The 144,179-nt window shown below is 45.2% G+C and overlaps 1 protein-coding gene across 1 annotated transcript; it reads right to left on the minus strand.

The window, feature by feature from the left end:
- Positions 1 to 1,408: 1,408 nt before the first annotated feature.
- CLDN18 (claudin 18) lies at positions 1,409 to 83,925 on the minus strand. The gene is given in 6 exon segments (XM_078665846.1): positions 1,409 to 3,001; positions 3,004 to 3,137; positions 47,692 to 47,802; positions 54,545 to 54,683; positions 66,473 to 66,637; positions 83,616 to 83,925. Coding segments are annotated over 6 exon segments (804 nt in total). The 5' UTR covers positions 83,836 to 83,925; the 3' UTR covers positions 1,409 to 2,966.
- Between the last annotated feature and the right edge of the window lie 60,254 nt (positions 83,926 to 144,179).

The following is a 144,179-nucleotide window of genomic DNA, read 5'->3' on the forward strand; positions in this document are numbered from 1 at the left end:
AGATTTAAAAAAAGCGTAAATTCTACCAACGAAGCCTAAAACAAGCCTAGTCCCAAATACTACGAGCATAGTTGAAACAAGAAGCGCCCACCATTAATCAATAAGGGCATCCTCCCGGGAAAATTGTGCATGAGACACGCCCGCCATTAATTATTAAGGGTAGCATCCTGAGTGGGGGTGTGTGGGCCGACCTGAGAATGCTGAAAAGTGAGACAAGGCACAAGAGCACAGAAACCTAGAGTAAAATCCCACTGCGGTGATGAAATTGCAACAAGGCTCTAAAAACCTATCGAAATTAGAAACATTCCAGTTCTGTGCTGCACCCTCTCGTCCAATCAGAGACACGGATGGAGTGCCTGCGTTCGCTGTACCTAGAAGTTCTAGAGTTTCGTTTCGGCAACTCACTGCAGACAGAAATCCAAAATACCTTCACATACTTAGAAATACACTGATTGTTCGGAGCAAAACGTGAACCTTCACATCTGGTTTTCGTTTTGGCTTGATAAAATCAACAAAGCTCTATTTCTTAGAAAATGTCTGAAAGCCTCAAGTGCATGTTGGGGGTAGAAACGTTTACACAGCAGTTTCTGAAACAACAAGCCGTGAGCGTGCACTCTCCCGAACTTCGGGTCTTGGGATGTGCACGCTCACGGCAGTCGTGGGCGGGACTTCCGACTTTGCGAGAAGCCCGCGCCCACAGAGTGGATGGCAGCAGAAGTCAGGAGAGGCGGCTGATGGCGGTAAGTGGGGCTTGGCACCTGTGTGTGAGCGTGTGTGTATGCAGTGTGTGTGTGTGTGCGATGGCGGCGGCGGCGGGGGGAGGGGGGTCTTTGTATGTGTGCGTGCGTGCATGAGTGTAGGTGCGTTGGTGTGTGTGTGTGGGGGGTCTCTGTGTGTGCGTGTAGGTGCACTAGTGTGTGTGTAGGTGCGGGGGCGGGGCGGGGGGGGGGTGTGCCTGTGTATGCGTGTGGCTGTGATGTGCGCATGCTGTGAATGTGGTGTGCGCGTGCACGCAGTGTAATCCAGCCGAAGAGAAGCTCGTGGCAGTTTCTTGTCCTTCATTCCCCCGAGTCAGCTAGCTATAAGTCTCCACCTGGACGCATCCTTTGATGCGAATTCCAGGCTCGACCTAAAAAGGGAATGCAAAGATCATCATGCGGGGAGTGAATTTTGACTAGAGAGTACTTCAGAACCTTTAATATCGGAGCTAAGTAGGAATTGTAACGGTTATGGTTCTTCTCCGCTGGGAGGAAGATTTGGAGTGGCTATTTACCTGACCACGGTTGCAGAAGTATAACAAGAATTGAAGCAAAATCTCTCTGTCAGGATATGCAGTCAAAATTGGGCGGTTCCCCTAGCATTAAAAGCATCCTTTGTTCTAAGAAAAACATAAAACAATGATCATAGATTATAAACAATAAGGTATTTATTTTACTCACAAATATTTGAGCCTAGTGTAGCACAAGTTCAAAAGCAAAATACAAAATCTTGTATCTAAATATTAAGGCTATTCAGTTTTTACTTTACGCAAAGAAAACAAAAACCAAAAACAATCAAAAGTCAAATATAGTTTTACGCACCATCACAGTAAAAGAGCAGTAGAATTTGTAACATCGTACCTGTATTTTGCCAACTCCAGTCATTGGCAGAGTTTGCCTGGCTGATGGGTATGGCATGTTGAAGATTATTTGATTATTTTCTGTTACATTCCGGTAAAAACTTTAAAGAAAATATATACAGAATGCTGGTCTGACTTGAAGTAAACATAGCAACCTACAACCATCAATTTTGCTATACGCCAAATTTGCTTAGACTCGTTAAAGCTCTGTTGCAGAGTTTAAATAACACTGTATCCAGCACCACATGCTTGTCTATCAAAATCCTGAACAAGCTGATCTTGTTAAGCCTTTGATTTGTGCAATCAAGTTCTAGCTAATAAAGCCATTGGATTCTTACGAACATGGATATAGATAATGTGTCTTTCAGGTAAAACATTTTGTGTTATCACAGTGAAGTGAGATTTGAAGATGGCCACACAGCTAGACTGTTTGAAGATGGTTTTATTAAAAACTTAGGGGCATATTATCAAGCAGGGTGTTAAAAATTATCGCCGTTTTAGCGGCAGAAAACTGCTCCTAAAGCGGCGATAATGGGCTTGATAATATGGCCTTGTGAATTCCAATAGAAACCCATGTTCTGGTGTAAGCATGGGCTTCTATTGGAATGCTCCAGGGCATGGTATCAAGCCAATTATCACCGCTTTAGCGGCAGTTTTCTGCCGCTAAAACTGCGATAATTTTAACGCCCTGCTTGATAATATGCCCCTTGATCCACATGGCCTGGTCCAATTTTAGGGGCCTTATTTACAGTGTGCCAGATGAGATATTCTGACGAAATGTGACGGATATCCCACCTGCCGTATCACAAGGACCCTAGCTATAATGCTCTTGCAATGCAGCACACAGATGTCTGCCATGTTTGAAAGGGAGTATTCAATGTACCATACTCTAATAAGACCTTTAATTTTTTAGGTCAAATTTCCATTTCTTTTCTTTAACAAGTCTTTATCTGGACTAAACTCATGAAAGCTAAGCATATGGGAGTGTGGGAACAGGCCAAAAGATGTATGCTTTATACCACCACAAAATATCCTGGTTCTCCATTTGTACTAGTGTAGCCCATTTGCAATATGAAGATCATGGGCTGGGAAGAATCTGCATGGATCTTTGATCTCTAGCAGCAGTAGAGAAATACATTTGAATGAAGCCAATCTCTTCCCTCCCACTATATACCTTTTCCTTCCTAACTCACTCAAGCCAAAATTCACTAACCAGGAGAACTGGAACCTGGTACAAAATGAAAATCATGTATAAAATGCATTCTTAGTCCACTTGTCCAATGCTAAAAATACACCAAGGCATCAGGAATATTTTCTTGCTTAGGTGTCTAGATTCCTGGATGCATCATTAGACATAATCATATTTGGAAGGGTAGCTCTTCCATCATCGCTTCGTCTTGATTCATTGTAGATGGACTTTTTACTCTTGTCCTCTGTGGTGTAGGCCGCCGATGACTTGTATCCTGCAGTCTTGTATCCAGAAGTCTTGCCAGATGCGTGGTATGCTACAGATTTGTAGCTGCAAGAATCAAGAAGAAACATGTTCTGTTAGAGGATATCAAGAGGCATTATAATCAAATATTGTGCTTAATGAAGGGAACCTTTCCGGTTGTTGCTTATTACATAAACACACTCTTTATGACTAACTTAAATCAATTGTAGGTCTGGTCTTTGAGACAGCTTTAGCTGATTCACCTTAATAAAAGTTTTAAAAAAAAGAAAAATATTTTTAAATAAAATTGTATTCAATGTATATATATATATCGGATGATTTGTCAATAGTCTTCATCCATTGATATGTCAAATTATAATTTGCTCTTTGTTTCTGTACACCAGGGCATAATGCATGGGGCAAGTGGATCAGTCCTTTCAGCCAAAGCTGCCCTTTTGTGAGAATGGCAGTATTTTGCTAGTGCACATTCTGCACATTTACCATAAATATAGTCCCTGTCAGTACCAGGGTTGGTGGGATTACATGCTGCATTTTGAAAATAATATATTGTTCCTTTTAACATATTTCTTTTACTTTGAAAAGACCGGGAGCTCCCCAAATGCTTCTACCAAGTCCTTGCTAACACTAACAGTGCTCCACATACTGAGTGGGTACTGATAGCAGTAGCCGTAGCCATCTTGGAATGGACTTTACATCCTTTCTTAAACAGAAAATGGAAAGCACCTTACTAAAATGACCATCATTGGTGTGCAAATGTGCGTACATGTGCAGAAGTACTGGTGGCCACCTTTAATTCGTTTATGGTATCCTTTGACATAAATCATTCCAAGATGGCTGTCATGTCTGCAGACTCAGGTTTTGTCATCTTTAATGGGATTTGAATTACTTTGGCAACAGCCTTACCAAAATGGCTATCCATGCATGTGCATGTAAGGGTGGTCCTGTTAGAATTATTTTTATCAAAGTGTATAACACAAATAGAATAGTGATCATCAAATAGTAATAGGCTTAGTGCTATTCTAATTAGATGAAGGAGATCCATCTGTTAGGAGAATCAATCAATCAATCAATCAATCAGAAATTTGTAAAGCGCACTACTCACCCATGAGGGTCTCAAGGCGCTGGGGGGGAGGGATGCTGCTACTGCTCGAATAGCCAGGTCTTGAGTAACCTCCTGAAGGTTAGTAGGTCTTGGGTCTGCTGTAGGAGGATGGGGAGGGTGTTACTGGTATTGGCGGCAAGGATGGAGAAGGATCTGCTGCCAGTGGTCGCTTTTCGGATGCAGGGGATGGTGGCGAGGGTGAGGTCGGCGGTTTGGGGTGTAGAAGGTGAGTCGTCTGTTGAAGTATGCTGGCATTGTGGAGTGCCTTGTGTGCGTGGGTGAGGAGTTTGAAGGTGATCCTCTTGTTGGCGGGAAGCCAGTGCAGGTCTCTCAGGTGGGATGTGATGTGGCCGAGGCGAGGGATGTCGAGGATCAGGCGTGCATAGGCGTTCTGTATGCATTGTAGTCATTTCAGAAGTTTGGCAGAGGCTCCTGCGTAGAGGGCGTTTCCGTAGTCTAGCCTGCTGCTGATGAGGGCCTAGGTGACAGTTCTTCTTGTTTCAGTGGGGATGCACCTGTAGATCTTGAAGCAGGAGGATGAGATGGCATTGACTTGCTTGGCCATGGAGAGTGTTGAGTCGAGGATAAACCCCAGGTTGCATGCGTTGTTGGTGGGTGTTGGTACTGCTCCCAGTGCGGTCGGCCACTAGGAGTCGTCTCAGGCTGAGAGGGTGGGGCCGGGGCTGAGGAACTCCGTTTTGTCCGAGTTCAGCTTCAGGCGGCAGTTCTTCATCCACTCGGTGACGGCTTTCATTCCTTGTGGAGGTTGGTTTTGGCGGTGAGGGGGTCCTTAGTGAGGGAGAGGATCAGCTGGGTGTCGTCAGCATAAGAGATGATGTTGAGGTCGTGCAGTCGGGTGACGTGGGCGAGTGGTGCCATGTAGATGTTGAACAATGTTGGGCTGAGGGATGATCCTTGGGCTATGCCGCAGATGATCTCGGAGGCTTTGGAATGGAAAGGGGGAGCCGGACGATTTGGGTTCTGCCGGAGAGGAAGGAGGTGGTCCATTCCAGAGCCTTGTCTCAGATCCTTGCATTGTGGAGGCGTGTGCGAAGGGTGCGGTGGCAGACAGTGTCGAAGGCGGCTGATAGGTCCAGGAGGATGAGGGCCGTGGTTTCGCCATTGTTCAGCAGGGCCCTGATGTCATCGGTGGCGGCGATGAGGGCAGCTTCGGTACTGTGGTTGCTGCGGAACCCGGACTGGATGTTTTTCTCCTCCAGGTAGCGGGTCAGCTGTCTGTCGACGGTTTCTCGATGACCTTCACCGGGAACGGGAGCAGGGAGATGGGCTGGAATTTCTTGAGGTCCCTCGGATCCGCCTTGGGTTTCATGAGTAAGTTGTTGATCTCGGCGTGCTTCCAGTTCTCCGGGAAGGTTGCGGTCTAGAAGGAGATGTTGATGGCCTTGCGGAGATGGGGTGAATGATGACGCTAGCTTTGTTAAAGATGTGGAGTGGGCATGGGTCTGATGGAGAGCTGGAGTGGATGGTGTTCATGATTTTGATGGTGTTGTCATCATTTATGTTGGTCCAGGTGGGCAGGGGGTTTATGTGGCCGGTGGCTGTCGGGGTGGTCAGGTTATTGAAGCTGTCGTGGATGTCTGCGATCTTGCAATAGAAGAAGGTGGCAAGGGAGTCGTACAGGTCTTGCGATGGTGGGATGTCGTTGGTGTTGGAGCTAGGGTTGGAGAGTTCCTTCACAATGTTGAAGAGCTCTTTGCTGTTGTGTGCATTGTTGTCTAGGCGGTCCTTGAAGGAGGCCATTTTGGCGGATCTGATGAGGTCATGGTGTCTGCGATGGCGTTCTTGTGGGCTGCATAGCAGTCCGGTGTCTGTTCACGGTGCCTTTTCTTCTTTAGTTTTCGGCAGGTTTGCTTGGAGGTCTGGAGGTCCGCGGTGAACCAGCTTGCTTTCTTGTTAGTGCGTGTGTTGGAGGGTTTCTTGATCGGGGCGAGAGCATTGGCACAGTCATCGATACAACGCCTGAGGTTGCGGGTGGCGGTGTCGGTGGGGTCAGCGGGTGGGCTTCAGGTGAGGGTGGGGTTTTGCTGGTTTTCGGTGATTTTGCTCCAGCTGCGGCGGGGGATTTGTTGAGTGCGGTGGTGCATAGTGGGTTTCCGGAAGGTGAAGTGGATGCAGCGATGGTCGGTCCAATGGAGTTCGGTGGTGTGGCTGAAGGTGACGTTGGAGCTTGCAGAGAAGATGGAGTCAAGCGTGTGGCCTGCGCAGTGGGTGGGTTTTGTGATGAGCTATCTGAGACCAAGGTTGGCAAGGTTGTCAGTCAGGGAGGTGGACTTGGTGTTGTTGTTCTCAAGGTGGAAGTTCAGGTGTCCGAGGAGGATGTAGTCTGTGGAGGCAAGGGCGTGCGTGCTGACAAAGTCGGCGATGGAGTCGCTGAACTGAGGCCGGGGGGTCTGTAGACGAGAGTTCCTCTGATGGTGGTGTTGGGATCGGTGTGGATCTGGAAGCGCAGGTGTTCAGCGGTGCTGAGGGTTTGGTCTATGCTGGTCGAGACCCTGAGGGTGTTCTTATGGATGATGGTGATTCCACCTCCTACTCCATTGGTGCGGCCCCTGCGGGTGATCTTGTAGCCGCCCGGGATGGCTATGAGGATGTCAGGTGGCGAGGAGGCATTCATCCAGGTCTCTGTCAGGAAGACGACATCCGGGGAGGATGTGTCGAGCAGGTCCCAGAGTTTGATGGCGTGTTTTCGTGCGGAGCGGGTGTTCAGTAGTATGCATTGGAGGTGGTTGCGTCCTGTGACAGTGGGCGGTTTGGCGGCTCTAAGGCTGGTGAAGCTGCAGCTCCGGAAGGAGAAGGGTCCTTTAGTGTGTTTCAGGGCGGCCAGGAAACAGGTGTGTGGTTGTCCGGTGTTGAGTGCGTGGAGGGTGCTGGCGGTGTAGTGGCAGCGTTCTGTGTGGTGTTAGCGGGGCTCAGGGGGTCTGGTGCTGGGCGCCGTCCAGGCATGGACGGGCTTGCCTTAGGCGTGCCTTTGGCAGGGCTGTGCAACGGCCACCATATAAAGGGAGGTGAGATGGAGGAGCAGCTGGGGGTGGGAGTGGGGCAGCGAATGGGCGAGCAGGGAGGCAGGGACGCAGCAGCTGGAAAAATGAGAGGGTAGAGCGGGCGGAGGATACAGAAGGCAAAAAGGGCACAATAACAGTACAACAATGAAAAAAGGAATACAGGTGAAGTACAACTAATAACAATACGAGAGTAGAAGCACAATCACAGCAGGGCCGACTGGGAAAAAGGGGCAGAGCGAGCACAACAGCTTACAACCTACCACTAGCCACCAGGGATGATGAACTTGTGGCATGGTTCATCATTGCACTTTCCCACAAGCAAGACACATTTTGTGGTTGGGTGGGCCCTACCATGTAGTGGGAGCTCAGCATACTATAACTAGGGATTAGAATTCCTCCAAAGTATTTAGAGTTAAAACCAGTGCTTTAAATGGGCCGGTACTCACCGGTCCTGAGTACCGGCACTTCCGAAATTTCTGTCCCTCAGTACCGGCACTTTTTTTTGGGTCAGGGAGAGTACCGGTACCCTGATTGAGGCTCAGGTTACTTATCTCCTCCTGCTCGGGGCAGATGCCGCTCTGCTTCCGACTGAGCCCTTCAGTGTCCTTTTGCACAATCACTGCTGGCGATTACAGCAGCTCACATTTCAATGGCCCCTGACTGCAGGGGTCTGAGAGGGCTCACCTTGCCTCATGCTGTGATAGCACAATGGCTATTACACTTGAAGTGTTAAGGCGGGTGGGGGGGCGCCCTTCCTTTATCAAGTGTGTGAAATGGGCTGGGGCTTCTAGTCTGTAAACTTGTCACATTTAGGGAAATGCTCTGGCCGTACGAAGGTGATTTCTATCTCAGATATTTTTCTATCTTCTATTTTTCCTTTGCTATGTTACGGTTTTACTCGTGATTTTGCATTACTTTGTAATATAAATTTGCTAATAACTTTATTTTAAAACGTTAGGTTTGTTGCTTGCTTAGTATTTTTGCTGACCGCTGGTCATTTCAAACCGCTTAATGGGGTACAGAATGGGGGCGATGGGCAGGGGCACTGTATGGGAGGGCGACAGTGGGAATACCTCTTTCCGTGTTGGTTGCATATATAGCACAAATGGTTTCCTAGGGTAGCATTAGTGCACTGCAATGGGAAACATTAAATAGGAGCCATAATAGGGGGGGTGTAGGAGAGGATGAAGGGACCATGTCATACTGAATACTTAAATACACCATACGCCACTCAAGACTGCATCTAAACACAATAGGAGAAGGGAGTTGCATCCTGCTGGGGTGTATTTTGAGCGGAGGGGCAGAAAAGTGTTGGATGAAAAGTTGACTTGGTAAATGATTAAGCAGTGGCTAAAGGAAGAGATTTCATTAGAATGACTTGGCCCATCTGCTCAGGAAGGTAAACAACCTTTACAACACAACTTTTACATCGCAGAGCCTTTACAACGCAACCATTACAACGCAAACTATTACAACGCATTGCTCTGGGGGGCGCTCTAGGATAGGAAATAGGTTAATTTACTATCCAATAACCTTCCCTAGTGTCCACGGGGACTGGAGTTGGAATAGTAAATTAAACTATTCACTATCCAGCACCCCAAAGCAATATGCGTTGTAATGGACTGCGTTGTAATACTTGCGTTGTAAAGGCATGCGATGTAAAAGCATGCGTTGTAATGTCATACATCCGCTCAGGAATGCCGGAGTAACAATTACCCTCCACTGTGTCTCTCCTCATCAAAAGCCGTTTGCCAACAATTCTCTATCTTCATCTCTTTTAAAAGTCATAAACTGTTCCTAAGCAGACCACACCCCTCGCATGAGAATTTTTCTGTATCGAGGCACACAGATCAAGCACCCACCTTACCAGTAATATCTGCGGAACAATGGATACTCAATGGCAAATGCTTGATCAGTTTTATATCCTTTCACCACGAAAAAGATGTTTCAGATTAAAGGTACAGCCGTGATTGAAAGTTGCTGCCGGTTTCATTTAGTTTATTTTCGAAATGTGGCTTTCTGATTCATGTTATTCTTGGTCGGACTAATAACCTGGCAAATCTGATTTAGGCAAGTTTATATTAGTTCCTTCCTATAAACTTTAATATAAATCTGTAAAGATAAACTAGCGACCTGCTAGCTGTGGGGTGTATTTGTACCTGTCCCTGGAAGTACACTGCTCAGCGTGTGATAAGTAGAGGTGATCCTTTCCCGACAGATACCAGAAGCTTTAGCACCTTACTCAGGACAGTAAAATATAAACCTGCTGTTTCAGGCAAGCCTTAAGTCTAGCAGGTCACCATGGTATTTCAGTCCGAATTGGCATGTACCTTTTGCACTCCCATGCTTTGGCGAAAGTGTTGAGCAAACTTGCAGTGCTTTCACACATGCTTAATTTGCCTACTTCCGTGTTATAATTTCCAATACATTAAATTACAAAGCAAAAAAACTCACCTTGCCCCCCCCCCCACCAAACATTGTGAATTGGTAATTAGAGAGCTTTGATGCTCCTCATCTTAGAGTTTAGTGTTGGAGTCTGCGGAACAAGTGGAGTTTGCATAAAGCTACGTATCTGTCACCTCCAGTGGGTAGTGGAAGCTGGTGCTGTAGAATACCCTTCTACACTGACATGCTTTCCTGCAGGTTGAATGGCTGGCATATGTTTTTGTCTATCAGCTCTTGTTATGTGATAACCTGTACTATTGCATTTTTGCTGATTAACGTAGAGCAAACATACCTAACATATCCCCCACTAAAATTACTTTCATGTTTCACCATACTAATTCAACACTAATACTTATGGGTTCCAAAGTAGCGTGCTACTTGCGCTACAAAACCCCTTCAGGGGTAGCAAGCACTATATAAATACAAACCTCTTTACCTCTTCTATCCCGCCGCTTACCCTTCTCTACCCAAATAACTGAATAACCTATCCACTACTCAAATTACTTCATATTTTACTATACTAATTTTCAACACTAATCATTTATGGGTTCCGGAGTGGCGTGCTACTCGCCAGAAAAGCGTTTCAACACCAGTGGCGGTTCGTCCATTGGGGGCGTTGGGGCGTTGCCCCACTATCCATGGACGACCGTCACTGCTATCACAACATTTGTCTGACACAGTAAAAAAAGTAACATTTTCTGCGGCAAGCAGCAGTTGAGGCCGGACCGGAGTCACAAATCGTGACGTCATCCAGTGCGATCGCGGAAGGTGTGGGGGGCGGGCCTGCAGCACTGAGTGGCATGTGGCAGGCTGGCAGCATCGTGGCAGGCAGTAGTCATTGTGTGCGCATTTAGGACAAGTCATTTTTATGACTTGCCCACGCATGCGCACACACACAATAGCCCCTTCCCTCCTCCTCCTCCCCTAGCCATGACACAGGCAGAGACCCGGGGGAGCCGGGTCTCATCAAGGGCAGTATTAGCCCTGCTCGTTAGCCAATCCTGGCGCAGTGGCGATGTTATGCCTGCGCCAGGATTGGCTGAGTTCATGTGTACGAGGATGGTGGTGCTGCCGCGCGTGGGTGGGTGGCTGACTGGCTGTGCTCGGGGCTGTATGCCCAATCACATGTGCCCATTTGGATCCATGTACTTGTAATTGGCGCCGCTGTGGGGACGTCACTGCGCCCTGGCGAGGACTGGACAACAGCACCTCCAGTGGTAGTGGTGTCACCAGAGTCACGAGGAGAGTGACTCAGACCTCGTGACTCGTGCCTGTGTGTGCAGTGCAACAGTTATCTTGTCTTCGACTGACGAGTGACGACGTGAGACTGAGAGTCAGTCTGTGACTGTCTGAAACCGGTATGTTAAGTTTTTTCTAATGGCTGGCCTGTCCGACTTACGAATCGATGGAGGGTGCGGGTCACAGTCAGACACTCACTGTCTCACTTAGAAATAAAATGGATACTGACACACACATTCACTCAGTCTCCATTCGCGGACGGACCGGTGTGACTGCGTGTTGTGGGTGGTGGGCCTGGTGGCATCATACCGTGCCCGGCGTGCCTGATTTGAGCAATGCAGGAGTGGCTATATTTATCAGGTCTGAGTTAACAAAACATCAACGAAATACTCAAAGTCTGCTTTTGTAATCTGTTGTTCACGTTATGTTCTCCTCATATTCTGTTCCTATTGTGAAGCGCTCTGACGCCTTCGGGTAAAGTCTGCGCTATATAAAAATGCATAAATAAAATTAAATAATAAATAAAATAAATTCTCGGACGGACCGGTGTGACTGCGTGTTATGTGGGTGGTGGCTGGGCCTGGTGGCATCATACTGGGGTGCCGTGCCTGATTTGACCAATGCAGTAAGTAAGTGGCTATATTTAGCAGGCCTGAGGCTGACTCATTAACATCAACGACATAATGAGTGGGTTTATTGAAATGAGGGCTATAATAAATAACACTGAACAGGTTTGAAATGTGCAAATAAGGTTACCATACCGAGGCGTGCCTATGCAGTCTGTAATTCGGAAGTGCTTAATTTGCTAATTATCGGAGATGAGCAGGGACGCCTGCTGGGGCTAGCGGATGTTTGGATAGCGGCCGACTTCTCATAGTAGCGCTATGATAGCGCTACTATGAGAAGTCGAGTATGAATAACAAATGTCATGAGTACGTTGGGAGGACAGCAGCAGGGTGGAGTATGTACTGAATAGATATACAAACCCGTGTTTTAAGAATGGTTTATAATGCATTCGAATGTTCAGTGGTGAGGGGTTGAACACGTGCAGGTGGGGAGATGATTTTGAGATGTTTGTGGCTCGTGAGGGGTGGGTTAGTGAAGCATGGTTGTGAGATGGAAGATGACGATGTAGAAATTATGTCTTGGGGTGTTTTTAATTTTATGGGCACTGTTCGCACTCTGGGGTGACTCAAAGCAGGGGGAGTTATTAGTTAAGGTATGTTGTTGTAATAGTGAGGCTTGGCTGCCATACTGTATGCTCTTGAACTAAAGCTGCAGATTTGTTGTCCAAATAAATTTGATTTACGCTGTCAGTTTGGGTCTGTGGTTTATGTGCAGTCCCCGCCCACGTGCTCATTTATTTCTGACAGCTTTGCGGCTTCTGCTCTCAAGTAAAATTTTACTTAATTTACATTAATATACCACAGTCAAGAGCCACTCCTCCATGTGCATCCATCGTGCTCTTCTTGCCACGCCCCAGTTTATGGTGTTACTGTGGGCACCGTGCTGCGTGCCCAGAAGCAGATTGTGTGTGAGTCTGTTGAGGGGTCTTCCATTCTGGATCTCTTATTTATTTGGTCTGTATTTTTCTTTTTTATAGAGTTTTATATAGGGTTTCGGAGCGCTTTACATAGCACCAGTTGCATTACATTAGGAACTCCAATCCTCCAGTGTTAGGCCTAGAAGAAACCAGTGCAGCCCTCAAACTCTTGCTTTTACCACTGATGAATGCCACATTTAAGTTGCACAAGCGCTATATAAATGGAATTACAATGCACTTTGCTCTGGGGTGGAAGGCAGAGATCCGCAGAAAAAATGGTTCACCCATAACACTAAATGTTTGTGGGGATGCTCCAGATTTATGGAGCAAGTCATAAACTGCTTGCTCTTCCTGGCAAATATTGAGCAGCCAGGGTAGGTAGCGCTGTAATGGAAGCACTCTTGATAAGCTAATCACACAATTGACTGCACTCACTCTCTGACCTCGTTTTCACCAGCACTTTAATCCAGTGTGAGCTGGGATCAGAGCGGCATGTGAGGAAAGCCAGCCCATCTAATGGGCTCATAGACGGCGTGCACTGACGAGGCATCCCTCTTTATTATGGTTATGGCTTCTAGGCTTTCACACATCAAATGGTGGGGGCATGATTTGTCACACAGCAGCTCTTAATTGATTTAGAATTAGCAGAATGTAACATCAGACTGGTTGGCTGCTCAGTATGTGATGCTCAGTTGGTTTCAATAGCACAGAATAATTGACGGAGTGCACTCCCTTACAGTCGGAGGTTGGGGCCTCTGTGCTGATTGTAGGGCCTGCAGAGAGTAGACCAGAACCCACAGTGTGCCCTCCCATAGCCCTTGACAGGCCTGGCACCAGAGCCTGCACCCATGTAAACTAAAGCGTGCTGTTCAATTCAATCTTTATTTCGACGCTTAAGCATCATAAAAGAAACATAACAATTCATTAACAATACAACTGCTGCACATAATTATTATTATTTTTTTTTAAATCAGAAGGACAAATTTCACAACATATTTCAGGGCTCATTATCTCAAAATTCAAGACTGTTGTTTATGTACACTTTCATGTCAAACAATATTCTAGGAGCGAAGATTATACGCACAAGTTAAAATAATAAATAATACGGATTAAAACAACAGAATTTAAAAATGTAATTAAACAGATAACCGCTAGTACATAATTTAAAAACAAATCAATTTTATGTCAATTGATTTGTTCACATGGATGGGCGAATTAGCGTGCAATATAAATACGTACCCTACAACTTGTTTTAACATGTTACATTTTTGCGTATCCACCTCGTATTCGATATAATAGTTTTTCATTAAAAATGAAGACCCAATTTGATCCTAATAAAGTTAACAGCAAGGAGAAATCTACTAACACCAAAGACTACAACCTGACTCGTGTCAGACTTTAGGATTCTTCCTGCCTCCTTATAGGATCTTGAGCCAATCCTATGACAAAGTGGCAATATCCACTTTCTCCGTGGTGTCGCATAACTAGGGCAAAACAGTAATACATGTAGATCATCTTCCCTCACCTGATTAGTACATACAGTGCAAAGATTGCATCTCGATTTTGACCAGCTCTTTTCGTTCACATTGGTCCTAAGTGTGCCGTATCTAAATTTCATATACAGAGTTTTTGCCAATGGCAGGTTGATCTCATCTAAGAACAATTCAAAAAATGCGGTATCTTTAAACATTATGAAATTTGTTGTTAGAGGGCCGTGGGCTTTTACATACACAGACTCAAAGGTTACAAATGTCCAAAAGGAGAGTTTAACAATTTTCTTTGCGCTAGAGTTCATGGCCACTGGGTCTTTCCAATAATGGGATAAGCCAATCTTGGCCATCCAGGTTCTAATGTGTTTGAGCCAGTAAACTTTGTTGCAAAAATCAAGAGCCATTACTTCTTGCAAGTCTTCCTTGTAGTTAGATAATTCGGGAGTCGTCCACAGTCTAACCCACAACATTAGGGGTCTCAGTATTGCGTAATGATCTATACGCTTCATATTAAGATCCAGAATGAGCGGGGTTAGAGGGGTATTTACAGGTAGTTTTAACAGCCCCCTGAAGAACTTGTTCTCTGCTGTTTCAAATGTACTTCTACATGAGGGACCCCACAATTCTGCCCCATACAATGATGCTGATTGGACCTTATATTTAAAGATCTCTAGGGCTGGGGTTACTGCTTTGCTCAGGCATTTAGCATGTCTTTTAAGGATTGGAAGACAGTTTTGTTTAAAAACTATCTTGCTCTTTTCTAGCTGTGATCTCCATGATAAGGTAGAATCAAGTGATACGCCTAAGTAGGTAAAATTCTGCACGTAATCAAGCTTCTGTTCATTTAATGTTAGATTCTTCCTTAAGTTTTTATGTGGGTTCAGCGCCATGTATTTGTTTTTTTTAACATTAATTTCTAGGCCTTAGGAATTACAGTAGGACTGGAACCTATGCAGCAAGTTACGGAGACCCCGGGGTGTTTGGGAAATAAGAATAGTGTTGTCCGCAAAAAGAAGGGACGAAACCCGTTCACCCCCCCAATCTTGGGGAATCATCGTCACACTCAACCATGTAGGACGGGATGTTGTTTACAAACAAGGAGAATAGAGTCGGGGCCAATACACACCCCTGACGTACTCCCCTCTGTATTGAAATTGGTTTTGTTAGCTCCCCAGTTGGACCCCATCTGACCCTTGCATACGTATCCGTGTGCAATCTTATAACTAATTTCAGTAAGTCTACCTGAAGGCCCTGGCGTTTGAGAGATTCCCACAGAAGTTTACATGGGATTAAATCAAACGCCGCCCGTAGGTCGACAAATGCCACATACAAGTGGCCTTTGCGAAGAGTGACATATTTCCAATACAAACAACAGAACCTTAGTACTTGGTCAATAGTTCCTGTTTTTGTTCTGAACCCAGCTTGATATTTAGTGAGAACTGACTCATCTTCCATCCATGTATTAATACGATTTAGTATATGCCTAGCGAAATTTTTTTGTGTTATGTCGATAAGACTTATAGGGCGATAATTAGCCGGGTTGCTTCTATCACCCTTTTTAAAAATAGTGATAATTTCCGCTCCCTTCCATGTGTCTGGAATTTCCCCCCCAGCCGCGATAACATTGCATAGGTGATTTAGGTACGGTACCCAGACATCCACTTCTTGTTTAAATAAATCACCTGGGATTTTGTCAAGCCCTGGAGCCTTCCCATGTTTAACTAAGTTCATAGCTAGTTCTGTTTCCTGCAGATCAAAGGCTAATTGTATGCCTTCATCATCTGTAGGCGGCAGAGCATGCTCTTCGTGGACAACACCTTCAAGCTCTGGAGCAGCATAAAGTTTTGTGAAGTGGACAATCCAGGTTGCCTCATCTAGAAAAACCTCTTGTGACCCCTTCTCCTTTTTGTTGCCCTTTGCTACTACTTCCCAAAATTCCCTTTGGTCCTTCATTTTAGCCGCCGACAGCATAGATGACCATAATTCATCATCCCAAGATGATTGGGCATTGGCCAACACTTTCTTAAAAGCTTTCCTAGATTCTTTAACTGCCACGGCGTTTTTAGTTTTGACTGTCTCAATCAAGGTAAGTTTTGCTTTGCGACATTTTTTGTTGAACAAGGGTTTGCCTACAGAATGTAGCTTAACAGTTCCTGCACCTTTTTTTAATCTTTTTGTCATGAGTTCTAGTAATTCACTAAAAAGAGTTTGATGCAGTTTAAGAAATAGGCTAGGTTCACTTTGGGAGGGGTTGTATGCTTCAAATATATTTGAGAGGCAGCTATAGATGTTGGCCACAATCTCCTCTTGTTCTAGAATGTAAGCCCATTTAACAGACCGTCTATTATTACTACATACAATGTTGTCTGGGATTGCTTTATGTGTACCATCTTTAATTTCCAACCCCAGTAATAGGGTGCTCGAGAAGCTTGCTTCGAGAGGGCGATGGTCACTATCTGATCTTGTTTTGACCACCATGTCTATGACATATGGCCACAGATCCAAGGAGACAATAATGTAATCAATTTTGCTCTGGCAATTTTGTCTGTAGAAAGTGGGGGCTTTGGGGCTATCAGATGGTAGGCGGCCATTGCACTCCCTCATACCGTGGCTTACCATTACCCTAGTAATTTGGAGAGCTAAAGTTGTACCAGCAACTACCCCACCACTAGATAAGCATGGTACGCCATTTGCATGGTCCTCATCCTCATACAGTTTATTCATCCCTGTAATGGGCTCAAAGTTACAGTTCATATCCCCGCATATGATCTTGCTTGATCCTGGGTCCAGAGCATCTAATATTGATTCTAGTTTATCAATGCAGGGTGACTCCTTGTAAGATGGACAAGGCCTATTGTACACATTAAGTAAGTATATCACCCGTTTGTCGTTGGTAACCATTTTCAATCCAAGTATGTCTAGAGAGTCAATACTTAGTTTGCTAATGGTTATGTTAATGACCACCTTAACCCATATTATCAACCCTCCAGAGGGTCGGCCTCTTACCGATGGAACTGCGTCCAGCTGGAAGGTTTTGTATCCTACCCTGTGGACAGATTTTGTCGCCCATGATTCCTGCAGGGCGCAGATGTCACTGGTATTTATGTAATCATTCCAGTCGGGATCGCTTGTTTTTGAGCCCACTCCTGCCACGTTCCAGGAAACGAGCTTAATCCCAGAGGGACCGGAGATTAGATTGCCTCCAACGGGTGGTGACAGATTGCATATTGTACTATCTACTCCTACATTGTTAGGATTACATACACCATTCCCTGTTAAATTTGGTAGGCCCACTCTTGCCATCAATCCCTTGACATGCCCCGAATCTAAGATAATCAAATTATTATCCCTCTGTAAACGGGGCGATAGCGACCATCCAGCAGGGCTATCGTGGTGATCTTACAGCCTAGGTGAACTACTGTCAAGGGGAGCCAATGGAACAGAAGGGGAGAGTGTGGGTTGGGAAACCTCCTCCGGTACTCTAAGTCAATCGACTGCCTCTAATTCACTGAACCTATTGTAACATAGTATGCAGGGTGGTACAAACTGTGGACCCATCCATCCTCCATAGTGCTGTGAACCACCATCTAGAAATCTCCTGGCCCTGCATTGTATTAGGGTCCAGCCATCATCCCTCTCCTCTCCCCAGTTGTTATAGTTCAAGTCCCTGTACATCTCCCGCCCCCTCCCGCCCCTAACATGATTACCACCCCTGGTCCAGCTCCATCTATTGTCAGGCTTTTCCGCTGGCGTGTAAAAATACGCCAAGGGTCTTGCCACAATCGTAGATCCATCGTTTCTGGAAGTTCCCAAGAGAATGTGGTCCACAGATCTACGATCTTCAAAGGTTATGACCACACAGTCCCCCTGCACTCTTTTTCTGTTGTAGCCTACCCAGGGAGCTCTCTCGACCATTAGAATGTTACCACTTCTTGTTGGTGGTAGAGGGTGATTAGAATTTAACCAGTAAATCACCTTGTTTTTAAGCGCCCCATGTGGTTCAGAAATTGAGGGGTCCAATTCTGGGACCCCCGTCAAAATCACCACATAATCACATGCCTCTGGAGGTAAATTAATATTCCTACGCTTTTCTATCTTATCTGGTTGAGTTTTGTCAGCATTGTGAGTCGGTGTATTAAGGCAGGCTGTTTTTGTTGCAATTCACTCAGTTACCATGGGAGGCTTTGGGCTGGCTTTGCTTGCTTCAAGGCAGATTAGGCTTGGCACAGGGGGTTTGGGTGCTACCTTTTTGCTTTCTGCTTCATTTGTTTTATGTATCTGTAGTGCGGTGTTGGGAGCAGGTGCATGGGTTACCTTTTTAACCTGACTGGTGTAATAGGTTTTTATATCTTTCTGTAGCTTAAGCAGTTTGTTTTCCATCCCTCTTAGCCTTTAATCTAAAGGAAGTCCCTCTTTATTATGGTTATGGCTTCTAGGCTTTCACCCATCAAATGGTGGGGGGCATGATTTGCCACACAGCAGCTCTTAATTGATTTAGAATTTGCAGAATGTAACATCAGACTGGTTGGCTGCTCAGTATGTGATGCTCAGTTGGTTTCAATAGCACAGAATAATTGACGGAGTGCACCCCGGGCTCGAAGCACACACTAAAATCAGATGGACTTGATTCGTGAGATAATGATTAGACTTGGGAGCGTGGTGCACTCCCTTACAGTCGGAAGTTGTGGCCTCTGTGCTGAGTGTAGGGCCTGCAGAGAGTAGACCAGAACCCACAGTGTGCCCTCCCATAGCCCTTTACAGGCCTTGTACCAGAGCCTGCACCCATGTAAACTAAAGCGTGCACTATGCAATCGGGCCCTGCAGCCCCTTGCACTCCACCTGGCAGAGCAGCGGCCTTCAAGTGCAGTGCCAGATTGCTCAGCCATTCAGAGGGATATCAGGTGTTGCTCACACAGTGACATAATTTTGTGGAATGATACACACACACGGCGTGCAAAGAAGTACAGTACACACACACTCATACAACACTCACACAAACACCAAAATAAACACACACAGGCAGACACAGTGGGACCCCAGTGGCACGCTCACAGCCCCATTACAGAAATGGCAGGCCGCCATTAAACATTATACAGCCTTAATGCCGTAAACCTGGCGTTGTGAGATTGAGAACAGATTACTATAGGAATAAGTCCCAATGTCGTGAGTCTTCCTTTTGCACGGGAATGCCACTGTAAACAGAACAAGCATTGGCATAGCCAATAGGTCTCGCCGTTGGGACCTAATAAATGTTTAGCCATGCAACACTTGATGTTGTTGCACCAAGGATATTGTTAATGTTTTTTCCTAGAGAGAAATCAGAGTTTTTTGTCTAATGGAAGTTTTGATTCATGGAAAGGTAGTACAGAAGGTTAATGTGCCTGCTGCAAAGAACATGTACCTGATGCATATCACAAAATACACCTGATGTAAATAGGTCTGTGGTTATACTGAATAACCAGCCACCTATGTTATATAACAGCTCTTTAATAATGTAATACCTGCACTTTCACAATTGCTTTATTAACCTTCCTGCTTTCTCAAAATTGCTTGAAAATGCATCATTTTTCCACTATTTTTTTAAAATTTTCTCGGGGGGAAATCCCCCCGAACCCTCCTTAGGGGGTTCGGGCTCGCTCGCTACGCTCGCTCGCTACGGTGCAGTATGATTATCAGTTTCCGCCTCACCACTTTCAAATGTCACCAGCCGCCACTGTTCAACACCCATCAGGGATAACAAGTGCTATATGAAAGCAAACCTTTCTTCCCCTTTTATCCCCCCGCTATCCTTCTCACTCCAAATAACTGACTAATATCCACCACTGAAATTACTTTCACATTTCACCATATTATTTCACCCCTAATCCTTTATGGGCTTCTGGAGTAGCGTGCTTCAACACCCTATCAGGGGTAAAAAGCGCTATATAAAGAAAAACCTTTTTTCCTCCTCTATCCTTCTGCTATCATTCCAAATCCAAATAACTGACTAACCTATCCACCACTTAAAATGTACTTGGATCTTTCACTATACTAATTCAACACTAATCCTCTATGGGTCCCGGAGTAGAGTGCTACTCGCCAAATAAGCGCTTTGACGCCTCGTCAGGGGTAGTAAGCGCTATATAAATGCAATTACAATACAATTACAATACAATACCTTCGTTAAAGCCGTATTTTTTCATCACTAACTGCTGTCCCCTATAACTGCCAAACTGAAGAAGATCGATACATTTATCAAAATTGCTCCAAACAGTGCCCTAGCAAGGCTTTGATGCCTAAAAATTCAGCAGCCACGTCCCAGGGGCCCATAGCTGATTGGGCATCCTTGCAGGATGGACAGAAGGGGCAGGGAACAGTACCACCAGTAAAAACTTCGGTCGATATTACCATTTGCCAATGAAAATTAATGGTCGGGAGACTAAAGATCTGCCAAGTATGAATCTATTCTCATCACAGAGAATCTCAGCCACCGTAGGAGTCCAAGAAAATGGGGAGGGAGGCACCACAGAAAAGAAACTAAAAACCTTCTGATAATGCATTCACCATCAGCAGCCTGCCCACATGTGGTGATGGCAGGAGTTCCACCATTGAGAGATGGACAGATCGGGTCTCATGGGGATCTGAAGAACGAGTGTCTAAATATGGGTGGGAAAGTTCAGGGGCTATCAAACATCAAAAGCCCTCGACATTCTTCTTACCTGTCGAGTAAGGAGGATTGGTAGGGGAACGAAAGACCACCCAGGTGGCTGTGTAATCAGAATCAGGATACTCTCAGGAGATATTCTAAAGGGAATGGGTGGAATGCTTTTGTGTTCATCTCAGCTTGTTTTGCTCTCAGTGTGTGTGCCTGCTTCAGAATATATAGTATGGTGCCAAACAAAAACAAATAACATATGGCATTAAGAAGCGGCAAATATGACTAAACAAGGAAATGTTAACATATCATCCTGTTTGGCTTTCATTTTGTGTAATGTGTTAACCTGATTGGTTTACATAAACGCATCTCTCAAGCGTTTTATATGTGCTGCAACTGGTACAGAAGTCATTATGTATCATCATATCTTGCCCTTAGCCCCGCCCCTAGCCCCGCCCATTTGACACACCTCTAACTTATTTAAATGAGTACCTGCACTTATTTCTTCCCAGTTAAAGCACTGGTTGAAACTGCCCGGCATCAGACCCCACTGTCAGTTTATTCTAGGCTACCTTGATATGGTTGAAAGATGAAGGGAACAGGTAGGATGCTAGTGGGTAATTAATGCCCCATCATCCTTTATAATTACTAAGTCAACGTGTTTCAACTGGTCACTAATGTCTAGCTGGATCAGCGGGCTTCATCAGTACTTAAAGATCCCCATAAAACGGTCATGTTCCTCAAGTAACTCAGTCATGTGTGTGGGCAGGCATCAAAGCACACACAAACAAACACAAATACTTGATTAATTGTTTGCCACTGGATTTTTCTGTAGACAAAACAAAATTGAAAAACATTGTTATCAACATAGACACATAGTAGTTAGCTTAGGAAACTCATGTCATGCATTATTAAGTGACGCACAGCACAGAGTAAGATTGCACAAAAAAGTGACAAGATTGTGGAGGAAGAAACAAGTTGCACCTTCCTGCTAGCTTACCCTGCACAATTGGGGTACTTTCGTAATCCGGAGATAGAAAGAAGGTCATCTCCCTGTAGTCACTCACTATGGGATTAAAGAACTAGCTACATTCAGTAGAAGACCATAAAGGTTACGATTTAGCTGTGAAACCTTCCTGAAAGATATGGCAGCACCAGGCCCCAATACATGGTTTTTGTATGTATCGTTAGGACAGTGTGGGAATGCTCAGTGTAAACCAATTGTTTTAGTAAACGTAGGTGTACAGATAACTAGTCCCAAACAAATTTAATTGTATATGTCATGAGAACGGGCTGAAAATTGTCTATGTTATTCTATTACTACAGTAATGGTAATATTCGAAATATCCATTCGTTCAAATCCAGTTGTTGACCATAGCCATGTTCCCTGTTTTCTTTATTTGGTTGTGTAGCTTAGTAATTTTGTCTGTGGTCAGAACTTTGTAATTCCTAGTGTTGCCAAGTAGGCATGAACATTCCTCTTAGCAGATTTTCTTCGTTTGGAGAAGGATGACTCCATCCTTATTGGTTGCTTTCAGTTGTATGATAGAGGCACGCAAGGCTAAATCCCGCTTGCCTCTATCATGCAGCCCGGCCCACATATGTGTCTTTACCATGCATTCCTTTACCACACATGCCTTTACCATGCAATTTTGTGGTAAAGGCATGAATGGTAAAGGGGTATGCATGGCTACGGTTGTCACAACTCCGTACCCTCTGCCCCACCCTAAGTCCTAAATTACAATCCCCACTACCAACCCCTCTTCGCCCTGAGACCCAAAACCCTACCTGAAAACAACCGAGTTCCCTCCCCCTGAGGCCTAAAACCCCAACCCCTTAACATGCACAACCCCCATTCTCTAACCCGCGCTGTTCCTAAAACTACCCAAACCCATTCCACTGCCCTGACTCTTTTATCCCTACCCCTAATTTTAAAAACAACCTCTGACCCCAACCCTAAAAACTACCTCGCCCATCCCTAAAACTACCCCGAATACCCATTTCCTCCCTCTGCCCTGAGGCCTAAAAACCAGCCCCTTAACTTACAATATCCTGACCCCTGCACCCTCCTCGCTATCCCTAAAACTACCCCAACCCCTTTCACTGCCCTGAGGCCTTAAACCCTAACCCCTGATTTAAAAATATGACCCGACCCCTTCGAGCCCTAAAAACTACCCTGCCCTCCCCTAAGTCCTAAAAACGACCCCAAATATCCAGTACTAACAACTACCCCAACTCCCCAACCCTGAAAACTACCCCCAACCATGACAAGCTACCCCAATCCTTAAAAACTACCCCCCAAATCCCAACCCCAGCCCTAGCCCCACCTACATCAACGTGTCCTTTCCTGATCCTTCCTGCTTCGGCCCATCAGCAGCTAGACCGCCACTGCCATAACCACGCATATATGTGGTTAAGTGAAGCATGGTAGTGATTGCGTTGTCAGAACATGCGTGGCTCAGGCCCACATTGTTCTGACTGTTTCCAGCTGCTTTCAGTACCATAGTAGGACTCAACTTCATTTTGTCTACAGCTGTTTTCTGTTCTCTGTTCAGATTATGAAAGAAAGATATCAGATACATCCAGTGATTCTATGCCATGTATTACTGTCTGTTCAAAGGCAAGTTCCTCCTTGGTTAAGCTAGTGCCTGGATGGAGGGGAAACGTTTTTTTCTGGAGTCCTGTACTCCCTTTGTCATATGTATCTCTTTCAGAACTAGAAAACAATACCTTCATTCTAATTCATTTTTTCTGAAAAACTCAGCCAGTTTGCTACTCAGTTGAAATTTGTCATCTGAGTCGGGTGAAGGTAGTATTTAAGAGATTAACCACTAGGTTTTTGATGTGCTATTCCCCTGTGGAGTCGCCTTCGACAAACCCCAGGTGATTCCCTGATTTCCGTCTTCCCATTTGACCCTTTGTTCTTTTTGCTTTCCTCTTCCCCATGATGTGCCTAAACAAAGGCTTCTAATTGTATTGAGAAGGGAAATTCTGTGTGGGCCCAAACATATCAGGTCAGCAAAACATTGGGCTGATTTGGGTTTGTGAAAAGAACAAAGGAGGGTTTGGCGACTGAAAATGCCATCTCCCCTAATTTAATTTCCTGAATTTAACGCTGGGAAATCACTTGAAAGTAGCTCAAAGCAGCACATTGCGCTGCTTTGCATTACTTAGCGCCAAAGGGGCGTACTGCATGGGCGTTCCCATGCAACCACCCAAGGTTTCTAAGGCTAAGCCCTATTTACTTAAAAAAGTAGACAGGGTTTAGCGTCAGAGAATAGCTCCCCCTTCAACCCGGCACTATTACGGAAAAATGCTTTCAATTCTCCTTTCTTTTCGGACTTTTCGTGTGTGTGTAATGTTGTACACAGTCTAGTAGTTGGGATGGGAGGAGTTTCGGGGTTGGGGGAAGAGGCGGAGCGAGAACAGGAAAGGGGCAGATAGTGTAGGGACAGGAACGTGAAAGGATGCAAAGAATAAAGCTCCTATAAACAGATTTATTTTGTATGTCGTTATTGAAGCCAAGACATGACAACTGGCGACGAGGGTGGGATGGGACGTTAATCATCCCCAGAACCCAAGAAGAAGCGTCCTGTCCCTGGGCACCCCAAAGAAAGGAAAGTTCCTCTGCAGGACACGTGTGCCCCGAGGAAGCCGCCGCCCACAGCCTTAGGCCAGCGGTAAATGAGCTGCTCCACGATTTGGTGATCGTGTAGAGCCCCCAAGGGAACAGCGCTAGTGCAGCGCTGCCTTGCTGGCACCCGACGCGATATTGCGCGCAAAAAAGAATGTTGCAAGTGCGCCCTGCAGATTGTGCACCAGAGAAGGTACTGAGAGCCCACCTCAGTCCTCCCTAAGTGTCCTGAAGGAGCGGGGAGCGTCCAACGAAGCCAGTGACCCCGTGGAGGCGCCGGAAGAAAGTGCCGACATCGGGTCTCACCCCCGATGCGTGAGGAACGGCACGCGGCAGGCGAAAGAAATTGGAGCTCGCTCCTGGCCTACCTGGATGGTGAAAGTGGCCTGGAAGTAGAAGCTGAGCTGCAAATCCCTGCTGTTTGAACGAGAGACCCTCGGTGAGTGTCCAATGAGACCGAGTGAGCTGCAGAATGAATAAAGAGTCAAGCCTCGTGGGTGATATGCGGCGGCCATCTTAGAGTCAGGCAGCTGTGCAGGACATCCCCTGTGAAGTACATGAGCGGCCATTTTGAAGTCAGGCATCCCAAGTTTGAGGCTAGGACAAGCATTTAAACAGCCAAACAAGCCTTGATGAATATAAAAAAAGCACTGGTAGGTGCAAGGACAAATAATAATAATCACCAGACAAGCACTGGCGAGTGCAAGTGAAAAAAAAAAAAAAGGATTTGGAAGACACAAGCAGTGAGCAGTGCAAAAGCGAGCACCATTCGGAACACGAGTGTGTTGTTAACACGTCAGTCCAGCCATGTCAACGTCACCCACTCGAAACGGAGGTGGTGCAACAGCGGCCGTGGCTGCCCCTGTCACGCTGTGGAAAAGTACATTTTGCCATGTTATATGTGCCTACGTGTTCCCCATATTTTGCTATATGTGCATGATCGATATGCATGTATTCCCCTCTGATCGATTAAAGACGCAATTACAGTTGTGTCCATCTCTAGTATGCCAGTTTCCAGTCTTCGTGAAAGCAACGAATATTAGGCCTATGTAAACCTACGTTGCCACATTTTACAGTGTGCACGATTAATTCATTGAATTGTCCCCGTTTCTAGGCCTCAAAAGGGCCCGGACTCAGATTCAGCTCCTGTCTCCTGAACCCTCTCCGAGGAGCGATACAGCCCCCACCTGCATCCCTGACCCTTAGCTTACTTCTTGCCATGCAGTGCCCGGCCCGGCCTGGCTCTGCCTCTCAGTCTGCCAAGAATATGTTATGTTTCTAGTTATCAGTTCAGCCCTTCCTTCTCTGCATTCCTAAGCTACTGAATTGCATCAATAGTTTCCGTCATGGTCTAGCCTCTATGTCTCCATGTAAGAGAAATACTGTATTAATATTCATAGAATATTCCTCGCACACGCACCACATATAGAATTATGCATGCACCAGTCTTAGAGTCTATTAGCCTTTGCCCTGATAACTTTTGGATTCTATCAACATGTACTCTAAACACCAGATACTAGATATGCCTGGGTACATGTCGCTCTGACACTCCAGACTTTAGTCTCCTCTTCTAGCGCAGAAGTCATAGCCCCCAGTTCTCCCTGGTAACACGTCATTGCCCGTTTGCGCGCACCACTAGGTTAGAGGTCCCAGCTGCTCAGGTAGCCCCCTCCATGTTTCCGCCCCGTTTATGACATATTCTGTTACGTTTGCATCACATGTCTATGTATACGCCCTGTACATGCCTTCTTGTTACATCATTTTGCCCTTATATTTCACGACTGTTACGAACCACGCCTACTGCTACGCCTACTGTATTGAATGTAATGCAATTGTTTTGATATATATACTGTGAACTGTTACTAAAAGTGGTCCAAGCCTAGCGCATTATTCCCAGGTCCTGCCCCCGGCAGCTGCCATCCTATTCCCGTACAGGCTGTCCTGTTCCTGTCCTTTATGCCTGATTAAAAGCCTGTAAACTCCAGCTACCTCGAATCTTGACTCTTATTTATTGAGCTATCTGTTTATATGAGTATCCTGAAAAATAGAACCGGTAATTAATTATTTATTTACCACATAATGGCGCCCGAATAGGGACTTGCCCTTTCCCCACGCGCCGGAGAAGCCACGCAGGCCCCCTGATCCTCTGCAGCCGTGACGGAACCATACCGTGCACGTGCAGATATTTCTGCTTCAAGTATCCCTCAGGCCCACGGAGGAGACGGAGGTTGCGGTCCAGCGTCCAGACGAGGCGGTGAGGAACGCGGCGAGTCCCGACCAGAGCCCAAGCCGAGAGTCCAAGGTCCGAGGTATCCGGAGGCCCACCTGTAACTGAAGTCCGAAGTTCGTCAGTCCGTCGTCGTAGCAGTCCAGTCCAGTCCGAGGCCTTCCGTTCTTGCTGCCCGGTGAGTACCGTTGCTGGGGTAGTATCTAGACAGGGTCAAGTAATTTGTCTCTGGTCCGTGGGTTTGGGTACACAGATCCAACACGAAGTGTCCACCTAGGTGGATGCGGGTCCTGACGTGTCTCTTTATGGGACCGGTAAGTTTCGTACTGTTTTAGCAGTGCATCTAGTCATTCTAGTAAGTTCTGTTCTCGAGAAATTCATGTGGTTCTGTTCTCAGTATTCCAGGTAATATTCTGTTCGAACTGTTATTCTAAATGTTATTCCATGTGTTTTCAATGTCGTGGTATGAGTGATTCGTTTTTCAGTTATTATTGTGTTTATCGTGTATTGTATTGTGTCCAGACTAAATTATGCCTTTGTTCTCGAAATTACGTCAGTTAAGAACCAGAAAAGGTCTGCTAGAAGAAGCAGTTCCTGTCCCGCCTAGGGACAGTCCAGGTCATTTTATGTATCATAAGCATGGCATAAGTGCCATATTATATCTAGACTTATGGGTGGAGTACACCAAGGAATTAGAAGAGAAATATAGATGGCCCGTATCAGGTACGTGGGATGCCGAGTGTATCATGCGAGTAGAAGAAGCATTATGGAAAAAGAAATCCAGACAGTCCCAGAAAGATGCCATCGAGCTATGGCGCAAAGAATCTCATAGAAGAACAGAAAAAGAAATCAGAAAATCCGAATTAAGTAGGGAATCCTCAGAAAGAGCCCAGGAAAGGGAATTAATCGAAGTAGGTGAACGAATTAAAGCCGAACAGTCAGACAGACAGAGAAATGCTCTTATTAAGGGTATGTATCCTCTTCTTGCCGAGGGCTTGCCGAAAGCAACCCCGGAAGCACCATGTAATTTTCGGCCGCCATTAGTTCCGATTAAGCTACGTCATAAACCGACCGCAGCTGATATTTTTCTCTCGTCCTATTTGGACGACACAGTCCCAGAATATGCAAATACTGTTCCGCCAGCCCCTGTAAATAATGTAATTCCAGTTCCTCCAGCCACCGGGGCACCCGTTGCAGCACCTGTTACGGCACCCCCGGTCCAGCCCACAGTCCAAGTACCCGCTACATCAGTCACTCTGCCAGCCCGTACGGTACCAGTCGACGATTCTAGTTTAGGAGCCGCGGGTGGGGGAAGTCCTCCTTGTACCCCGCCGCAACACAGACGTGTGGCATTACTCGAGCTACATGCCCGAGCGTTACAGCGGTCGCCCAAAAATCAGTCAGTTGCCGATATCAAGCGAGCTCTCACTGAATGCCGTTATGACCCAGTCCCAGGCTTGATGATATGGTCATATATTCATTGCGTGTAAGACGGGTAACAGAGTATTTGGACACCCTACCGAATATGAAAGAATATCTAGACAGAATATATCGTTTCATCCGTACAGGAGTAGATCCAGAAAGTATTGGCGAAGCCATGTCTCAAAGAAAAGTCGAGATCCAGCTCATGCTATTAAAGTTTCTAATTAATTGTTTAATAAGGGAACAAGATTATCCAACTAAAGATTCGACCGAAATGAAAGTCCTGACAAGGTGGAGTGATCATATAGCCGAGGGAAGACACAAGACACTAGGTAGTATAGAGAGTATGTACAAGAATATTCGTAAGGAAATAATAAGGTTACACGAGAAACGCAAAGCAGCACAAGTAAGCGAGAAAGAAGACGACTCTCCTACCGAAGAGGTAGACGACGAGAATCCCACCAGAATAGCGTATGTAGGTAGAACTAGACTTCCCGACCGACATTCACGCCTAGAACACAAGAAAGTTTTTCCTTCTCCAGCACCAGAACAAGGTTCTCTTGAGCAAGTATTTCAAGCCACCGATCACATTCTGAAATCACGAATCGGTTATAGTGAACTTAGTACCATGCATGAACAAGAATTAGCCCGATCAGCAGTCCGATGGACTACTGATTCTACCACTTTTCCAGACGAAATAGTGGCACAAATGTTTCTGAAATTGCCCCCAGCCGAGCAGCGACTGGTGGGTATGTATATGATTCAGCACCTCATTACACTGTATGAGGGTCAGCATTCTGATCCAGGTCCGTTACATGATGTTCTGAACGAGTTACTCCAGTATAGATGGAGAGGTCTAGGTACCGATTTAATTAGTATCATTCTAGAACAGCGCCACAAATATCGAACGTTTCTGAATCCGCATTTTGTTCATGTCTCACCTCCAGAAGGTAAATCATTTTACATAGATAGACAGCATCCATTACGAGAAGTACATCCAGTTAGGACAGCGGGTGGTGAGCTAGAACGAGTATTTGTTTACACCCCTATCACCAAGATGGAACTCTTAGAGATGAAGAAGTTAATTCCCTGTCACGACAAAGATCCAGCAGGGTTCCATCGAGAATTAAAAGACATGCTCCGTATGGGAGAATACACGTATCCTGACATCATTAAAATGTTAAAGGTTCTGTTGCCCGCAGGGGTATATGAGAAACTCAAGGAAAAGGAATGGGAGGTGGGAGAGAAAAAGATAGATTGGACAGCTCTAGAAGCTGAAGATACTTCACGAGTACCAGGTACCGGTCTTGGGGCTAAGGTTAAAGAATTGCCCGAGTTATTGATTCAGGTTTTGCCAAGGTTACTAGCCACGAAAAAGGAAGATTGGGATGCAATCTCAGCATGTAAACAGAAACAGGATGAAGACACTAGTGATTTTTATTCTAGATTTGAAAAATGTTTTATTATTAACAGTGGTCTGAAGACGAGTAGCGAGTCGTACCCTCATCTTTTTGTTACCAAATTAGTCGAGAATTCAAGTCCACAAGTTAAAAATCGAGTATTGAAAGTCGAAAGTAGTTGGCAAGCTAATACTCCGTCACAAATGCTCCAGATGCTCCAGTATCACCAGAATAGAATCAGGGAAGAGCAAGAACACGAAAGGAGACGTATGAAAGACACGAAAATGAAAGTATTAGTTGCACAATCTGTTCCACAAGACAGTCAGAAGAGGGGTCCGAATCAAGCCAGTCATCCTGCAGCTCCCGTTAAAGGGACTTGCAATTATTGTAAACAGCCAGGTCATTTTATAAACTAGTGTGCAGTTCTGAAACACAACATAGCTACTGGTAAGACTAAAGAAAGACCACGTCCGCCTAGACAAGAACAAGTTTTACAGACTTCTCAGTCACCACAGAATGCACAACAGACAGTTCCAGCACCGCAGCCTATCGCTGCAACACAGCATGTTACACAGCAAATGTACCAGTATGCTCAGTCAGAGTATCCAGAGTATCAACAGTATTCATGAAACAGCCTAGAGAGGGAGGTAGGCTTGCCTCTCATCGAGATACCTGTAGATCAAGAGGGTCCCTATGTACACAGTCAAGTATTGGGGAAAGACAGAAAGTTTCTGATTGATACAGGGGCAAGTAGGACTACTATCAGTCATGACGAGGTTCCAGGGGCTCCGCTCTCAGGCTCTAAAAATGTTTCCCTTGGATTTTCAGGAAAGCCTATTGTTAATGAAATTTCGAAGCCAGTTTCCCTAGAAGTTGGTCCATTGTCCCGAACTACCGATTTGTTACTTACGAAGTCATGTCCAGAAAATGTGTTAGGCATTAAAACACTGAAAGAATTAGGTGCAGTAATTTGCTGCTCCCCAGAAGGAGTCCGATTGTTTTTGAGAGACTTTAAAGGTCACTATGTATTACGTGATTTTGATCCAAGATTACTGAATGTTCCACAGCATTTATGGGCGCAAGGTCCAACTGATGTAGGATGTATGCACATCACACCCCATCGTGTGACTCTCAAACAAGGTATAGTTTTGCCACGAATCAGACAGTACAGATTGCCACCTGAGGCTGTAGCAGCCTTATCCAGAATTATTGACGAGCTTATTGTTCAAGGAGTGGTTGTAGAAACTGACTCCAATGTATGTAATTCTCCTATCATTCCGGTCCTGAAACGTACTGATCCAAATGCACCTCCAGTATATCGATTAGTGATTGACCTTCGAGAGCTTAATAAATGTATCATACCCCAGTATCCAGTAGTCCCAGATATTTCTTCCCTATTAACAGCCATTGATTCTGAAGCTACATTTTTCACTGTTATCGACCTCAAGAATGCCTTTTTCAGTGTCCCCATTCATCCAGACAGCCAGTACCTTTTTGGTTTTTGTTTAAATGGAAGGAGCTATAAATTTACACGAGCTCCTCAAGGTTTCACAGAAAGTCCTAGTATTTACAGTCAAGCACTTAAGAGACAACTAGACAATGTTCACATGCCAACTGACACTGCCCTGCTCCAGTATGTCGATGATCTACTGATCACAGCCCGTTCTGAACGTGACTGCGAGCGTGCGTCACTTACGGTTCTGTATTTCCTGGCCGAGCAGGGGCACAAGGTGTCCCCTTCCAAATTACAATTCTGTGTCCAGCAAGTGATCTACTTAGGCCACATACTGTCCAAGTGGGGTAGGCAGTTGACACCAGACCGTATCCAGTTAATAGCGAGTCTTCCACAGCCCAAGACACAGAAGGAGGTACGAGCTTTTATTGGCCTTACTTCTTATTGCCGACAATGGATTCCTCAGTATGCATTTCTAGCCAAGCCACTGATACAGTTAACGACACAGGAGGCAGCCGTATCGACTGTCCTCCCTTGGACCCAGGAACATACACTTGTTTTTAATGAATTAAAGAAAGCCTTATGCCAAGCACCTGTTCTATCTACACCGAACTACAGTAAGCCTTTTACACTTTTTGTCACAGAACGTAATGGTACTGCATTATCTGTTCTCACACAAGATCAAGCAGGACAGTACAAGCCCTGTGCTTATTTTTCAAGCACATTAGATCCAGTAGCCCAGGCGTTGCCTGCGTGCCTCAAGTCAGTTGCAGCCACAGCTCTAGCAATCAGACAAAGTGATTCCATAGTGTTAGGACATTCCCTGACAGTACAAGTTCCACATTCCGTGGAAGTTCTTTTAAACCGAACACAGACTCAGCACTTGACAATTGCACGTTTAACAGGTTATGAACTGACACTGTTCCAGCCACACATAGAAATCAGACGCTGCAACATTCTAAATCCTGCTACACTGTTACCGTCCGTTACTTCAAATCCTGCCACACATGACTGTGTGGAAGTTGTTAACACTATGACAAAGCCAAGACAAGACCTGACAGATATTGCATTACCTAATCCCGACCTGACACTTTATGTGGATGGTTCATGTATGAGAACAAGTACAGGAGAACTAGTAGCCGCGTATGCAGTGACTACTGAAACTGAAGTTATAGAAACACACCGTATTGACACCCTGTCTGCTCAAGCAGCAGAGCTAGTTGCTCTGACCCAAGCCTGCATATGTGCCAAGAACCTGAAAGTAAACATATATACAGATTCACGTTATGCATTCGGAGTCGTACATGACTTTGGAGTGCTCTGGCAGGAGAGAGGTTTCATGACTTCTCATGGAACCAAGATTCAGCATGGTCTCCTCATTCAAGCTCTGTTAGATGCAATACATTTACCGACAGCTATCGCTATCATGAAGTGCAAAGCACATACGAAAGTTACTGACATCATTTCCCAAGGTAACGATCTAGCAGATCGAACAGCCAAGCTTACAGCTCAGACTCCAGACATTCCAGTTAACACGATACTGACCCTCACTCCAGATCAGACTACTTGTATGACAGTCAAGGACCCTACACAAGATGTCATAGACATACAGCTACATGCTACTCCCGAAGAAATCAAGAAATGGTCCGAACAAGGAGGGGTCTAGACAGATCAAGGATGGTTGACGAAGGGAAAAGCCACATGGTTTCTCCCCGACTCTATGGTTCAAGTCATTATCAATACCGCACATAGTCCAGCACATCTAGGAGAGAAAGCTATGTTAGACAGTATTCAGAACCTTTGGTTCAACAAACATTTACGAGCTGCAGCCAAGCAGAAAGTCCGTACCTGTATGATATGTTGTCAGTTCAATCCAGGTAAAAGTGTCCCGGTGGAACAAGGTGGATTCCAACCCCCTGACCACCCTTTTGAAGTCCTCCAGATGGATTATATTCAGATGGAGCGATGTCGAGGTTTCAAGTATGTCCTCGTAGTTGTATGCGCTTTGTCCAGGTGGACAGAAGCATATCCAGTCCCAGATTACACAGCCGCGACCACTGCCAGGCAGTTGGTTCGTGAATTCTTTCCCCGCTATGGACTCCCTAGGGTCGTGTATTCTGATAACGGCCAGCCATTCTCATCTGAGCTTATGAAACATGTTTCCCTTCTGTTAGGGTACCAATGGAAGTTCCATTGTGTGCGCCATCCTGAAGCAGCCGGTCTCGTAGAGAGACATAATCAGACCCTGAAAATTCGCATTGCCAAAATATGTAAAGAGAAAGGTGTAGACTGGCTAGTTGCCCTGCCAGTTGCTCTATTTTATATGCGGATGGTTGCACATTCCAGATCAGGTCTGTCCCCGTATGAGGTCGTATTCGGCCGCCCCCCAAACATGTGGGGTACACCTAGACCCCGCAGTATTACAGATGTTTCCAGTAATATGCTGACAGATTACCTAGCTTCCTTGATGTCTGCCCTACACTCTTGTCGTTCACAGGTTGCCGCCGCATTTCCAGACAACACCGAGGTGAAACCGCATGAAGTCATTCCAGGAAGCCTCGTGTTGGTGCGGAATTTTGATCGTTCAAGTCCACTGGAACCCCGTTGGAAGGAGCCTCGCCTAGTTTTATTGACTACAAGGACCGCCGTGAAGTTGGAGGGCAGGAAGGGATGGGTTCACCTGTCCCACGTCAAAAAATTCCATGGACTTCGTGAAAAATCTTTTGCAAAGGACTGTTCCATTACTAAAGACTGCCTAAAAACAGACTCTGAACTTGATTCTGAACTAAAGCCTCCCCTGTTAGAGAAAACTCCGCAACAGGAGTATAAAAAGAAATTAAGGTCTAGTAAAATAAGTCAGCCAGTTTAATTGTCTAAGTCCCTCTCGGGTGAAACGGTTAGACAGGTCCCTGACATGTATGAGATAGACCCCCATAGTGAGAGAGTTAGTCAAAACTCTATACGATGTATCGTTTTTCTAAGTTTCTTATTGTTTCTAAGTCTTATGGTTACCTGCACAAGTTATGCTTTACATTTATGTTTTCCAATTTCACATATAAATAAGTTTTCTAATGCTACAGTAGAGCACACATTTAGTGATCTGCCTCCTCACGAGCTATCCTATCGTCTTGCTATGAGAAATAATACATTCATTAGAATGTTACACTATTCACACCAGACCAGCAATGCCACTAATTGTTGGGTGTGTGGTCGACTCCCCCCTTTCCAGACACCGAAGGGAGTTCTGCCACTCTTTCCTTATCCGTTTTCACATAATGGTTCGTGTGGAGCATGGTCCACGTTAACGTCATCCTCCAATGATATGTCCCTTCTGAATAGAACATGTTTTCCACACAAGCAAGGTCTCTCCCATAGAACAGGGTTAGATCTAGAAAATGAAGTATATGATTTAGGTAATTATTCTTCGAATTTTATGGTCCTGAATGTTCAGTCCGATACTACTCCAGATTTACCTGCTATTTCAGTACTACCAGTCAAAGGCGAATTATGTGTCAGAAAGAATGGTTCCGCACATGTAGGACATAGTGATTGTACTACTATTGTCGAGTATAGTGACAGTGGGAAATCTATTTTCAAAGCCTCACGTCATTCTTATTTTGTTTGTGGTCAGACCGCATATGTTCGTCTGCCCCTCGATTGGGATGGAACATGTTACATTGCCTTCCTACTGCCACCAGTTTTTCTAGCCCCATCTGATTATCACAGAAACACACATCTAGTACACGTCAGACATAGAAGGGAGATCGAGTCCCCAATTGTCGATCAAACTGAAACTACTCTAGAACAGTATCAAGACTTCAATAAAGGTTTCTTCTTCTTCATAGGACCTATCCAGAATAGTAAGTTAATGCGTAGGTTAACCAGAACCCTTGAAGCAGTAGTGAATGAGACTACTTCCGCTCTAGGTAACCTAACCGAAGAGCAATCTGCTATGAGATTTGTCGTGCTCCAAAATCGTCTCGTTCTTGACGTCATACTGGCCGATAGAGGAGGAGCATGTAGAGTCATCGGATCTAGTTGCTGCATTTTCATTCCTAATAACGCGCCGTCTGTTTATTCAGCTATAACCAGACTTCATAAAATTGCCCATCAGTTACACCAGAATCCAGGCACCTGGACATGGTCCGGTTGGCTCTGGAGTATTATATCTGCCTGGGGATGGAAAGTATTGTCATTCCTAGGTATTGCAGTAATGATAATATCTAGTTGCTGCCTCTGTATACAATGTGGCCCTGCGATTTGCGGCCTGTGCGCTACCTCTTGTATTCCTAGTCCTAAGTCCCGTTCCAAGACAATACGAGACGAGCAAATGATGCTATATGAAATGATAGATGGTATCATGAATATTGATGTTTCCTGATGGAAACGTAGGGCACAAGGAGGGAATGTGGAAAAGTAAATTTTGCCATGTTATATGTGCCTACGTGTTCCCCATATTTTGCTATATGTGCATGATCGATATGCATGTATTCCCCTCTGATCGATTAAAGACGCAATTACAGTTGTGTCCATCTCTAGTATGCCAGTTTCCAGTCTTCGTGAAAGCAACGAATATTAGGCCTATGTAAACCTACGTTGCCACATTTTACAGTGTGCACGATTAATTCATTGAATTGTCCCCGTTTCTAGGCCTCAAAAGGGCCCGGACTCAGATTCAGCTCCTGTCTCCTGAACCCTCTCCGAGGAGCGATACAGCCCCCACCTGCATCCCTGACCCTTAGCTTACTTCTTGCCATGCAGTGCCCGGCCCGGCCTGGCTCTGCCTCTCAGTCTGCCAAGAATATGTTATGTTTCTAGTTATCAGTTCAGCCCTTCCTTCTCTGCATTCCTAAGCTACTGAATCGCATCAATAGTTTCCGTCATGGTCTAGCCTCTATGTCTCCATGTAAGAGAAATACTGTATTAATATTCATAGAATATTCCTCGCACACGCACTACATATAGAATTATGCATGCACCAGTCTTAGAGTCTATTAGCCTTTGCCCTGATAACTTTTGGATTCTATCAACATGTACTCTAAACACCAGATACTAGATATGCCTGGGTACATGTCGCTCTGACACTCCAGACTTTAGTCTCCTCTTCTAGCGCAGAAGTCATAGCCCCCAGTTCTCCCTGGTAACACGTCATTGCCCGTTTGCGCGCACCACTAGGTTAGAGGTCCCAGCTGCTCAGGTAGCCCCCTCCATGTTTCCGCCCCGTTTATGACATATTCTGTTACGTTTGCATCACATGTCTATGTATACACCCTGTACATGCCTTCTTGTTACATCATTTTGCCCTTATCTTTCGCGACTGTTACGAACCACGCCTACTGCTACGCCTACTGTATTGAATGTAATGCAATTGTTTTGATATATATACTGTGAACTGTTACTAAAAGTGGTCCAAGCCTAGCGCATTATTCCCAGGTCCTGCCCCCGGCAGCTGCCATCCTATTCCCGTACAGGCTGTCCTGTTCCTGTCCTTTATGCCTGATTAAAAGCCTGTAAACTCCAGCTACCTCGAATCTTGACTCTTATTTATTGAGCTATCTGTTTATATGAGTATCCTGAAAAATAGAACCGGTAATTAATTATTTATTTACCACAACGCCCATCATCTCACATCTACGCCCCCCGGAACCATTGACCCTGGTGGCGGGCGGAAGCATGGGTCCTCGGTGGCAGGAGTGGCTGGAAGACTTTGAAGATTACTTAGAAGGGTCGAAAGTCACAGAAGCCAGAGACAAACTAATTGCACTCCGCAATCTTGTAGGCAAAGAGATTGGGAAAGTGATCAAAGAATTACCGACAGATGATAAAGGGACCTATGATAAACTACGGGATGCACTCAACAGAAAGTTTGTACACAAAAGAAATGTGGACTACGAGAGGTACGTGTTTCATCAGGCACCTCAAGACAAAAAGGAAATGATGAGCACTTTCATATCACGACTGCGGCGACTATCGCAGTATTGCAATTTTGACTCCTTTTCAACTGAAGATGCCATCCGATTGAGAGTCATCGATGGCTGTCATTTAGAGACCCTTCACAGGCGACTGCTGAGAAAGAGTCATGACCTCGACGAGATTGAGGAGATGACGAGAGTATACGACGAGGCAGAAGAGCACGCAAAAACCATGGAGACAGGGCGAGGCGAGAAAAAGGAGCAAGCGTAATGGACTCAAAGCTCTGGTCATCAGAGAAGATCCAGCGACCATCAGAGAAGGTCTCGTCCAGCCTCTAGACACACCCATCGGAGTTATCGAAGCCACAAATCAAGAGGGAGAGAAAAGAGATCGAGCTACACCAAGAAGCCAGAACTTCCAAGGAAATGTTATCGATGTGGGTACGATTTCCCGCATACAGACACTTGTCCAGCAATGGGACAACAGTGCCGGAAATGTGGGCGCATGAACCATTTCGAAGCCATGTGTGGAGTGTACAGCATGGAGAGAAAGAGTGAGAAAAACAGACCTCTAACGGATGAAAGGCGACACCATGCAAAGGCTGTGCAGGACAGGGCGGTGTCGTCTTCTGGCTCGTCACATTCCAGCAGAGAGTCTCACAGATCCCATCGGACCAGAAGGTCATTGTCAAGGGAATCGAGGTCAAGTTCTCGAGAGATGACATACATGGACGAATACGTTTGCATGGTGGCTGACCCGGATCAACTAAAAAAGTATCCTCCGCTGGATATTGAAGTGGGGACTCATGCCACCAAATTTGTACTTGACAGTGGGGCATCATTAAACTACATCCCCATGACTGAATACAACAAGATGAGACCGCAGCCCGCGTTGAGCCCTGCACATGTCAGAGTGTTCACCTGGATGGCGAAAAAAACACTTCCCTGTCTGGGCAAGTTCGCAACGACGCTCAAACATGAATCCACAGCAGTACAAGCATATATTCATGTCATTCAGGGACCGGAGGCTGATTGTCTCCTCAGTTTGCCCACAGCGGAGAGACTCAGACTGGTTGAAATACTGTACCGAGTACATGACAATCCAGACATTGTCCGGAAGTTTCCCAAGCTCTTCAATGGACTTGGCAAGATGAACAAGTGCCTGATTCGCCTACACATAAACGACCGAGTGCGACCTATTGCTCAACACCCACGGCGAGTACCTTTCCACCTTCAGCAGGCAGTGGAGGACGAGATTCAAGAACTGCTTCAAGCGGACATTATCGAGAAAACGGATGGTCCCACACCATGGGTGTCCCCAGTTGTGATCGTCCCCAAAAAGGGTACCCCTGAGAAAGTGAGATTATGTGTGGACATGAGGCTTCCCAACACAGCAATAGAACGGGAACGACATCCAGGGCCTCACCTGAGCGACATGATAGCGGCATTAAATGGAGCCAGGGTGTGCTCAAAGTTAGATCTCAACAAGGGATATCATCAGTTGGAGTTACATGAAAAATCAAGATACATTACAACATTTGCAACTCATCTGGGCTTATTCCGCTACAAAAGACTGAGCTTCGGAATCTCTTCCGCAGCAGAAATTTTTCAAGAGGTGATACGCCAAACCATCAGGCATATCCCGAACTCCCTGAACTACAGTGACGATATACTGGTGTATGGATCAAATACCCAAGAGCATGATCAAGCCCTGGATCGAGTGTGTCATGCTCTCCTGGAAGCGAATCTAACGTTGAACAAAGACAAGTGTGAGTTCCACCAGTCAATGCTCAAGTTCTTTGGTCACTTATTTTCAGGGGCTGGAATGAAGCCTGACCCCGTGAAAGTGACTGCGCTCAACACCACCAAGAGCCCTCAAGATGTCAGCGATGTCAGATCATTCCTGGGCATGGCCAGTTACTGCTCCAGATACATCAAGGACTATGCAACGATCAGTCACCCCCTTCGTGCCCTCACGAAACAAGGACAACCGTTTGTGTGGAGCCCCCGTGCGAGCGGGCTTTCCAAGAAATCAAGCAAGCGGTGGAATCAGCGGACAATCTGGCCTATTTCAACACCAAAAGGAAGACGGAGATAACGGTGGATGCCAGTCCAGTAGGTCTGGGCGCCATTTTAGCTCAATATGACAACGACACTGAGCGACGCCACATCGTGGCATACGCCAGCCGCAGCCTCTCCGATACTGAGAAGGCCTATTCTCAGCCTGAGAAGGAGAGCCTAGCGGTTGTGTGGGCATGTGAACATTTCCATGTGTTCATCTTTGGCAAACATTTCACCATGATCACGGATCACCAGGCCCTTGTCACCATTTTTGGCAACCCCAAGGCCAAGATGCCGCCCCGCATTGAAAGATGGGGTCTGAGATTGCAGGAGTACACATTCACCATCATTCACAAACCCGGGAAGGGTGAGAATCCGGCGGACTACATGTCCAGACACCCACAGACATCCCATGAATCACGCTCATCGATGGCTGAAGAGTACATACACTTTGTGGTAGGTGTAGCCCGACCACCGGCAGTTGCCCTAGAAGCAATCAAGGATGCTACGGCCCAAGACAACATTCTCCAGAAAGTAATGTGCCGACTGCGCACACATCGATGGAGACATGAGAGCGAGGACGAAATGAAAGACTCACAACCACGTCAGGAAATGCAAGCCTCCCGACATGTCAGGGACGAGCTGTCAACCACCTCAGAGGGGCTCCTGCTGAGGGACCATCGGATTGTCATCCCGAGGCAGCTACGTCAAGGAGTGGTTAACCTGGCACATGAAGGTCATAGAGGAGTGGTTGCCACCAAGAGAACATTAAGGGAGAGAGTCTGGTTCCCGCAACTAGATCAAATAGTTGAGTCCACCTTGAAAGACTGTCCACCGGGTCAACTGGTAAAGTCAGGAGAGCCTCCAGCTCCTCTTCAAATGACCCCATTGCTGGAAGGGGTATGGCAGGAACTCGCCATGGACTTCTATGGTCCCCTCCAATCTGGCCGGTATGTGGTGGCTATCATGGATGAATATTCACGATTCCCAATAGCTCAATTTGTATCGTCCACCAATGCTTCCAGCACAATTGCTGTATTGGATGAAGTGTTTGCTGCATGGGGCGTTCCCAAGGAACTCAAAACAGACAATGGCCCTCCTTTCAATAGCCATGAATTCAGTGAATTTGCAAAGCATCTAAACTTTCGACATAGAAAGGTTACACCGTTGTGGCCCCAAGCCAATGGCACCATTGAGAGATTCATGGCCACCCTAAAGAAGACCTTTCAACAGGCCACGCTAGAAAAGAAAGACTTACAGGTGGCTCTGAACGAAGTATTAAGGGCGTATCGAACCACTCCACGCGCCACCACTGGAAAATGCCCTGCTACACTATGAAATTTTATCCTAAGCTGTCCCTAATTTGTCCTTTTTGCCCACAGAATACCCACCCACAGCCTTGCTGCTACTAGGACCGCTTTCTCAGGACCGTGTCACAGACATTTTTCATTTTGTCTGTCTGTGCATTATCTCAAGTGCGCCCTGATGAAGGAAGCCTCTATTGGCACTTGTCCGAAACGCGCGTCGGCGCTTTTCTTGTCCTTGTGTGTAGTGATATGGATGTGAATGTCTGTGTATGAATTTAACTGTATAAAAGGGATGTTTGGATGTATGAGTGGATCTATTTGGTTAAATACAAATAATAGTGGTGGGTCGAGAGGAGTGGAGGGAATTTCTATGTGCTGGGTCTCAGGGAGCTCCCCATACAGCCAGAGGGACGCTGGAAGTACCGACGGACAGAGCGGTGCTTCAATTACCTGCGCTGTGAGCCAGGTGAGGTGAGGCGGTACTCTCCTGCATTAAATGCTGGGAGAATGATTCTTCAATAGAACCCAGGTGAAAAATTTCCTTTTTTATTCTCACGCATCACAAGCAGTAGCGACACAGGTCCTGAGGAATGCAGCGGATACCCTTGTGATCCCTAAATCTGCTGAAACATGTCGACCGAAACCTGTTGGTAGCTATTAGTTAAAACTACCAATTTCGCAATACTCTTTTAATCCTTAGAAACATTGAGGTCTGTAATAAATAATTTTTCCTCATGCTTATCTAATTTTATACTCACATTAATCACATCCTGCACTGTTCGCACTTAACCACATCCCCACGCACTGCTTAACAGTAGCTCCCTGAGACCCAGCTAGACTATCATTGGGCCTTGTCCAGTAAAAATTAATCACACTGGAGTAAAACAACCATCCTTCATGGTTTGAAGGAACCCACATGATGAAAAGGGCGCCCAGGAACAGCTACTGATGAGTATTTTCATCAATCATGAATGAGGTATCCTGGCTAGTGGACTACTGCCACTAAATATTCTTTTCTACACATAGCCGAGTACATAGAAATTCCCTCTACTCCTCTCGACCCACCACTATTATTTGTATTTAGCTTGGTTACCCCCGGGGAGTATAGTGGTGAGCGGTCGTTAAATAAATTCCCTGAGACCCAAATAACCCCCCTGCTTTCATTAATGGATCTATTTGGTACCTTGTCTGAAGTGTCTCTGCTTGTCCTAGGTTTTAGATTGTTTTTGCATGTTTTTGATTATGTATATTCTTCCTAAATGCTTTGTATTGCTCAAATGGAATTACTCTATTTTTTATAAAAAATGTTGATATCTATATATATATATATAAAAATTAAAAACTTTTTTGAATAAATTTATTCTTGTTGTGATGTGTGGGTATACTGTTGATGTTAGTTAAACTTTGATCCTTGTCATTTAAGGGAACTCCCCCTTTTTCATGTTTTTCCTCTTGTTCTCGCCCTGGCGGGTTGTTCCCCAATTCTAGTTTTTTCTTAGATTCAGGGTCCCTCCTCTGTTTTACAATTGATACCCAGCATAAAGGCACCATGATTACTGCTGAGTCTGAGCAGAGAAGGATTACCCGAAACGTGTCCCATTTTCAGAAATGCACACCAGGTATGAAAGAAACACTTGAGAGAGACACAGCGCAACAAGATGTTGGCGAATCAAGTCAACCAAGCCCAACCTTGAGATTTGACCGGTCACAGGAAAATGCACTGACAGACACCGGAACACGTCTCAGGCCACGAAGAGACATGATCAAGCCAAAGAGACTGATTGAGGAAATGGACTAGAAGCTGTTCAAGTTCTTTTGTTAACAAAGGGGGAGATGTAATGTTGTACACAGTCTTGTAGTTGGGATGGGAGGAGTTTCGGGGTTGGGGGAAGAGGCGGAGCGAGAACAGGAAAGGGGCAGATAGTGTAGGGACAGGAACGTGAAAGGATGCAAAGAATAAAGCTCCTATAAACAGATTTATTTTGTATGTCGTTATTGAAGCCACGACATGACAGTGTGCTGCACTGTACAGCACACATGCAAGGTGGGAAAAGTTTTAAGGTTAGTCTAAGCATAGTATTTAGTACTGGAAGGTTATCCTTCCAGTACAACACCTATGCTAGTCTCACGCAGACACCCTTGCACTATGGTGCAAAGGTGTGTATGTGGCACACAGCGGCACATTTCTGTGCCGGAGCTAGGTAAAGAGGAGAAGAGTGACTTATTTCTGTAAATATGGCGCTGTCCTGTGCTATCCTCATGTAGCGCGACGCATCCTTTGCGGCTGCTGCACTGCACTGCATGATTATCTACTAAATCACGGCCTCAGTCTCTTCAGTCTGTAAAAGCTATGAACTACTCCTGTTCTTTTTTTGCAGTACACAAGGTGTCATACGATTGTTTGAAATGTCTTGCATATAATCGTAAGCAAATGCATATCTTAAGCAAGTTTGCTTAAGTTACACTATCCTAAACTCACACAACACAACAAATTCATTAAAAGTTCCCAGAACAAAGCAATACAAATATTAATACGACACATGGCATGTGAGTTGTGCTTCAGAAAAGTTGTAGTCAGGGTCACCATCTGAGACCACCCTCAAGCCCAATAAACATGTTACATCAACTTTCCAAACATGACTGTTAATCAGATCCAAAGATACATGTGCACCAACACTCACATTAGCAGTCATGCATGAACAATGGACATGCCAAGGAAACATAAAAAGGTATTCCATTCCAGGCTATAAGAATGCATATGTCACACCTTGAATCATCTGACACTGACATCAAAAACAACAGTGTTCATATCCTACTTATGCATAGGTAGAATACACATGCCATGTGGAGTGGTGTGGCTCACTGGTTAGAGGCGGCAGACCCGGAAGCAGAGAACGGCCCGGGACCAGGGTTCAATTCCTGACACGGCAGGGTCGTGGACCAGGGTCAGCTGACTCGAAAATTCTCGCCTCGGTGCCTTCTCTAACCAGGGATCACACTCGGCAACTCTGGGCATTAGCTTGCCTCATCTCTACAACAGCCCCCCACATTCGCTGGGTATGCCTGGTTTCACCTTGGAGATACCCAGTAGGGACCATCTCACAGGGATAGCCAGGACGGGTTCTCCAGCAGTCTACAGCGCCACGATGCCTCAGGGCAGCAGTGCGCTTTACAAGACACATACATTTACATTTACATTTTACATGAGAGGACAGGATAGACATTCGAAATATGTATATTCAATTCATGATTGTGTAATATAGACAGCAAACTTTTATTGAAACTGCTTGGCCAGGCGGAAATGAGCAATAACAATGGGAGCGGTCTGTCAAGTTGAAACTTTTCAGGAGAGCTTCTGGATGGGTTTATGGCTATGTGATGAGAGGGGAGGAATGGTGTTGTATGAATTCGGGGACAAACCAATAAGTTCTTAACTTTAAAGTAATTCACAAACGCTTTGAAACATGTATCTGGTCACTTTAGCAGTACTAAGTTAAAAGTGCAAATTTCTGGAGAAAGTGTGGGTGCACATGTATGAAGGAATTGCAACAAATCCCTTTCCACTGGATAGGTGGGGAGAGATGGTGGGTTGGTGAAAAATATTTTAGAGTGCGAGAAAAATGTTCACTTATGTTTATCCTTTGCGATTTTATGATTGCCATCTGTCCCTCTCCCATATTTTAAACACTGAGCAATTTACACAACTTTTCATCCCGTTGTCTTAAGCACCTGTTTTTAGGAATAACCATCTACCTAATTTCAATCTTAAGGCATTCTAAAGTTATGTATTATGCCTGGCCTGGTTTCGTGAAATCAGGATGTTGCAAATTGTAAAAATGTACTTAAAAGTAATTCTCAAATATCAAAAACAAACTCACTTTTGTAAATGAGCCATTTATGTTTATGTCTGTTATTAAATCTTGTATTCAGCCACATAGTTTATAATATTCAACAGTGGATTCTGATGGTTACGAGTCATTCAAACTTGAAGTCCTTGAAGTCCTGACCTCTTATAGGTGCTCACCTTGAAACGAATGTATGACATAATATCGACCACAAAAATATCGAGGTACAAAAATATCGCAACAAAAATATCGAGGAAAATAATATCGGGCTCCTATCTCTAAAAAGGTAAGTACAAAAATATCGAAAATAATATATTGATGTCAAAAATATCGTTTTTTAGAAAATATCGTTTTTTTTAAATGTAAATAAAATGTAAAATTAACAAAATAATACTTATAAATATAATAAACATAGTTAAAAATATATTATAATATTTAAAACTAATAAATGATGTAATAAAAACTAATAATAATAAAAATATAATACATAGTATATACTTAATTAATTTTAACTCTAAAATATTTTTTTAAATAACATAAATAAATTAAAATATAATAAATTACAAATAAATTTATATACATAAATTAATAATATAAATAACAATTATTAATAATGTAAAACTAATTAAAAAAATTAAGTAAATTTTGGATAGCGTAGGGGTAAAAATTACTAATCCAACTCCAGAGAACGCAACAGTAGGGAAAGTGTTGGATAGCGTAGAGGTAAAAATTACTATTCCCACTCCAGAGAGTGCAACTGTAGGGAAAGCGTTGGATAGCGTAGTTGTAAAAATTACTATTCCCACTCCAGAGAGTGCAACAGTAGGGAAAAAGTTGGAAAGCGTAGGGGTCAAAATTACTATTCCCACTCCAGAGAGTGCAACAGTAGGGAAAGAGTTGGATAGCGTAGGGGTAACAATTACTATTCCCACTCCAGAGAACGCAACAGTAGGGAAAGAGTTGGATAGCGTGGAGATAAAAATTACTATTCCCACTCCAGAGAGCGCAACATTAGGGAAAGTGTTGGATAGAGTAGGGGTAAAAATTACTATTCCCACTCCAGATAGTGCAACAGTAGGGAAAGTGTTGGATAGCGTAGGGGTGAAAATTACTATTCCAACTCCAGAGAATGCAACAGTAGGGAAAGTGTTGGATAGCGTAGAGGTAAAAATGACTATTCCCACTCCAGAGAGTGCCACAGTAGGGAAAGCGTTGGATAGCGTAGTTGTAAAAATTACTATTACCACTCCAGAGAGTGCAACAGTAGGGAAAAAGGTGGATAGCGTAGGGGTAAAAATTACTATTCCCACTCCAGAGAGTGCAACAGTAGGGAAAGAGTTGGATAGCCTAGGGGTAACAATTACTATTCCCGCTCCAGAGAGTGCAACAGTAGGGAAAGAGTTGGATAGCGTAGGGGTAAAAATTACTATTCCAACTCCAGAGAACGCAACAGTAGGGAAAGTGTTGGATAGCGTAGAGGTAAAAATTACTATTCCCACTCCAGAGAGTGCAACAGTAGGGAAAAAGTTGGATAGCGTAGGGGTAAAAATTACTATTCCCAATCCAGAGAGTGCAACAGTAGGGAAAGAGTTGGATAGCGTAGGGGTAACAATTACTATTCCCACTCCAGAGAGTGCAACAGTAGGGAAAGAGTTGGATAGCGTAGGGGTAACAATTACTATTCCAACTCCAGAGAGCGCAACAGTAGGGAAAGTGTTGGATAGCGTAGGGGTAAAAATTACTATTCCCACTCCAGAGAGTGCAACATTAGGGAAAATGTTGGATAGCGTAGGGGTAAAAATAACATACTTATAAATAAATGTTTTATTTTTAATAATAAAAATATTAACTATTAAAAAAATATAAACCATTTACAAATACCAATACATAATTATTAAAAACATGTGAACAAAATATATGTAATTTAAAAAATTATTAAAAATACCATTTCATAATATTTCATTAACAATTAATAATTAATTAACAATTAGATAATTAACCAAACTATTAATTAAAGAACATTATTACTTAATTACATTTAAATTACTTCCCACCCTATTCCCCTATAAACCCACAACCCACTACAAAACATATTTATCAATTAATCAATTAATTAAATATATTTAGCAATTATTTAAAAATAATTACCAATTAATAAATATTAATTTATAATTCCTAATAATTAATAATTAATGTAACATAATTAAATTACTTCCCACCCTATTCCCCTATAAACCCACAACCCACTACAGAACATATTTATCAATTAATCAATTAATTAAAATTAATTACCAATTAATTAAAAATAATTACCAATTAATAAATATTAATTTATAATTCCTACTAATTAATAATTAAAATAACATAATTAAATTACTTTCCACCCTATTCCCCTATAAACCCACAACCCGCTACAGAACATATTTTTCAATTAATCAATTAATTAAAATTAATTACCAATTAATTGAAAATAATTACCAATTAATAAATATTAATTTATAATTCCTAATAATTAATAATTAATGTAACATAATTAAATTACTTCCCACCCTATTCCCCTATAAACCCACAACCCGCTACAGAACATATTTATCAATTAATCAATTAATTACAATTAATTACCAATTAATTAAAAATAAGTGCCAATTAATAAATATTAATTTATAATTCCTACTAATTAATAAATTATTTAACATAATTAAATTACTTCCCACCCTATTCCCCTATAAACCCACAACCCGCTACAGTACTAAAATACAAAATATAATTAAATTACATAAAAATAAATTAAATACATAATAAATACATATTAATATACACAAAAATAATTTAAAAATCGATATTAGTAACATCGAAATTAGTAACATCGATATTACTGACATCGATATTTAATACTTCGATATTACTAATATCGATATTTAATTTATCGATATTACTTACCTTCTATATTTTGTCCCATCGATATTTAAACTTTGATATAATTGTATATCGATATTTAAATATCGATATTTTGTCTGCATACCCCTTGAAACATCACTTCCAAATAGTTGGTGACAAGCCATCAAGTTATCTCATTTATTTTGTTTGTAATCTACACACTTTTCTAAGATGTAAACTTTAAGGCTTTTTCATTCTCTCGTATTTAATACCAAAGTCACCCTTCAATAGCTGTTCCTCTTTCTTCTATCTATATAATAAATCTATGCTCAATTATTTAGTATAGAAGCATAGCCACAATACCCCATGTGACCTAGGAGAATCATCATTAGACATGCATTCATCACTGAAGCCAAAGTACCCTCATAGATTCCATCTTCAGATATCCTTTACCACACTACACTTCTCTCATGCCTTACCCTCATTCCTTAAAAATGTATAAACCACACACAAAAATGAAGTTCCCTTAAACTCTTTACAGTGAATGCTGCTAATTAATGTTGAACTAACCTCAGATTTTTCCCATATACACTCCTCCAAAAGATAGATTTTCCGCCCCATCAGGAAACGCGCTATAAATTAGGGTATGTTATTTTTTTTAAATAAGAAACACAAATTTCCCTATGGCAACTCTCTCAACTTGCAAAAATCTAATATTAGCTGATAACATTTAAATGCCAGTAGTATCCAACCTGGAGGACCACTTCTGTTTTGTTTTTACATCTATATTCCCATTGCCTAACTTACTTTTGAGACTTCTGACCTCATCGCTTCCTGCAAACCTCCAATAAGTCAATCCTCACCTTGATAAAATGAGTACATTTAAGTTTGACATATAAGACAGCTGTAGTATAAATGAACAGCTTTGACACATTTCATGTAAAAGACAAGCTGCAATCTTATACCCCCAGTACTATGAAGGTGTTCATTCTAAACTGCTACTCACTGTGTGTCCTCAGGCGTGAGTCCTCTGCAGGCGAGACACATCATCACACCGCCAATCATGGTAAGACCACCTGCTACCCAGCCCACAAAGAGGGCCGAGCCAAACGTGTACCTAGGAGTAAATACGATATAAATAGTTTAATATTCATATATCTATAGATATTTCTGTATAATTGCATATGCAATATGTGTTTGGGTATTTTGTTGCACAAAATGTGAGGTATAAAACCCACATTTCCCATGGATCCTTGAAATATGGGAAATATTTCATGGATCCAAGTATATATTTGAGATCTTTCAATGGTCCCTGTAAAATAAGAGTTTCACCTTCAGAGCAGCCACAAACCACTCGGTACATTGTTTCATTTGCCCATTGTTTAATTAACTTTTTGTCTATTAAAGTTAAACAAAACCTGAACATTCTAATTTGAATCAGTGCCATTTATCAGATGCGCCTTACAGAGAACAGCTTCAGCAATCTGCCTCTTGTACAGGCAGAATGAGTTTTTAACAAAGCCAAGGGTATTCTTTTCTAAAACCCACGTTAATATCTGAATAATAAAGTACTTTTTTAATATTTTTGCTGCAGACCATCGACAAGTTTAGTTCAGTATTACACTTACTCCATTCAGTAAACAATTCTTTGTTTGAAAAAACAGTTGGACACTTATCAAGCGAAGTATCCCTAAATACACATGTAACATTCAACATGCTTAACAAGTGACATGTAATACAGGGCCACAGTGCCACTTTGGTGTTCGGGCTTCCACGTGTAGGCAGGACCCCTCAATAGCATTATGAGATCACATGACACAATTTCCATCATGTATGCTTTGTCTGTAAATATTGATGCTTATATTCTTGTACTGAACAGACAGGCCGTTGTCGAGACCTTGAACTGCAGCATAACATGCATCACATCTTGATAAATATATCGTTATTATTTTGCAGAAGTGGGCCATTGTTGTGCTCTGGATTAACACACATGTCCAGATGGCGAGACAACAGAGTAGCTGGAGAACAGACTAATGAGGGCAGCCCTGATGCAAGGATGCTTACAGTATCGTCTTGTGCTGATTGGGCTCACCATGGCCCCTGGTACCAAGGCCATTTTTCAATCCATTTGGTGCAGTCTGGCACCTTCTTGTTGCCATTTGTTCAGAAGCCTTACAGAAGCTGCCTACGGTGGCCTAAATGTATCATGTGCCCTATGTGAGGAGACTGGGAGAGACGGTCAATAAAAAACCTGGAACATAAACTTTCAGGAAGTCTTATCCAAGACTCATTTCGACCATATTTACTAGGGACTTTAGGTGGCTTTGCGTGGTTTAGTAAATACAAAGTAGCGCAAGGCAGCGCATAGGACTGTCTTGTGTTACTTTGTGTCAGGGAGGTGTTCCTTGTGTGGAGCATGGGTCTTCCCATTCAACCACCCATGGATTTGAAGTAATTCCAGATTTACTAGGGTCAGTAAACCTGGATTTGCGGCAAAATGGTGCTCACCCAGGCGTAAGGAGGAGAAATATCTTTATTTCCCATTGTTACTTCCTTTTTCTATGAGGTGCATTCCGCATCACACATAAAAAAAGGAAAACACTGTTAAGAATTATTTTTGTGCAGGAAGGTACCCTTTCCTGTACAAAAACAATCATGCTGGTAATGCAGGTACCCTTGAAGCCAGTCGCAAGGGTGCCTGCATTGGCGCTGGACAGCCTCATGTGCACCAGCACAGGAAGAAAGCTGAAGTACGTCAACTCTTAGTAGATATGGTGCATTTCTCCTATCTTCATTTCATGCTAACCAGAGCAGCAACGTGGCTTAATGCCCTGCATGACATGCTAGCAACCATGTCCCTGATGTCCAGTTTCCACCCAAAAAGGCAGCAGTTGCTACTGCCACTGTCCAGGGTAGATTGCAGGGCCTCCATTAGTTGCAGTGATCACCTTGAATAGGTCAAGGGCCTTCTAGCAGAGCACCCATTACTTTCTTGTTTTGAATAAAAGGGATTATGGTGCTTCTGCATTTATCAACTTGGAATCTGTAAGACTTGACACACAGACCAGGCGCTATGTTTGCAGTGGTAGTTCGGGTTTAATCAGGACTAACCAAGCTACCCTGCACTCTTCTCCCTTTCAAAGGACTAGACCAAAGGAGTAAAGCAAGCTAGGGTTCACTGGCATAATAATACTCGAGGCCCCCCCCCCCTGCAAGATAAGTGGAGGGGACCCCTCCAGAATCGATTAGGAGCTCTCCGGCCAGAGTACTGTGCTGAGGGGCTCCCTAGAGCTTGCGCCCTCCCCCCCCGCACTGTGGGGGCTGCCGGGGCCTGTGTTACACCACTGCTCTTGTTCCCCACAACCAGGCCCATGATAATGACTTCTGGTGATGGGGTGCACCCTACGACTGGTCCCCTAACTTATCCAACAGTCCCCAGTTGTTGATTATATTGAATTAACTCAGGGCTTTAAATGGATAAAAAAAAATTGGCAGTCTCTCAAAGGGGCATGGTCAATGTAATTTATGGCGTGACTTAAAAACATGTAAGCTAAAAATCTGTGCTTAGCATAGTGTGCTGCCCCACTAGTATTTTTCTGCTTCTGTCATTGCATCCAGATATTTAATACAGCAAGTAACAATACACGTACAACAAGCCAGGGCTGTTGGCTTTGTCAATGATTGTTAGTTGCATATAAAAAATAAGCAACAACTATGGCTTTGTTGTATATAATATTGAAAATGCTTCAGTTCTGAAATGATGAGACTGTGAAAGAGCTACAACGAGTTTCTTTGAAGTTACATCAAAGTCTTTCAGCAGTGGTACTGCTGCAGAGTTAAGATTTTCTTATCCAACTTGAGGGTGAGGGCAGACATGGAAAGCCCGATAGGGACCTGTCTTGGCACCTGTTTTTAAGAACTGCCTGGTGCTCAGCACCGGCATGACCTTGCCCACTTTTAAAGCCCTGAATCCACTTACCTAGGTGTTCTCATCTTTTCTAAGAGGAACTGTTGTATGTGTTTGGTCAAACAGTTTAGCAACAAGCAACCTCATTCAAAGTTCTCGGTATTGGAATGAACATGTGGAAACAAGTGCATTTACTCTTTCACATGTTTATCTCATGTCATAATCATGTCCTCGACTGATGAAAATGATGGTGACATCTGGGGTGAAAATTCGGCCAATGAGTGGAAAGAATGAGGAAAACGTGTGAAGAAATTATGGCTGTTTAAGCCTCACTTTCGAACTTTACAGCTCCATCCCAGGTTGCAAAACATGTCTGTGGTGGGGTGAAGGCTACCAATGTTTTCTTTTTAATGCATTTGTTTGGAAAGTCTGAATTCGATGCTATCTGGAAGTATGACTGTAGGAATGTAGGATCTGCTTGTTATGGTTACCCTCACTTTTTGCTTGATGTAATACTGTTTTTGACTAGTATGACTGGGATCCTGCTACTCAGGATCCCAGTCTATATGTTTTCTCCCTAAACTGTTGTGTTCAGTACATAGGTACATTCCAGATTGGATACTGAGGTACCCTTGTCAGTCCCTAGTATATGGTACCAATTACCCAGGGCATAGGTACCCCACAGGTCTCCCATGGGTTGCAGCATGCATTATCCCACCCATGAGAGACCATTCGAAATGGAACTACAAGCCTGGCATTGCAGCCTGTGTAAGTTGGTGCATGCACCACTTACAAAAGATATAGGTTTACTATATCTCAGGGTCACTGAACTTAAAACCTATAAGTCACTCCCATAGCAGGCCGTTACAATCCTGAGGGCAGGGTGCTGGGATCTAAGTGAGAGGGTGCCCCTGCATGAGCAGTACACCCTTCCAGCCTACTGAGTCCATTCTCCTGTGTTGCCAGTGACATTGCCATATACTAATATAATGGGGCATTACGCGACCACGCAACGACCATCTCGAAATCGGCTGCAACAAACCTTTTCATGTTTAGTGTCAAACATGTTGGAATCATACCCCCACACCAATACCAGTGTGGGAGGTATGATTCCACCCACGGGAGAGCCCTTCGTTAGGCTCTCATTGTTCCCGGCACCAGCCTTCTAGTCCCAGACAGCACAAAATGATTGCTGCTGACCAGAGAGACACATGTCTTCCTGCCTGCTGCTGAGGCAAGCCCAAGCAAGGGAAGGCGGAACAATAGGAATCCTGTTACAGGGAGGTGCGACCACCTTCCAGACAAGATTTAGTACCCTTTCCTTAGGGTACTTGAGGGCTTACCTGGGTGCAGGTCCCTAGATTCGTCATGTCATGGACAAGATTCAGAACTGAAACCACTGCACTTCTACTGTCTGGGCACTCTGGACTTTGCTGCACTTTGTTTGGGCCGGATTTTGTCTCTCTTTCAGTCTGCTGCCTCGTCTGTGCCTGTGCACCATACAGGATCTGTGCAGGACCTGTAGAGTATCCAAGACACTTGAAGATAATCTCCCTTGGACTGAAAGTATCACTCCCCTGCATTCGCAGGCATGGCAACACTGCTGACTGGTCTGCTGATCCCAAGCTCCTACGGACTCTGAAGGGTCCAACAACACAGGAGGTGGGTTTCTACGTCCCACGACTCCAGAGCTGCCCTCTCACCCAGTTTGAGGCCAAAATCTCTCACGGGGCTGCAATAATTGAACTCCTGTGCACTGCATACATTTGCAAGTGCAAATGCTTGTTGGCAATTCTGCAGCAAGTGCATTGGGCTCCAAGTAGCCCGAATCTTTGGCAAATTCTCCTGCAAAGATCTTCAACCACATCGCACTGTGTGCTCCGTGGCCTGTTGTTTTGTAAAGCTGCATGAGGTTCTCTTGCGACTCCAGTGTCTTTTATCTTTGGGTCCTGTGGAGGGTCAACTACATCTTCTTTGGGCTCCCCTGATTGCTCCAGGCTTGCCCTGACTTCCCTGCTTGTGGTGATTCTGCTGGACCTTGCTGGTCCTCTTCCTGCAACTTCTTGACTTGCTGCATGTGTTGCTTTTGCGGCTTGTGGGTGCTCCCGCCGAACAGCAACCCCTCAGCACTCAACATCCTTCGTGAGACAGCTCATATCCAGCTCCTGGTCATCCTGGTCCCCAGACCTGCAGATTCAAGGTCATCGACATCTATCCTGAAGCAACCGACATCGGTGGGCATTCGTCTACTGAGCCCCTGCTCACTCTCAAGTGACCCAGACACTGTCCTTTCTGCTTTCAGGTCCTCTTCATCAAGAATCCATATTTGGATTTCCATGGACACTTTCTCCTCTTCCATCAGTGGCACTTTCCTGAAGTCCTCCATTGGGTGTGATGGCGGTTTCCGACGCCAATTCATACCTATGCACCCGGCTCCCCTGAGATAGGTAACTTGGGTACCATGGTATCTAAGGCTGGGGTGGCTCTCCAACCTTCTGTCTTCCATGGGGTTTACTCAGGATCCACTGGGAAGGGTCCCTAATCTTTAAAAATTCAACCGCAACTTACACGTAGATTTGTACGGAGACCGCTGTTGTGTTCTCACTGCACACGACTCTCTGTGGGGTCCCTGTCTACTTACCTTGGTGGTTCCTTGCGTCACCAGTGATTCTACAATCTCTCTACATTGTCCTGACTCAAGTCATAGTTCTTATCCAACTTTCTTAGTATATGGTTTTGTCCCTCCCTGGGACGCACTGTGTATTAGTGCTATTGACTGATTTATTTGCTATAGTGTTGTGTGCTTTGTGTATATCTCCATGTGGGAGATATTGGAATGTGCTAGAGAGTATTATATAATAAACACATATTTGTATAAATACTTTTTGTTGTTCTTTTTCATTTAACCTATACTATAAGATTGTATTCTGGTAAAACAAGTAGCTTTACACTCAGCTGCAGTCTGTGCAGGTAACAGGGGTGGTGTGGTGGGGCCGGGTGGGGGGAATTTCTAGGGATGATGCAGAGGGAAAATTAAATAAATAATCAATATTCCCTCGTCATCGTCCGTCAGAATCTCCCCACCCAGCCCCACCGCACCTCTGCTGTTACCTGCACGGACCGCGGCTGTTTACACTCCTTCAAGACTAAGCCTGAAGGCTGCTCTCCACAGCTACCACTTGGATAGCTTTCTCAGGTTGTCGTGACCTCTTAAATCACCATAAGGGTTGTATGGACTGGTGCAAGGTGCCCACTTACATTAGTGGGCATCATATACCAGGCCAGCTTCTCACAACGACCCTTCCACCCAGATAAACTAAAAACCCGGCAGCGCTGCACCGCATGAAAATACATCACACAACGCTAATTGGGCAGGAGAAAATTGCACAGTGCTGCATTTATTAAGCAGCGTGTGCCAATTATGTAATCAGCAGTGTTCACGCCCACATGCCAAAGTCCAAAGGCGAGCAATTGCCATCCTGCACGAGAGTTGTCCTTGGGGAACACCCTCAGGTGCATTTTCTGTGTGCTGACAACCACCCAATATGAAGCGGATAAGTGGTATACATTTAAAAAAAAAATAAGTTATGCATGGAAATATTATGAGAAATTTGGCTTGACCCTTATTTGCACCTTGTTTCCTTGGGCACAAGAATTTCACACACAGCCAGTTCATGGTACTTTAGTTGATCTGACTTTATTTGAATGTAAAGTTTGTCCAGCCCATTATGCCCACTTTGCCTATATTAGAAGAGGTTTCACGCTATGCTGTTTTGGTGCTGCGCTGGTCTCAACTTCCGGCACAAAAAATATTTTGCACAAAGAAGTTGATTGATGCTGCCATTTGTGCCACTTTGCATCAGATAGCACACATTTGCGCTGTGCATGCACTTGTGCTAAAGCTTTATAGGTTTAAGACATTGTATATTTTCATGTAGTTGCGTGAGGTTACCTTGTCTGAAGAGTTTGCATTCCACCCATGCCGCCCATGCCACTGATCGCTCCACCGCTGTACATGTTTGCTGTGGACATCCAGAAGTTAGTGACCAGCATATTCGCGAAGATAGAAATGCCGATAATAGCACACAGCCCTGTTGGAAAAGACATTTATCATGAAACTTGAATAACTAATATACTTCCAGACCATAAACAATGTGGACAAGTCACAAAGACGTATGCGAATTATCAAATCTACATCCGTGCATGGTTGTAATGTTCACATGGGTGATTCACAGACATTTCTAACCCATGTGAACATAAGTTTGTTCCTGCACTTTAACACATTCTTTTTATCTATGCCTCACCAAAGAAATTTCCATTTCTGTGGACCTGGCTAAAAAACTTAAGATACCACCCCAACCCTGAAGAGCATGGCCCCAGGTAAATCTGATAGAGAATATCACCATGGCTAGGCGAGTGGGCTGGGTGGGTCGCACAACAAAATCAGCTAAGGACAATTGTGTGCTTTTTAATTTTAGGGACCCTGGGGATGTGCATTTCCTTTTGAAGCGCCTTTATGACCCAGCAGGGGAGAATTACCCCATAAGGGTCCACCCATTAAGCTTTGTCTACCCACCTAACAGGGGCAATATCCAGAGCCAAAGGCCCCCTACCCTAGGCATAAGAACTTACGATTGTCCACAGCAATTGTTGTTCACCCATCACAATCACTTTGAAACCTTATCAGGCCTTGCTGATTGACTGCCAGCTTTTTCTTAAGAGGTAGCCGAGGAGGGGGGCGTGGCACAGGCAGGTAACAATCTAGGCAGTAATACTGATTTGGTGGAAACTGTAGACACAGGGCTTGTGTCTTTAGTATGTCCCATACCCTACCCCCCCTAATAGAGTTAGGGTTCAGAAAACCAGGGGAAATCTACCCCTGCTTTAAAATCATCTCATGGAATATTGCAGGATTCCATTCTAAGATAGGGAATGAGGAGTGGTTAGGGTATATCAGAGGCTTGGACCTCATTTGCCTCCAGAAAACCTGGTTGAGAGATGATATATCCTTGGATGGCTATCGCTCCTTCTGCGTTCCTGCATTACATTCTGCCGCAGGAAGGGCTAATGGTTGTATTGTGTTTTTTAGATCAGTAAAATATGGATCGCTAAAAGTCATTAGTATAAGCTCATCACCCGGGCAACAACTAATTATGATCCATAATTTAAGTAAGACCAAAATACTCCTGGTGAATTGGTATCACAATATCTTTGATCCAAATAATTGTAATGCCATCGAGACCCTACATTATGAGATCACACAAATCTCTGGGAAGTTGCAGCAGCTATGCATCATGAAGGTATGGGGTTTTCACTGTACAATTTGTAAACACAGTCTCAACATGTGTATGGGCTGGAAGACACGGAGGGACAGCCCTAGCCCCACTGCAGTGTCCCACTTATGTTGGCTGTGGCAGGGCTAGTTACATCGATTTTATGCTAATACCTAGAAATTTCTTTAAGCTGTTCATGACTTTGTGGTGGAACCGCACTGTCTGAGTGATCATAACCCCCCCTTATTTTCTCCCTCAATTTAAAGACCCAGGTGGGGGAGGGCGATGATCGCCCGATCTATTACCACCAGAACAGGGGAGTCAGGCTGAATTGGGGTAAGATCAGTCCCCTCAAATTTGAGGGAGATATTATCAAAGGCAACTCCCACTTAATTATGGGGTGTTTGGAGTCTGACTCTCCTCCAGAGGATGCTGTTCGGAATGTTTGGGTCACTATGCGCTTATGTAGCCATGAGGCTGACAAGGAGTCCTAAGCATGGGGAACCCCAGGAGGCCTGGTGGTTTAATTCTGAAAGTTCTAGGGTCCATAAAGATTAAAAAAGGGTGCTTTATGTTATTCCCCATTACAGAGATCTAGTTAAAGCATCAAGGCGCAAATATAAAACAATAATTGAGGGTAGAAAAGCAGAACTGAAAAGTCTAGAATGGGAAGATGTCGAGAGAGCAGGAGCCCTAAGAGACACAAATACATTTTGGAAAATTATTTAAATCGCCCATTATTTACTGAAGAAGCTAGGCAGATGGATTCACTGATCCTGGGAGACGCTTGGGTAGCCCTCTTCACTGGCATCTTTAACCCCCCCCAAACAAAAGGGCAGAGGAATACATAATGGATTTAGATGCAGCTACCTAACTCAGTCTATCTATCACAGTAACTGAGGTTGAGGAGGGGCTAGCCCAGGGGTCCCGTCTGAAAGCACCAGCTCCTGATGGGGTCCCCCTTGACCTTTTTACAAATAATCCAAACCTGTGGGCACCCCTGTTGACAAATGTATTTAAGGCTGTAATTATTGTTCCAATGCCGGCATCCTGGAAGGAGGCAGCAGTAGTCCCCGTTTTTAAAAAGCGTAATGGAAATGACTCAGCTTGTTACAGGCCAATTTTGCCTTTTGATGCCACAGCTAAGGTATTAGGTAGAGTTCTCCTCTCCTGTTTGGAGACCTGGGCAACCACCACAGGAGTGATATCCAATACGCAATATGTTTTCAGGAGGGGGCTAGGCACGAGAGAGCAATGGCTTAATCTGTCCTTAATGATCAACAAATTTGTGAAGTCCAGGAAGGGCTCGATAAACTGGCCTTCATGGATTTGTCTAGTGCCTTTGGCACTGTTAACCGGGAGAAACTATGGGATATGCTAGAAAGTTTGGATGTGTAACAAGCACTGGTGTCGCTCATCCGTAGGCTACATTTTAATAGTTCAGTCTCCATAAGAAATGGCACTCAAGGCTGCATCCTAGCCCCTTTTCTGTGTTTAATATATACAAACGGTCTGGAGACTTCCCTATTAAGTAGGAAACTTGAGATCCCCAAAATTGGCAGCAAATCTGTCCCCTTGCTATCTTATGCTGACGAAAAGGTGCTAATGGCCATGACAGCGAATGGCCTTCAGAACTCTCTTGATACTTTTATTGATTTTATGTCATCACTTGATCTTAACCCCTTCGCATTGGGGGTAGTTCCCCCGCTGTGCTGGGGGGCAGGGGGGCGCGCACAGCGCCCCCGTGCTCATGACGAGCTCAGCTCATCATGAGGCACAGTGCTCGTGTGCTTATGACGAGCTGAGCTCGGCACAGCCACACCCGTTTGTGTGGAAAGCTCAGCACAGCAGGCAAATTATCCCCGCGTGTAAGCATTCCACGGCTCATGACGAGCTCAGCTCGTCATGAGCACACGAGCAGCGTGCCTCATGACGAGCTCAGCTCGGCCCAAAGAGTACAAAAACTAAGATTTTCGTAGTACAGAATAAGAGAATAGAAAAGGTTGAGAATTGTATGTACCTGCAGAACATATTTAACAATAAGCTATGTTGGGACCCCCTTGTGACAGCAAGAGCCCACTATACAACTAGGGCTGTGGATGGGCTATTTCGGTTTGCATGCAAATTTGGTCATAAGCCTGTCAGGGAAATAATCACCCATTACAAAGCCAAATGCCTTTCGATTACAATATATGGCGCAGTGGTGTGGGGGCATCACAATATCCCCCAGCTACAAATAGTGGAAAATAAATTCACTAAAAGGCTTATGATGATGCCTAATAGTGCCCCTAACCGCCTCTGTCATCACAAACTGGGTTTAGAGTACATAGAAAATTGCATATCTTGTGCCCCTCTACTGCTATGGGCGAAAATGTGGCTATCTGAAGAACTAACTTTCTCACAAGAAATAATAAAAGATTGTCAAAACTTGGCCAATGCCCTAAAAATACCATGACTTATTTTCGTGAAAAATAAATATTATAAAATAGGATTGGGGCATTTCTATGATAGTCCTGAAAGCATCCCACTGAAAGCCAAGGTCAATATCAAAGAGGCATTACATTCAAGGGGAAACATGCATTATCCTCACCAAAATGAGATCGGTCCTATGCACTTGTACCCTGCCCCATTGCAATATTATTCAACATTCACCACTAGTCTGCAGATTAGATTTTATTTAACTAGATTTGGTTTAGGTTCTGTGCATTTTTTGCTGGCGTTTCCTCGCCAGAGTGGTTGGTCGAATGATCTCTCGCCTTGTCCATGAGATAATATTAAAAGCCAAAGGAAGAAGTTGTAAAAACTTTCTTGCCTGTATCTGGGAACCCTTTTGCCTCTAGGACCACGACGCTGCTTGCCAGTCCTGCACTGTGAGCGCATGCTGCCTTTGGTTGCTGTTCCCCCCCGCCGCCGCTAACAGTCCATCAAGCGGCTGCCGAGCGGGGGGACTACAACCCCCAGAATCCTTGGCGGGATTCACCGCCCACCCACGCCCACTTCCGCGCCCGGAGGCGCTAAAAACACCGCGGCTCCCTCGGTGGAGCGGGAGACGTTGTAAAAACATTCTTGCCTGTATCTGGGAACCCTTTTGCCTCCAGGGCCACGACGCTGCTTGCCAGTCCCGCGCTGTGAGCGCATGCTGCCTTTGGTTGCTGTTCCCCCCCGCCGCCGCTAACAGTCCATCAAGCGGCTGCCGAGCGGGGGGACTACAACCCCCAGAATCCTTGGCGGGATTCACCGCCCACCCACGCCCACTTCCGCGCCCGGAGGCGCTAAAAACACCGCGGCTCCCTCCGCGTCGTGGGACGCCGGGCTAAGCCCGGGACAAGGCCGGGGCCGTCCTAGGCCGTCACAGGCCGGAGAAGGCTGGGCTGGGCCACCCCCTTAACGTGCCAGGCAAGACTTGTATTAAGGAACTGGGACTTATTTCATTTTATGTAGGTTTTACATCTAGGTGGAGCACACGTATTGGGGAGACACAACCAGCTAAAAATAAAAAAGGGCTAAATTAAGATATAAACATCAAACATGGCCTTGTCGTGTGGTAATGGGAGAAAAGCCTCACGAATCCAAATAGGCGATAGTGTAACAGGTACGCTTGACAACTTTATTACTCGAGCAACAGTGGTACTGTAGCGAGAGATTGTGCTCGCTGAAAAACGACTATCGCTGGATCTCTTATGTTCCAAACGGTCATCGTTGGGCAAAATCCAAAATGCCATCACACCAGAAAAATCCACCATGATAAGAACTAGTGGGACTAGCTCGAGAAGTCCAAGCTTAGGTCAGGGAGGTTACAATACTGATTCTTCCTCGCTCATCACCTTAGATAGTACAGTATCAACCGATGTAACCCTTCCAATTGTTATAACCCCAAAAAGGGGGGCTGTGCTGGCAAATGCAAAAGTATTAGAGAAATCCAAGAAGCAAGTAGGAAAAAGGAAGAGGGTTGGGGACAGACAAAGAGGTAGCAAGCCAAAAATTGCAAAAAATTTTAACAAGCCGGTAAAAACAGTCCCTAGAAATGATAAACCATCTGACAATATACCTTCGGTTCAACCAACTGACCAACCCAAAAATATTTTGAGCGGTGCCCCAAAAGGCTCCTTATGTTCCATGCAATATTCTAGTGATCCATCAGGTCTCATAGCTCAAGTGGAACAATTGTTAAAATCGCTTGTGCTCCCACTGATAGAAAGAATGAAGGTCATAAACCAGAACCTGGATAAAATCCAACGGGAAACCACAGAGAACCCACTCCTACTGAAAAGTCTCTATGCTAGCCTCCAGAAGGGGGAGATTATGAACCAGCAGAGCAAATCGAATACAGTCTTATTGTCACCCCCATGTCTGGCACCAACTGTTGGAAAAGCAGGAAACTCCACTGGTATACAGGGTTCTAAAGAAGGGAGTTTCATTAAACAGAGGTCCGTCAGCAAACCAAACATCATAGAGGATAATAATACGACTGTAAGATCTGCCACCCCCCTGTTAACAAAAGCAGAGGGCAAGGGCAAGGATATCACAATTGTAATTGACCTACCGCCAGAGGCAACGCATCTGGTGATAGTTCTTGGCAACGTACCACCTTTAGCTGAAGGGTATAAAGAGGACTATAGACAGCAAAAAAATAAGGTGACCCACTGGTTACATAAGGACACCAGGGAAGGAAAAGGAGTTGGTCACAATGTTATTATGGTCCGTCGAGTCTCATGGGTGGGAAAGTCTTTGAAAACAAAAAATGGCGACTGCATTGTGATTAATTTCAATTGCCGGTTTGTAGCAGAGAGGATCCTTAGGGATGCAGAATATCTGGGGGGACCCATCGGCCTAGGTATAGAGATGTTGCCCCTGGGTTTTTTCTATAGGTCACATATAAAAAATCATCATAACAGCTGGAAAAGGGGGCTAAATGACAGGCCACTCACTCCTAGGGGACACCAGGGATGGAGCACTCCATTGATGAGCCTGCCGTCGGTACCAACATGGGGCGGGCAGGGGGACTATTTTCCTTTAGAGGCAACTAATCGATACGCAGCCCTCTCTGGCCTAAATGATTGTGACTGACTGGTTGAGGATGGCACTCTCGATGTCCATCCCGATAGCTCAGTTGGAGCCAATACCCCTAACTTGGTAGCAGTGGGTAGCCCTGGGGGTAAGCCTCTAGGTAAGGTGAGGATTACTGATAAAGATCCACTTTTGGTGGATAAAGAGACTAGTAACGAGGGCTATATAGGGGAACAGACGGTAAATGGTGAGGTGTTTTGCACCACTACAGAAGTGTTTTTTCCCCCCCAAATACAGTTTCAAAAGTAGGAAAGGCACCTTCAAGAATGGATGGATTAAAATCAAAAAAATCATTTAACTTAGATACCAAAGGGATAGTGCAAGAACATAGTGGGGAGGGAGGGAAGATAATATCCTGGAATATTGCGGGGCTATGTTCTAGACTACAATCGCCTGAATGGCTTACTTTTGTAAATGGTTTTGACGTTTGTCTCTTTCAAGAGACCTGGGCATGTGATCCCCAGTTTCTCCAGGGTTTCTTGAATTTTTCTGTAAGGGTCCCAAGGGTCGGCCGAAAGGGGGGTTAACGGTATGGGTACGTCAAGAGCTCTTTGATAGCGTCATAGAGCTACCCACTAAGAACAGGGATATTCAGCTGATTAGGCTATCATTGGGCCCCTTGGGCGTCTTGGACATCTACAATCTATATGCTAGAGGGTTAGGGGTAACTAAATCCCAGGTTTTGGCGGCTCTGGATTTCCTGATTGGGTTACAGCCAAGCGAGAACAACATAATCATTGCCGGTGATTTAAACATGACTTATGAGCCACTTACAATTGGTGACTGGCGCGCAGGAGATGAAGAAGATTCGCAGTGGGGGATTCCCAAATTAGAGTTAAAACGGATTGATAGATGGACAGATAACATAATCCAAATGAATGGGATATGCTGTGAGAGAGGGCTCAGAGCATTGAATGGCAGAACCCCGAGTGACGGACAAGGTGAAAACACCTTTGACAATGGTCGCTCAAGAAGTAGGATTGCTTATGTTATCTGTAACCTGTCAATCTGGCACCTTATGAACGACATGAAGGTGGTAGCAAGGCAAGAGAGTGACCATAACCCCCTATGCACTACCCATAGTTTGTGGGGGAGAGAGGAAGGGGAGCTGAATAGGGTTGAACAGGCTTTATTTGAGATTGTCCCGACAAATGATATGAGGCGGGTAAGGTGGGGACTATTTATGATGCCAGAAAGGGTTTTGGAAAATATTAATGAGGAATTGGACAAAACCATCACTGCCATGGCTAGCATCCAGGGGGTAGAGGACGATCTGGGGCAAATTACCAACCTCCACGATAGATTCTTTGAAACAATAAGGGGTCGCTTCATTAAGGAAGTACCAAAGTCAGCGGGCAAAAAACACACCCAATAAGAGTGGGGTGGTATAATAACGCCTGTAGAGCGGCAAGATCATCCCTAGGTGTAGCCCTACAAAGAAGAGATCCTAACGCTGTAAGACTAGCTAGACATAATTATAAGAAAACTGTCTATTTGGCAAAGAAACTATGGGATGAACACCATTGGCAGGCTCTCAAATCAGCCAGTACCTCAAAGGACTCTAAACTCTTCTGGAATATTGTTAAGTGGGGGAAAGGAGGTCGTCTCGAACTGCCCGTTAACTATGTAACACAGAAAAGCTGGGTAGATCACTTTGGCCCACAATATGCATGTAGTCAAGAAGACAGGCCTAGGGAACGCATAAATAATGTCTTCTGTTTAGAACCACCCTTTACTAATAGTGATGTAAAAGTGGCATTGAAAGCTGTCTCAAGGGGAAAAGCACGGGACCAGATGGGGTCCCAGCGGATCTCTTCCTCCACGATAAAATGCACTGGGACCGGTATATCATGAGGCTGGCTAATGCTGTGGCTCTGGGAGCCCCAGTACCAAGGTCATGGCAAGGGGCCGTAATAATTCCTATATACAAGAAAGGGGATAAAACGCAGGCTGGGAATTATAGGCCTATCAGCCTGATTGATACAGTACAAAAGGTGATCGGGAAAATGATTTTAGATAAAATCTTAGACTGGGTAGAAGAAGAAAATATCCTGTCCCCTTTTCAGGCCGGCTTCCGCAAATTAACGAGTACCACTGATCAGATTTTCCGTTTTACTTTATTGCATTGGAAGACTGTATTACTAGGGAAAGGTAGCATCTATGCCGCTTTTATTGATTTGCGAGCAGCTTTTGATTTGGTGCCACGAGCAAAGTTGTGGAATGTGTTGAATAAGTTAGGTATGCCATCAGATATCCTTACGCTAGTAATGAGGCTACACGAGTCGATTCACGCAAACATTCAATGGGGGGGGGACATGGGCAAGTTACTCCTGAATTCCCTGTAGAGCGTGGGGTCTGCCAGGGCTGTGCCATGGCCCCCACGCTCTTCTCATTATATATTAACGGGGCAGTTGGACGTATGTTGTCAGAATCAGTAGATGCCCCCACTCTGGCTGGAATGAAAACCCCGATTTTATTATTTGCGGACGACACTCTTATCATATCAAAAACTCCTAGCGGCCTCCAGCGAGCGCTGAAGATTTTTGAGGATTTCTGTACTGATCATGGGCTGGAAATAAATGTGGCAAAAACTAAACTTATGGCGTTCAACCCACATAGTAGTTTCAAAGGGAATTTCTTTATGAATGGGCTAAAAGTGGAAATGGTGTCGGATTTTGTCTATTTGGGCATCCATGTAGCCAAGGGCATTAAGTGGGGGAAACATGTTGAAATGGCGGCCTTGAAACTCCGTCAAAATGCGGGAGCAGTACTCGTAGAGCATAAGAAATCTCTGACCAAGCCAATACAGCCAGCTCTCCAAGTGTATGAGGCAAAAGCCCTAAGCTCAGCACTTTATGGTGCTGAGATATGGGGATATGATAATCTGACACCATTAACACTTGCTGAGAATAAATTTTTGCGTAACCTTGTTAATCTACCCAAGAGCTCACCAATGAAACCACTGCGATATGATCTAGGCAGGAAAGCCTTGGTAGATATGGCTAGATTGCACCCAATATTATACTGGCGACGGAATTGGGTAACCCCTGAACTTGCCCACTATGCCCAGGGTTTTACGGATGTAATTAAAAATGATCATTTTCACAAGATAACCTGGTTAAAGGATCTTTCTAAAAATCTAGCGGAAATGAGTATGAAGGGGTTGTGGGAGAACCCCGAGGTAATCCCATTCCCATCGAAGGTTACACTAAAAGAAAAATATTGGGAAATGATTGCGTATCGAAATTGGAATACTGCTGATCCCTCTACCATGGAGGGTCGTTTCCTGGAGTGTAAAGCTGTCCCCAATTTAGAGCCATATTGGGATGGTATTACAAAACCGGGAGATAGAAAGCTCTATTTACAACTTAGAGCGGGTCCCTTCGGATAAGATCATTAACAGGAAGGTGGTCTTCAGGTAGTTCCAACATATGCCCAGTTTGTAAGATTGACAAAGAGACCACTGCCCATCTTCTTTTTGTATGTATAGCTTATAGCACCCCGAGACGAGTCTGGTTAAAAGCTGTTTGCAGGCTCCTAGGCACAAGGGACAGTGCTGTGGCACTAAGACTAATTTGCACTAGCACTTTACCTGTTATTTCATATGCAGTTCCAAAATATCTCGGATGGGTTTGGGCCATTAGGAAACTTTTTTTGTCATGATCGATTCGATCCTTTTTAATACGTATATGATTCTAGAAATTTTAAAATGTATTGAATTCATGTGTAATGTAAACGAAAGAGCCTACATGATTTTCATAAATACATGATTTCTGAGATTGTTTTAAAAGTGTAATATTATTAAACTGCTTTTATCTGTATTATATATATATATGTGTTAGCTAGTCATTGTTAATTGAAATGAATTTGTATCAGCAAATGGTGGTTTTAATAATCATGCTTTTATGAGTTTTTTATCTCGAATAAAGCAAACTTGATGATTGATGATGATGAAAAGCCAAAGCACTTTGCACTTTATCTTATCCTGCACTTTATATAAAACGGCAAGGAGTACATTTTTAATCATACTGTTAAAAAAAATGTGCCCATGTACTTACGTTGATGGTTTTAAATTCTTGCACTTACTGGCTACCGAGATATTTGTATTGCAGTAGCCAATTATATAAAAGTATCTTTGATCAGTAGGAAACGTTATGAGTAAGAATTCCCTAAGTTGTCTCTCCATAACTATCGTATTCAGAAAGTCGCATGTCCCTGGTATTTTATGAATTATTTTTAACAGTTTGTCCAGAACTGTTTATACGCTGTGAAAATGTTTTTGTAAATCCTAATGGGGTTACGAATTGATACTAGGTTGTTTTTATAGAATTTTAAGTAATATGCATTTTTTAAGGTTATGGATTTTAATCAACTTGGACATTTTTGAGGTTTGTTCAGCTGCCACAAAGGCCACTAGAAAGCACCTTAACTTTGGAATTGACATGGCTCATAGTTTCCCTTTGTGATGCTTTTAAGGCTCTGTTTAATTATTGTAGGTTCGCATTTGAAGTCATCACGTTTGACCCAGTGAATGAATTTCAATGTACGGCCATTTGCTCTAGGTTGGAAATCAATGCTGCTGTTGTTGATGCAATGAATGCCCTTTTTTGTACATTTGTATGGCTGGTTAAGCCGAATAAAGATTTATTGATGATGATGATAACCAGCATGTTCGCGTAGATAGAAATGTCGATAATAGCATAGCACACAGCCCAGTTGGGAAAGACATTTATCATGAAACTTAAATAACGAATATACTTCCAGACCATAAACAATGTGGACAAGTCACAAAGACGTGTGCAAATTATCAAATCTGCGTCCGTGCATGGTTGTAATGTTCACCTCGGTGATTCACAGTCGTTTCTAACCTATGTGTACATAAGTTTGTTTCTGCCCTTCAATTTTCTTTTTATCTATGTCTCACCAAATAACTGTTCATTTCAGTGGACCTGGTTAGAAAACTCAAGACACCACCCCAACCCTGAAGAGCATGGCAATAAGTACACCAGCCAGCTGCGACGAGAACTACTGATATATTGAAGAAGAACCCCTCCCATTGGATAACAATGTTAGTATGTAGCAGGTATCAAATTCGAATTTTCCATCTGCCAATCACTTCAAGTCCTTATTCCTCCTCTCATCGATTCGATTGCACATCACCTCTCTGACGTTTTTGGTCTTCTCAATTCTCTGAGCTATCATTTCATCTGACCCATCTTCTGTTGCCTTTCCTTCTTTTCTTATATCTTTACTTGTTTTGAATTTTCTTTCTCTAATACTTAGTCACATACTTAGGAAGAAAAACTTGCTGAGATTGTATTATATATATTTAATCCAGGACTGGTGCTGTGATGTTAGCAACCCTAGGCTAAATGAAGATTCACAGATCCTAATAGATGCGTAACCATTACACTATTTGGGACACACTGAGACCTCTGACGTTGATGTAGAAGTCTGTCACCAAGTTAAGCCACACGCTGTAATGTCACTGAAATACATGAACACCTAATAAAAAAGACACACCAGAGACAGGTACTCACCAGCCAAAATGAACATGATCCCTGACGTCAGGGTGATCTTGGCTTTGGCAGAGTCCTCCATGCTGCCAATGCGGATGCATTTCAAGGAGAAGATAGCGATGAGGAGGCCAATGGCAGCCAGGACAATGCCCACAATCATGAGGGCTCTGCAAGCCTGGAACATGGCTAAAGAGAGGGAGGAAGAACACAGTCAGGGGGGTTTTTACTGCTTAGAACATTGTCTTCAAGGAGGCAGATACAAAAAAAAGACAGAATCGTGGGATGAGCAAATTTTGTCTGGTGCTTTTCTAAGCATAGCAAGAGGATGGGTTTGGTGGTGCGGTGGACTAATGCATCCACTCCAGAGACTTGTGTTTGACCTCAAGGTCACAGGTCCAAATCCCAAAGTGTCCACTTAGCTTTTTTGCCCTCTGACACCACTACCGTTGATTTGTGTAACAATAATCGTTATTCAGCACCGGGTATCCTCAAGGTGTGAACATACCCTTTACAAATAGACGTGTTATGTTAGAGAGAAACACCCCCAGTCAGCGGGTGGATTCACAATTTGGTACATGATGACGTATAACAGACATTGAGATAATTCAGAAATATATCTGCATTTTTCTGTACTTTGAAGCGACTTTAGGTAAATATTAGCAAGGTATATAAATACACATTGTTACATACAGAGTTATCATTTAAATTTTGTAGTGATAGATACCACTGGCGGAGGACTGTCTTCAATTCAAGAACTTACTGAGCTCATGGTGCTGATTGTTTAACAGAATTCATTGGTAACCATGGGGTGTTTGGAAAATATCACAAAGTTAAATGATAAGCTGATCTGGAATGTGGAGATTAGCTAAGGCAGGAGTGGTGACGCCTTGGACTTTGAAGGGTGGTATTGTTATTTTGGGCGTGGCCAGGTAGTTTGTACTTTATGATGGAAATTCCTGATGGTTATTGTTGATCTGAAGCTTTGACTGCCTGCTAAAAAAAATGTGTATTTTGGTAACTTGTTGAAGGCACATAGGTGAATAGCCTGTTTGGGTATGATACCTTTGTTAGTTGCTTATAACACATACTGTCAATGATCAGCCTCAGCAGCACAGGAACCAGTGTATAGTGTTAGCATGAAGACGGTTGTGTTGTTCTCGCTGGGATTATGACTAAGGTAGTTAGAGTTACGATGTAAGCAAGTATTTCTGTATATAAGATATTGAGTGTGTGTTTTCTTAAAGGTATTTGAACTGGTTCACTGATAGAATATCGATGTAACAAACATCAATGTTCTGAATATTGGAGAAAAAAAATATCGACTTCAAAAATATTGACTCCCATACCTTAACAGGTAAGTACAATAATATCGAGGTAAAAAATATGGATGTAAAAAAATTGATTTAAAAATATATATAAAATAAAATAATATATATTAAATGTATTAAATATTCATCTTATTCTTAACAAAACGCCCTCTACGCAGGAGCCTCGGCCACACTCCTGAAATGGCTTAAATGCATCCAGAACACCTCTGCACGCCTAATCCTCGACATGCCCCGCCGCAGCCACATCACCCCCCACCTGAGAGACATGCACGGGCTCCCCGTCAACAAGAGGATAACCTTCAAGCTCCTCACCCACGCACACAAGGCACTCCACAACACCGGACCAGCATACCTCAACAGACGACTCAGCTTCTACACCCCCACAGGCCAGCTCCGCTCCACTGACCTCGTCCTCGCCACATTCCTCTGCATCCGAAGAGCGACCTCCGGCGTCAGATCATTCTCCCACCTCAGCGTCAAGACCTGGAACACCCTCCCCATCCACCTGCGGCAGACCTGCTGACCTGCTGACCTTCAGAAGACTCCTCAAGACCTGGCTGTTTGAGCAGTAGCGGAATTCCCCACCCCCCAGTGCCTTGAGACCCTCATGGGTAAGTAGTGCACTTTACAAATCATTGATTGATTGATTGACTTTGATATATATTTTAACTAAATGTAACAAATAAATGTAATTAAAAACTTTAACAAAACAAACAGTAGGGAAAATGTTGGATAGCGGAAGGATAAAAATTACAATCAATTATTAATTTATCAATTAAACATAATTTAGTTTCCACCCTTCCCTCCCTTTACACCTATAAAAAAAATACCACACACAAATATAATTAATTACACAATTACCAACATTAATTACTTATTAATTAATTAAAATTAATTAACAACCAATGATTAATTCATAAATTAAAAACTAATTTATTCCCATCATTTACACCTATAAACACCACAACACACACCTAAAATTAACTACACAATTACCATAATTATTCATCAATTAAAATTAATTATAAGCCGATTATTAATGAATGAATAATAAATTACTTTACACATTTAACACTATAACATATCAATTAAACAAATATTAATAAATACAAATTAATCAATACATTAAACATAATTAAATTACTTCCCACCCTATTCCCCTATAAACCTATAACCCTCTACAGAAATGAAAAGGCAACATTCAAATAATAAAAATATGTATAAATTGAATATGATTAAATTACTTCCCACCGTATTCCCCTATAAACCCACAACCCGCTATGAAAATAAAAATGAAAAATTTAAATACATTTTTTATAAATTTAACATGTAATTAAATGACTTCCCACCCTATTTCCCTATAAACCCACAACAAAAAAACATATCACATACATATAAAAAATATAATATATACTAAAATAACAATAATAAAAAACTATCTTTTTAACAACTATATTTTTGCAAACGATATTAAACACTTTGATATTTTTAAAATCGATATTACTTACCTTAAGTCGATATTCTTGACCACGATATTCGTGCTGTCGATATTACTGATCCACGATATTAATGACTTGATATTTGTGTAAGTCAATATTTTGTACTAGATATTCTGTCTCTGCACCATTTGAACTGGATCCGTAAAATGGTTTGTGAAATGTGGTTGGGACACATTCACAAGCCGTGAGATCGACAACCACCTTGTCTTGTTTTGATTTACTGCTAAGATGTTACTACTGCCTGCACCAGAGCCCAGCACATAAATAACACCATCACCATGAGGACTGTCATTACATTGACCTGCATGGCACTGTGGAGACTCTAAGGGCCTCATTCATGAGGTTTTGGCGCAGGGCAGCACCGTAAGGAATCTTGCTGCGCTGCCCTACGTCAAAAGAAAAGGGCAGGAATGTGCCGTATCAATAAGATACGGTGCATTCCTGCCCTTTTCCCCTGCACTGGTGCACAATGGGTTGCCGTGCGCCAATGCAGACACCCTTGCACCATGGTGCAAGGGTGCCTGCGTCACCGGGCTGATTGACTGATTGATTGATTTTGGAACACCTTCCTGCACAAAATTACTTAGTTCAGGCGATTTCCTCTTTCTAAGTGTGCTTCAGAATACAGACATAGAAAAGGAAAAAATGAGGAGAAATGAAAACATTTCTCCTCTTTGAGCCTCCCTAACGCCACACCTGGGGGTCAGGGCCGGACTGGGAACCGAAACCGGCCCTGGCAAAGTGCTCGGCCGGCCCCGCTCCCCCCAGGGGGGTTGGGGGGGGTGCGACCGCGCTCTTTGCTAGGGCCGGTTTTCTGCCGATTTTGTTCCAGTGCCGTTTTTGCAGCTATGCTGCAAAAAACGACCCTGTAACAAAACCGGCCCCCTGGGGCCCAAAACCGGCCCCCACCCTCGCGGCCGACCGGGGGATTGCCCGGTGCCTGCAACGGCCAGTCCGGGCCTGCCTGGGGTGATGTTAGATTCTGACGCATTTCCAGGTTTGCAATTTCTCGTAAATCTGGGAATGCTTCAGATTCCACTGGTGTTGTGTTGGAACACCCACAGCAACACCCATGGAGGCCCTAAGAGTGGTAAACATACCCCAGCCTAGAGATGGATAGGAACTAAATATCAGGAGGAGGATTTAACACTGTGCACTGCTAATTGCAAATATATAACCTTGTATTTAAAGACTGTCTCATCTTCTACTTGTCAGATGAGAGGAAGAAGAACCTCTGGCAGGTTTTCACAAGCTGAAATTAGTCAGTAAAATGTCATTATGAAGGATCCGATGGACTTAACCAATGTTACATGCAGAGATATTTGATTATGGTAGATCTTGATACATCCTACAGACTGAAGCATGACCGATCAAGGCCAGAAGATCAGCTGAGGACTTGATCAGCCTGGTACTTTACCTCTCGGACAGAGCTTTGTCGTAGGTGCTCCAAGGACTGAACATGGAAAACAATAGGCATGCTCTAATAGAGTACGCAACATAGCGCTATAATACAGTTATATCCATTGACAAAAATATTGCATCCCCTACATCAACCTAGCTACTACATTACAAGGTAAGTCTAGGTAAATATATGTGGTGGTAAGAATAAACATGATATACCTACTTTGGCAATGTAATGGATGCACTATTATTGTAAGTCAATATTATCGCCCTCAATATAGTGTCATACAATGTTTAGAATCGGTGTGAATCTACAGCAGAAGTCTCAAACTATTTAGTCAAATCGTTTGTGACCAAAATTCACAAGGCTCTTCTCTGAGGACATCAGAAGTGAATCTTTTCCTGGTTCTCTTATTCTCTCTTTCTGCCTATCTTCATCCTCCAATCCTCCTCACTCTTTTTTCTCAATTAGTCTCCTTAGATTCACGTTTCACTATGTTGCTGGTGCACCCCTTTTATTATTTATTTACCCCTGACTTGTATTCATGGTCCGTTCGTTCTTCCATCCATCCATCCATCCATCTATCCATCTGTCCATCCATTCATCCATTCATCCATCTGTCCGTCCACTCATCCATCCATCATCCATCCATCCAGCCATTCATCCACCCATCCATACATCGTTCTCCCTCTCCCCGTTCTTCATTTTCATTCACACTGCCCCTTCCATTATTTTGCAATGATGAATTGTGTTTATATCGTTTCTGCAGTTTCAAAGCTCTTTAAATGACAGGTGTCATTATCCTCCAGTGTAATTTTGCTTATTTTAACAGCCCTGGAAATCTGATTATTCATCCGTTTATAATATTCAGAAACGTATTTACTCCATTGAAAAATGAACTGACTACCATTTACAAACGTGCACAAAAACTTTATAAATACTTTTATTTACTAATCCTCGAATGGTCATTCTTTACCGAAGACAACGATGACGGACTAGCACACACACGATGGGAATACTATTGTTGTTTTTGTGGCTATCCATGTAGATTTTCTTTACTTACATACACCTGACATTGTCACCGACTAAACCCCGCCCCTACAGTTCCGGAAGTAACACAGAACTTCCCAAGGTCACCTTGCTGCCATTCGCCTTCATGAATCACCACTGACCGGCTTCTCCTGGAGATTGCTTCTAGCTTTAGATGATGTATGGCACAGAGCACGGGCCTGTGATTTATGTGGTAAGCCTGGCACCTCGTTGTTCCGTCCAGTCCTAACCGGGCTCTGAAAATGGCTGAAGCCTCCCCCTCTGTTCTTGAACAGCGCCGAGAGAGGTTGCATTAAGTCTAGGCTTTTGCACTCACTTCACTGCATAAAGGTACAGCAGTATAGTACACTTTCTTATACACAGATTAGAAGACAAAACTGACAAAAAAGTGAAATGTCACTGGTGCTCTTGTAAAGCGTTCCAATGAACTTTACCCAGTTTACGCTATATAAAACTTTCAAAAAAAAGTTCTAACACTTTATCACAAACTATACTTTTCCTGATACATATATCAGGCGTCAAAATTGACAACTGTTAAGCAGCCACAGTACTGCTGCTGGACACTAATGCCAGTCTACGGAGCTCAAGGCCATATTATCAGGAAAGGCAATACATTATCGCCGCTTTTATCGGCAGGAAACTGCCGCTAAAGCGACGATAATGGCCTTGATAATACGCCCTTGTGAATTCCCATGGAAGCCCAGGTTAACACCAGAACCTGGGCTTCTATGGGAATTCACAAGGGCGTATTATCAAGCCCATTATCGCCGCTTTAGCAGCAGTTTCCTGCCGATAAAAGCGGCGATATTGTATCGCCCTTTCTTGATAATATGGCCCTCAGTGTCTTGATGATGGCACTGCAGTGTCCCTGTACGAAAAACAGCGCCTTTAACCAATCTGCTTTGAATAGCCCATAGTAATGCAAGGCAGCGCAGATCGCTGCCTTGCGTTACTCTGCATTGTGAAGGAGTTCCATGGATGGAGTGTGGGTGTTCCCATGGATTTTAGCGCATTCTCAGATTTACTAAGGGTAGTAAACCATGGAATGCGTAAAAATGCTACGCTATCCCTACAGAGATGCAACGAGGAGACATAAGTTTATTTATCCTCGTTATTTCCTCCATCTACGTGTGCTGCATTTTGGAGCACACATCGAAAGAGTAAAATGACTCTGAGGATTGTTTTTGTGAAGGAAAGTGTCCCTTCCTGTACAAAATCAATTTTGCCTGTAAAGCATGCACCCCTGCACCATAGTGCAAGGGTGACAGCATTGGCGCTAGACTGCACACAGTGCCCCAGCACAGAGAGAGCTAGAGAGAGAGAGAGCTAGAGAGAGAGAACAGGAATGTGCCATATCTTAGTGAATATGGCCCATTCCTGCTCTCTACAATTGACATAGTGCAGCAAGTTGTCTTGCTGAGCTGCGTCAAATGTTAGTAAACCTGCCCTCAGATATCCAGGCCACATTTTCCCAATCATGGAGTGTCTTTCACTGCATGTTTTAACACCAGGCTGTAGATTAGTTCACTGAAAGCATTATAATGAACAGACCTGCCATTAATCCCACAGCATATTCCGCCACACTGCGATACAAACAATATTCAACACTACTGGCGCAGTATAAGTGAGAGCTTGTTAGGTTCTTTTAACCCCTTGGTGGCGCTGGGGGTAGGGAGCCGCGCGGCGCCGCCATGCTCGTGACGGAACCACTCTGTCACGAGCCACGGGCGCGCTGTGCTTGTGACGGAGTGGTTCCGTCACGGCGCCGTGACGGAACCACTCCTTCACCAGCACAGCGCATCCGTGGCTCGTGATGGAGTGGTTCTGTCATGGGCACGCAAGGGGTTAAGAAAAGTCAATCCTCATTGTTCAAAAATGAGCAAGAGGCAAGAACTGAGATTGCACAGTCATAATGGAGCTTCTAGCTGGTTGCCATCCATTGCTTTTCTTATGACAACTTCACCAGATGACTACTCTTACTGCAGCAGATGCGCAGTCCACTGTTAACGAAGGCCACTGCAATTCGGAGAATTGAGACTCATCCTAGCAAAGGAGAAGACTCCTCACCATACCCGGAGAGCTTTCTTGCTTGCAAATTCACCCAGTGGGCATCTTTTTCATGAAGTGACCGCTGTTTCTATTTCTAGGTCTAAACTCTCTTTCTGGAGCAAGGTCTATAACGTCATAGACACAGTCACAGGAAGTAAGACACAAAGAGGACTAGCGGGGATAGCCACTGCCTTCCTATCAACAGAACTTCAGTCCAAAGAAGTACGAGACCTGGTCGATGTACTTCTGACGGCTGCGGTGAAAACGATCCTGGGTAACTGGAAGGACACTAGCAAAGCCACCTTCAAACGCTGGTTCAACTGGGTAACCTTCCTCCGGGGGGCTGACAACATCACTGCCAAGCACAAGACGGCGAATCATACCGCTAAAGATAACATGTGGGAAGCTCTCGACGCATATCTGGAACAGTGACCCCCCCCTCCTTTTTTCTCTCTCTCTTCCTTTCTTTCTCTCACGTGGCCCCACCAGGCCGCAACTTTGCAAGAACTGTACAAGTATTACGAATGTTTTGCTTTCGCTTTGTATATGGAATTATTTTTTTTTTTACTTTCAATAAAGAATATTTTGAAATAAAAAAAAAAAAAAAAAAAAAAAAAAAAAAAAAAAGGTAAACTCTCTTGCAAAGAAGGCACCACCAGATGTGGGAGGACAGCCCTCTCGGACCCACACTAACTAGAGTTAAAATCCCTCTTCTTGTAAAAACACCTTTGAGTAAAAAAAAGAATGGAGGGTCCCCTGAATTTCAACGAGTGTTACTGGAGGTGACGCTTTAAGGAGGTCTGAATTTTGATTGGCACTGCTAACTCTATAGCGTAATTTCTTTAATGGTTTCAGTCCAACGTCCAATTTTCATAATGTCTTGCAGCAGAACTCCCAATTCTGTGGCCTTCTGTATAGCGCTAATGATGAAGTAATATGTGCTGTGCTGTGTGATCTGTGATCCAACCCACATGTCTCCAGGGTCCTCTTCATGACCATGCTAAGCTGGTACATAATTTTGCCACAACCATTAGTGTGCAGTAAAATGGCCCCATACTCCTGCTGTCTAACCTGAAGTCAAGATCTGAAACATTTTCTAGTTGGCTGTTTTGGCTTTGATATGATGATCCTAGCATTTTCTAGTTGGGTTTTAGCGTTACTTAAATCTTTTGCCTGACTTGATCGGTCTTTGACATGGGATCCGAAACCCCATCATCCAGTCATCTAATCTGAAAGAGTCTGGCTGGAGTACTCAACTGCTGTATTTGTTTATCCTAGCACATGTCAAGTCAGAAACATACATGGCACCAAAATACATGTGGATACACATGCTTGTGAAGGGTGTTCATTTGTGCCACCTGAAAGTATTTCACTCAGCCAGCAATGGAAGTGAGTGGGACCAACCTGGATCCGTCAGCTTTAATTGAGCAAGCTTTTTGCCAGCTTCAGTGAAATGTTCTGACTTTATCCTAGTGAAATTTGATTGTAACTCCAAACTTGGAATGAGTTTTGTTATGTTTAATTTATTTTTGTAATAATTTGTATGTACTTTTAAGTGGACCTCATATGAGTTCCAAATCTTAATCAATATTTGAATAAAATAATTTGCAGACACCAGAAGACATTTCATCAGTCCCTGCACATTTCCTGCTTTGCCTTGAGAGTAACAACATGCAGAGTATGAGAGAGGTCTCTTATTTTCAGTTCAAGCTGGACTCAACACATATGTATTACCGAAGGGGCCATCAGAACTACTTTCGTTTGAGTGATGCTCAGTCTGGTGTCTAGCTGGAGACTAACACCTTGGTGCCAATGCCATTGAGGAAACAAAGATTCTCAACTTTTTACTTCAGAAGTGCTTAAGAGGAGCATCAGGAAGAAGGTCAGATGTACCTCTCTATAGAAGTAATAACACTGATAACAATTTATATAGAACCTATGAGCCTCTATGAATGGCCAAATGAACCCTTTCAGCAACATTAGAAATAACTAAAGATTGAAAAAAGACAGTAAGGTTGTACACACATGCCTTGCAATGTGCATGCAATATCTCTAAGCCGCTCACAACTCAATAAACAATATTACAGGGAACATCACTTTTGACTTGCGGCTTACACAAGGATCTGTGCAGAAGAAGTACTGCTCTACTGAGTTCTCTGCGTAAAATACTCACATTTGTGACCTGCATGTTACACATTGCGCTTTGTGTCAGGCACTTTATACCTCTATGATAGTTTATGATGAGTCAACCCTGAGACTAGACTGCAAGTAGATTTTTGCAGCAAGTGCATTAACTAAAGAGCTATCCTGCTGCTGTTATAACCTGAAAGTTGCTGGGTACAAATTGATCTCTGCAGCAATTGCCTTAAGCCATAATATATTTTAGAACATTGGAATGTTGGGAGCTCCATTGCAGACAATGGAGTGCTCCCTGCTTCTACGGGCCGGTAAAGGCCCGCAGAGCAACATTCCAATGTTCTTCAAAGGCTTCTCGAAGCTCGAGGGGATTTATATCCCCTCGAGCTTCGAGAACCCTTTGTTTAATTTGTTAGAACATTCTGCCCTCTAGTGGCAGAATGTTCTAATAGCCTTATAGCCCTTCGTAGCAGGGCTATACCGGCTATTAAAGTCCCGCTGTCTCGTTAAAGTCACTCGCCTTCGGCTCGGGTCTTTAACGATTTAGCGGACCTTTAATTGCCGGTATAGCCCGCTACGGCGGGCTATAAGGCTGTATTAAAATACTGTTGGTGTATGACCAATTAACTAAGCTAGAATAGATCTATTGTTGCATTGTCCTTGTTATCAGTTTGTTAGGCCAAAGTTTAAAAATAAATAAAATTATAAAATGACTGATAGATGTGCTCCTTATGACACCTCCCCTCATACCCACTCCCCCTTTATTCTGCCACACCTTAGAACCCAGTTCATGGGTTCTAGCGTAATTTTTTGCATTTTCAGCATTGTCCTCAGCTTCCCTCTCATTACTTCCAAGTCTGGCTTAATCATGTGTTCTCTCGAATCAGGCATGGTTTTAGCTCTCCTGTCCTACTAATATTTCACCTTGTGAATTTCTCTCAAGCCCTTCAAACAAGCATTTCTGCAAAATTGTAAAAGTCTAACCTTGCGCCTGCCACCTGAATGAAGTCCCTTTGGAAGTCTCTTGAACTGAATAATTAGAGTACTGTGAATAAATCCAACCAACCCTCCATGCTGGATATTGTTGCTATTCTTCTGTGAGTTCAGCCATTTTGTAACCATACGTAACTTCTGAGGCTCTTATGAGGTTACTTGACCTTGTTAAATCTAGTACATTTATAGCAAAGCCTCCTCCCCTACTGAGTCCTTGAGGTTGCCCATTCCTAATATTTAACCTTCCCCACCTTCTCTCTCATAACATTGTGCTTCCAAACTCCAACAAGAGATAGGATGCATGTAGTGATGGGAAGATTAGAAAATGGCAGATGAGCGGGACAATGTTCTGGGCATGCTTTGAAAAGCAGAATGTTTGTTTCCTGGCTGGTGGTGTTACATTGTCAAGATTGAACTACCTTTCCCCTTTTTGGAACACTCTGGCCCTCATTATAACTCAGTCACAAATTTGGAGCAGCAAATGCACACCTGCAAATAGCAATACTGCCTTAAGTGATACCTAGGGATGCCCTTTTGCAGCATCATTCTGAGTTTCAGGCCTTGGATTGATGTATAACATGCTAATTATGTGTGTTTACCCACCTCCGAGGGGTGGACACATGAAGGGGAATGGTCACAAAGAAATGGCGCAGCGCGGCGCTGCAGGCAATTTAGCAGCGCCTCGCTGCGTTATTTCAAGTAAACAGGGCTGCCTCATATTCACAAGAATATGTGCACTCCTGTGTTTACCCTTTGCATCAGCGCTAAAAAAAGCTGCTTAGTGCCAACACAGATACCCTTGCATCATGGTGCAAGGGTGTCTGTGTTGCAGGATTGACTGTTTATGTGCAGGAAGGGACACCTTCCTGCACATAAACAATCATTAAAGGCGATTGGCTACTTCTATGTGTGCTGCGCCACACATAGAAAGACGAAACCTAGGAGAAATAAAGGTATTTCTCCTCATTTCGTCACTTTAACATCTGCTTTTCAGTGGAGTTAGTTTTTGGTGATGCTTTAGATTTACAGATCCTTCTAAATCTGGGGCAGCATCAAAAAGCAACACCCATTGCATGCCCCTTTCAGGGTACAGTATTTACAAAGCAGCATTAAGCCATGCAAAGTGGCTAAAGTTGCTCTGTAAATATGATGCAAGGCGGTGTGCCACCGGAGCGTCGTGTTGTACAACCTCCTTGTAATATGCCTCAAAATTTGCTTCATTTACCTGGTGAAAATCATGCAGCGAACTCCTGCAATTGAGGGCGCAAATAACGTCATACTTGAAATTCCAATTCGGCCTCCAACAGGAGTTTGTACCCAAATCAGGATTGGCCATCAACTTAGAATGAGTCTTTGAATGTGAGCTACTTCTCACATCTTTGATGTGTTTCGATGTGTTCTCAATGGGGCACAAGCAGCAAAGTACAATAAAAACAAAAACTGAATGCAAGCATGAAGCTGTGGGACTGAACTACAAAAGCTTTAAAAACACGTTTGCAGCGTCTGTAATTGAGGATGAAGCACATGATATTTCTAATAATTTATTTTATTTTCAAGGTTTTATATAGCGCGAACAAGAGCCTTACAGATATCAGAGCGCTTTACATAGATATGAGAAGACAAAAACAATGTAATACAGGGGAAAGAGAAACAGTTAAATACTATTTCCAAAGTTTTATGTTCAAGTGAATTTAGCCAGGAGGATCGATTTGACTTCCTTTTTGAAGGATGCAGTGGATGAGATAAGTCTTATTTCTGGAGGGAGGGCACTCCAAATCCTGGGAGACATCCCTGAGAAGGAGCGTTTGTATGTTTTTGTCTTGTGGAATGCAAAACATGGCAAAAATAGTATGTGCTTTCAAAATGTGTTTATAATAAGAAGTGCAGGTAATGCATTTCGTTACTTTTAAAATATAAAACAAGACTTTGTTGAGACAAAACTAGTTTGTTCCATTTTCATTACATAAAGAAACAAAAGCAACCCAAGATCAGTTCGCTCTCAATTTTTAGGTTTGGTGTTAGCCAAGGCTTTTTGATTTTTCTTAAATGATATGTATATTACACTTACTATAAGGAACTTTCACTCAGCCCTCTTCATTCAATGGTCTCCTATTATATTATTCGCATCCCCCCAAAGTAATGCATAAAGTATTGGCAATGGATCAACCCACTATAGTCATTGGCTAATCTCACTGTGAGTTGCAATATTCTGCTTTTTTTACAAGGAGCCCATTCACACACAAAGTAGTTCCCTTCAGTGCCAGAGACTTCCTTTAGTGCCAGACACTTCTATGGCAAAGTATGCTTTTTGATACCCCAAAAGTATTTTTGCTTTTAGTCAATAGTTTTTCTTTTAGATTGGCGAGGGTCCAGAAAATTCTTCAACAATAAAGTTTTGCAAAAATGAAGACAAAAAAACCTACAAGTGTTGACAAAGCCAATGGTCTGGCGACCAACGTCAGACCTATTGATTTTGCCACTTCTCGTACTGAAAAGATGTGTTTGCGCACTTAAATGTAACAAAAATCTCAATCATTTGCAAAATTATTAATCAATCAAAAAGTGTGCTGCAAAAGCTTTGTGATGGTTTCCACTCCAGTTTCTCATTTTTGTGCTGGTGCACACATTTTTCTGTGACTTGGATTGGGGCAAGGGTGACAATGGTGCAAATAATTGGTGACATCGGACTTGTGACATTGAATATGGGAGTGTTCGTAAGACTCCTCTGTGAGGAACTAAAATGTGCCAAAAGACACCACAGAGTTTGTTCAATCGAATACTCTAGATAAAGAGGTTGTTGAAATTTAAATAACTTGACAAAAACGAATTTCAGTGTAGTATTCCAGTGACAGGGACAGGCGAAAGGTTATGCTAGATACTAGTAAATATTTCCCAAGAGTGTCAGATGACCATCTTTGGAAGATGCAGCAGCCATTTTGAAAAATGTCATAACATGCCTGCATATAATTAAATAGAATAGCCTAAACGGAGGTGAGGATTATCTGTTGATGGGATTCAGATTTAAAACTTTGTTCTGAACTGTAAAGTGTCCTCCACACAACTCTTATCTGGACCCAGGCAAAATGTCTGCTACTCTAGCATAATTACATGTAATTTTGCTAATTTATCATTATGATTGTTACGAGAAATGCACAAAATTATGCTATCATGCCATGTAAGGCGGAGTAGTGCGTACAACCAGAAAGCGATTGTCTGTTGTCTGCTGGTACCTGGAGTTTTGGCACTTTTTTAGCACAAAATGCGCCCCCCCTTGTTCAAAATGAACACAATGATGCATTATGCACTAAATTGTAGCGGTAAATGGGCGTTTTGCATTTCAGACAATTTCACATCATTTCTCGTCATTTTTGCAGAACTTCACACAATTGTGCCGGAGCAAATACACAAATAAAGCGCGCCCCTCTGCCGTATCTTGGTAGGAAATGGGCACCACAGTGCCTTTGCACACATGAAAAATATCAAACCATTTATAAGAAAGAACACAACTGGCAAGAACTGGGTGTTTGAATGCAAGAATGCAAAAGGCAGTGAGTCAAGCTGGAGAAGTCCACAAACGCTTATCAGTTAGCAGCAACCAACTTCTTGGGTCTGAAAGAGGCCAATCCCACCTTATCTCTTTCAGCTCAGGCTACCATTTATTCTCTTAATCATGGCCAGGTGGGGCCCTTTGACTATTCATCGGGAAATAATGCAGAGGTGATAAGGCTTATCTGAGTTGAACCCAGCCCATTCAGTGTTGTCCCCACCAGTTTAGGAAAGCAAACAGCAGTTCCTGGACCCGCCTGCCCACTATCTGCTCTTAGCAAAGGTGGACGGCTCAGGTGAAGGGTTGTGTTCAAAAGTGCTGGAGAAACTGATACAAGCGTTTCAGCAACTGTATGTGGGGTACCAGCTAATTTTCATCGTTTGGATGCCAGTGAGGGATCCTTTGGAGGAAGAACGCTCTATGTATGTGGGCTGTGGTTTCCATACCGGGGTCTTACCACCAAGAGGGGTTCGGGATCTTGGCATCTTGGGGTCCTCAAGAGTGCACCTCAAATGCGTCTCAGAGAAAATATTAGACTCTCAAAGGTTTAGCACTGAAGTCAATAAGAAAAGAGACCTAATCATCGCAGCATGTCCTTAAAGTAAGGAATTTACCCCTAACATAATTTCACATGAAATGGAAGGTAAGGCCTCCAATACTTGGCCACAAGCCAATCTCTTGGTAAAATGTAGTCTCTGGAAAAAGGGTGGTAAATGGGTCAATTTGTAAATGCAGATGTGGACTCAGGGGTACTTAATCTATGGGTTTTGGTATTAAATAGGTCTAACAAAGCCACTCTTTAAGATTGTTTGCCTAAAGAGGATCAGTGGCGACTCCTCATACTTCGAAATTCCAATTAAAACTATCAAATGAAAGTAATGGTTGAAACAAAGAAATTGCTTTAATTGATCACAGATATATCTGGCCCTAAACCTCGCCCTATTTCTCACGTTGTTGGGTTGGTTACTGATCCATAGAATAACCTGCTTCAAGTTTACACTTAAGCTAAAAGAGGAAAAAACAACTAATAAGAAAAAAAAATGTGTTTTGTATAGTGCTTAGTCTTGCAGTTTTGCCAGTGTGTAGTGCCAAACAGGATAAGTTGTTGACAGGCAAACCACTATGGCTTTCTGTCTACAAGTAAATTTCAGCTCCTTGGGTAAAGAGGAATAGCATAAGGTCAGGCTCCTAGAAGCTGTCATATCCTCAAGGAAATGATTTTAGATAAGTGGTTTAATCACTCGTGCTATTGAGCCTGGGCTATGCAAGCTCTAAACTCATGGGGATCACTGAACTACCTCTATCTGCACACACAGCAGCCTCACATGAGTAGAAAAGTATCCACGAGAGAGCCTACATTACCCATAAGGCAATCCCAAAACCATCCAGCCCAGAAGCTGGGCATCACTGGAGGCCAGCGCCATCTTGGAAACAGACACATCTGTCTTCTTGCAAGCCAGCAATCTTTCTCTGGGATTACACCCACGGCCATGAAATCCACCCCACTTCCTATCAGGAGGACCACTTCTTACGCTATCTTAAAAACATGAATTAAATCGTCTGTTCCAATGCCATTGGCAATCCTTAAGTAATCACTAACGTGTCAAGTTCAGTCCGCTCTGGAAAGTCTGAAATCCTGTATATTAAGGGTGATGTGCTCATGTTTATACACATTTTTGATCATTCTGATCTCATGCTTCCCTTTTATGCTTTAAGTCCATATTATATGCCGTGTTCAACTTTATGTCTGCATAACATGCAATACCCAAGCTGACAACCTTGATTGTATTTTGTAACGTTCTCATTATTATATTTGTCCTTATTTGTTTATATATCGATCTCTCTCACAGTCTGCAATTTGTTTACCATTATGTTTGCTCTGTGCTATATAAAATGAATAAACACTAACGTCTTTTGAAATGCCTTAGTAATCTTACAAATAAAAACTTCAAAAAGATAAACAACATTTTTGATACAGCTAAAATATTTTACAATAAACAGGTAACTCTTGAGAGCGAAAGAGAGAGGGGCAGAGACAGAGAGACAGAGAAAGGGAGAGAGAGAAAGATCTATAGTGGACAGGTTTCAGTGAAGAGGAGGAAGGGAGAGGAAACAAGATGGCGGAAAGTGAGGTAGAAATGATTAGGCGGCACTAGTAAAGAAAAACATCAAATATAGTTTGTTAATAAATATAAAGCAGACAGCTACATGGATATCTGAAAACAATGTGTTGAAAGGGGAGTGACGAAGAGGAAGATAAAAGAAGTGGAGAAGAAAGACGAATGAAAAAAAGGATAAAGTGGTGCGAGGGTTGACGACGAGAGGAAGTTACAAGTGAGTGACAGAATAGGAAAACGGATGCTTGCTTGTGAGAATGTAGAGGTGAGTGAAGGAATTTAAAGAATAGTAAAAAGATGGAATACGAGCATAAGTCATAAAAGAGAAAATGGATACGAGGGGGATAAAAAAAGCAGAGAGGGACATTCGATTAGAGGGATTGGGAAGTTGAGGTTTAAGGGCACATGAAAAGAAGGGAGACGATTATGTATTTACAGAGAGAGAAAACATGGGGGGGCGAGCGGGGGGAGAGCAAGCCAAGTCCATTGTGCCCCTTTGGATGCATTGAGAAATTGCTAATGCTGTTAGGCTCGTTGAAGGTGAAATTGTGACTTTACTGTAGTCACCATGAACAATATAATCAGTAATCCTGCCATAACGGCTGACTCCCAGAACAGACTTCACGGTTAAAATGATATGCCAAAATATCACAGAGCACCATATGCATAGACGGCAGTCAGAATCTCCCATTCCTGTTCCCCAAGACTACAACGTGAACTTAACCACTGGAGGTATACAGTGTTTTTTACAACTTTGCAATTGCAATGAACTCATTTACAAAAATATAAAGCCTACTATTTTTACCACCCTTAATTTTCTCTTCCAAAAAATATGTGTCCTTTGTTAACAGCAGCTTGCTTCCAAAATCAAATACTCCATTTGTAAAAAAAAAAAAAATCCCCATACTAAGCTTTTTAAATCATATTTATTTTCATTTATCGGTGGTCAATGTCCACGTCACCTTAGGTCCTCATAAACCTAATTTATCTTGCATGCTGCTGACTCCTTACAACACTGCATTTTATTGATGCCAAGCTCCTACCTGGAAGCCCCAGGATGGTGAAGTATGGCCGGCACTCGGTGAATCCCGAACTCTGCCTCACGCAGCTCCTCCACAGCCCCTGGTACTGGAAGGTGGCTGTCACTGGATTATCATAGAGGTCTTGGGTGCTCCACATGTCGATTCCTGTGGCGGCGATAATACCAGCAAACCCAATGGAGGACACCACGAAGCCCAGGGTCTGGCACATGGTCACTGACATGTCTGTCCTTCACGAGCAGCAAGCACAAGTCAGAAACTATGGGTCTGGAGAATGCAAATGGCCACCTTGGCTTTGCCTCAGGAAGGGCAACTGTGCTTATCACCAGTTCTCCTTTCCATGGCTCTGTTTATTCACTCTGTTTTCATAAGATAATACAGTTTCGGCCTCAGCTGGGATTTTTTTTCTGGTTGCTTAGTTTCGCCAGATCCCTTTTGTCCCCTACTAGCCTATCACAAGCCTGCATTTCCGCTCAGTCTCATGATGGTGTATTACTATGTCATCAACCGAGAGCTGCTGCTGACATGAGTGGATTTTTCGGTTTCGCTCTTGGTTTGCCCACCTCTTTACTCGCTAACCTTAGATAACGCTTAAGGCAACAGGAAACAAGGAGCATGGCATAAACAAGGGCATCTAATGGGAGCGGCCATCATAATATGACCAATACAAGGATTACGGCACCAGAGAAGAAAAGCAAAGTCCAATAGTAATGGTGGGTGGCCATATTTCAGGAGTGGTCTTCTAACGTTTTTCTATTGCTATGATCCAACTTATGTCTAAAAGCAGTTTGTGCTCCTAAGGGTTACAACATCACAGAGACTAACTTTGAATCAGTGATACCAAAATTGTCTTCCACAACTGCTCACTCGTTTGTTTGAGTCCTAGATGATTCTTATTTCTCTTTCTAGACCGATGGAGATTTATATTGTTAAACCTTTTGCTTTGCATCCTAAAAATTTCACCCTGAAACTACAGCTAATGCGAAAGCCAATAACTAAATTACAGAACAATCTCAGAGGTTCAGAGTCTACTACATCCACTGTGGACGAGATGGAACATCATGGTGATATTTAACATGGCTGCAATAATAAATACAATCTCTGTGTATCACACAACTTGTCACGTTGTATATCATTATCACCTACAATATAATGGGGAACAGGCATTTGTTCCCAGCCTAAGCTGACTACAGAAGTCTTAGTCAATGATACATTCTTAATCATGGAGCCTCAAGAAGTTAATTTCTCCTCCCCTATCTTAATGCCCCAGCTACATGACTCATGTTGATAAAAAAAGTACTTTATACATCTTAAAATTAGAGTCATTCATTTTGTGTGCTAAAGCGGATATGACTCAGGAAACCACACTTCTCTTGAAACCAAAGCAAGGGAAAATTCTGTATTATTGTGTGTCCAACACTAAATACGTGTATAGTACAATCTGGTTTGGCAACATGAGCAAGATAGGTGAAACCAAGCAATTCACATTTTGTTATGTTTCTTGTGGGCATTTTAGCGGCATGCAAAAAGGCACAAGGGACTGTATGAAGTTCTATAAATCTCCATCTGTATGGAGATATGTAAATATTTGCCTCTGGCTGATTGATATTCTGTTGAGTATTTTGGGACAATCGGATGTTTTTGAGTGTATGTAATTGTCAGTTGCCGGAAATTCTGGGGTTTCATATCAGTATGTCTAATTGGTTTATGTTGAGGCTCTCAGAATGAGGTACACAGGTTGATGGGTGTGCAGATACCCAGCTTAGATTAGATTAGAAACTTTATTCAGTTTGGACTCTGTACTCTTTATCAAGCTCACATTTGCTTCTGCTTGTTTCATTGAAAAGGTCTGATTTGTTTCTAGTAACTTTGAGTTGGTGCCTCCAGGCTCTGCCCTATTTTCTGCTTTGGAGTTACAGAATGCATGGGCCGAATACTACATCAGGCTAACTCTATCTGTTATATCCAGTCCATCCATGGGACTTAATGGTCTCTAAAGGGTTTCGGAGAGATGTGTTGAGCCTTCAAACTATCACCCACAACACTACTCTCGCTCATTGAGTGGAGATTAACCAGAAGTGGCCTCTTATGACATGGCTTGCTGGCGCTGGACTCTACCTACGATCAGGCAGAGATACCTTGGCATAGAACATGGCAAGCATGTTAAGTGGACACGCAAGAGTAGATCCACCACTGCCTGTCACAATCAGTATGTGAAATAGCATAGTAGCCAAAAGCATCATCAGAACTGAAAATATGTGCTCAATTGTCTCATCAGCCACCCAAACACCCTAGACTATCCCACACATAAAGCCTTAAGCAATAAAGCGATCCCGGTGCCATGCCACATTCCTAAATGGCTTTGGGAGGGTGAGGTTCCAGTGTCTATCAACCAGCTACAATAGAGCGGACAAATTGTTTGAGGTCCTTGTCCATTCAGCCAAAACCCTCTGTCCTCCACATGATGATAAAAACCCCTGAGATGAGGCTGGTAAAGGAACACCACACCCCCCTAGCCACGCCATTACTGAAGCCAAGTTCTACCCCTCCCTCCAGATGTTGATCAGCACTGCACCATTTACACGTGCCAGAAAGATGCCTCACATCATCTTCTTGTATGCTTCCTTGCTTGATGTGTCACATTCAGAAGCAGCAGAAGGAGATTGGAGGATGGGGGCGCAGTCAGGCCAAACATTGAAGGAACCGAGATGCATCGGGTATTCAGTGGACGCTGTCAGACGAGCATCCGCCTCATAATCATGATCAATCACAATCTCTTTAAAAGAAAGTTTTTTAATCCAAATAAACATATGGTAGTGAGGTGAGAATTACACTGGGGCAAAATGACCTACTGAAGACCCCTGAACAATTCAGAGCTCCATAGAGTAGATCACAAGAAGAGGTTACCCATTTATAAAAGAAGGGCGCCACAGGCAGGGGCTATCTAATGTGGCTAGACTTGCTGGTGGATAGTCACCAGGAGACACTAAGGGGATGAAAATACATGAGAAGTAGAGGGAAGGTCACTGGTTGACAATTCCACAGTCCGATCAGTCTTCCAGGTGTCATAGTTATATTATTGTGACCAATGGGTCCTAACAGATTCACAGTGTGAGATCATTAGACTAACAGTGGGCCTCAAGGCTCCAAAAGACTTTATTAAATACAGGGCAGACACACCTCTGCAGATCACCAAATGGTGATTAGGGGTTCACAGTCGATTGGGCCCTTTAAACCAGTCTTAAAATCAGTGGCTGTGCAGACAAGGCTTACTCAATCACATTTGAGAGAGATACATGTCACACCTAGACCATTAGTTCTGGACCAACAGAAAAGCTTAAACTAGCCTTGTAGCTGACTGGTATGGACGCCATTTAGGGGTCTCCAGAGGTCACAGCTGTGACCCCTTGCTTCCTGTTTATGAACCCTGGCACTATCCTTCCGACCCCTGGCTCTGATCCCATCAGGAACACAGATTAAAAAAAATACTGTAAACGAGGATTGTCTTACTTCTATTCTCCCAACCCTTGCCTCTCTTTTTCACTTTCTTTTAGCAGGTGCGTTCCATTTTTAATTTTGTCACGTGTGGGATACTTTCAAAATAAAAAAAGAAACATTTCTGCAAAATAAATGTGAGAACTGACAAAGGTAAGGGGGTCTTCAGCAGTTCCATTAGATGCTGTAATACATCATTTTAACTACTAATTTTTCAGAGGTCTAGGTGAAAGCTGACAGCGCAGCCAATACTGCGTATTGCCATTTACAGTAAAGGAGAATACAGTGGAAAGAAAAATCGCCTCTTTCTTACCCAGCCCTACATCACTAACATTAATCAACTACAGGCTTTTTATAATATTATTTTGTTTGATGACATCTATGGGGATTTTTAAATCTGTTGTGCGTTACCATTCACTGGGATTTCCCTTTCATGTTTATAATTGTCAGCATGCTGCTCTTTGCACAATGAAAAGTGCACTGCAGACCTAAGAACATGCGATGTAATTTTCCGTAATGTCACCAAGGTGAAAGCTTGGATGATGTCACTTCCTGTGATGGAGGTTGGGATCTTAGGTGATGCAAGTTCACTTCCTGTTTATGTAATTGTGTGTCATGTGACCTGTGATGTCACTTCTGCCACGCCTTGCATTTTGGTGAATTGACGTGCATGCTGACTGAGCTCTCTGTTGCTCCCTCGCCTTCTGTTATGTTATGTGTTATGATTTTATTTATATAGCGCACGGCTACTCAACAAGAGTGTCCCGGCGCTTTCAGAGGGCGGCTCAGCAGTTAAAAAAACATAACAGAGAACAGACAAAAAAAACAAAAAGTGAGGTGAAAAGAAAAATAGCCTAAAGATTAAAAAGCCAGGTCTTCAGGTTTTTCCTGAACAGGAGCAGGCTCGGAATGCTGCGTAAAGCAAGGGGCAAAGAGTTCCACAACTGGGGGGCCTTAAAGCTGAAAGAACGACCCCCGATGCGAGCCTTCCTCACACGGGGCACCACGGCAAGGAACAAAGATTCCGACCGCAAGGAGCGGGCCGGACGGTAGAAGGCCAGTCTGCGCTGCAGATACTTAGCACCGGAGCCAGAAAGTGCCTTATGCACCAACGTCAGCGTTTTGAACATTATCCGCTTTCGCATAGGGAGCCAGTGAAGTGACTGTAGCACCCCCGATGTTCTTGCCCGCCTAGGAAGGCCGTAGATGGCGCGAGCCGCAGAGTTCTGCGCCACCTGCAGCCTTTGGATCAGATACTCCGGAAGCCCTAAATAGAGAGCATTAGCGTAGTCCAGTCTAGATCCTATAAGAGCTTGGACAATGATCTTCCTATGCTCCTCTGTGAGCAGGGGTAGGAACTTCCGGAGCATCTTAAGGATGCCAAAGCAGGTGCCCGTCAGACCAAGAATGTGCGATCTGAACGTGAGGTCATTATCGACCTTGACACCAAGATTTTTGGCAGCCACAGACGGCTGGGCGGGGGGGCACATGTCAGCCGGCCACCAGTCACGCCATTCCGGTTCCGACGCGCACCCAAAAAGCAGAACCTCTGATTTACTAGAGTTGGCCTTAAGACCATTCTGCTGAAACCAGCCAAAGACCCTCTTCAGACAACCCTGAATGCTCTCCCCGTCGAATGATTGATCTTTCCTGCAGGTGAAGAGAAGCTGCGTGTCGTCCGCATAGGACACGATCTGGGCCCCCGAGGCCTCCACGAGTTCCGCCAGAGGGGTCATAAAGATGTTAAAAAGGGTCGGGCTCAACACAGAGCCCTGTGGGACCCCGACTCCCAGTGGCGGCATCTCAGCGGAGCTCGAAGTAGCCCAGACCGTTTGTCGACGGTCCTCCAAAAATGAAGTGAACTATTGGAACACCGTCCCCCTCAGACCGATGTCATAGAGTCTGGAGAGTAAAGCCTCGTGGGGGACGGTGTCGAAGGCCGCCGACAAGTCCAACATGACAAGCACAGCCTTCCCCCCTGCATCCAGAGTCTCGCGGATGACCTCTGACACCTGGAGGAGTGCCGTCTCTGTACTCAGATTAGGCCGAAAGCCGGATTGCGAGGGATGCAGGAGATCATTGGACTCGAGGAAAGTCGAGAGCACGCCATGCACGTGCTTCTCTGTGAGCTTCGCAAGAGCCGGCAGAAGAGAGATTGGCCGATAATTGGCCAGAACCCCGGGATCCAATCCCGGCTTTTTGAGGAGGGGGATCACCATCGCCCTTTTCCAGGACAGAGGGAGCCGCCCCTCTCTCAAAGATGAATTCAGGAGAGGATTCACCAGGGGGTTGAACAGCGGCGCCATCCTGGCCAAAAATTTGGCCGGGCAGGGATCGAGTGGCGACCCAGACTTGAGCGTGGCCAACAGTGCAAGGAAAGCATCTGGGGAGACCGACGGAAACTCCGCCACAAAAACATCTGGCGTAGCCGATGGAATACGTCCCCCCCCCGATGCCGCCAGCCCCATCCGTAGACTCCACAGAAAAGGAGGCCTGGATCATTCTGATTTTATCAGTGAAAAACCTAGCCAGGTCACTGACCCAGGTCTCAGATGGAACAGCTTGCTGAAGATTCGACCTGGGGGCTGTGAACTCCCTAACCACGGTAAAAATCTCCTTGCAGGAGTTGGCGGCCGCCTCGATCCTCCTGGCGAAATACTCTTTTTTTGCGCACAGAATGTTATGATGGTACGCTTTAACCGCCAACCGATAAGTGCGTCTGGCCTCCGCGTCGTACTGAGAGCGCCACGCCCTCTCCGCAACCTTGCACAAGCTGCGTTCAGTACGCAGCGCCCCGGTATACCACGGCGCAGACTGTCGCTCACCCCCTGATCGAAGAGCTCTTACAGGGGCCAGGTCATCCAACCTCTCTAGCAGCCATGCTTGCAGAGTCTCCGTGTCCCGGTCCAAGTCACCCCGATAGGACAGGGATGGTCAGCAAATACCTGCTCAAGCAGATCCGGCGTGACTCTATGTAACCCCCTCGAAGCGGGTCCAGAATGGATCGGCGCGCTGCCAGATGGCAGATCACTCCCTTGAATGGAAAATCCGGCCAGTCTATGATCTGACCAAAGTACAGGGAGGAGTTCTATATTCACCAGGGGAACAGAGGAGAAAACCTGATCTAATGTATGCCCTTGCTCATGAGTCGAGCCCGACAACGAAGGAGCGAGACCCAAAGGAGTGGTAATGTCAAACAATTTATTTGAATTCGCGTCTCCCACAGTGTCCAGATGAAAATTAAAATCACCCGCCAGCAGGCAATGCTGAGCAGACAAGGCCAGTCTGGGTAGAATCTCCTGGAGGTCCTCAAAGAAAGAGCCCGCCGACCCAGGAGGCCTATAAACCAGCAGGCCCTTCAAGGCTTGGTGAGGGGACAGCCTGATGGCAAAGGCAAGGGACTCAGAGCCTGCTATCGTCTCCGTAGGGAGGATAGAACACGGGGCGCTTTTCTTGACCACCACCGCCACTCCTCCACCTCTTCCCTTGGCTCTATCCTGACGGAAGATGTTGTAATCCGGAGGGATAGCCGCCAAGATGTCCGGGTTGGACGACTCCCCCAACCAGGTTTCGGTCAGAAGAAGGCATAAAGGTTTCTCCCTGACCAAAAGGTCGTAAATGTAGAGGGCATGTCTACCTAATGAACGAGTGTTCAGCAAAAGGCACAGATGGTTCACCTGCCCCTCGGCAGACCGCTGGACGGGGGAGGGTCCAAGGGTAGGGGACCAGCCGCAGGCAGGGCAGCGATGCTTACCCCTATGTCGGCCAGGAAACACCGATCGGCACGCGCAAGAATAGGATTGCAGGGAGCGTAGAATCATTGACGAGTTGTGGAAAAGTAAATTTTGCCATGTTCTGTGTCCCTACGTGTCATCCATCATATGTTATGTGTGCATGATTAAATATGCATATGTACTCCCCATGTTCGATTAATGACGCAATTACAGTTGTGTCCACCTCTAGTATGCCAGTTTCCAGTCCTCGTGAATAATACGAATATCAGGCCTATGTAAAGCTACGTTGCCACGTTTCTCAGTGTGCACGTTATTCTATTATAAAGTCCCCGTTTCTAGGCCTCAAAAGGGCCTGGACACTAGATTCAGCTCCTGTCTCCTGAAGCCTCGCTGAGGAGCGATACAGCCCCCACCTGTATCCTCGACCCTTCACTTACTTCCTGCCTCGCAGTGCCCGGTGCAGCCTGGCTCTGCCTCTGAGTCTGCCAAGACTATGTTATGATTCCAGTTATCAGTTCAGCCCTCCTTCCCTGCATTCCTAAACTACTGAATCGCATCAATAGTTTCCGTCATTGTCTAGCCTTCAGGGCTCCATGTTAGAGAATACTGTATTTAATGGTCATTTAATATTCTTCATCACGCACTACATGTAGAATAATGCATGCTCCAGTCTTAGAGTCTGTTAGCCTTTCCCCTCTTGACTTCTAGTTTATATTAACATGTTCCCTAAACATCAGATACTAGATAGGGTTTAGGTACATGTCGCTCCGACCCTCCAGACTTCAGTCTCTGCTCCTAGCACAGAGTTCATAGCCCCCAGCTTCTCCTAGTGATACGTCATTGCCAGTTTGCGCGCACCACTAGGTTAGAGGTCCCGGCTCCTCAGGTAGCCCCCTCCATGGTTTCCGCCCCATTCATGACATATTCTGTTACGTTTGCATCACATGTCTATGTATACGCCCTGTTACACCTTCTTTTCCCCCTTATCTTTCGCGACTGCTACGCGTCACACCTACTGCTCCACCCACTGTTACGCCTATTGCAATGTAATGCTATGTGTTTGCGTTATGTATATATGCTCATGTTTTGTTATTAAAAGTTATTCCTTCCTTCCCTTGTCCAGATCCTGCCCCCGGCAGCGCTGCCATCCTATTCCTGTGCAGGTTGTCCTGATCCTGTCCTTATGCTGTAATAAACCTGCAAAACTCCCACTACCTCGAATCTTGACTCTTATTTTATTGAGCTATCTGTTATTCATTCATGCACTCAAAAATAGGGTATTATTTATTTATTTACCACATAATGGCGCCCGAATAGGGACTTGCCCTTTCCCCACGCGTCGGTGAAGCCACGCCGACCCCCTGACCCTCTGCAGTCGTGACGGAACTCTTCTGCGCAGTGGCAGATATTTCTGCTCAAGTATCCCTCAGGCCCACGGAGGAGACGGAGGAGGCGGTCCAGCATCCAGACGAGACGGTGGAGGAACGCGGCGAGTCCCGACCAGAGCCCAAGCCAAGAGTCCAAGGTCCGAGGTATCCGGAGGTCCACCCGTAACTGAAGTCCGAAGTCCGAAGTTCGTCGTCCGTCGTCGTAGCAGTCCAGTCCAGTCTGAGGCCTTCCGTTCTTGCTGCCCGGTGAGTACCGTTACTGGGGTGGTATCTAGACAGGGTCAATTTAATTGACTCTGGTCTGTGGGTTGGTGGTACACAGTCCCACAAACGAAGTGTCCACTTCGGTGGATGCGGGTCCTGACGTGTCTCTTTACGAGACCGGTAAGTTTCGTACTGTTTCAGCAGTGCATCTAGTTTCTGTTCTAGTCAGTTTCTGTTCTCGAGAAAATTTATGTGTTCTGTTCTCAGTATTTCCAGGTAGTATTCTGTTCGAACTGTTATTTTAAATGTTTTTCATGTATTTTAATGTCGTGGTATGAATGGGGAATAAGTATCGTGTTCATTGTGTATTGTATTGTGTCTAGATTACAGTTCAGTCATGCCCATATTTTCCAAGTTACGTCAGTTAAAAACTAGAAAGGGTCTGCTGGAAGCAGCAGTTCCCGTCCCGCCCAGGGACAGTCCAGGTCACTTTATGTATCAGAAACATGGCATAAGTGCCATATTGTATCTAGATTTATGGGTAGAGTATACCAAACAGTTAGAAGAAAAGTATAGATGGCCCGTATCGGGTACATGGGATGCTGAGTGCATCATGAGAGTAGAAGAGGCATTATGGAAAAAGAAAGCCAGACAGTCACAGAAAGATGCCATCGAGTTATGGCGCAAAGAAGCTCATAAAAGAACCGAAAAAGAAATCAGAAAGTCAGAATTAAGTAGAGAATCCTTAGAGCGAGCCCAAGAAAAAGAATTAATCGAGATAGGTGAACAAGTCAAAACTGAACAGAGAGACAGACAGAGGCATGCCCTTATTAAGGGTATGTACCCTCTTCTTGCCGAGGGCTTGCTGAAAGCGACCCCGGAGGCATCCAGTAATTTCCCGCCACCATTAGTTCCGACCAAGCTACGTCACAAACAGACCGCAGCTGATATTTTCATTTCGTCCTATCTGGACGACACAGTCCCTGAATATGCAAATCCTGTTCGCGCTCCGCCAGTCCCAGTAAATCAGGCACATCCTGCTTCTCCAGACACCGGGGCACCCCATGCAGTACCTGCTACGGTACCCCCGGTCCAGCCAGCATTTCAATTTCCCGCTCCGCCACGAAGAATATCAGTCGACGATTCTGGTCTAGGGGCCGCAGGAGGAGGTCCTCCTCAAACCCCGCCGCCACGCAAGCGTTTATCAGCACTCGAATTACATGCTCAAGCATCACAGCGTACTCCCAAGAGTAATAAGTCTGTCGCAGAAATCAGGCAAGCCCTTGGCGAATGTGCCTATGACCCAGTCCCAGGCGAGAATAATATGGTTTTATATTCAGTACGCGTAAGGAGGGTGACCGAGTATCTAGTCACCCTACCCAATATGAAAGAAGATCTAGACAGAATATATCGTTTCATCCGTACAGGGGATGATCCAGAAAGTATTAGTGATGCCATGTCTCAAAGGAAAGCTGAGATCCAGCGTATGATATTAAAGTTTTTAATTAACTGTCTAATAAGAGAACAAGATTACCCGTCTAAAGATCAGGCCGAAATGAAAATCCTGACAAAGTGGAGTGATAATATAGCCGAGGGTAAGCACAATACCATTAGTGCCATGGAGAGTATGTACAAGAAAATCCGTAGAGAAATAATAAAGATACACGAACAACGTAAAGCAGCACAAGTAAGCGAGAAAGAAAGTAACTCTGATACTGAAGAGGTAGAGGACGAGAATCCCGCCAGAATAGCGTATGTAGGAAAATCTAGATTTCCAGATCGCCATTTACGCCTAGAACACAAGTCAATTTTCCATCATTCAGCACCAGAACAAGGTTCCCTAGAACAAGTGTTCCAAGCTACCGATCACATTCTGAAATCACGAATCGGTTACAGTGAGTTAAGTACCATGCATGAACAGGAACTAGCCCGATCAGCAGTCCGATGGATTACTGATTCTACCACTTTTCCAGACGAAATAGTGGCACAAATGTTTCTGAAATTGCCCCCAGCCGAGCAGCGACTGGTGGGTATGTATATGATCCAGTACCTCATTACTCTGTATGAGGGTCAGCACTCTGATCCAGGCCCGTTACATGATGTCCTGAACGAGTTACTCCAGTATAGATGGAAAGGTTTAGGTACCGATTTAATTAGTGTCATTCTAGAACAGCGCCACAAATATAGAACGTTTCTGAACCCGCATTTTGTTCATGTCTCACCCCCAGAAAGTAAACCATTTTACATAGAAAGACAGAACCCGTTACGAGAAGTGCATCCAGTTAAGACAGAGGACGGTGAAATGCAACGAGTGTTTGTTTACACCCCGATTACAAAGATGGAACTCCTCGAAATGAAGAAATTAATTCCCTGTCATGACAAAGATCCAGCAGGGTTCCATAGAGAATTAAAAGACATGCTCCGTATGGGAGAATACACTTACCCAGATATCATTAAAATGTTAAAGGTCCTGTTGCCCGCAGGGGTGTATGAAAAGCTAAAGGAAAAAGAATGGGAGGTGGGAGAGAAAAAGATAGATTGGACAGTTCTAGAAGCAGAAGATAAGTCACGTGTACCAGGTACCGGTCTAGGAGAGAAATGTAAAGAATTACCAGAATTATTGATTCAAGTTTTACCCAGATTATTAACAACGAAAAAGGAAGACTGGGATGCAATCTCAGCCTGTAAACAGAAGCAAGATGAGGATATTAGTGATTTTTATTCTAGGTTTGAAAAATGCTTTGGCATCAATAGTGGCCTCAAGACAAGTAGTGAGTCATACCCTCACCTTTTTGTTACTAAATTAGTCGAGAATTCAAGTCCACAAGTTAAAAATCGAGTTTTGAAAGTCGAAAGTACCTGGCAAGCTAATACCCCGTCTCAAATGTTGCAAATGCTCCAGTACCACCAGAATAGAATCAGGGAAGAGCAAGAACACGAGAGAAAACGTATGAAAGACACGAAAATGAAAGTACTAGTTGCACAATCTGTTCCTCAAGACAGTCAGAAGAGGGGTCCGAATCAAGCCAGTCATCCTGCAGCTCCCGTTAAAGGGAACTGCAATTATTGTAAACAGCCAGGTCATTTTATAAATGAGTGTGCAGTTCTGAAACACAACATAGCTACCGGTAAGACTAAGGAAAGACCACGTCCGCCGAGACAAGAGCAAGTTTCACAGACTCCTCAGCCACAGAATGCACAACAGACAGTTACAGTACCGCAGCCTATTGCTGCAACCCAGCATGTCACACAGCAGATGTACCAGTATGCACAGTCTGAGTATCCAGAGTACCAGCAGTATTCATGAAACAGCCTAGAGAGGGAGGTAGGCTTGCCTCTCATCGAGATACCTGTAGATCAAGAAGGTCCCTATGTTCACAGTCAAGTATTAGGGAAAGACAGAAAGTTTTTGATTGATACAGGGGCAAGTAGGACCACAATTAGTCATGCCGAAGTTCCAGGGGCTCCGCTCTCAGGCTCAAGAAATGTTTCCCTTGGATTTTCAGGAAAACCTATCGTAAATGAGATTTCAAAGCCAGTTACTCTAGAAGTAGGTCCATTGTCCCGCACTACTGACCTGTTACTTACTAAGTCATGTCCAGAAAACCTATTAGGCATTAAAACACTGAAAGAGTTAGGTGCAGTTATATGTTGTTCCCCAGAGGGAATACGTCTGTTCCTACGTGACTTTAAGGGTCACTATGTTTTACGTGATTTTGATCCCAGATTGTCTAATGTTCCGCAGCATTTATGGGCGCAAGGTCCAACTGATGTAGGGTACATGCAAATCACACCCCATCGTGTGACCCTGAAACCAGGTGTAGTGTTACCACGAATCAGACAGTACAGATTGCCACCTGAGGCTGTAGCAGCCTTATCCAAAATTATAGACGAGCTCATCGCTCAAGGAGTAGTTGTAGAAACTGACTCCAATGTATGTAATTCTCCGATCATTCCAGTCATGAAACGTACTGATCCAAATGCACCCCCAGTATATCGATTAGTGATTGACCTACGAGAACTTAATACATGTATTATTCCTCAGTACCCAGTTGTTCCAGACATCTCTTCCCTATTAACGGCCATTGATTCCGAAGCCACGTTCTTCACTGTCATAGACCTCAAGAACGCATTTTTTAGTGTTCCAATTCATCCAGACAGCCAGTTTCTTTTCGGATTCTGTTTAAATGGAAGGAGCTATATGTTCACACGCGCTCCTCAAGGTTTCACAGAAAGTCCTAGTATTTACAGTCAAGCACTTAAGAGACAACTTGATAATGTTCACATGCCAACTGACACTGCCCTGCTCCAGTATGTCGATGATCTACTGATCACAGCCCGTTCTGAACGTGCTTGCGAGCGAGCATCCCTTACAGTCTTGTATTTCCTAGCCGAGATGGGGCACAAGGTGTCCCCTTCTAAGCTTCAATTCTGTGTCCAGCAAGTGGTATACTTAGGACACTTACTGTCCAAGAGGGGTAGGCAGTTGACACCAGACCGTATCCAGTTAATAGCGAGTCTTCCTCAGCCCAAGACCCAGAAGGAGGTACGTGCTTTTATCGGCCTTACTTCTTATTGTAGACAATGGATTCCTCAGTATGCATTTCTAGCCAAACCACTGATACAGTTAACGACACAGGAGGCAGCCGCATCGACTGTTCTCCCTTGGACATCTGAACATACACTGAGTTTCAACGAGTTAAAGAAAGCTTTATGCCAAGCTCCAGTTCTAGCGACACCGAACTACAGTAAGCCTTTTACACTTTTCGTTACTGAACGTGAAGGTACAGCATTATCTGTTCTCACACAAGATCAAGCAGGACAAAACAAGCCCTGTGCTTATTTTTCGAGCACATTAGATCCAGTCGCCCAGGCTCTGCCTGCGTGCCTCAAGTCAGTTGCAGCCACAGCACTAGCTATCAGACAAAGTGATTCCATAGTCTTAGGACATACCTTGACAGTACAAGTTCCACACTCTGTGGAAGTTCTTCTGAACCGAACACAGACTCAGCACTTGACAATTGCACGTTTAACAGGTTATGAATTGACACTGTTCCAGCCACACATAGAAATCAGACGCTGCAACATCCTGAATCCTGCTACATTGTTACCATCAGTTACTTCGAATCCTGACCCACATGACTGTGTGGAAGTAGTTAACATTACGACAAAGCCAAGACAAGATCTGACAGATACTCCGTTACCAGATCCCGATCTGACACTTTATGTGGACGGTTCATGTATGAGAACTAGTACAGGAGAACTAGTAGCCGCGTATGCAGTAACTACTGACACTGACGTTATTAAAACACACCGTATTGACACTCTGTCTGCTCAAGCAGCAGAGCTAGTTGCTCTGACACAAGCCTGCATACACGCCAAGAACCTGAAAGTTAATGTTTACACAGATTCACGCTACGCATTTGGAGTTGTACACGACTTCGGAGTGCTCTGGCAGGAGAGAGGTTTCATGACTTCTCATGGAACCAAGATTCAGCATGGTCTCCTTATTCAAGCTCTGTTAGATGCCATACACTTACCGACATCTATCGCTATCATGAAGTGCAAAGCACATACGAAAGTTACTGACATTATTTCCCAGGGTAACGATCTAGCAGATCGCACAGCCAAGCTTACAGCACAGACTCCAGACATTCCAGTTAACATGACACATACTCCAGATCCGATTACATGTATGACAGTTAAGGACCCTACTCAAGATGTTATAGATATCCAGTTACATGCTACTCCCGATGAAATCAAGAAATGGTCCGAACAAGGAGGGGTCCAGACAGACCAAGGATGGTTAACGAAGGGTAGAACCACATGGTTTCTCCCCGACTCTATGGTTCAAGTCATTATCAATACCGCACATAGTCCAGCACATTTAGGAGAAAAAGCTATGTTAGATAGTATCCAGAACATTTGGTTCAACAAGCATTTACGAGCTGCAGCTAAGCAGAAAGTCCGTACCTGTATGATATGTTGTCAGTTCAATCCAGGTAAAAGTGTCCCGGTGGAACAAGGTGGTTTCCAGCCCCCTGACCACCCTTTTGAAGTCCTCCAGATGGATTACATTCAGATGGAGCGATGTCGAGGTTTCAAGTATGTCCTTGTAGTTGTATGCGCTTTGTCCAGGTGGACAGAAGCATATCCAGTCCCAGATTACACAGCCGCGACCACTGCCAAGCAGTTGGTTCGTGAATTCTTCCCTCGTTATGGACTCCCTAGAGTCGTATATTCTGATAACGGCCAGCCATTCTCCTCAGAGTTAATGAAACACGTTTCCCTTCTGTTAGGGTACCAGTGGAAGTTCCATTGTGTACGCCATCCTGAAGCAGCCGGTCTCGTTGAGAGACATAACCAGACTCTGAAAATCCGTATTGCAAAAGTGTGTAAAGAGAAGGGTGTGGACTGGCTAGTAGCTCTGCCAGTCGCTTTATTTTATATGCGCATGGTCGCACATTCCAGATCAGGTCTGTCCCCGTATGAGGTCATTTTCGGCCGCCCCCCTAACATGTGGGGTACTCCTAGACCCCGAAGTATTACCGATGTTTCAAGTAATATGCTGACAGATTACCTAGCTTCCTTGATGTCTGCCCTCAACTCATGTCGTTCACAGGTTGCCGCCGCATTTCCAGACAATACCGAGGTGGCACCGCATGAAATCGTTCCAGGATCCATGGTGATGGTCCGCAACTTTGACAGATCAAGTCCGCTGGAGCCTCGTTGGAAAGAGCCCCGACAGGTCCTCCTCACCACCCGTACAGCCGTGAAGTTGGAAGGACGCAAGGGCTGGGTGCACCTTTCTCATGTTAAACTTTTTAATGGACTGAAACCCGTCTTAAAGAACATTTCCCAGGATTCAAAGGATTGCCAGAATATTGTTCTCAAGGACTGTCCCGCAAAAGACATTGCTACAACCCCTCCCCTGTTAGAGAAAACTCCGCAGCAGGAGTATAAACAGAAACTACGGTCTAGTAAATTAAGTCAGCCAGTTTGATTGTCTAAGTCCTCCCCTAGGTGAAACGGTTAGACTGTTTCTGACATGTATAAAATAGACCCCCATAGTGAGAGAGTTAGTCAAAACTCAATCCGATGTATAGTTTTTCTATGTTTCATATTGTTTTCCAGCCTTATGATTTCCTGCACCAGTTATGCATTTTACCTATGTTTCCCAGTTCTTCATGTAAATAAGTCTGCTAATGTTACAGCAGAGCACACGTTTAGTGATCTGCCCCCTCATGAACTCTCTTACCGCCTCGCTATGCGTAATAACTCCTTTATCCGCATGTTACATTACTCACACCAGACCAGCAATGCCACTAATTGTTGGGTGTGTGGTCGACTCCCCCCTTTCCAGACACCGAAGGGAGTTCTGCCACTTTTTCCTTATCCATTTTCACATAATGGTTCGTGTGGGGCATGGTCCACGTTAACGTCATCCTCAACAGATATGTCTTTTCTTAACAGTACATGTTTCCCAGACAAGCAAGGTCTCCCTCACCGAACAGGTTTAGATCTAGAAAATGAAGTGTATAATTTAGGTAATTATTCTTCGAATTTTATGGTCCTGAATGTTCAGTCTGATACTACTCCAGACTTACCTGCTATTTCAGTACTACCAGTCAAAGGCGAATTATGTGTCCGAAATAATGGTTCCGTACATGTAGGACATAGTGATTGTACTACTATTGTCAAGTATAGTGACAGTGGGAAATCTATTTTCAAAGCTTCACGTCATTCATATTTTATTTGTGGTCAAACCGCATATATTCGTCTGCCCCTCGATTGGGAGGGAACCTGTTACATTGCCTTCCTACTGCCACCAGTTTTTCTAGCCCCATCTGATTATCATAGAAATACACATCTAGTACACATTAGACATAGAAGGGAGTCCCCAATTGTCGATTATACTGAAACTGCTCTAGAACAGTATACAGATTTCAATAGAGGTTTCTTCTTCTTTATAGGACCTATCCAGAATAGTAAGTTAATCCGTAGACTAACCAGAACCCTTGAAGCTGTAGTAAATGAGACTGCCTCTGCTCTAGGTAACCTAACCGAAGAGCAATCTGCTATGAGATTTGTAGTTTTGCAAAATCGTCTCGTCCTTGACGTCATACTGGCCGATAGGGGCGGGGCCTGTAGAGTCATCGGATCTAGTTGCTGCATTTTCATTCCAAATAACGCGCCGTCTGTTTATTCAGCTATAACCAGACTCCATAAAATTGCCCATCTGTTACACCAAGATCCAGGCACCTGGACATGGTCCGGTTGGTTCTGGAATATAATTTCCGCATGGGGATGGAAAGTATTGTCCTTTCTAGGTATTGCAGTAGCGATCATATTCAGCTGCTGCCTCTGTATACAATGTGGCCCTGCGATTTGCGGCATTTGTGCTACATCCTGTATTCCTAGTATAACTCCTAGTCCCAAGCCCCGTTCTAAATCCCGTTCCAGGATAATTCGAGACGAGCAAATGATACTGTATGAAATGATAGATGGTATCATGAATATTGATGTTTCCTGATGGAAACGTAGTGACAAGGAGGGAATGTGGAAAAGTAAATTTTGCCATGTTCTGTGTCCCTACGTGTCATCCATCATATGTTATGTGTGCATGATTAAATATGCATATGTACTCCCCATGTTCGATTAATGACGCAATTACAGTTGTGTCCACCTCTAGTATGCCAGTTTCCAGTCCTCGTGAATAATACGAATATCAGGCCTATGTAAAGCTACGTTGCCACGTTTCTCAGTGTGCACGTTATTCTATTATAAAGTCCCCGTTTCTAGGCCTCAAAAGGGCCTGGACACTAGATTCAGCTCCTGTCTCCTGAAGCCTCGCTGAGGAGCGATACAGCCCCCACCTGTATCCTCGACCCTTCACTTACTTCCTGCCTCGCAGTGCCCGGTGCAGCCTGGCTCTGCCTCTGAGTCTGCCAAGACTATGTTATGATTCCAGTTATCAGTTCAGCCCTCCTTCCCTGCATTCCTAAACTACTGAATCGCATCAATAGTTTCCGTCATTGTCTAGCCTTCAGGGCTCCATGTTAGAGAATACTGTATTTAATGGTCATTTAATATTCTTCATCACGCACTACATGTAGAATAATGCATGCTCCAGTCTTAGAGTCTGTTAGCCTTTCCCCTCTTGACTTCTAGTTTATATTAACATGTTCCCTAAACATCAGATACTAGATAGGGTTTAGGTACATGTCGCTCCGACCCTCCAGACTTCAGTCTCTGCTCCTAGCACAGAGTTCATAGCCCCCAGCTTCTCCTAGTGATACGTCATTGCCAGTTTGCGCGCACCACTAGGTTAGAGGTCCCGGCTCCTCAGGTAGCCCCCTCCATGGTTTCCGCCCCATTCATGACATATTCTGTTACGTTTGCATCACATGTCTATGTATACGCCCTGTTACACCTTCTTTTCCCCCTTATCTTTCGCGACTGCTACGCGTCACACCTACTGCTCCACCCACTGTTACGCCTATTGCAATGTAATGCTATGTGTTTGCGTTATGTATATATGCTCATGTTTTGTTATTAAAAGTTATTCCTTCCTTCCCTTGTCCAGATCCTGCCCCCGGCAGCGCTGCCATCCTATTCCTGTGCAGGTTGTCCTGATCCTGTCCTTATGCTGTAATAAACCTGCAAAACTCCCACTACCTCGAATCTTGACTCTTATTTTATTGAGCTATCTGTTATTCATTCATGCACTCAAAAATAGGGTATTATTTATTTATTTACCACAGAGTAGCGAATCATACTGCTCGCCAAGCCAGAGTTCCGCGCAGCTCCGCCGCCTCCGGAACCCTGACGGGCGCAAACGGGCTGACTCAGGCGAGACTCCGGCGCTAGAGACGGCGCTCCCGCAAACGCGACCGCTACCGCGGTAGAGCGTCCCTTTCCTTTTATGTGGTCCACTAGAGCGCTCTCACCGCTCTGGGCCACACTCAAGATGGCCGCCGTGTAAAGATTTCCCAATCCCTGAATGAAGCCCCAAAAGCCCGAAAACGGCCGCTAGAGACGTGAAAAGATGGCGAAAATGCGTGCAGGAGTGCTAGGGGTGTGCTGTCTGCATTACAGGATGGAAAAAACAATTTTTTTAAAAAGACGATTTTTGCTTAAAAAAGCTTCAAACAGCTCACAAGAACAGCAATTTAAGATAGCCCTAGGCAGGTAGCGCTTCCAGGTCGTATTTGCCACAGAATCTCGCGAGCGCTGACACAGGGCTCCTTTTATGGTGTCCACTAGAGCGCTCTCACCGCTCTGGGCCACACTCAAGATGGCCGCCGTGTAAAGATTTCCCAATCCCCGAATGAAGCCCAAAAAGCCCGAAAACGGCCGCTAGAGCCGTGAAAAGATGGCGAAAATGCGTGCAGGAGTGCTAGGGGTGTGCTGTCTGCATTACAGGATGGAAAAAACAATTTTTTTAAAAAGACGATTTTTGCTTAAAGAAGCTTCAAACAGCTCACAAGAACAGCACTTTAAGATAGCCCTAGGCAGGTAGCGCTTCCAGGTCGTATTTGCCACAGAATGCTGACTGAGCTCTCTGTTGCTCCCTCGCCTTCTGTTGCTCTGAGTCTATTCCCTCCTAGTGATGGGCCACACAAACAAACCAATACCATCCAAAACTCAATCCTCGTGCCAAGGGCTACCCCGCAATCAAAGAGCCACATGAGGACACCAGTTATAGAAGATAAAAGCATCATTGGAAATGGCAACTGTTGCAACCCGCAAAAGGCCTATAGTGAAACTTAAAATATCCACATCTCCTGAAAAAGGGAATTCCACTTCCAAATGACACTAATCATTTGTTAATCACTAATGTGCTCAAATTAGTAAAAAATGCGTCACCAGGGAGCTTCTGGTGAAATGCTATGCATGACTAAAAGAAAGGTTTGACGCATCTTCATGTGGTCCTATGACTTGAAATGTATGTATAAACTATGCATAGCCAACCCTGTAACAAAAGGCATCATTACCTTCCAATTGTCTTGAGAAGAAGGCAGATATTTGAACCACCCAATCAAAAATAAATATACTCTTGTGATATCCTGGGATGATTAACGACCTGAAGCAGGACCAATCCATTCCAGAGACTAAAACTGTGGGCTTGATCAGCATTAATGTTTGATTTTTCGTTTCTTCAGTGATAGTAAACGATGAATGTTTTCCTTTTCTCATGACCTTCTCTTTTCGTTTTTATTTATATTTTATTTTTTGTTTCTTCTCACACTGAAAATGAATGGTTATATTGTTTTTCAACTCATATACTATCACGTTGTCCTTTCATACCAACTTCTCGTTTACACATAGAAGCATTAACTTAATGCAAAATAAACTCAAAATTTGAGTTTTCAGTGGGATTAAAACTGGCAGGATTGGTATCCTTCTGGGGATACACCGTAAATGCTTTACATATGGACCACGTGGTGAGGCTTTTAAAATCAAGCTCTCAGACCATTTCATAGTGTAATTCGTAGACCGGTATGGGGAAAAAATGGTGAAACTGCAACAAGCCATGAAATGATACACATTCCTCTGCAAATATGCCAATGTCCCTGCCCGAATCTGTGATATGAAGCTATTGAATCACATTTCATATCCTATTCAATCTCAAATTGGAAAAAGATGTGTCCTTGTTGTGCATGTTGAGTAGAATGAATGGATAATTACTTATCTAGGACAAATCAGAGGCATGACTTACCGACACCGAATTCTTTGGACAAAGCAGCAACTAAACGACAGCAACAAACCATGGCATAACAGCTTTGCATGCAATAGTCAGCAGGTTCGGCTACTTGTGATTTTTCATGGACCGGTCAATTCAGAATGTTGGTTGTTAATATTCTGTTTCATTTGTATGGAGGGAGCCGAGAGTTGAATGGGGGGAGGGGGGTGTCATTCAGACCTAGTAAAAGTGGTGACAATGGGTAACCAGTAGCGAGAAGGACAAGAACGTTGGCGAGCAATAAGAAAACGGGAACAGAGTACAATCCGACACAATGAAGAATACAATGAAGAAGTAATCCTGAGCGGCGGGACAGAATGGCAGCGAGGAGCAGGGGTGGGGCTCAGCAAGGAAAATAAAATGAAGGTCACGTGTGAAGCGGCCTCATCAACTGCAGAAAGAAAAGGCCAAGGGTCAATTTTACACCAACGAGAGGACCAAGGGTGGGGGGAGGGGCAGCAGTGTTTTACTGGAGTGAGGAGGGGCATATAGGAGAGGGGGCTGAAGGTGGGCAAGCAGGGTTTTCAAGCCCCCAGCTAAAGTATATATGTGCCGGAGAGTGGAGATAGGTTCGGGGCCAGCGTGAAGAGGAGGGGTCACTCGGCGGGATCCTGGAGTCAGGGGGAGCTCTATACACATAGCAGGCCAACGGGTATATGAGTGTGAAGGGAGGGAATCAGTGGGAGAGGAGCAGGGCAGTGGATGCTGCTGACAATGGATAGCAGCAGACGGGAGGGGACAGATAGATAGGGATATTAACCCCGGCTTGCTGGACCTTACTTTTGTATTTCAGGAGCATCAGGTACTCGGGCAGACAGATTCAGGAGAGTCACATGCGGCTCCCAAACGCTGAGGGGAAGTGATGGCAAGGTCTAGGACGGCCAGCCGGATGCCGGCATGGGATGGTTACAACGCTGCCACACGAACATTTGGGGTGGCCTCAGCAGTACACCAACCTGAATGCCTCTATGTGGCCACTGGGTCAACAGGAACGACGATAGGGCAGTAGGAGAGAAGGACTGGTCCAGAAGGGCATACTGTGGCCCACTGGTATCAGGCTGGAGGTAACAAGAGGGTAATTCAGAGAGCCCAGGAAAGTTCAGAGGCACTGGAAGAGGTGCATACAGGGTCATGGGAAGTGGGAGATGACATGATGCTGGACTATGATGAAAAAAGCCTGGAAGACGGCAAAATAGAAGAAGGGGATGGGTGGGGACAAAATAGTGGTGTCCCCGTAAGAGGCTTGTGCCTAGTTTGTTGCAGGCGGGGCAGAAAATAGAAGGATACCTTGCACAAACTGACATCATGCGAGCCCCTCATGACTACTTAGCAGGCTGCATCCAGTGTGGAGGCCGACCTTGATGGCAGGTAAGGGCAGTGGGGAGTGCGGGTTTCAGGGTCATGTAAAGGAAAGAGTGTCAGTAGGGGTGACAATGGGAGGCGATGAGGATAATGGAAAGATATGCCTCAGGAAAGGTTTGTATGTGAAGGATGATATGGTGGGTACAGAGATACAGGTGGCTGGACAGAAGAAAGGGTAAGGGACTGCACAAGAAGTAGAGGGAGAGACACTGCAGGTACGGACGGCAGATAAAGGGGCTGAGTGAGAAAAGATGCAACCAAACAAGAAAGATAAACAAGCGGAAGAGCAGGACAAAACAGGGGTGCAAGGAGAAGGGGCAAAATAAAGTAAAGAATTGAAACTCAAGAAATGAATTTATATGGGATTCACAAAGCCACTGGGACTTTACCTCATTTTAGCCACTAAAGAGAAAATATGAAAAGGGGAGTAAGCAGAGTTGTTAAAATGGCCCCACAGAAATATACAGGCAAAAGAAGGAAGAAGTTCAATTGTCTAAACAGTCTAGGGTGCAGACAACAATAGAAAATTGGACTGCAGCTTTCCTGATTTTCGCGAGTGTATGTTGCAAAAAATACCCATAGAGGTGCGTGTCATTGTTCAAATACATGGATGTGATCAGGTTAGCACAGATCACATACAGGGTTACGCCTGGTCACATTATGATAAGGAATTCAGAGCACGGTTAGCTTGGGGCCCACTGGCAATATGGGGGAGATCATTACAGATCTAGATCAGCAGACTATGGGTTCAGTTAAGTTTGGGAAAACCATCTTTATGGGAAGCGGTCTCCCATTAGTATTTATTTATTTAAGAGTTATATAGCGTTGGCCGAAGGTATCGGAGCGCTTTACATCATGATCACTCGTAAGATACATAGACTTACTGGTATGTACAAATACTCCAGACGTTTCAAATTAATATTTTCTAGATTGCACAATGACACTCGCAGGGTAAGTTATCACAATAGTATGTACACGGCCTTGATGTCAGAGAGAGCACAGCGACTCGTGACAGGATTGGCCAGGAGGTGGGTATGGGGGATAGTGAGGTAGAGTTCCTAATGTCAAAGTGTCTTGTGAGCTGTTGTGGGCCTGCTTCAATGGTTAGGTCGTAGCTATCCATATGAAAGAGATCGATTGAGGAAGAGTTCTTTGAGCTGCCTTTTGAATTGTAGGTAGGAGGGGTTGGTCCTGATGTGGACTGGTATAGAGTTCCATATTTTGGGAGCATTCCTGCGAAGGATCAGGATGCAGTATTTTGTTTGCGAGTTCTTGGAAGGATAAGGAGTAGGGTGTTAGTACTCCTTAGGTTTCTTGTCTGACCGGTCTTCTGGGGTTTGGTGGCCAGGTAGGTGGGTTTGCCTGTGTGTAGCGCTTTGTGCTTTAGGCAGGCAGTTCTGAAGTTGGCCCGCATTTCAATTGGGAGCCATTTGAGCTCTCTGAGTGCAGGGGAGATGTGTTCATATTTCTTTACTCTGGTGACCATTCTGGGTGCTGCATTCAGAGTTGATCTGAGTGGAGCTAGGCGAGATTTAGCTGATCCTGTAAGGGTTACAATCCTGTAGTCCAGTCTGGACAGCACCAGGGATTGAGTACCTTGTTTGAAGTTGTTCAGAGAGATGAAGGTTTTTATTTTGTTGAGTAGTTTCAGGTTGAGTAAGGTGTTCTTTGCTGTGTTCTTGATGTGGTTGTTCATGTCTAATTTGGGGTCCAGGGTGATTCCTAGTGATTTTGCAGAGCCAGCTAAAGTAAGGTTCTAGTTGAGCACATCAATCGCTTTTAGCCATTCTGAGATTTGTTTTTTTTCTCATCATTGGAGATTAGGAGGATTCCTGTCTTGCCTTGTTTGAGTTTTAGATGCATTAGATTGCATGATAGCCAGGACTTCTCTTAGAGTGCCTTTCAGTCTCTGAATGTCTTCAATAGAGGAGGTTTCCAGGTAGATCTGGGTATTGTCTGCATAGAGGTGGAAGGGAATGTTGGATTTTTTTAGTATGGTGGTGAGGGGTTGCATGTATATGTTAAAAAGTTGCGGGAGAGTATAGATCCTTATGGAGACGCCCCTCCTAACGCAGAGTGGGTCCGATGAGACGTTTTAGATTTTTATACTTTGGGTGCGGTTCTGTGGAAAAGAAGTGAACCATTGTAGTACCATCTGTTCAGCTCCAGCCCTTTCTTGAAGTGCCTTGAAGAGCAGTTTATGGTCAACCGTATAAAAGGCTGCCGAGAGGTCCAGGAGTATGAGTAGGCAACATTGGCCAGTATCAAGAGATTTGTGCATATCATCTAGTATGTTTAGGATCGCTGTCTCTGTACTTCATCCTTTTCTGAAGCCTGATTGGCGAGGCTCTAGGAAGTTGGTGTTGTCTAGGTGTTGGGTGAGTTGGAGGAGAACACATATTTCCAGGATTTTTGCTAGGAGAGGGAGGTTGGAGACGGGTCTAAAGTTGATTAGATCGTTTGAATCCGCACCCGTTTTTTTCAGTAGAGGTGTGACTTGACCTCTTTTGAGACAGTTTGGTATGACTCCAGTACTCAAGGAGCTGTTTATGATCTTATTCCAGTACGGGGCTAGTGAGAGTTTGAGTTTTTTGGCCAGTTGGACTGGTATAGGATCCAGGACGTGTGCTGAGGGTTTGGAGGTGGAAATCATTTTGATGACCTCTGCTTCAGAGATGGGGTGGAAAGAGTTCCATAGGTTAGCGGGGTGCTTGAGTGAGGGATCCTCTTTTGTCTCTGTGGGCAAAATGCTGTTAGGGGGACTGCTTTGTATGTCCAAGGAGAGTTCTATCTTGGTGATTTTGTTATTGAAAAAATTTGCAAAGTTGTCACACAGGTCTTTGGCGGCCACAACTTGAGTCGAAGGAGGCTTGGAGGTTTGTTATCTGATAAGATTGAAAAGTTCTCTCGGTCTATTTTTTGCGTTGCCAAGGGATTGCGAAAGAAGAACACTTTTTCATTCATTATGTGTTGTTTGTATTTCCTTCGCACTGATTTGAGTCTCGCTTGTAAGATGGAGGACGTTTTTTTTGCTAGAGTCTTTCTGTCGTTCATAGTTCTCTTCTTTGGGAGCTAATGTCTGTGTTGAGCCATACTCTGGATGGTGTGTTTCTGACTCTTTTTAGTTTCAGGGGTGCTACTTCATCCATAATGGAAGAAATAGTAGAGTTGTAGTGGGAGGTGAGTTCTGTTGTTGAGAGGTAGTATACCAGCCCTTTCAAACCCGCCCCACCTGCGGGTGGTGGGGAATACCAGGGAGGAGTGCAGGGATCCTATTGGAATTCTAACAAAGGTCTCTTCATGAGGAAATATTGTAGATTCCGACAGGAATGTTCTAAGTGGGCAGGATGACGTACAATGCTTCAGGGTGGGTAATAGCGGGCAAGGACAGCAGGCAGGGCAATTGAACCAGCACAACAGCATGAACAACAGACAGCTGGGGAATCAGGCATCATGGTGCTGGGGAGGGCCTGGAGCATAGGGGAACATGGGCAAAGGCTCATACTCCAAATTAAAATGCAATGGCTAGATGAATGGTTAGCGTACTACATCTGCAGTGACAATGAAATGTCTTAAGCCAGGGCTTTTGGTATGGTTTCAGATTAGGGTACAAGGGACCGAGGTTCAGCAGCTAGGCAGAGAACTTAAGGTCAGCGCATTCACATAAGCCGGTGGTGAGGGAAAAACTGCTAAAAGAAATATGGGAGGAAATAATGGAGGGGCCATTCACTACATGCCCGATGACAAATTTGATCATTTCAACTATTGGGGTGGTACCAAAGAAGGAAACAAGTCAGTTTTAATTGATACAACACTTGTCTTGGCCCAAAGGAGCTTCCATCCACAATTTTACATCAGAGGAATTAACATCAATGTCATATGCATCTGTGGATGTAGCCAGGGACCTGATTGAAAGAGTGGAACAGGGGGCACAGCTGGCAAAGTGTGACATAAAATCGGCCTTTCGGCTGTTGCTGGTGCATCCAGATGATTTTCAGCTATTGAGAATTCATTTTGAATGATACATTTTTGTTGCCAAAGCATTATGTATAGGGTGTTCCATATCTTGTGCCCTGTTTGAACTTTTTAGCTCATTTTTGCAGTGGGTGTTTACATGGCTAACAGACATGGATAAGGTGACACACTACCTTGACGACTTCTTCCTGGTGGGCGAACCCGGTTCAACAGACTGTTAACAGCAGTTCACAAGGTTTCAAGAGCTCAGGTGTGTATTAGGAGTGCCTAGCACCAGAGAAGACACAAGGTCCACACACGATCTTTTCGTTTCTGGGGATCGAATTGGATTCAGCGACAATGGAGGCGTGCCTTTTGGATTATACTAGCAAGGTAGGTGGTGTGCAGAAAAGTGGCCAGGTCACTGGAAACATTTGGACAGGAGCATTGACTTGCTCTAATTGTTTCTTCTAGTTGTTGCTGTCACACTTTGGGGACAGGAAATGGCACTTAGGAAGGTCACTTTCAGGATAGATAACATAGCAGTGGTATACTTGATCAAAAAACAGCAGCCAGGGATGAGCAGGTACTTAAGCTGCTGCGGGTTTTCATAATGGATTGTATGACACATGATAATGTAATGCGCTACAGGATAGACACGTGGCAGGGGTGGACAATGACATCGCTGATTCTTTGTCACATTCATAGTGGGAGAGGTTCCATGGGCTGGTCACAGAGGCAGACAAGGTAAAGACAAGGGTGCCGGTGGGGATGTGGCCCATAGGTGAAAAAGGATGCTGCGGTTGGTGGTAGGGTCCCTAGTGGTATCCACTAGGGATTCATACAGTCAGGCTTGGCAGGAGTTTCTAGATGGGGGAGCTCAGAAGAGGTCAGAATTTTGGGCCAGGGGAGAAGATGTAGTTCAATTTATCTTGAGGTTGATTGAGAAAAGGTTATTCAGGACTACGATTCCAGGAAAACTGGCAGGGAATGCCTTCAAGGGCAAGCTGTTTTGGGGTTATACTCCATCTGTGGGTGAGCTGGGCAGACCATGCTAGTAGGATGGGCAAGGGAAGCAGGTAACAGGTTACCGGTCAGGAAGGCAGTGTCAAGGGAACTTTTAAGTAGCATATTAGAAGTATTACCAGAGATATGCAGAGGGAGTGGGGGAACAGTATTTTTTTCCAGGCTGATTTGGGTGTGCTTTGGAGTATTTAGGATGTCAGAGCTCTTGGGCAGAAAATGTGTTTCAGGGTTGGATTGGTATGAAGTTGGGGGTAGTAGAAGGGAGTTAAATAGTTTGGAGTTGAAACTAAGGCAATCTAAAACAGATCAAAGATGTATGGGAAAAACACTGTTGCTAAAGTCTTGTTCTGAGGCAGGCCTGTGCCTAGTTCAGTGGAGTCTTAAATGTGGAAAATCAGGGGTTCCAGTTTTGGGGCGTTAATTCTCAAGATAATGGGAAGCTGGTGATTCCCAGTCAGTTGCTTTGGGTTATACGGAAGGCATTGGAAAATCTGGGGGAAGCCCCTGGTAAATTTGGAACTCACTCGTTCAGGATCGGGGTGGCCACGCAACAGATGCAGTGCAACAGTGATGGGGAAGGGATATGATAATGCAGTTGGGGCAGTGGATGTCGGACTGCTTTCGCTGGTATGTTGTACCAAAGGAGATGATGGACGGAGTGCTTGAGCAAATCAAACACTCACCCCCAGTCAACTGATCTGGGTTTAATCCATCATCATTCTTTAGCTCACTCCACCACCCCAGTTCAGACATGGCCATATGCAAATCAGTCTGACCCTGTGCCTCATGGGAACAGTCCAGCCCGAACTGTCAAGCCATGTCTTTCCTGGACCAGAAACAAGCATCCTGGGACCAGTTTTGGATTCATAATCGTCATCAGTCAGGCTATCTTGAATCCAGTGGTAGAATGAGCAAGGGACCCACGTCTGTGCATACCCTGCCAACTCAGGGCGAACAAAGCAATACCAAAGGGGATGATGGACTGAGTGATTGAGAAAATCAAACACTCACCCCAATCAACTGATCTGGGTTTAATCCATCATCATTCTTTAGCTCACTCCACCACCCCAGTTCAGACATGGCCATATGCATATCATTCTGACCCTGTGCCTCATGGGAACAGTCCAGCCAGAACTGCCAAGCCATGTTTTCCCTGGACTGGAAACAAGCATCCTGGGACCGGTTTTGGATTCATAATCCTCATCAGCCAGGCTATCTGGAATCCAGTGGTAGAGTGAGCAAGGGACCCACGTCTGGGCCTACCCTGCCAACTCAGGGCGAACAAAGCGATACCAAAGGGGATGATGGACGGAGTGCTTGAGCAAATCAAACACTCACCCCCAGTCGACTGATCTGGGTTTAATCCATCATCATTCTTTAGCTCACTCCACCACCCCAGTTCAGACATGGCCATATGTAAATCAGTCTGACCCTGTGCCTTATGGGTATGTTAGGCTGTGAACTCAAGGGTAGTGATGAAATGTAACTTTGCTTGGTCCTCACATATGTATCTTTTTAAGTGCAGTGGTAGGGCCAGAAGAGGCAGAATTGTCCATCTGGGTACTAGGACACTTGCTTGTGAAATGGGCCAAAAGGCAAGAATTGCAGAAGGGGAAAGGTCTAAATCTTGGGCTTGATGACTCTTTCTTTAAGGTCTCTTGGCACGGAAAAGTTGTGATGCGTTGGCAAAAATTGATGGCCTGTTTGAACAATTTGCTGAAGCATCCGACTTGTTCAGATGTGTTAATATTAAATTTAGAGGAAAACGATTTGGTTGCATGTAAAGGTATAGCATTGCTGAAGCCAATGAAGAGGGACTTAATAGAAATCAGACAGCAGTGGTCTGGATGTTTCGTCATGTGGACGGAATTTATTCCAGGGAAGCATTGGACGGGGCAAACAGGCCCTCCGCCATGGAAAAAGCGAGGCGAAAAATCAACGGAGACATGAGAGTATTCTGTAGAGATGACTGTTTTGGTAGGGTAGAACACCCAGAGTTGAAGTATGGGGCAGTAGATTTCTTTAGAGGAGACAGGGTACATTTGTCTTGCTTCAGGATGGAGCTGTATTTGATACAAGTGAAGTAAGCATTTAATGGGACACTGACCTAAGAAGATATGATAGCTCTTCCTAATAGCGGGTTAGAAATGTATGGGAAGAAGGAGTACCTTTCTGAGTGGCGGTTAGCAGCTACTTTTTACATGATTACAGGTTAAGATTCAGGTTGTGACCAAGTTACACCGGGAGGAAGCAACAAATGAGAAATTAAGATATAAGATACTTAGACAGATAGATGCGAATAGAAGTAGGTAAGAGGTTATAGGAGTTAAAGGTCAGCAGTTACAGACAGAGTAGGAGTTGCAATAGTTGCAAGGAAAGGATCTAAAAGGGGTGAGAATGTTAGGTAGGAAGTGAAAGTAGAAGAACAAATGTATAGTGAGATTTAGATTTGTGAGGCAAAGGCCTAGGTTTTCTGTTGTGATGTGCTCCTGTCTTAAAAAAAGTGGCCTTTTTCACACATAATGAATGTGTTTGTGGTCTCTGCTGCACCCTTTGTGCCCAAGGATACATTTTACGTCAGAACTTCGGATTGCTAAGGGAGTGTAAAAGCATTTCACAATAAATCAACGGAAGAACTTCCAAGGCAGAATCCCCTGCTGTCCCCTTTCATGCACCGAATAATGCGACCAATCTACAAATGTACTTCCGGTGTACAGAGTTTGTGTGTCAGATAAGCTTGCCCTAAACATTCTTTGCTCTCCTTTTTAGGTTTCGGCCTGGCCATAGCACTGCGAAGCAGTGCTCCGCCCAGGTTGAAATCTTATGTCCTACAGTATGGGGCTTCGTCCCGCCTCTGTCTTCCATTGGCTAGCTCCATAAATGGAGGCTAGCCATTGGAAGAGATTGGCTGTCAGTCACTCTTTCCCCGTTGGAACGCGATTCGGGGGCGTTTCCGTGTCTTTTTTTAAGTCCCGCCCTCTCCTCTTCCCATTGGCTGGAATTTTACCTTCCAGCCAATGGGAAGGGGAGAGCACGAAAGACACGCCCCAGAATCTCAAATTGACCTTGTTTTTCGTCGGTGCATTGGGGGGGGGGGTTAGCTATTATGGGAAGTTTCATTACATAATTACCAGAATCGTTACGGGGGAAGAGAGCACAGGTGCACATCGTAAAGCCCGGCTCGTTTTAAGGTCGAGGGTCCAAGAAAACTTCGAGCTAAGCCAGCGCCTACCAACTGTCTCGAGCCTACCAACTGTCTCAAGCCTTCAGTGGCTCGCCCACCTCTATGTAATACAATACGCCACCGACCAAGCATTGACGCTTTAAACTAATCATGATTGTCGCTCCGGAAGTTGTCAATGTAATTTTGGACGTAAGGTTGTTTACACCGGTTTCTTCTCTGCGTTCCTATTGGTTTGTAAATATCCCGGATACTGTGTTGCCCGTCCTTCCTATGAGCGTAGTGACGTCAAACGCAGCCCCCTTCGCTGAACTCCCTGAGAGCCGAAAACAATTTTCAAGATGGCCGAAGAGAAAAAGATAACAATGGCGGGAGGAGGCTGGGCGCAGGATTGTAACCTTTGAGGACCGGAGGAGCCCAGGGGGCTCTGCGAGGTTCCATCCCTTGCTGCGGTCCTCCAGCCCTGGAAATCCTTTCCAGGCGCTCCCAGGAACTGTTAAAGGCCTTCTACGAGCAGAGTGATCTGTCCCAGGACGGCTGGGCCTGGAGTAGCAAGAAACTGAGGCGGGCCATATCACTGGCGGCAGTGCCAGGAGACCGCTTGAGAACAGCGCGATGTGTCCAGCTGGATCCTGATCGAAGGAGTTTAAGGGTATAATTGGTGACTCCGTTCCGCCAAAGTGGCATCAAGCATTTAGACAGTTTTTACCCAAGACCGGGGATTCTGTGTGGCCAATCTTGGAGCGAAGAAACTGTACTGGTGGTTACCTTGGATATTGATTTGCGGCAGTGCTGTCTGGTCTTTTTACCCGAGACTGGGGATCTCTAAAGCCCAGTCCCGGGTTCTCGATGTACACCCCCTGGGGGTAGATACTTCTACCCTCCCATGGCGGAGGTCGCAGTGCCCCGGCAGAGTGCGGTGATGGAACGCCTCCGTCGCCGGATCGAGCTCTGCCGCCGGCATCACGGCTCTTGTGAGAGCCGCTACGAGGCAGTTTCGGCCGAGCGGCTAGACTTAGAGCGACAACAGACTTACAGCTTGCACCAGCGCTGCCGCCAAGGCAAAGCGAGCTGGCAAGCACCGGGCGCCATCCATCGCCTCTGGGGAGTGGCAGGGTCCGGTGGCGGTGATAACGGCACAGAGACAGATGGGGACCGGAGCAACAGCGCCGTCATAGCCGTAAGGACCCTGGTGGAGTAGTGGTAATATATGGCCTCTATAGATTGGCAATCAGGTGGCACCACGTTGCGGAGATGTATAGGGAGGTGGAGACATTGCTAATAGGAAGTCATGGTACAAGAATAGGAGATCGGCGTGCAGAAGCCGTATCACCACAGTAAGGTTGCATTTCAGGCCATGGATGCAGGAGTGAGGATAGGTGCACATAATATATAGAACGTTGACGTTAATGCTGGAGTGTAGAATTTTATAAATTGTCGTGGGAGGAGTAGATCTGAAGCAAATGGAATTCCCGAGTTAGGTACGTAGAAATGCCTGCCGAGATTCTGAGATGGGGCCAGTCCCCCCTATTTGGACATTGGAGCATGATGTTTTTGTAATTACATTGCGTGTAGAGGGCATTCTCATGTACGTTTTTTGAGACGAGCCGATCGGGATAGGGGAACCTTTCTGGCTGAATAGTTTGCTTATGAGATTGGTATGTGGCAGGTCGCGTGTAGAGGGCACTCTCATGTAAGTTATTGAGAAGAGCAGATCGAGATAGGGGAACAATTTGGGCTGGACAGTTTATTTATGAGCATGGTATGTGGCAGGTCGAGTGGGTTGCACACGGAGGCTGGAAGTGCACTCTTTTTTCTGAGAAAAGCTTTTGTTGTTACTTCCCTTACAGAAAGAGGGGAGTTACATGAGAATTACATAAATCTAGAAGCTATCCCTTGAATATTGAAGTGGGCACGTAAAGGGGTTTGGTCCCTTGAGGTATGTGTTGTTTGTTCACATCTTCATTTACCTCCTTCCCCTCTTTATAATCCCTGTTTTGTATACCGTAGATCACCTCCATTCCGTACTACGTTATGTATTGGCTGGGTTTTTCCTTCGACTACGGCCATATGGTGGTCTTCTTAGGCCATAGTACGCAATGTATGCCGGTAACGCCACCCACAGACAGTCCTTTTGTGCGTTTAGCTCACTGTTTCTCCGGGAATCGGAAGTTGAGTTGGCTTTTTATTGTACTGGAGAGGGTAGGTTGCCGGAGGTACTCGGTTCCACCTCTGTTTTCAGTTCATATCGGTTCTGGCCCACAATGCGTGGGCGCTGTAAGGACCCGGAGAACAAAGAAATCTGTGCGTTTTTACGACAGAGTGCTTTCCTTTGTATGTCAAAGGCAGTGAAGCACTCGCTTAATTTGGGATCTCTGGGCATCAGCGTGTCACTGCTCCTGGGTTTACAGGCGGGGGTGGGCTCGGTCAGTGGGCATTTCAACCTGGGACATACAGGAACTCATCGGGTGGGTCACTAGGCGTGGCCACGGCATAATGAGATCATCGGGTCGTGCCGGGTTGTGAAGTCAGCGAGCGTTGAAAGCCGCATTTCTCAAAAGGCTGATAGAAATTGTGGATTCACGGTATTATGGTTTGGGATCTACCCGGGAGCATACCCAAACGTTGCTGGTTACTAGACAGTCGTATACAATCTGGTTGCCAATTGTTCCCCGCCACCGCTTATTTCATATCTTAACTGGTCACGCTCCAATGTATAATCCGTCTTGCACAGGGCAGCTCTTATCGATCAGTGACATTTTCATTAAAATCATTTAGGCATGTAATACGAAGCGTGCATAAGAAGGCTGTCTCAAGAATACCCCGGAAGTACTTGCTCCCCCTCTTTTTTTTTCCACCCCTTCCCTATAATTCCAATTTTTCGGATTTCAATATTATTTTTCTACAAATGTGAGTATTCCCCCGTCAAAACAAACTATTCATTGTTGCATATAATGGGCAACAGGGTTATCTCTAGATGTCGGGAAGGTTTCTGGCTTGTCTAGTGTGCTAAGTTTTGTGTATGTGAGTGGGGGTGTCTCATTGGGCTTTAAGATTGTTATAGCTAGTCTTGACTATGGTCTCAGTGGACAGAGTGCTTTCCTTTGTATGTCAAAGGCAGTGAAGCACTCGCTTAATTTGGGATCTCTGGGCATCAGCGTGTCACTGCTCCTGGGTTTACAGGCGGGGGTGGGCTCGGTCAGTGGGCATTTCAACCTGGGACATACAGGAACTCATCGGGTGGGTCACTAGGCGTGGCCACGGCATAATGAGATCATCGGGTCGTGCCGGGTTGTGAAGTCAGCGAGCGTTGAAAGCCGCATTTCTCAAAAGGCTGATAGAAATTGTGGATTCACGGTATTATGGTTTGGGATCTACCCGGGAGCATACCCAAACGTTGCTGGTTACTAGACAGTCGTATACAATCTGGTTGCCAATTGTTCCCCGCCACCGCTTATTTCATATCTTAACTGGTCACGCTCCAATGTATAATCCGTCTTGCACAGGGCAGCTCTTATCGATCAGTGACATTTTCATTAAAATCATTTAGGCATGTAATACGAAGCGTGCATAAGAAGGCTGTCTCAAGAATACCCCGGAAGTACTTGCTCCCCCTCTTTTTTTTTCCACCCCTTCCCTATAATTCCAATTTTTCGGATTTCAATATTATTTTTCTACAAATGTGAGTATTCCCCCGTCAAAACAAACTATTCATTGTTGCATATAATGGGCAACAGGGTTATCTCTAGATGTCGGGAAGGTTTCTGGCTTGTCTAGTGTGCTAAGTTTTGTGTATGTGAGTGGGGGTGTCTCATTGGGCTTTAAGATTGTTATAGCTAGTCTTGACTATGGTCTCAGTGGACAGAGTGCTTTCCTTTGTATGTCAAAGGCAGTGAAGCACTCGCTTAATTTGGGATCTCTGGGCATCAGCGTGTCACTGCTCCTGGGTTTACAGGCGGGGGTGGGCTCGGTCAGTGGGCATTTCAACCTGGGACATACAGGAACTCATCGGGTGGGTCACTAGGCGTGGCCACGGCATAATGAGATCATCGGGTCGTGCCGGGTTGTGAAGTCAGCGAGCGTTGAAAGCCGCATTTCTCAAAAGGCTGATAGAAATTGTGGATTCACGGTATTATGGTTTGGGATCTACCCGGGAGCATACCCAAACGTTGCTGGTTACTAGACAGTCGTATACAATCTGGTTGCCAATTGTTCCCCGCCACCGCTTATTTCATATCTTAACTGGTCACGCTCCAATGTATAATCCGTCTTGCACAGGGCAGCTCTTATCGATCAGTGACATTTTCATTAAAATCATTTAGGCATGTAATACGAAGCGTGCATAAGAAGGCTGTCTCAAGAATACCCCGGAAGTACTTGCTCCCCCTCTTTTTTTTTTCCACCCCTTCCCTATAATTCCAATTTTTCGGATTTCAATATTATTTTTCTACAAATGTGAGTATTCCCCCGTCAAAACAAACTATTCATTGTTGCATATAATGGGCAACAGGGTTATCTCTAGATGTCGGGAAGGTTTCTGGCTTGTCTAGTGTGCTAAGTTTTGTGTATGTGAGTGGGGGTGTCTCATTGGGCTTTAAGATTGTTATAGCTAGTCTTGACTATGGTCTCAGGGGACTGCGTTTAACTATGGCTAGTTGTGGCCATATCCCTCTTATGCAGGTAAAGGCTCATTGGGGCTTTATGTAGGCGTTGTAGCCAGCCAAAACGTTTATTTTGGATCTCCGATTCAGTGTTACATAAATTAAGGCTGGATAGGACCAGGGCTCTTGACAGTTACACCAGAAGGTCAGCACTTAGTATAGAGTATTTTGAGTAAGGAGAGCTAAAGATTCATCCCTTTGACCGTTGCTTTACACTGTGGAACCAATGTTTGTGGTGGTGTCTAGTTGGAGATGGGTTTGAGTTTCATCTATGACCGTTTGGAAGTTTACTTGCTATAGCACATACCTGTGCCAAAGGACTTGCCGAGAAAGGGACGAACCTTGGAACACTACACGATAATGGTGTGTGGAGGGCTCATTGGTTTAGAATTAGATTTTCTATCATAATTCTCTCATGATAGCAGACACTTTATCTTGCTTTAAAACAACTGTCTGTTGGACGTGTGCACCAGCTGTGTACGAAGTTGTGTTGCTTGATTGAATAAACTGCACCAAAAGACAAAATTATTAAATGTATTGTGTGTCTTTTTTTCTGCTGAAAAGCTCTTCCTTTATGGATCACCAATTGGGAATATTAATATCGCCGTGGCCAAGTTATCTTTTCTTTAACGCCTGAATATAATCGATAGACTTACGTGTTGCTGTGTGGCTCTTTGTGTGTGTGGCTCTGTGTGTGTGTGGCTCTGTGTGTGTGTGTGGCTGGCTGGCTCTGGGTGTCTGTGGCTCTGGGTGTCTGTGGCTCTGGGTGTGTGTGGCTCTGTGTGTGTGTGTGTGGCTCTGGGTGTGTGTGTGTGTGGCTCTGGGTGTGTGTGTGTGGCTCTGGGTGTGTGTGTGTGGCTCTGGGGGTGTGTGTGTGTGTGGCTCTGGGTGTGTGTGGCTGGCTGTGTGTGTGGCTCTGGGTGTCTGTGGCTCTGGGTGTGTGTGTGTGGTAGTAATTGCTGTCTGCTGAGCTCGTCCAGTAGGGTACAATAGGTCTCACATTTGCGAGAGATTAAGCTATTGGCAATGTAAATGACAATGCCATTTATTTATCTGTTTTCAAAACCAACACATAAATAAAAATGTTGTCATTTACAATGCCAATAGCTCTAACTTTTGCAAAGGCAAAACCGTTGCATTGTAAATGCTTGTTACTTATTCCAGTACTTTTTGGCGCTTCAAGAGGGACCATTATGTGAGACAAGGAAGTGTTTGCTTCAACAAACAAAAATGTAATGATTTTGCTAAACTACCATCCTAACCTTTCCAACTGGACTGGCAACATTTATAGTTATGCACCTTGCAAACATTGAATATATTCTGGTGAGAGTTTTAGTATTTGCTTAACAAAGTTACGGGTCAGAGATAAATGATCACTTTCGACCGGAACTGTGTGCACTAGGGTGGACTCAGCTCATTTTAAAAGGAACGTCTATGCCGGTTTTACTTTGAGAATTTTTCACCTGAGACAATATATTCAACGTGTCATTTTCTGTTCAGTGAGGCAGATGCGAATCTCTAATGGAGCAGGCATAAGGCGCCTGCTGTAGCAGGCAAAAGTCCCGTGTTTTTTTCAGTTAGTTCATAAAGGACAAGGCAGTACCATGAACAACATGTGCCTGTGCAAACATTGGTGTGTGCACCTTCGTTTGCACAGGCGCAGCGTTGTTTTTCCCATTTCAACGCCTACACATCAATTTGCGCACCTCAATTCTTTTGTCGTTAGCCCAGATGTGCATAGTATATTTTACAACATTTAGGGGTCATTTCATGAAGGAAGCTGTGCCTAGCTGAGGATGCAAAGCTTTCTGAATCAAAACTGTTCTTTAAATCAAGGTAAAGCTTCAAACCTTATTTCTTAACTGACAGTAGTTGCAGTTAATATACCTGGTCATTATATTTGTCCCAAAGGAAACAAGCAGCAGCTGTCTAGATTGCCTTAAGCAATGCATTATTTTTTTAAATAGCCCGTGCAAATCTTACCACAGTAGATTATTTTTAAGTTTGGTGTTAAGTAAGGCCTGTTAATTTTACTTGAATTATACATACAATACTTAGTTACAGGTTGTTTAGCCGCCAGCTTCTCCAGCCACTGTGTTCTCATTGTGGCATTTACATTTTTATTCCACCCATTCTTATTTACAGCATGGGGCAATGGGTCAGTCCACTTCAGCCATAAGCGACATTTACGATGAGTGACAACATTTTGCCCTTTCACAAGGAGCACATCTACAAACAGAGTAGTTTTCTTGGGTGCCAAGGACTGCTATGCCAATGCCTGATTATTGAGATTCAAAATTGTTTTTGTTTTCAGACATTTTTTTATTTTTTATAGTTTGATGAGGGCCTTGAAAAATGCAATTATAGGTAAAAACAAAGCCTTTACATAAGGAAAGACAAATAGATACCCATTGACTGGCTGATTTGTACAAAGTGAAACCAGAAAGCCTGGATAAATCACTGCTACCCCGCTTAAACTATGTGAGCACAGGCAAATATTTTATTACACCAAAAAAAAATTCTCTTCATTGTTGCGTATGATTTCAGACTACCAGTTGAGCAAAAATATATTTTTAATAAGCAATTCTTAGTGCAGTGCTATAATGCAACTTGTTAATGTCAAAGAAATTGTCTGTTTTGAATATCGAACTTTATCATATTCTGCGTGATTTTTGTTGTATAATTTAAGAGTAAATATATTTAGGACTCGGCTCGTGCACTTGCTCTAAGAGCCGAACCAGACTCTTGGCTCGGGTCAGGCTCGGCTCTCTGTCATTTTTTGGCTTGCCCACCTCTAATTGACAAAGCCAAAAGACTGACAGTCAATTCCAGACCTATTTGCTTTTTCAATGCTTGCTGTAAAAGGCATCAGCCATTAAAAGGTGGTTATGGGGAGGCTCTTCATTCACTCAACACATGTGCTGGATTGTTCAGACAATCATAGACCTAGCTAGGCCAAAAAAAGCTGCTCTGGACCAGACATTTTGCCAAAAACATCTAATTTTCCCTCAGATTAGTGGCAAAACATGACTGAAATCATTCCTACGGAAATACAACGCTGTTCCTTACGGCTCCTGCTATAGAAATAAAGCAATTTGATGAGAAATTATACTACATATCCATGTGGCAATAGGAGAACTCAGGATCACTGAAAATGAAAACATCCTTCCAAAGTTGTATCCCCAAATGAAAAGCCCATATCTTGCTCTGCAAGAAACAGATATATTACTTATAAAGTGGCAAAGCAGGCACCCAGAACTAAGTCAGCAGTGGGCTATGATAATGAGTCCATCTATGGTGATTTAACATATGCCAGTGGTAGAGGAAGTGGTATCAGGAACTGGCAGACCACTGATGACAACACATAGTGGAACCCTTCACCAGCCTCCAGTTTTGCTGCTCAGGGCCCATCACAAGAGTCCTCGAACAGAGGACACAGCAATATTGGGTGAGGTGTTACTGTCAAAATGCAGAACATCTGCATTCGTTTTGGACAGTTGTGTTAGTTTACTTTTGGAAAGGGGAATAAGATAAGGACATTTTCAAACCGATTCCAATATTAGTCCTTATTTTCTGCTAGATTTCCTCCCAAAAATGCTGGGGGCATATTTGCAGCAGGCAGCGATAATTATCGTTGACCTTGCATACCGTAATTTTTTCTATCGTTGGAATATTTCGCCAGGCTAGCGGTGTATTAACAATGTTTAGCGCCATGGCGATGAATATTCCTGCGATAGTGCCCTTTTCCATGGAACATCGCTGGTTTTTTAGCGACGTTCCATGTAAAACGGTGACATGCTTGCTAATACGACCCTGTGGTCGTATTACATGAATCCACCTCCCATGTTAAGTATGCCTTAGTCAGGAATTTAACAGATGTTAAATTCCTGCGTTAAGGCATACTTAGCGCGATTCAAATATTCGCTTCCCCGCATTGTAATTATCGCAAAGCTGCCTTTGCGATATTTACCCATGTTGTTTCCACAGACACGCCTACTTTGCATCTCATTAGCGATGCGAAGTTAGGCGTGCTGGAAACGGGAGCAAAATCAGCAAAACACGCGATAAAATTATCGTGGCTTTTTGGGCGAAAGCGGCTGCAAAAGCGGCGATAATTTTATATCACCACCTTGTTAATATGCCCCTTTGTTGTTTTTGAAAGGTGAAGTGCCTGACTGTTATACCCCTGTCATACGCCGTTCCCAAGGGACCTGCAGTTACCGTCCGGCAGCAACCCCCATTACTGGCTTAATCGTAATTACTAGCCCACTCGGAATAGGAAACGTATTAGCTAGAGTAAGTGTAAACTACAGAAATCAAATAGGTTTAAATAGCTCAGTTGTCTTTTGTTCCTGTCTCTTCCTTAATGACTACTGTGAGCGGGGGCATCAAATGAAGTTTCAGTGGCACTAAAGGGAACTCCACGGGTACCACCTCCCACCTCTGGATACGCCTAATTGAGATCAATTACTTATTGGCTTTTTTTGTCAGCCATGTCATTGGGTTAAAAGTTGCATTTTAATTAAAAATATATATATTACATTGACACAAAGACTTAAAAAAATATCTGGTATTTAGGAAAAGGTTGTACAGAATTTGTCACTTATACTACAAATGTGAAATGTTTAGCTGCATTGGTACTAAGATGAGATTACTTTTGACCAGATTTCTAGCCTCTGCGTACTTGTTCTTCCATTATGCACAATAGTACAGTATCTCAGGGCCTCATTTATGTGATTTTGCCATAAGGCAGCACAGCAGGCCTCCCTACAGCAAAACAAAAGGATCTATGAGATACGGCGCTTTTCTGTCCTTTTCCCCTGCGCCAGTGCACAAAAGGCTGCTGTGCGCCAACGCAGGCCCCTTTGCACCATGGTGCTAGTTTGCCTCAGTGAAGGGATGATTGTTTTGTACAGGAAGGGAAACTTTCCTACAGAAAAGCAATCCCAAGAGGCTTATTCCCTATTTCCCTGCAACACCCATTGAACGCCCCTTTAACGCAGAAATCTGCTCCTTGCTCAACAGGCAGCATTACACATTTTCCTCTAGGCTTGAGTGAAGCATATTGTGGTTATGAGTAGTCAGACTACGGTGTAACCACACTATCCTACCCAACTCTATTTCACTGGATATTTTTCATCTTTAGTTTGTTTTTGGGGAGAATTCTAAATATTCTGTAAAATGATTTAGCACCATTCCGCTGCGGCCAACTTATCATTTCATTAACATGCTTGGGCAAGGAAAAATTAAAAATGTTTGAAAAAAATCATGATTTGCTGTGTCTACAGAGAATACACTACAAAACACCTAACGAAATGATACACATTCCTCTGCAAATATGCCAATGTCCCTGCCCGAATCTGTGATATGAAGCTATTGAATCACATTTCATATCCTATTCAATCTCAAATTGGAAAAAGATGTGTCCTTGTTGTGCATGTTGAGTAGAATGAATGGATAATTACTTATCTAGGACAAATCAGAGGCATGACTTACCGACACCGAATTCTTTGGACAAAGCAGCAACTAAACGACAGCAACAAACCATGGCATAACAGCTTTGCATGCAATAGTCAGCAGGTTCGGCTACTTGTGATTTTTCATGGACCGGTCAATTCAGAATGTTGGTTGTTAATATTCTGTTTCATTTGTATGGAGGGAGCCGAGAGTTGAATGGGGGAGGGGGGTGTCATTCAGACCTAGTAAAAGTGGTGACAATGGGTAACCAGTAGCGAGAAGGACAAGAACGTTGGCGAGCAATAAGAAAACGGGAACAGAGTACAATCCGACACAATGAAGAATACAATGAAGAAGTAATCCTGAGCGGCGGGACAGAATGGCAGCGAGGAGCAGGGGTGGGGCTCAGCAAGGAAAATAAAATGAAGGTCACGTGTGAAGCGGCCTCATCAACTGCAGAAAGAAAAGGCCAAGGGTCAATTTTACACCAACGAGAGGACCAAGGGTGGGGGGAGGGGCAGCAGTGTTTTACTGGAGTGAGGAGGGGCATATAGGAGAGGGGGCTGAAGGTGGGCAAGCAGGGTTTTCAAGCCCCCAGCTAAAGTATATATGTGCCGGAGAGTGGAGATAGGTTCGGGGCCAGCGTGAAGAGGAGGGGTCACTCGGCGGGATCCTGGAGTCAGGGGGAGCTCTATACACATAGCAGGCCAACGGGTATATGAGTGTGAAGGGAGGGAATCAGTGGGAGAGGAGCAGGGCAGTGGATGCTGCTGACAATGGATAGCAGCAGACGGGAGGGGACAGATAGATAGGGATATTAACCCCGGCTTGCTGGACCTTACTTTTGTATTTCAGGAGCATCAGGTACTCGGGCAGACAGATTCAGGAGAGTCACATGCGGCTCCCAAACGCTGAGGGGAAGTGATGGCAAGGTCTAGGACGGCCAGCCGGATGCCGGCATGGGATGGTTACAACGCTGCCACACGAACATTTGGGGTGGCCTCAGCAGTACACCAACCTGAATGCCTCTATGTGGCCACTGGGTCAACAGGAACTACGATAGGGCAGTAGGAGAGAAGGACTGGTCCAGAAGGGCATACTGTGGCCCACTGGTATCAGGCTGGAGGTAACAAGAGGGTAATTCAGAAAGCCCAGGAAAGTTCAGAGGCACTGGAAGAGGTGCATACAGGGTCATGGGAAGTGGGAGATGACATGATGCTGGACTATGATGAAAAAAGCCTGGAAGACGGCAAAATAGAAGAAGGGGATGGGTGGGGACAAAATAGTGGTGTCCCCGTAAGAGGCTTGTGCCTAGTTTGTTGCAGGCGGGGCAGAAAATAGAAGGATACCTTGCACAAACTGACATCATGCGAGCCCCTCATGACTACTTAGCAGGCTGCATCCAGTGTGGAGGCCGACCTTGATGGCAGGTAAGGGCAGTGGGGAGTGCGGGTTTCAGGGTCATGTAAAGGAAAGAGTGTCAGTAGGGGTGACAATGGGAGGCGATGAGGATAATGGAAAGATATGCCTCAGGAAAGGTTTGTATGTGAAGGATGATATGGTGGGTACAGAGATACAGGTGGCTGGACAGAAGAAAGGGTAAGGGACTGCACAAGAAGTAGAGGGAGAGACACTGCAGGTACGGACGGCAGATAAAGGGGCTGAGTGAGAAAAGATGCAACCAAACAAGAAAGATAAACAAGCGGAAGAGCAGGACAAAACAGGGGTGCAAGGAGAAGGGGCAAAATAAAGTAAAGAATTGAAACTCAAGAAATGAATTTATATGGGATTCACAAAGCCACTGGGACTTTACCTCATTTTAGCCACTAAAGAGAAAATATGAAAAGGGGAGTAAGCAGAGTTGTTAAAATGGCCCCACAGAAATATACAGGCAAAAGAAGGAAGAAGTTCAATTGTCTAAACAGTCTAGGGTGCAGACAACAATAGAAAATTGGACTGCAGCTTTCCTGATTTTCGCGAGTGTATGTTGCAAAAAATACCCATAGAGGTGCGTGTCATTGTTCAAATACATGGATGTGATCAGGTTAGCACAGATCACATACAGGGTTACGCCTGGTCACATTATGATAAGGAATTCAGAGCACGGTTAGCTTGGGGCCCACTGGCAATATGGGGGAGATCATTACAGATCTAGATCAGCAGACTATGGGTTCAGTTAACATGGTCAGCGACTAGCTGCCGCCTCCCCCCCAATCCGGCACCCAACACCCAGGAACGTGGACACGAGACGTGTTTTACTTTTTGGAAGGCGGGCGCTAGTCGCCCGGCCGTATTTATTAAAGTATGAAATTAAAAAGGTTTTAATTGCATAATCAACAATGAATACAAAAATCAGCAGGACATTCAGTTATACAATCGTTATCAACAAGTTTGAGAGCCTGACCTTAACAAAACTCTAATACAAGTTGCTCCTAGCTTAAACTAAACATCCTACCTTGATTTTTGTACATTTCTGGCCATATGGCAGGGTCACTACCGGTGTCAGGTCCTACAAGCTGCGCCTCCCCCCTGGAAGTGCGCATGCGCAGTGTTACCCCGGGAATTGCCCGGTCTACGCCCCAAACTCCATTTACCCACTAAAGGAGGGCCCTTACTCTGCGCCGGTGGCGTCATGAGTCCACGCGCGCGGGGTGGCTACCAGCCTAAGGAAAGCGTGAACTACTCCTACCCGCGCTCCTTTGCATATTACCTTGCCCCTGGAGTACTGGGAGTGGCCCGCAGGCCCCTCCCCCCGGGCGGGAACCTCCATAGGATGATGCCCGCCCCCTCAGACCTCAAATATGTGCTCACCGATAATGACCTTACCGCATGCCCCATACCTAATAAATACGACGACCTATGGAAAAAATTCTAAAGGACAACTACACTGGCTAATAAATAACAGTATCCACGCATAGCTAAAGGGGAGAAAAGGCCTAACGACACATGGCATAAAATTACAATTCGGTTCACGCATGTTACTCCAAATCACAATATCAACGTATATCTACAAAGGGAAAAAAGGCCTAAAGACACATATCTTCAAATATAGTTCACTTCACACATCACTTTTCTACAAAGGGAAGAAAGTCCTGACAACAGATCACAAAATACAACAACAGCCTACTCTCTCCCGCGGTCCCTACATATGAAACTTACCATTAAACCGGACATACCGCTGCTTAAACTTTGTACCAAGGGATGGTGGGTGGGAAACAAAGAAGCCCCGAACGCGGGGCACAACGTTCAGCGAGGGAGCGTCCAGGGACAAGGGGGTCTCCTGGGCGCTCCCTACCTCTTATTCCCAAGGGGCCGGGTGGCCCCTCCTAACGCCCGCCCCCCCCGACCCGGAACCAGTCCATTGACTCCGGGTCAGGAGGGGCGCCGGCCAATCGGCGGTGGGCCGCGCCCCCAGGGCACGCCCCCACCGTCGAAGGACCCGAGGGGAGAGGAGGTGAGGCGGTCGCCGCGCCGCCATGCGTGCGGGGGGGCCGAGGGCCCCCCCTTTTCACATGGTCAGCGACTAGCTGCCGCCTCCCCCCCAATCCGGCACCCAACACCCAGGAACGTGGACACGAGACGTGTTTTACTTTTTGGAAGGCGGGCGCTAGTCGCCCGGCCGTATTTATTAAAGTATGAAATTAAAAAGGTTTTAATTGCATAATCAACAATGAATACAAAAATCAGCAGGACATTCAGTTATACAATCGTTATCAACAAGTTTGAGAGCCTGACCTTAACAAAACTCTAATACAAGTTGCTCCTAGCTTAAACTAAACATCCTACCTTGATTTTTGTACATTTCTGGCCATATGGCAGGGTCACTACCGGTGTCAGGTCCTACAAGCTGCGCCTCCCCCCTGGAAGTGCGCATGCGCAGTGTTACCCCGGGAATTGCCCGGTCTACGCCCCAAACTCCATTTACCCACTAAAGGAGGGCCCTTACTCTGCGCCGGTGGCGTCATGAGTCCACGCGCGCGGGGTGGCTACCAGCCTAAGGAAAGCGTGAACTACTCCTACCCGCGCTCCTTTGCATATTACCTTGCCCCTGGAGTACTGGGAGTGGCCCGCAGGCCCCTCCCCCCGGGCGGGAACCTCCATAGGATGATGCCCGCCCCCTCAGACCTCAAATATGTGCTCACCGATAATGACCTTACCGCCACAGGCCAGTATTGTTAACCGACGATCTGGCCTCCCCCTCTAGCCCCTGCCTAAGGACACATTCCTCCTACCCCAGCCCTCTAGCCAAGCCCAGATATTATCAGCCCATAGGACATTACCCTCTTCTGTCAGATGAACCCCGTCCTTCAAGTAATACTTTTGACCCCAGATGCACCCATGAGGTATCGACTGTAACACGGGGGTTCGAAACAACCTATCCAACCGTGTGTTGATCCTCTTTACCGAGTGATTCAACGCCCTGACCGAATGACCCCCCCGCCACTGAAGTCGAGGTATTAGTTGTGACCATACTAGTGTGCACCCGGGGCAGGTCCTAGCTATCCAACCCGCTGTTGAGATAATCTCCTCAATCAAGATGCGCCTGCCCAGTGTTGCCAAATCGTTCTCCCCAAGGTGAAGTATCACCACTGACGGTGGAGCCCGCTGGCGTGCTAACAGCCCTTGGAAGAATCCCCTAAACTCGTGAAGACACAACCCTCCTCTGCCAAAGAACGTGATATTCAACCCTAGTTGTGCCGCCCTTTCCTTCTTGTCACCTGACAGGAAGACACATTCCGCTCGCTTCACATATGAATGACCGACAATCCAGACATTGTTCTTTGTTGTTTCCTGTTCGCCGCTCCGTGCCGATGAATATTGGCGGTGCCCGACGACAGATTCCTCCCCTGCGTAACAGGTCTGAGAAACTGTAAGAGAGCGGAAAAGAGAGCAAGCGTGAGTGACAGGTAATCACAGCATGTCAATCCGAACATAACGTTTATAGCAGTCTGACGACCACCTCCCAATTGTCTTCACTCTTTCCACTGGGAGGCCCCCCGCCACCGCCTCAGTTGCTGCCCCAATCCTGAAGGAATGAGATCCAAAATCTCTAGGATCAAGACCCGCTTTTGTAACCCCTATTTCGAACACTCTCCTGAATTGATACCTGGTCAAGGGGCTCCCGTCGGCGTGACAGAGCAACGCCCTGCCCGCTGAACCGACCAATAATCCCATGAGTGATTCCACGTGCCTCACCGGGCAGCACGGGTTGGCGGGGGCCCGTTGCAGAACTATGGTGTGACCCCTAGCTTCTTGATCGGTCTTTGATTTCTGGATAATCACCCACATGGTGTCACCCCTTATCGTCACCCCAGCCTTCTGCAAGCCACCTAGTATGTCAGACTTAGATCCTGCCACAAGTTCACTAATTCTCAGTGCCCCATAAAATGCCAGGGAGAATGCCGCCCTAAAAAGAAGCACTTCCCACTCTGAGTTACAAACAATCTCCAGCGTGCCCAGTAAGGCCGTTAGCCGGGCCAACCCCATGGGCTTCCTCTTATCCTTCTGGTGTCCCTGAATACGGCGCCATCCCCTTAAAGCCTTGCGTATCATAAAGGTATTGGTGGGATCCCGGAAGCCCCTAGCTTGAGCGAAGAATGACACTGCTGCCCTATGTCTGGTCGCCGCTGCCACTGAGCGCCCCTCTTTGTGCATCCATTCTAAATAGGCTGCAAACCCATCCTCCTTCGCCCAAAGCACTTCCCACTGTGGCCCCAAGAAAGAACAATAAGACAGAAACGCCCCTTCGTAAGCCGTCTTGGTCCTGGGGGCTAGGCTAGCGACCACGAGGTCCTGTAATCTGGGGCACCAATCTGCCAAAGTACTGCTGGGAAGTGTGCTGGCGAGGGGTCTGCTGTGGGGAGATGTTCCCTGAAAACCTGCATTTTGAAGCGAGAAAGGGAGTCAGCAGCATTGTTTAAAACACCAGGGACATGTTTGGCTCTAAAATTAGCATTCAGTTTAAGGCACCGCAGAACAATTTCTTTGATCAGACGAAGTATGAAAGGACACCGCGCCCCCTGCTGATTGATACATTCCACCACTGTCATGTTATCTGACCAAAACACCACTGATTGGTTACATAGGTGTTCGGGCCAAACCATCAGTGCCACCCATATTGGAAAAAGTTCCAGGAAGCCAATGTTGCTGAGCAAACCCCATGTGTTCCATTCTTCTGGCCATCGTTGAGCGACCCACCTATTCCCTAGGATGGCACCAAAGCCCACACTACCGGCCGCATCAGTCCATAGACCCAACTCCGCTGATGTCGTGAGCGGGTCGGGCCAGACCACCCTACCGTTAAAATCCTCCAGGAATGCCATCCAAATAAGCATATCCTGGCGAATTTCAGACGATAGGCGCGTGCGGTGGTGCTTTTCCCTCAGCCCCTTCATCGCGTGCGCGATGGAGCGAGAGAAGGGGCGAGCCATTGGGATGATTCTTAGTGCGAAATTCAATTGCCCTACCACCTCCTGTAATTGCTGCAAAGTGACCTTCTCCTTCCGGAGGCATAACTGTAGCGATGTCTTGAATTTGCACACCTTGTCCTTAGGTAGTCTAAAACATCTCTCAATTGAGTCAATCTCGATGCCCAGAAATTCCAAGCAGGTGGTTGGGCCCACCGTCTTCCCAGGCGCAAGCGGGACCCCAAAAGCCCGCATGAGCACGCAAAACTCCTGCAATGCTAGTGCGCACTCCTGAGAACCCGCTGTACCGAGGAAGAGGAAATCATCTAAGTAATGCATGACCCTTTGATGGCCCGTCACTTGTCTCATGGCCCATTCAAGAAAAGAACTAAACATCTCAAAGTAGGCGCAAGAAATAGAACAACCCATAGGCATGCATTTGTCCATGTAGAACCTATCCCTAAAGGTGAAACCTAAAAGATGTTGGTCCGCCGGGTGGACTGGGAGGAGGCGGAAGGCGGACTCTATGTCTGATTTCGCCATCAGCGCCCCGGGTCCAGTGGCCTGCAATAAGGTAACAGCCTGATCAAAAGAGGCGTACTTAACACTACAGATACCTTCGTCAATGGCATCATTCAGTGAGGCCCCCTTTGGCGCTGACAGGTTATGAATCAATCTGAATTGCCCCTTCTCTTTCTTGGGGACAACTCCCAGTGGGGAACACACAAAATTGTGTACTGGCACTGCAGAAAAAGGGCCAGATATCCTGCCTAAGGAAAGCTCCTTGTCAATTTTGGCGGCCACAACAGCCGGATTGTGTGTGACTGATAATTGATTTCTACAGTGCGCACTGCCTGTGTATCCCCCGGCCGGGATCCTAAAACCTTTAGAAAAACCTTCCTGGAGTAGGGTGGCCGCTTTGTGGTCAGGGTATCTGTTCAACAATGGAATCATTGCCACCACATCCACTGGAGTGGGGGGGCGTGACCTGTCTGACTTATAGTGGCTTTCCCCTACCCCTCTGTCCTGTGTTACCTTGCTTGGACCTACAGGTAGTTTCCGGATGAGAGGGGTGCCCACAGGAGGCACATGCATGCCTAAACTTACACGCGGCCCTTGTGCAGGTACGCTTATTAAAATCCCAGCACACCCCTTTCTTCTCTGGCCCACCTGCCCTAAATTTCCCAGGCACTTCACTCGTTTGGGGGGGGCGAAAGGGCTGCTGCGGTCTAGTGAACGCCTTGACCGCACCGAACTGAGGGGGCGGTGCAGTGTCAGAGAACTGTTTGTGCCAAGCCATGGAATCTACCGAGTCCCATGGCAATGATCTATTGAATTCCAATGCCTTCCTAAAGTTGACATCATAACCCTTCCATGCTTCCCCAGAATACTGTTGACTCCACCCCACAATCCTGCTCGAGTAGCAAGCCAATGCAGCCTGCAGATCTGGAGGACGCTCAGCCTTAACTGCAGTGAAAACAGCCCATGCTTGCATCCAATTATTGAGATTTTCCTCAACCCTGAATCTAGTACACTGCGCCCTCCATTCACTTGGGAGCATCCACTCTTTCAGTGCTTTTGCCTGCTCCATTTCCCTATTATCCAACAATAAAGAATAAATGTACACGTATTTATCCGCCCAAATCATTTCTTTCACAGCTAAAGACACATGCTGAGCTAGATTTTCGCTCCTGGAAGGTATCACACCGTCCCCCAAGAGCGGCAATGCCACTTCCTTACCAAGTGCGGGCACCGGGGGCGGCTGCCCTTTTACTCCGTCCAGCTGGGGAACACTTGGACCTGCAAGGGGAGAAGAAATTGGCAATGCAACACTGTCGGCGACCGGTGCCGATCTGATTTTTTCTACAAACCTTGCCGCCTCTGCCGCATGGTCTGCAGAATTCGGGAAGGCTCCCCCTTTTTGGAGCCATGGCATCATGGCCGTTAACTGAGACAACAATTCGGGTGGCATTGAATCTATATTACCCCCCGGGACAACAGGTACCACTGGGGTTATGCCCAGTGGTCCTGGCACGGCTGGCAGGGCGGGCGCCGGGTGCGGCCCGCCTGTACCCGGGATTGTGGGCACCGGTGCGGGAGCAGACCCAGCGTCAACTGGTTGACCTGCCGGCACCGGCACCACAGGGGCAATGGGTGTAGGCACATGCGGGGGTGGGACCACCGCGGGCGGTGCGGCTGGTAACGGATCCACTGGGCCTGGGGTGGGGACCGCCTCCTTGGGTCTTTTTGACCTTGGTTTCCCTTGCGGGGTGACAAATTCCCCTCTTGGCACTGGTGCCACCCTCTTGCGGATCGGTCTCCCCGACGGGCCCGGTGCTTCGCCCTCCCTGTCCTCCAACTGAGCTTCCCGCTCCTTAATTTGTCCTAGCTGTTGCTTAATGTCGCTCATCTCCCGCATCATAGCCCGCATCATAGCCTCCATGTTGGACCCCCTTTTTCCACCCCTTGGACCTGGCATGACGCTTACCCCAAAAACACCCGCTGCCTACTTAGCTCCCAACAGGTCAACTGTGTGTACCTTTCAGATGGAGGGTCACCAGGGGGCTTTCAGCACCATGCAACGGCGACCGCAACACTAGCGGCTTGTCCGCTTATGTAAGGGGTGAGTAAACCTAATGTAGACCCACCCGGCGGCCACCAGGAGCGATGAATGCCGGCCCCCCGTACCCCTCTTACCGATCAGTCCTGCGCACTTGCTGGCGATCTCCCTCTGTAACGACGCCCCACACCAGGGTGCTGTCTGGCCTTACGACCTCACGCCTCTCCAGATGAGGATCTGCACAAAAACAGCGACGTAAGATGCCTGGAATAGAAAAATTTATGAATACCGTGTGATAACAGCAGGATCAAATTTCAGGACAGACCAAATTTATAAACCGTGAGATGCTTGAACACCTGAGCGATGTGGGCCTCCCCCACGACCAGAATTATGTTATGTCTGCCAATAATAACGTAACATTCGTCCCACGCCTGCAAAAGGTGCTGGAAGGATCTTCGAAATAGCTTTTTACCCTCGGTTGGATGTAATACAGTTTTAGATTAGTAGGTGTAAAACACTCCTAAACACCATTCACTGACTAATACTTGTTTTCAAAAACGATCGAGCAAAACAGTCCTAATTATCGATATGTAAACCTAAGGGTCTCCCATCCAGGTGCTGCCCTGGTCGACCCTGCTTCGCTTCCCTACCCAGTATCTTCAATGAAACTGCCCTGTGGCCACAAGTAGACAAAACGTGCTGAAATACCGTTCAGTAGCGTGAACACGATGATAAATAAATCTCAGATGAGCTTCCTTGCCCAGCGCTTCCAACTGTAATCCCCTTTTGTAAAGCGCATTACCACCCGTAAGGGACACGAAACGGAGCGCCCTTCTGTGCACCGGAGTATCCCTCCGCCCTTTGCACGTTGTATCCCAGCCGGCCCGCTGCTCTTCCCTGTCCCCCCGCGCCAACCAATACCTCCAGCGGACGCCGTGCACACGCGCCGCTTTTTTCTTACACTCCCTGGACTGGGAAAGCCTCTGCTACCGCCGCCTTTGTTGCTGCAGTCGCTCCGCGTCCCTCGACGACGGTGCTGGCGGCCGGCTCCACAAATAATTCCCTGAAACAGAAATTGAGAAATATAAAACGTCGCCCCGCGTCCCTGTCGATAATCAGCTTGGCGATCCCTCCACGCGGCCGATCCTTGCAATCCGACGGCTGGCTCCAGGAACCGCTTCGCTATTCAAGCTCCCCCTGAAATATAAAGCGGGAAAAATTAATGCAAACAAAGAAGCCCCGAACGCGGGGCACAACGTTCAGCGAGGGAGCGTCCAGGGACAAGGGGGTCTCCTGGGCGCTCCCTACCTCTTATTCCCAAGGGGCCGGGTGGCCCCTCCTAACGCCCGCCCCCCCCGACCCGGAACCAGTCCATTGACTCCGGGTCAGGAGGGGCGCCGGCCAATCGGCGGTGGGCCGCGCCCCCAGGGCACGCCCCCACCGTCGAAGGACCCGAGGGGAGAGGAGGTGAGGCGGTCGCCGCGCCGCCATGCGTGCGGGGGGGCCGAGGGCCCCCCCTTTTCAGTTTGGGAAAACCATCTTTATGGGAAGCGGTCTCCCATTAGTATTTATTTATTTAAGAGTTATATAGCGTTGGCCGAAGGTATCGGAGCGCTTTACATCATGATCACTCGTAAGATACATAGACTTACTGGTATGTACAAATACTCCAGACGTTTCAAATTAATATTTTCTAGATTGCACAATGACACTCGCAGGGTAAGTTATCACAATAGTATGTACACGGCCTTGATGTCAGAGAGAGCACAGCGACTCGTGACAGGATTGGCCAGGAGGTGGGTATGGGGGATAGTGAGGTAGAGTTCCTAATGTCAAAGTGTCTTGTGAGCTGTTGTGGGCCTGCTTCAATGGTTAGGTCGTAGCTATCCATATGAAAGAGATCGATTGAGGAAGAGTTCTTTGAGCTGACTTTTGAATTGTAGGTAGGAGGGGTTGGTCCTGATGTGGACTGGTATAGAGTTCCATATTTTGGGAGCATTCCTGCGAAGGATCAGGATGCAGTATTTTGTTTGCGAGTTCTTGGAAGGATAAGGAGTAGGGTGTTAGTACTCCTTAGGTTTCTTGTCTGACCGGTCTTCTGGGGTTTGGTGGCCAGGTAGGTGGGTTTGCCTGTGTGTAGCGCTTTGTGCTTTAGGCAGGTAGTTCTGAAGTTGGCCCGCATTTCAATTGGGAGCCATTTGAGCTCTCTGAGTGCAGGGGAGATGTGTTCATATTTCTTTACTCTGGTGACCATTCTGGGTGCTGCATTCAGAGTTGATCTGAGTGGAGCTAGGCGAGATTTAGCTGATCCTGTAAGGGTTACAATCCTGTAGTCCAGTCTGGACAGCACCAGGGATTGAGTACCTTGTTTGAAGTTGTTCAGAGAGATGAAGGTTTTTATTTTGTTGAGTAGTTTCAGGTTGAGTAAGGTGTTCTTTGCTGTGTTCTTGATGTGGTTGTTCATGTCTAATTTGGGGTCCAGGGTGATTCCTAGTGATTTTGCAGAGCCAGCTAAAGTAAGGTTCTAGTTGAGCACATCAATCGCTTTTAGCCATTCTGAGATTTGTTTTTTTTCTCATCATTGGAGATTAGGAGGATTCCTGTCTTGCCTTGTTTGAGTTTTAGATGCATTAGATTGCATGATAGCCAGGACTTCTCTTAGAGTGCCTTTCAGTCTCTGAATGTCTTCAATAGAGGAGGTTTCCAGGTAGATCTGGGTATTGTCTGCATAGAGGTGGAAGGGAATGTTGGATTTTTTTAGTATGGTGGTGAGGGGTTGCATGTATATGTTAAAAAGTTGCGGGAGAGTATAGATCCTTATGGAGACGCCCCTCCTAACGCAGAGTGGGTCCGATGAGACGTTTTAGATTTTTATACTTTGGGTGCGGTTCTGTGGAAAAGAAGTGAACCATTGTAGTACCATCTGTTCAGCTCCAGCCCTTTCTTGAAGTGCCTTGAAGAGCAGTTTATGGTCAACCGTATAAAAGGCTGCCGAGAGGTCCAGGAGTATGAGTAGGCAACATTGGCCAGTATCAAGAGATTTGTGCATATCATCTAGTATGTTTAGGATCGCTGTCTCTGTACTTCATCCTTTTCTGAAGCCTGATTGGCGAGGCTCTAGGAAGTTGGTGTTGTCTAGGTGTTGGGTGAGTTGGAGGAGAACACATATTTCCAGGATTTTTGCTAGGAGAGGGAGGTTGGAGACGGGTCTAAAGTTGATTAGATCGTTTGAATCCGCACCCGTTTTTTTCAGTAGAGGTGTGACTTGACCTCTTTTGAGACAGTTTGGTATGACTCCAGTACTCAAGGAGCTGTTTATGATCTTATTCCAGTACGGGGCTAGTGAGAGTTTGAGTTTTTTGGCCAGTTGGACTGGTATAGGATCCAGGACGTGTGCTGAGGGTTTGGAGGTGGAAATCATTTTGATGACCTCTGCTTCAGAGATGGGGTGGAAAGAGTTCCATAGGTTAGCGGGGTGCTTGAGTGAGGGATCCTCTTTTGTCTCTGTGGGCAAAATGCTGTTAGGGGGACTGCTTTGTATGTCCAAGGAGAGTTCTATCTTGGTGATTTTGTTATTGAAAAAATTTGCAAAGTTGTCACACAGGTCTTTGGCGGCCACAACTTGAGTCGAAGGAGGCTTGGAGGTTTGTTATCTGATAAGATTGAAAAGTTCTCTCGGTCTATTTTTTGCGTTGCCAAGGGATTGCGAAAGAAGAACACTTTTTCATTCATTATGTGTTGTTTGTATTTCCTTCGTACTGATTTGAGTCTCGCTTGTAAGATGGAGGACGTTTTTTTTGCTAGAGTCTTTCTGTCGTTCATAGTTCTCTTCTTTGGGAGCTAATGTCTGTGTTGAGCCATACTCTGGATGGTGTGTTTCTGACTCTTTTTAGTTTCAGGGGTGCTACTTCATCCATAATGGAAGAAATAGTAGAGTTGTAGTGGGAGGTGAGTTCTGTTGTTGAGAGGTAGTATACCAGCCCTTTCAAACCCGCCCCACCTGCGGGTGGTGGGGAATACCAGGGAGGAGTGCAGGGATCCTATTGGAATTCTAACAAAGGTCTCTTCATGAGGAAATATTGTAGATTCCGACAGGAATGTTCTAAGTGTGCAGGATGACGTACAATGCTTCAGGGTGGGTAATAGCGGGCAAGGACAGCAGGCAGGGCAATTGAACCAGCACAACAGCATGAACAACAGACAGCTGGGGAATCAGGCATCATGGTGCTGGGGAGGGCCTGGAGCATAGGGGAACATGGGCAAAGGCTCATACTCCAAATTAAAATGCAATGGCTAGATGAATGGTTAGCGTACTACATCTGCAGTGACAATGAAATGTCTTAAGCCAGGGCTTTTGGTATGGTTTCAGATTAGGGTACAAGGGACCGAGGTTCAGCAGCTAGGCAGAGAACTTAAGGTCAGCGCATTCACATAAGCCGGTGGTGAGGGAAAAACTGCTAAAAGAAATATGGGAGGAAATAATGGAGGGGCCATTCACTACATGCCCGATGACAAATTTGATCATTTCAACTATTGGGGTGGTACCAAAGAAGGAAACAAGTCAGTTTTAATTGATACAACACTTGTCTTGGCCCAAAGGAGCTTCCATCCACAATTTTACATCAGAGGAATTAACATCAATGTCATATGCATCTGTGGATGTAGCCAGGGACCTGATTGAAAGAGTGGAACAGGGGGCACAGCTGGCAAAGTGTGACATAAAATCGGCCTTTCGGCTGTTGCTGGTGCATCCAGATGATTTTCAGCTATTGAGAATTCATTTTGAATGATACATTTTTGTTGCCAAAGCATTATGTATAGGGTGTTCCATATCTTGTGCCCTGTTTGAACTTTTTAGCTCATTTTTGCAGTGGGTGTTTACATGGCTAACAGACATGGATAAGGTGACACACTACCTTGACGACTTCTTCCTGGTGGGCGAACCCGGTTCAACAGACTGTTAACAGCAGTTCACAAGGTTTCAAGAGCTCAGGTGTGTATTAGGAGTGCCTAGCACCAGAGAAGACACAAGGTCCACACACGATCTTTTCGTTTCTGGGGATCGAATTGGATTCAGCGACAATGGAGGCGTGCCTTTTGGATTATACTAGCAAGGTAGGTGGTGTGCAGAAAAGTGGCCAGGTCACTGGAAACATTTGGACAGGAGCATTGACTTGCTCTAATTGTTTCTTCTAGTTGTTGCTGTCACACTTTGGGGACAGGAAATGGCACTTAGGAAGGTCACTTTCAGGATAGATAACATAGCAGTGGTATACTTGATCAAAAAACAGCAGCCAGGGATGAGCAGGTACTTAAGCTGCTGCGGGTTTTCATAATGGATTGTATGACACATGATAATGTAATGCGCTACAGGATAGACACGTGGCAGGGGTGGACAATGACATCGCTGATTCTTTGTCACATTCATAGTGGGAGAGGTTCCATGGGCTGGTCACAGAGGCAGACAAGGTAAAGACAAGGGTGCCGGTGGGGATGTGGCCCATAGGTGAAAAAGGATGCTGCGGTTGGTGGTAGGGTCCCTAGTGGTATCCACTAGGGATTCATACAGTCAGGCTTGGCAGGAGTTTCTAGATGGGGGAGCTCAGAAGAGGTCAGAATTTTGGGCCAGGGGAGAAGATGTAGTTCAATTTATCTTGAGGTTGATTGAGAAAAGGTTATTCAGGACTACGATTCCAGGAAAACTGGCAGGGAATGCCTTCAAGGGCAAGCTGTTTTGGGGTTATACTCCATCTGTGGGTGAGCTGGGCAGACCATGCTAGTAGGATGGGCAAGGGAAGCAGGTAACAGGTTACCGGTCAGGAAGGCAGTGTCAAGGGAACTTTTAAGTAGCATATTAGAAGTATTACCAGAGATATGCAGAGGGAGTGGGGGAACAGTATTTTTTTCCAGGCTGATTTGGGTGTGCTTTGGAGTATTTAGGATGTCAGAGCTCTTGGGCAGAAAATGTGTTTCAGGGTTGGATTGGTATGAAGTTGGGGGTAGTAGAAGGGAGTTAAATAGTTTGGAGTTGAAACTAAGGCAATCTAAAACAGATCAAAGATGTATGGGAAAAACACTGTTGCTAAAGTCTTGTTCTGAGGCAGGCCTGTGCCTAGTTCAGTGGAGTCTTAAATGTGGAAAATCAGGGGTTCCAGTTTTGGGGCGTTAATTCTCAAGATAATGGGAAGCTGGTGATTCCCAGTCAGTTGCTTTGGGTTATACGGAAGGCATTGGAAAATCTGGGGGAAGCCCCTGGTAAATTTGGAACTCACTCGTTCAGGATCGGGGTGGCCACGCAACAGATGCAGTGCAACAGTGATGGGGAAGGGATATGATAATGCAGTTGGGGCAGTGGATGTCGGACTGCTTTCGCTGGTATGTTGTACCAAAGGAGATGATGGACGGAGTGCTTGAGCAAATCAAACACTCACCCCCAGTCAACTGATCTGGGTTTAATCCATCATCATTCTTTAGCTCACTCCACCACCCCAGTTCAGACATGGCCATATGCAAATCAGTCTGACCCTGTGCCTCATGGGAACAGTCCAGCCCGAACTGTCAAGCCATGTCTTTCCTGGACCAGAAACAAGCATCCTGGGACCAGTTTTGGATTCATAATCGTCATCAGTCAGGCTATCTTGAATCCAGTGGTAGAATGAGCAAGGGACCCACGTCTGTGCATACCCTGCCAACTCAGGGCGAACAAAGCAATACCAAAGGGGATGATGGACTGAGTGATTGAGAAAATCAAACACTCACCCCAATCAACTGATCTGGGTTTAATCCATCATCATTCTTTAGCTCACTCCACCACCCCAGTTCAGACATGGCCATATGCATATCATTCTGACCCTGTGCCTCATGGGAACAGTCCAGCCAGAACTGCCAAGCCATGTTTTCCCTGGACTGGAAACAAGCATCCTGGGACCGGTTTTGGATTCATAATCCTCATCAGCCAGGCTATCTGGAATCCAGTGGTAGAGTGAGCAAGGGACCCACGTCTGGGCCTACCCTGCCAACTCAGGGCGAACAAAGCGATACCAAAGGGGATGATGGACGGAGTGCTTGAGCAAATCAAACACTCACCCCCAGTCGACTGATCTGGGTTTAATCCATCATCATTCTTTAGCTCACTCCACCACCCCAGTTCAGACATGGCCATATGTAAATCAGTCTGACCCTGTGCCTTATGGGTATGTTAGGCTGTGAACTCAAGGGTAGTGATGAAATGTAACTTTGCTTGGTCCTCACATATGTATCTTTTTAAGTGCAGTGGTAGGGCCAGAAGAGGCAGAATTGTCCATCTGGGTACTAGGACACTTGCTTGTGAAATGGGCCAAAAGGCAAGAATTGCAGAAGGGGAAAGGTCTAAATCTTGGGCTTGATGACTCTTTCTTTAAGGTCTCTTGGCACGGAAAAGTTGTGATGCGTTGGCAAAAATTGATGGCCTGTTTGAACAATTTGCTGAAGCATCCGACTTGTTCAGATGTGTTAATATTAAATTTAGAGGAAAACGATTTGGTTGCATGTAAAGGTATAGCATTGCTGAAGCCAATGAAGAGGGACTTAATAGAAATCAGACAGCAGTGGTCTGGATGTTTCGTCATGTGGACGGAATTTATTCCAGGGAAGCATTGGACGGGGCAAACAGGCCCTCCGCCATGGAAAAAGCGAGGCGAAAAATCAACGGAGACATGAGAGTATTCTGTAGAGATGACTGTTTTGGTAGGGTAGAACACCCAGAGTTGAAGTATGGGGCAGTAGATTTCTTTAGAGGAGACAGGGTACATTTGTCTTGCTTCAGGATGGAGCTGTATTTGATACAAGTGAAGTAAGCATTTAATGGGACACTGACCTAAGAAGATATGATAGCTCTTCCTAATAGCGGGTTAGAAATGTATGGGAAGAAGGAGTACCTTTCTGAGTGGCGGTTAGCAGCTACTTTTTACATGATTACAGGTTAAGATTCAGGTTGTGACCAAGTTACACCGGGAGGAAGCAACAAATGAGAAATTAAGATATAAGATACTTAGACAGATAGATGCGAATAGAAGTAGGTAAGAGGTTATAGGAGTTAAAGGTCAGCAGTTACAGACAGAGTAGGAGTTGCAATAGTTGCAAGGAAAGGATCTAAAAGGGGTGAGAATGTTAGGTAGGAAGTGAAAGTAGAAGAACAAATGTATAGTGAGATTTAGATTTGTGAGGCAAAGGCCTAGGTTTTCTGTTGTGATGTGCTCCTGTCTTTAAAAAAGTGGCCTTTTTCACACATAATGAATGTGTTTGTGGTCTCTGCTGCACCCTTTGTGCCCAAGGATACATTTTACGTCAGAACTTCGGATTGCTAAGGGAGTGTAAAAGCATTTCACAATAAATCAACGGAAGAACTTCCAAGGCAGAATCCCCTGCTGTCCCCTTTCATGCACCGAATAATGCGACCAATCTACAAATGTACTTCCGGTGTACAGAGTTTGTGTGTCAGATAAGCTTGCCCTAAACATTCTTTGCTCTCCTTTTTAGGTTTCGGCCTGGCCGTAGCACTGCGAAGCAGTGCTCCGCCCAGGGTGAAATCTTATGTCCTACAGTATGGGGCTTCGTCCCGCCTCTGTCTTCCATTGGCTAGCTCCATAAATGGAGGCTAGCCATTGGAAGAGATTGGCTGTCAGTCACTCTTTCCCCGTTGGAACGCGATTCGGGGGCGTTTCCGTGTCTTTTTTTAAGTCCCGCCCTCTCCTCTTCCCATTGGCTGGAATTTTACCTTCCAGCCAATGGGAAGGGGAGAGCACGAAAGACACGCCCCAGAATCTCAAATTGACCTTGTTTTTCGTCGGTGCATTGGGGGGGGGGGTTAGCTATTATGGGAAGTTTCATTACATAATTACCAGAATCGTTACGGGGGAAGAGAGCACAGGTGCACATCGTAAAGCCCGGCTCGTTTTAAGGTCGAGGGTCCAAGAAAACTTCGAGCTAAGCCAGCGCCTACCAACTGTCTCGAGCCTACCAACTGTCTCAAGCCTTCAGTGGCTCGCCCACCTCTATGTAATACAATACGCCACCGACCAAGCATTGACGCTTTAAACTAATCATGATTGTCGCTCCGGAAGTTGTCAATGTAATTTTGGACGTAAGGTTGTTTACACCGGTTTCTTCTCTGCGTTCCTATTGGTTTGTAAATATCCCGGATACTGTGTTGCCCGTCCTTCCTATGAGCGTAGTGACGTCAAACGCAGCCCCCTTCGCTGAACTCCCTGAGAGCCGAAAACAATTTTCAAGATGGCCGAAGAGAAAAAGATAACAATGGCGGGAGGAGGCTGGGCGCAGGATTGTAACCTTTGAGGACCGGAGGAGCCCAGGGGGCTCTGCGAGGTTCCATCCCTTGCTGCGGTCCTCCAGCCCTGGAAATCCTTTCCAGGCGCTCCCAGGAACTGTTAAAGGCCTTCTACGAGCAGAGTGATCTGTCCCAGGACGGCTGGGCCTGGAGTAGCAAGAAACTGAGGCGGGCCATATCACTGGCGGCAGTGCCAGGAGACCGCTTGAGAACAGCGCGATGTGTCCAGCTGGATCCTGATCGAAGGAGTTTAAGGGTATAATTGGTGACTCCGTTCCGCCAAAGTGGCATCAAGCATTTAGACAGTTTTTACCCAAGACCGGGGATTCTGTGTGGCCAATCTTGGAGCGAAGAAACTGTACTGGTGGTTACCTTGGATATTGATTTGCGGCAGTGCTGTCTGGTCTTTTTACCCGAGACTGGGGATCTCTAAAGCCCAGTCCCGGGTTCTCGATGTACACCCCCTGGGGGTAGATACTTCTACCCTCCCATGGCGGAGGTCGCAGTGCCCCGGCAGAGTGCGGTGATGGAACGCCTCCGTCGCCGGATCGAGCTCTGCCGCCGGCATCACGGCTCTTGTGAGAGCCGCTACGAGGCAGTTTCGGCCGAGCGGCTAGACTTAGAGCGACAACAGACTTACAGCTTGCACCAGCGCTGCCGCCAAGGCAAAGCGAGCTGGCAAGCACCGGGCGCCATCCATCACCTCTGGGGAGTGGCAGGGTCCGGTGGCGGTGATAACGGCACAGAGACAGATGGGGACCGGAGCAACAGCGCCGTCATAGCCGTAAGGACCCTGGTGGAGTAGTGGTAATATATGGCCTCTATAGATTGGCAATCAGGTGGCACCACGTTGCGGAGATGTATAGGGAGGTGGAGACATTGCTAATAGGAAGTCATGGTACAAGAATAGGAGATCGGCGTGCAGAAGCCGTATCACCACAGTAAGGTTGCATTTCAGGCCATGGATGCAGGAGTGAGGATAGGTGCACATAATATATAGAACGTTGACGTTAATGCTGGAGTGTAGAATTTTATAAATTGTCGTGGGAGGAGTAGATCTGAAGCAAATGGAATTCCCGAGTTAGGTACGTAGAAATGCCTGCCGAGATTCTGAGATGGGGCCAGTCCCCCCTATTTGGACATTGGAGCATGATGTTTTTGTAATTACATTGCGTGTAGAGGGCATTCTCATGTACGTTTTTTGAGACGAGCCGATCGGGATAGGGGAACCTTTCTGGCTGAATAGTTTGCTTATGAGATTGGTATGTGGCAGGTCGCGTGTAGAGGGCACTCTCATGTAAGTTATTGAGAAGAGCAGATCGAGATAGGGGAACAATTTGGGCTGGACAGTTTATTTATGAGCATGGTATGTGGCAGGTCGAGTGGGTTGCACACGGAGGCTGGAAGTGCACTCTTTTTTCTGAGGAAAGCTTTTGTTGTTACTTCCCTTACAGAAAGAGGGGAGTTACATGAGAATTACATAAATCTAGAAGCTATCCCTTGAATATTGAAGTGGGCACGTAAAGGGGTTTGGTCCCTTGAGGTATGTGTTGTTTGTTCACATCTTCATTTACCTCCTTCCCCTCTTTATAATCCCTATTTTGTATACCGTAGATCACCTCCATTCCGTACTACGTTATGTATTGGCTGGGTTTTTCCTTCGACTACGGCCATATGGTGGTCTTCTTAGGCCATAGTACGCAATGTATGCCGGTAACGCCACCCACAGACAGTCCTTTTGTGCGTTTAGCTCACTGTTTCTCCGGGAATCGGAAGTTGAGTTGGCTTTTTATTGTACTGGAGAGGGTAGGTTGCCGGAGGTACTCGGTTCCACCTCTGTTTTCAGTTCATATCGGTTCTGGCCCACAATGCGTGGGCGCTGTAAGGACCCGGAGAACAAAGAAATCTGTGCGTTTTTACGACAGAGTGCTTTCCTTTGTATGTCAAAGGCAGTGAAGCACTCGCTTAATTTGGGATCTCTGGGCATCAGCGTGTCACTGCTCCTGGGTTTACAGGCGGGGGTGGGCTCGGTCAGTGGGCATTTCAACCTGGGACATACAGGAACTC

This window comes from Lissotriton helveticus, chromosome 11, assembly GCF_964261635.1.
Source record: "Lissotriton helveticus chromosome 11, aLisHel1.1, whole genome shotgun sequence".
NCBI classification, from domain to species: domain Eukaryota; kingdom Metazoa; phylum Chordata; class Amphibia; order Caudata; family Salamandridae; genus Lissotriton; species Lissotriton helveticus.